Source organism: Glycine soja, chromosome 16 (assembly GCF_004193775.1).
Source record: "Glycine soja cultivar W05 chromosome 16, ASM419377v2, whole genome shotgun sequence".
NCBI lineage: Eukaryota > Viridiplantae > Streptophyta > Magnoliopsida > Fabales > Fabaceae > Glycine > Glycine soja.
This window is the reverse complement of record NC_041017.1, coordinates 36,760,298-36,904,476: the sequence shown is the minus strand read 5'-3', so window position 1 is coordinate 36,904,476 and position 144,179 is coordinate 36,760,298. Positions and strand designations below refer to the sequence as shown.

The 144,179-nt window shown below is 32.1% G+C and overlaps 12 protein-coding genes and 4 pseudogenes across 16 annotated transcripts in view; 7 read left to right on the top strand and 9 right to left on the bottom strand.

Annotated features, from left to right (window-relative positions):
- The window catches only part of LOC114390879 (probable ribosomal protein S11, mitochondrial), a 14,862-nt gene extending 4,041 nt beyond the window's left edge, over positions 1-10,821 (bottom strand). Inside the window, exons 1-2 of one of the 4 annotated variants that reach the window (XM_028351794.1) lie at positions 10,612-10,821; positions 8,839-9,657 (exon numbers count right to left, since the gene is read on the bottom strand). In XM_028351794.1, coding sequence (XP_028207595.1) covers positions 8,839-9,657; positions 10,612-10,735 — 943 coding nt within the window. In that variant the 5' untranslated portion in view covers positions 10,736-10,821. Of the gene's footprint in view, positions 1-8,485; positions 9,658-10,611 lie in introns of those variants that run through there. The other 3 variants (XM_028351795.1, XM_028351796.1, XM_028351793.1) reach the window with 3 other exon arrangements.
- A 7,045-nt stretch (positions 10,822-17,866) lies between these two features.
- LOC114390040 (F-box/kelch-repeat protein At3g23880-like) lies at positions 17,867-18,985 on the top strand. Its single transcript, XM_028350725.1, has one exon. The coding sequence runs from the start codon at positions 17,867-17,869 to the stop codon at positions 18,983-18,985; it is 1,119 nt and encodes a 372-aa protein (XP_028206526.1).
- Positions 18,986-22,381: 3,396 nt separating this feature from the next.
- On the top strand, positions 22,382-24,265 carry LOC114389695 (embryo-specific protein ATS3B-like). Its single transcript, XM_028350435.1, has 3 exons — positions 22,382-22,634; positions 22,761-22,874; positions 23,729-24,265. The coding sequence occupies exons 1-3, from the start codon at positions 22,512-22,514 to the stop codon at positions 24,056-24,058; spliced, it is 567 nt and encodes a 188-aa protein (XP_028206236.1). The 5' UTR covers positions 22,382-22,511; the 3' UTR covers positions 24,059-24,265.
- A 320-nt stretch (positions 24,266-24,585) lies between these two features.
- On the bottom strand, positions 24,586-44,792 carry LOC114389693 (cysteine-rich receptor-like protein kinase 10). Its single transcript, XM_028350432.1, has 9 exons — positions 43,964-44,792; positions 33,375-34,131; positions 28,135-28,194; positions 26,326-26,463; positions 26,098-26,219; positions 25,818-26,028; positions 25,420-25,657; positions 25,166-25,319; positions 24,586-25,029 (listed from the first exon to the last, which is right to left on the bottom strand). The coding sequence occupies exons 1-9, from the start codon at positions 44,750-44,752 to the stop codon at positions 24,745-24,747; spliced, it is 2,754 nt and encodes a 917-aa protein (XP_028206233.1). The 5' UTR covers positions 44,753-44,792; the 3' UTR covers positions 24,586-24,744.
- Positions 37,570-39,710, top strand: LOC114389694 (embryo-specific protein ATS3B-like). The gene is made up of 3 exons (XM_028350433.1): positions 37,570-37,813; positions 37,947-38,060; positions 39,172-39,710. Exons 1-3 carry the CDS (start codon positions 37,691-37,693, stop codon positions 39,502-39,504), a joined length of 570 nt encoding a protein of 189 aa, XP_028206234.1. The 5' UTR covers positions 37,570-37,690; the 3' UTR covers positions 39,505-39,710.
- Positions 39,994-41,908, bottom strand: LOC114389696 (cysteine-rich receptor-like protein kinase 19). The gene is made up of 4 exons (XM_028350436.1): positions 41,776-41,908; positions 41,548-41,669; positions 40,610-40,763; positions 39,994-40,473 (listed from the first exon to the last, which is right to left on the bottom strand). Exons 2-4 carry the CDS (start codon positions 41,589-41,591, stop codon positions 40,141-40,143), a joined length of 531 nt encoding a protein of 176 aa, XP_028206237.1. The 5' UTR covers positions 41,592-41,669; positions 41,776-41,908; the 3' UTR covers positions 39,994-40,140.
- A 5,793-nt stretch (positions 44,793-50,585) lies between the features above and the next one.
- LOC114390039 (13-hydroxylupanine O-tigloyltransferase-like) lies at positions 50,586-57,832 on the bottom strand. The gene is made up of 3 exons (XM_028350724.1): positions 57,386-57,832; positions 53,691-53,940; positions 50,586-50,635 (listed from the first exon to the last, which is right to left on the bottom strand). Exons 1-3 carry the CDS (start codon positions 57,830-57,832, stop codon positions 50,586-50,588), a joined length of 747 nt encoding a protein of 248 aa, XP_028206525.1.
- A 5,744-nt stretch (positions 57,833-63,576) lies between these two features.
- LOC114389588 lies at positions 63,577-68,770 on the bottom strand (annotated as a pseudogene).
- An 8,790-nt stretch (positions 68,771-77,560) lies between these two features.
- Positions 77,561-79,206, bottom strand: LOC114390038 (annotated as a pseudogene).
- A 5,872-nt stretch (positions 79,207-85,078) lies between these two features.
- On the top strand, positions 85,079-87,774 carry LOC114389068 (annotated as a pseudogene).
- A 379-nt stretch (positions 87,775-88,153) lies between these two features.
- On the bottom strand, positions 88,154-93,784 carry LOC114390176 (annotated as a pseudogene).
- Positions 93,785-97,680: 3,896 nt separating this feature from the next.
- On the bottom strand, positions 97,681-100,750 carry LOC114390174 (13-hydroxylupanine O-tigloyltransferase-like). Its single transcript, XM_028350874.1, has 2 exons — positions 100,304-100,750; positions 97,681-98,698 (listed from the first exon to the last, which is right to left on the bottom strand). Exons 1-2 carry the CDS (start codon positions 100,748-100,750, stop codon positions 97,778-97,780), a joined length of 1,368 nt encoding a protein of 455 aa, XP_028206675.1. The 3' UTR covers positions 97,681-97,777.
- Positions 100,751-104,504: 3,754 nt separating this feature from the next.
- Positions 104,505-107,191, top strand: LOC114389629 (subtilisin-like protease SBT1.3). Its single transcript, XM_028350339.1, has one exon. The coding sequence runs from the start codon at positions 104,582-104,584 to the stop codon at positions 106,925-106,927; it is 2,346 nt and encodes a 781-aa protein (XP_028206140.1). The 5' UTR covers positions 104,505-104,581; the 3' UTR covers positions 106,928-107,191.
- A 2,930-nt stretch (positions 107,192-110,121) lies between these two features.
- On the top strand, positions 110,122-115,100 carry LOC114390949 (glycosyltransferase family 64 protein C4-like). The gene is made up of 5 exons (XM_028351894.1): positions 110,122-110,633; positions 111,610-112,006; positions 112,743-112,906; positions 113,014-113,084; positions 114,497-115,100. Exons 1-5 carry the CDS (start codon positions 110,368-110,370, stop codon positions 114,655-114,657), a joined length of 1,059 nt encoding a protein of 352 aa, XP_028207695.1. The 5' UTR covers positions 110,122-110,367; the 3' UTR covers positions 114,658-115,100.
- A 7,296-nt stretch (positions 115,101-122,396) lies between these two features.
- Positions 122,397-126,073, top strand: LOC114390604 (receptor-like serine/threonine-protein kinase At4g25390). Of its 2 annotated transcripts, none has more exons than XM_028351401.1 (2): positions 122,397-124,652; positions 125,660-126,073. In XM_028351401.1, the coding sequence occupies exons 1-2, from the start codon at positions 122,617-122,619 to the stop codon at positions 125,730-125,732; spliced, it is 2,109 nt and encodes a 702-aa protein (XP_028207202.1). In that variant the 5' UTR covers positions 122,397-122,616; the 3' UTR covers positions 125,733-126,073. The 2 variants fall into 2 exon arrangements, with proteins under 2 accessions (XP_028207202.1, XP_028207203.1); XM_028351402.1 differs by lacking the exon at positions 125,660-126,073 and adding an exon at positions 125,132-125,292.
- Positions 126,074-130,339: 4,266 nt separating this feature from the next.
- LOC114390186 (transcription factor bHLH118-like) lies at positions 130,340-132,112 on the bottom strand. The gene is made up of 3 exons (XM_028350881.1): positions 131,657-132,112; positions 131,013-131,351; positions 130,340-130,927 (listed from the first exon to the last, which is right to left on the bottom strand). The coding sequence occupies exons 1-3, from the start codon at positions 131,972-131,974 to the stop codon at positions 130,844-130,846; spliced, it is 741 nt and encodes a 246-aa protein (XP_028206682.1). The 5' UTR covers positions 131,975-132,112; the 3' UTR covers positions 130,340-130,843.
- Positions 132,113-144,179: the final 12,067 nt, after the last annotated feature.

Sequence of the window (144,179 nt, the reverse complement as noted above, 5' to 3'; positions counted from 1 at the left end):
AATAGTTTGATGGCTTTTAAACTCATGCTTGTAAATTGCACAAGCCTAGATCACTATTTAAATACGAGTGGATTTATTTTTATGCCAAGCTGATGATTGAACTTTTATTTTTCTATGTTTTAATTAAAGGAAGCTTATTAATTTGGAGCAATATTAGCTTGAATCTTTCTTTTTTTAAAAAAATTGATTATCAGGTATATGTAGAAAAACTGGTTGTTCCACGTTCAAGGACAACTGAGCAGTGTTCTCTAGATATATTTCACATAAATGGTGATTGTGTATCTTCAACTTGTTTTGTGGAGCTATTTAGATATGGTGCTATGGATGGTTATGGTTGGAAGCCTGAAAAGGTGCAAATCTATGGCGTGATGAACACATCACCTACTATTTTGGATTTCAATCGCACCCAACCCAGTTGAAGGTGGTTCGGGCATAATTTGTGCTACAAAAAATTTCCTTTTAACTACCATGTTAATTTTAAGATTACTATATAATTTAGATTAGTATTAATTTTATGTTAATTTTTAATTTTTACATTTTTACTTATCATTCTAGTATTAAGATCACAATAAATTAGGATTACAACAGAATTTTTAGGATCTATTAAGATTACAGTTATAATAATTTTAAGATTTAATTTATCTTAAACATATCTTCAAATTGATAAAATATCTCGATATTTAAAAGATTAAAGGTTAAAGATAATATTTGAAATTTGAAAGACATAAAAATATATAAATAATTCATATTATAAGAATATCCTGTTTATTTATCATTTGAAATCTTTTATCATCCCTTTACGATTTGGCTCATTTATATTTTTTGTTTGTGCGATCTATAAATCCTATACAGTGGTTCAATTGTTGAAGCGTTTCACGTTCGGCAAAAAAAGAAAACCAAAGATGAAGCATATGAATGCCACTCTTCCTCATACTCTCCCTGAGGATTTGATCACAGAAATTCTGATGATGTTGCCTGTGAGATCGATATTGCGTTTTAAATGCATGTGTAAGTCATGGTTTTCTCTTATTTCTGATCCAGAATTCGCTCGATCCCACTTTGCCCTAGCTGCAACACCCACCACCAGACTTTTTCTGTCAACCAACGGTTATCAAGTTGAATGCACAGATATAGAGGCATCACTTCATGATGATAATTCTGCCAAAGTAGTCTTTAACTTTCCCCTTCCGTCACCGGAAAACGAATATTATAATTGCGCGATAAATATCGTGGGTTCATGTAGAGGATTTATACTCTTGTTAACCAGTGGTGCCTTAGATTTCATCATATGGAATCCTTCAACGGGTCTCCGGAAAGGAATTAGGTATGTGATGGATGATCATGTATATAATTTCTATGCTGATCGATGTGGCTTTGGATATGACTCATCAACTGATGACTACGTGATAGTGAATTTAACAATTGAAGGGTGGCGCACGGAGGTCCATTGTTTCTCCTTGAGAACCAATTCATGGAGTCGCATTTTGGGTACAGCTATATATTTTCCTCTTGATTGTGGAAATGGGGTGTTTTTTAATGGGGCTCTTCATTGGTTTGGTAGACTCTGGGATGGTCGTCGTCAAGCTGTGATTACTTCATTTGATGTGACGGAAAGGGGATTATTTGAAATTCCACTGCCACCTGATTTCGCCGTTGAAAATCAAATATATGATTTGAGGGTCATGGAAGGATGTTTGTGTCTCTGTGTTGCTAAAATGGGTTGTGGAACTACAATTTGGATGATGAAAGAATATAAAGTGCAGTCATCGTGGACCAAGTTAATTGTTCCAATTTATAATCAGTGTCATCCTTTTCTCCCTGTCTTTTACCCAATATGTTCAACCAAAAAAGATGAGTTTTTGGGATCAAATCATAAGACATTAGTGAAACTTAACAAGAAAGGTGATTTGCTTGAGCATCAGGCACGTTGGCACTACATGGACTGTACTATTTTAGTACACTGTGGTGTGTACAGAGAGAGTTTGCTATCACTGCCTGAGTAATTTGTGAAAGCAACTGAAGTCTGAAATTGTGTGCAGAAGGCATAATGAGTGAATTGGGTTCCTTGGCCTATCTTGTAATCTCTCTTTCCTATAGTCAAAGTACAAGTTAGTCAATTCTTGTTGCAGTTGGTACATGCTATTTATAGCATCTATATCTTTTTTATTCTTAATATTGTCAATAATAGGTTGACAGTTAATTTGTTTTGAATTTTAATTTGTTCTCGTATTTGAATCTGTCTACATGTATTGGAGTGATTTGTTTTTCTATTAATGTTGATAATCTTTCCATCACATAATTTCATGATATCCCTAAAGCTTTGGCATATGTTGGTTGTATAAAATGTATACGTACTGAGTTTCATGACACGCAAATATTCTCATATGGAAGAGTTGATCTCTGTTAGGTCATGTGTTGCAAGTTTTGGAGTACTTACTACTTAGGAAGGTCAATGAATCCCTCTTGGATAATTTTTAAATTACCTTTTAATTTTGTTGTTTTGATTACATTAGGATTCTGGCACTGTAGCTTTATAAACGTACACAGCCTAGTCAGCAACTCCTGGCATATGGTTTTAGCATTTGTGAAACTTATATTAGCATCATACACAAGTTAAGTAACAGATATGCAAGTTCACAATGAAAGCAAGTTTGAGACCTTAATCTAATTTGGATCCATGACCTAACACAAGGTAACTAATTGTTAATTTAAATTTGACATGTCCTTTTAAGATTACAATAAAACTTTTTGGGATTGATTAATTTGAAAATTTACTTAATCTAAAAAAAACATCTTTAAATGATAATTAAGTATATCAATATTTAAAGTAGATATGGTGGGTTCATGCAGAGGATTTTATACTCTTGATAACCGATGATGTCTTTGATTTCATCGTATGGAATCCATCTACCGGGCTCTAGAAAGGAATTAACTATGGAATGGATGATGCACATCGATATGATTTTCATGTAGATCAATGTGGCTATGGTTATGACTCATCAACTGATCGATGACTAATGTAACACCACAAGTAAGAAGTGAACGGTGGTGCGAATTCCATTGTTTATCTTTGAGAATCCATTCATGGAGCCACATTCATGAATTGCCCTTGAATAAGGTTCTTCATTGGTTAGTTATATCACGTACGTAGTGAAATTATATATTTCATTTGATGTGACAAAAAAGAGAATATAGAAATTCCACTATCACATGATTTTAAAATTGGATTGTTAAAGTTTAACTTGTCCTTGTATTTGAATTTGTCTTTGTATGCCGTTGGTTTAATTTGTTTGTTTCTTGTATTGATGTTGATAGGCCTTCTCACATGTATCCCTAAAGATACCTGCATGTGCAATGAATGTAGAAATTATAGCTTTGTAAACGTACGTACACAGCTTAACAGTGTTGTCACAACAGGGGTGGTCAAAGTAATGATTTTAGGAGAAGCAGAAATATATATATGTAAATGAAAGTAACGAAACTAGGTTCTAGATGTGTAACCATGGATTAGTAATTGATTTGATATATATTAAAAAATTTAAAATTATATATATATATATATATATATATATATAATATAAAAGTATATAATTAATATTATTTGATTAAAAAAAATTAATTTATATTTTAAAATCTAAAATAATGATTCAAGTATTAAAATTAATAACATAAATTCATAAATAATAATTTAATAATATAATTATATAAGTTTTGATTTTTTTTCCTGATTATATAACCGTGACCGATCAAATCCGACCAAGTTTTTAAGTAAATAATATAAAATCTTAGAGAAGATTTCTGTAATTTTTTTATTTATTATTATCGTCGGAAATAATAACATGGAGTAGTGTAAATGCGTGATCTAGTCTTTGCAAAGACGGTACACATTTTGTGAAGAATAATATATTAATTTTATTTTTAAGTTTTCCCCCAATTTTTCTCTTTATTTTAAATATATATAGAGAAGCGTTAATAACAGTTATTTCTAATGCATATCTTATTGTTAATTGAAATTTCTTGAAATAAAATTATAAGAGAAAATCATTAAAAAGTATTTATGAACTTAATTACAAAATTTTGTAATTTCTGCTATAATTTTTTTTCAATTTCAAATAAAATTCAAACCAGTAAAAAAATGTGATAAAAAAAGGTGTGCTAGAAAATACTCCAATAAATGTTATTAGCATTTCTATTAAACTATATGTCATCATTTGGTTGTTGTGTATTTTATAAAGTAAAACTTACTAAACAGTTTTGGGACAATTTAATTTATTTCATACAATAACTCCAAATAAATGATCTAAGTTCTTATATATATATATATATATATATGTATAATGTGAATTTCTTACCACTTTACATATTTTGTTCTATAATACTGCAAGTTCTTAATTTCTTTTTCTTGAGGCACAATTTTTTAACATATTTCTGATTGCAACAAATTAATTAATAACGTTATGCAAATGCCAACAAATAGGGTGTTACCCATGCGCAGGCACATAATAAAGTTTCTCTTCCAAATTCAGAAAAATTTCGGTTGACGATTCTGAAAAAAGAAAACGATAACGATGAAGCTGCATGTTCTTCTTCTTCTTATTCTTATTCTCTTGTTCAGTATTGCATATTTGCATCGGAACTTACGACCCTTTCAGTCTCAGATGATTTCACGTCTCATTCTCTCGAACGTTGCGATGCTGAAACTGAGTTCAACTCCTATGGCTACATTGCTGGGGTACTAGCTAGTGCTATCTCTTTAATTTTCCACACAACCCTTATTTTTTCTGTTTTCTCTCTGCATGTAAAATATGAAGGTCGATTCAGCACTTAATTTTATTTTATTCTTTGTGTCCAATATTATTAATTAGATAAAGAAGGCATTGAACGACACATCATGTTCTTACCAAGTGATCATAGCTGCAAGTCGCTCATCGCCCAATTTCACAATGGAGAACATTGCTATTCGCTTTGGGGATGTTCATGGAAACCAAGGTTACGTTTAGGGCGTTCTAAGAAGATTAAGTCTTGGACGAAATGTTGATATATATATATATATATATATAATCAACCCTTGACAAAAGAATGAAGACTAAGCCACTCTGCTTTTATATCCTATTTTTGAAAGTTTGAATAAAATGAATATAATTTAAATTTAGAGTTTATTTTTAATTTGATTCATATTTCAAATCTTGATATACCATGTTAAATTGAATATATTTTTCATTTTTAACTAAACTAAAATTTAAGATTACTATATAATTTTGATTAGTATTAATTTTATGTTAATTTTTAATTTTTACATTTTGACCTATCATTCTAGTATTAAGATCACAATAAATTAGGATTACAACAGAATTTTTATGATCTATTAAGATTACAGTTATAATAATTTTAAGATTTAATTTATCTAAAACATATCTTCAAATTGATAAAATATCTCGATATTTAATTAAAAGATTAAAGGTTAAAGATATTATTTGAAATTTGAAAGGCATAAAATATATAAATAATTCATATTATAAGAATATCCTGTTTATTTATCATTTGAAATCTTATATCATCCCTTTAAGATTTGGCTCATTTATATTTTTTGTTTGTGCGATCTATAAATCCTATACAGTGGTTCAATTGTTGAAGCGTTTCACGTTCGGCAAAAAAAGAAAACCAAAGATGAAGCATATGAATGCCACTCTTCCTCATACTCTCCCTGAGGATTTGATCACAGAAATTCTGATGATGTTGCCTGTGAGATCGATATTGCGTTTTAAATGCATGTGTAAGTTATGGTTTTCTCTTATTTCTCATCCAGAATTCGCTCGATCCCACTTTGCCCTAGCTGCAACACCCACCACCAGACTTTATCTGTCTGCCAACGATCATCAAGTTGAATGCACAGATATAGAGGCATCACTTCATGATGAAAATTCTGCCAAAGTAGTCTTTAACTATCCTCTTCCGTCACCTGAAGACAAATATTATAATCGCATGATAGATATCGTGGGTTCATGTAGAGGATTTATACTCTTGATGACAACCAGTGGTGCCTTAAATTTCATCATATGGAATCCTTCAACAGGTCTCCGGAAAGGAATTAGCTATTTGATGGATGATCATATATATAATTTCTATGCTGATCGATGTGGCTTTGGATATGACTCATCAACTGATGACTACGTGATAGTTAATTTAAGAATTGAAGCGTGGCGCACAGAGGTCCATTGTTTCTCCTTGAGAACCAATTCATGGAGTCGCATGTTGGGTACTGCTCTATATTATCCTCTTGATTTAGGACATGGAGTGTTCTTCAATGGGGCTCTTCATTGGTTTGTTAGACGCTGTGATGGTCGTCGTCAAGCTGTGATTATTTCATTTGATGTGACGGAAAGGAGATTATTTGAAATTCTACTGCCACTTAATTTCGCCGTTAAAGATCAAATATGTGATTTGAGGGTCATGGAAGGATGTCTGTGTCTCTGTGGTGCTAATATTGGTCGTGAAACTACAATTTGGATGATGAAAGAATATAAAGTGCAGTCATCGTGGACCAAGTTATTAGTTGTTCCAATTTATAATCAGCATACAGGTCCTCCTTTACTCTTCTTTCCCCCTGTCTTTTACCCAATATGTTTAACCAAAAAAGATGAGTTTTTGGGATCAAATCACAAGACATTAGTGAAACTTAATAAGAAAGGTGATTTGCTTGAGCGTCACGCACGTTGTCACAACATTGGCTGTGGTATTTTATTACGCTGTGGTGTGTACAGAGAGAGTTTGCTATCACTCCCTGAGTAATTTGTGAAAGCAACTCAAATCTGAAATTGTATGCAGAAGGAATATATACTGGGTGAATTGGTTCCTTGGCCTATCTTGTAATCTCTCTTTCCTATAGTCAAAGTACAAGTTAGTCAATTCTTGTTGGAGTTGGTACATGCTATTTATAGCATCTATATCTTTTTTATTCTTAATATTGTCAATAATAGATTGACAGTTAATTTGTTTTGAAGTTTAATTTGTTCTCGTATTTGAATCTGTCTACATGTATTGGAGTGATTTGTTTTTCTATTAGATAATCTTTCCATCACATATAATTTCATTGTTTGTCTATATCTTTTTCATCACATTAAATTTCCTTTTAATTTTGTTGTTTAGATTACATTACGATTCTGGCACTGTAGCTTCATAAATTAAACGTACACAGTCTAGTCAGCAACTCCTGGCATATGGTATTAGCATTTATGAAACTTATATTAGCATCATACATAAGTAACATATACAATGAAAGCAAGTTTAATTTGAGACCTTAAACTAATTAGGATTCATGACCTAACATAAGGTAATTAATTGTTCATTTAAATTTGAGATGTCCTTTTAAGATTACCATAAAACTTTTGGGATTGATTAATTTTAAAATTTACTTAATCTAAAAAATATATATTTAAATGATAACTATATCAATATTTAAAGTAGATATCGTGGGTTCATGCATAGGATTTATACTCTTGAGCTCAAGAATATGGATATTCAATTTTGTTGTTCACGATATGTTTATTTCGAGCTAAATTTTCTTTCTTTATTTGCTTTTTTTTCACATAGGTGGAGTACAGTTTTTTTTTCTTCCAATTATTATTTATTGCATTGGTTTGTTTTTATTAATTTATTTAGGATCGTCATTAGTTTTATTTGTTACTTGCTTGGTTATAGAAGTTTATTTTTTAAAAAAATGACAAAAATAGGTAAACTGAACAGATACGTAATTATAACGCTTCTTGTTGCTCAAAAGTTCATAAATTGCATCTATATTTTGTATAGAATGGCTACCAGGGTAGAAAAGGCTTGGTAGCTAACAAGGTAGTGATAGTACTAGAGCCTAGAGCCTTGATCATTTCTAATGACTAGTGATTAATTAACTTTTGTGATATTTGGTAATTAAAACACTAATTAATAAATAGTTTGATGGCTTTTAAACTCATGCTTGCAAATTGCACATGCCTAGATCACTATTTAAATAAGAGTGGATTTATTTTTATGCCAAGCTGATGATTGAACTTTTATTTTTCTATGTTTACTAATTAATTAAAGGAAGCTTATTAATTTGGAGCAATATTAACTTGAATCTTTCTCTTTTTTTTAAAAAAAAATTGATTATCAGGTATATGTAGAAAAACTGTTCCACGTTCAAGGACAACTGAGCAGTGTTCTCTAGATATATTTCACATAAATGGTGATTGTGTATCTTCGACTTGTTTTGTGGAGCTATTTAGAAGTGGTGCAATGGATCGTTATGATTGGAAGCCTGAAAAGGTGCAAATTATGGCGTGATGAATACATCACCTACTATTTTGGATTTCAATCGCACGCAACCCATGTTTTTTTAAAAGATAAATTTAATGTGATGAAAAAGATATAGACAAACAATGATGTATAAATTATTATAAGAATTGTTATATATATATATATATATTACATCTCCTTTTTATACACCAGAATGTAAGTATTGGCTGATTTTATTTACGCAAAAAAAAATATTGAGTTTGGGAGCCGTGGTCAACAGTAACACAAGAACAAGTATGATCCCCATTCAGTTGAGAATAGTGATTCAGTACATACTGTTACAGAAAATTCTGGTTATTGAATCTTCAAAATTGTACAAACTGTAAACAAGAGGCAGAAAACACAGTCTACAAGTAACAACTAGAATCATAATGAAATGTGCTAAACAAAAATATCATCATGTGCCCAAAACAGCACCTAAATTGTGTCTTCATCCCAGTTAAATAATGCTTTCTTCAACCACCTCAATTGCAAACACCTATATTCGTCGTTTCTTTGGGAGTCTGCAACCATTATGGGGTTTTCTTGTAGTATCTTCAATGTATACAATTGGATTTCTATCCCCTCGAGAACCAGCAGTAAAGCCCTCCTTCCAGCTCATTATTGCATTCCTTTTTCTCCTAAAATGAGTAAATCCATTCACTTTCATGACAACAGATTTCAATCCCAAACCCCTAGCCTTTCGGCCAACAACTTCCGCAGTTGCCTCGGCTGCATACCTAGAAAGCTTTTGCCCTGATTTCAGGTCTTTCAATGGACCAGCAGAACCACTGAGTTTTATATTTCCTTGAGAATCTGTTACAGTAACAAAGGTATTATTACGCAACATCTTTATATGAACAAAATCAGCATCCTGCTCATATTGATACTGATGAAAGGGAGAACCCTTCATAAAATTATCTTCATCTATAATTCCTCTTACAAAGTCCATAGGCCTAGAGTTCCAGCCAGTCTCAGCATCATTCTTGCTTCCGATGTTTATGTTCTCTTTATCTTGCATAAAATCTGGAAGAGCATCTGCATTTGCATCCACATTCTGGCCCAGATTATTCTGGCTTCTGGAGTTTATGTTCTCTCTATTCCCCATAAAATTTGGAGGAGCATTCAAATTCTGTCGCATATTGTTCCAGCTTCTGGAGTTTATGTTCCCTCTATTCTGCACAAAATTTGGAGGAGCTTTTGCATCTGCATTCATATTCAGCCTCATATTATTCCACTTTTCGGAGTTTCTGTTCTCTGCATCCTGCATAGAATCATCTGCATTCACATTCTCGTTCACAATAAGATTCCTCCAATCAAAATTCGAGCTTGAAAATCCTCTAACATGTCCTGCAGTTTCAGAAAATTGAACAAGACCCCTTATAAACATCGTTGAGATAAGCTGGAAAAAAAAAACCTCTACTTGCAAAATTAGATGATAGAGACACAGAGTTATTCAATGCATCCATTACTACTGCCACAACTACTTTTCTGATTTCAACCATTTAGGATTCAGATATTGATCATAACATATATTGATGATAACGTATACAAGTGCTGATCTCAAACAATTTAGCTCAGAACCGAAAACACACAATTCAGGAACACCCAAATAAATAAATCAACCGATCACCACCGCCCCAATCTCTCTACAAAAATGAAAGGAAATCAGTAATAAAATTAACTAAAAAAAATTAAGGCCCATCAAATGCAGTCCACAAATTATTATTTGTCATGGAAAAGACAGACTTTCAGAAACAATGCGGCCACAATTGCGGTCACGGAGTCCCCAAAAAGTCACCGGCTGTTTTCGAAAACCTTGGTTCTGCATATAACAGGAAACAATGGGCAAATCACTCATGCACAAATTGAACATCATATCACATACTATTTTAAAAAGGATCACACACTAAACACACAATTTCAGACCTAATGAACAACTTCTCAGCATAGTCAACAGCTTCAGCAAAGTGAACTCCATAACAAATTAACAACTTCAGGGACCAACTCACACAAACGAAACAACACAAGTCAGCAACCAAAATCGAACATTCACTTTGTCATAATTTCCTCTCTCTCTCTCTCTCTCTCTCTTTTTTCTCTCTTTGAAAACAGTAAACACTGCCTCTAATCCCTATCCATCCACACATCGAAACGACGCCGTCAAAAAATTATAAGCATACACGATTTTCTATTTCCACAGTCTCGAGTAAATCCACACATCGAAACGACGCCATCTAAACTTCAAATTTTTTTTCCATTTCGAAAACGGCGGAAATGAAAGCAGAGGGATTCGAAGAGTACCGTCGTTTTGAGGTAAACGGCGAGATCGTAGGGCGGCGTCGAATGGAAGAGTGGGTTTCGGCACGAGAAGTGATGTGAGGGAAGATCCACAGCCATGGCGAATGGAAGACAAAAAACGATACATCGTTTTTTTTAGGGTTTGAGTTCAAAGAACTCAGATTCTGACACTGTTTCGCTTCTTAGCTTGAAGCACTCACTACTCAACCAAGTGTGCCTTTTTTTTTTCAGTTTCAATTACACCAGGCTTGTGTTTACATGGGCTTATCTTTCGTATTTGGTTGGGCTCTAGCCCAACACAATCAACCAAAAACAAAAACGGGAATTTCAATGTGTGCTTAGAAATATTATACATATATTTTCTTCTTTTTTCTTTTAAAGAAAGTATTAATTAAATATTTTTTTTTTGAACCAAAGAAGGTTGAAGTCAAGTAAAAGCATCCTCTTCATTTCTTTCATCTCATAAACCTTTGGAAAATAAATAAAATAAAGATGGTACACATTTTGTGAAGAATAATATTTATTTTCTCAAAAGCTTATTAATAAAAAAATGAAGAGAATGTTTGTCTTTAGTAAAAATGGCTCTTAACATAATAAACCTTTTGATGCTTATTTATAGAAAACCTTTGCACACTAAATATACATATCTTTTATAATTAGTATCCAAAGATTTATAATAGTGATTCTTAGATGATAAGGTGTGATAAATACCTCTAGAAGTGAATCTTGTGGTTTGCTTGACGATAATTATTAGATATTCTGTGATAAATCATATCTTATACTTTGCAGATATACGAGACTCTTTTCAAAGGAATTAATTTAGAATTTAGATTCCTAGTGTTGTTGCATGGTGAAATAATATAATAATTCTATTTTTAAGTTTTCCCCCAATTTTTCTCTTTATTTTAAATATATATAGAGAAGCGTTAGTAACAGTTTTTTCTAATGCATATCTTATTGTTAATTGAAATTTCTTGAAATAAAACTATAAGAGAAAATCATTAAAAAGTATTTATGAACTTACAAAATTTTGTAATTTCTGCTATAATTTTTTTTCAATGTCTAATAAAATTCAAACCAGTAAAAAAATGTGATAAAAAAAGGTGTGTGCTAGAAAATACTCCTATATATGTTATTAGCATTTCTATTAAACTATATGTCATCATTTGGTTGTTGTATATTTTATAAAGTAAAACTTACTAAACATTTTTGGGACAATTTAATTTATTTCATACAATAACTCCAAATAACTGATCTAAGTTCTTATATATATATATATATATATATATATATATATATATATATATAATGTGAATTTCTTACCCTTTTACATATTTTGCTCTATAATACTGCAAGTTCTAATTAATTTCTTTTTTCTTGAGGCACAATTTTTTTACATATTTCTGAATGCAACAAATTAATTAATAACGTTATGCAAAGGCCAACAAATAGGGTGTTACCCATGTGCAGGCACATAATAAAGTTTCTCTTCCAAATTCAGAAAAATTTCGGTTGAAAATTCTGAAAAAGAAAACGATAACGATGAAGCTGCATGTTCTTCTTCTTCTTATTGTCTTGTTCTGTATTGCATATTTGCATCGGAACTTACGACCCTTTTAGTCTCAGATGATTTCACGTCTCATTCTCTCGAACGTTGCGATGCTGAAACTGAGTTCAACTCCTATGGCTAAATTGTTGAGGTACTAGCTAGTGCTATCTCTTTAATTTTCGACACAACCCTTATTTTTTCTGTTTTCTTTCTGCATGTAAAATATGAAGGTCGATTCAAAACTTAATTTTATTTTATTCTTTGTGTCCAATATTATTAATTAGATGAAGAAGGCATTGAACGACACATCATGTTCTTACCAAGTGATCATAGCTGCAAGTTGTTCATCGCCCAATTTCACAATGGAGGACATCGCTATTCGCTTTGGGGATGTTCATGGCAGCCAGGTTACGTTTAGGGGGTTCCAATTAAGAAGATTAAGTCTTGGACGAAATGTTGAGATAAATATATATTGTTTACAGAAGAATTATAATTAAACAAACCCTTGATTGAAATTGAGCTCAAGAATCATGGATATTCAATATTTTTGTTGTTCACAATATGTTTATTTGCTTTTTTTACTTTGGTGGAGCAATTTTTTCTTAATAAATTATTATTATTTATTGCGCTGGTACATTGGTTTTGTTACTTGTTTGGTTATAGAAGCTTAATTTTAAAGATTGAAATTGAGCTCAAGAATATGGATATTCAATTTTGTTGTTCACGGTATGTTTATTTTGAGCTAAATTTTCTTTCTTTATTTGCTTTTTTCACATAGGTGGAGCAAAGTTTTTTTTTTCCAATTATTATTTATTGCATTGGTTTGTTTTTATTAATTTATTTTAGGATCGACATTAGTTTTATTTGTTACTTGCTTGGTTATAGAAGCTTTTTTTTTAAAAAAAAATGACAAAAATAAGTAAACTGAACAGATACGTAATTATAACGCTTCTTATTGCTCAAAAGTTCATAAATGGCTACCAGGGTAGAAAAGGCTTGGTAGCTAACAAGGTAGTGAAAAGTACTAGAGCCTAGAGCCTTGATCATGTCTAATGACAAGTGATTAATTAACCTCTATTGTGATATTATGCTAATTAAAACACTAATTAATAAATAGTTTTGATGGCTTTTAAACTCATGCTTGTAAATTGCACATGCCTAGATCACTATTTAAATAAATGGTGATTGTGTATCTTCGACTTGTTTTGTGGAGCTATTTAGATATGGTGCAATGAATGGTTGGAAGCCTGAAAAGGTGCAAATCTATGGCGTGATGAACACATCACCTACTATTTTGGATTTCAATAGCACCCAACCCAGTTGAAGGTGGTTCAGCTATAATTTGTGCTACAAAAAATTTCCTTTTAACTACCTTGTTGGTCGTAATAATAAAAAAAAGTAATAGGCTCAGAAATGGTTTCATTTGTAGTTGAGACTGGTTAACAAATCAGGTAATAACTAGCTAGTAAAGAAGTTTGAATTAATGTAAGACTTTGTGCTAATTACTCTGTTTTTATATACCACTAATCTAACCTAGTGGGTTAGAAATTACTCATTCAGCCGTAGAAATGTTGTGCACTTAATCAGGTATAAAGATGTACATAACTCCTTTTACATATAGCTAGCCGTGAAACTTACTAGGATTTGTACTCTTATCTCTTATTTTTTTTTCTTCTTTCTCTCTTATTCCACTAGTTATATGCTTCATTTCAAGGCTTCCGCCTCTTATTTATATATTTGTAAACTAGGATGTTTAGGTAATTTAGGGAAGAAGCTATGTAAAAAAAAATTGACTGCACATTATTTGTATGAGCATGGCTCACGTACTGAAAAAAAAAAACTGTTTAGTAATTTTATAAAAAAGGGGTTTTGGTGGGTAAAATCACCGGAAATAATTTTTATAGTAAAATAAAATGTTAGATTTTTGTGTGTTAGATAGCAAATTTTGGTGCTCTAGGATGTAGAATTAGTGATTTGCTTATTTGAACATAATTTCAGTTTTGTCTAAAAAAGATGAAATAGCTATTTCTACAAGAAAAATATTTTTTTATGAGGTATGTATAGTTAAAAATTTATATTTATAATTTCTTATTTATTTTTACTAAATTGACCATAGACCAATTTCTTTTTTATTAGGAATATTTAATACATCCATAATTTTGACAGCATTGAGGAAGAAGTTGTTATCAATGCAAATTGCATACACGTGAACGAAAATGGATGAAAATAACCACAACAAAATATGTTATTATAGCTGCAAACAATGTTGGACAAATTTCCCCATATGAGACACTTTTAAAAACTATTTCTTAAAATAGGGTAGTTTTGAAAGAATTTTTTCAAGGGGGTTGTTTTCTACGTGGTCTGCATGAACTACAAAGCAAACCGCCATTGACAATGACGAGTTCGTTGCGCAACGCCCACGTGGCAGGAAAATCGTCATTGGTGTTGGTGAGTTGATGTTAGGTAGAACTCGTCACCCCTGCTGGCGAGTCAGCCAGTGGTTTCAAAAATCGCTGGTTTGACTGGCGGTTTTGCTTTGCAGGAGGTGCAGGTTTGCTTTACAGTGCAGGTTTGCTTTTTTCAGGCCGTAGGCACGTTTTGCAGCAGTGATAGGCTTGCTTTTTCAGAGAAAGGGAAGTTGCAACTGCCATTGGCGAGTTAAGGGCAAGTTGCAACTCCCATTAGCGAGTTAGGGCACAAGGATTAGCCGCTGCTAATGGCGATTTAAGGGCTTTATATACACGAAATTCATCTCAACGTTGCCTGTGTGCTCAGATTCCAGTTTTTAAAATTATGAGTGTTTAGAAATTCCGCATAAGGTTTCATATTTGCTTCTTCAGTCTTAAATATTTGAATCAGGTTTGTAGTTTCAAAATTAATAATTTGTGTTATAATTTTTTTTTAAGTATGTTGCTATGGAAACAAAAATAAATTAAAAAAAATAAACTAAATAATATCGACATTCTAACTAAACCTAACATACTATATATATAACATAAACAATATCATACAAATCTAAAAAATCTAAACCAAATAATAATAACATATCAATTAAAAAAACTTAAACAAATTCATATTAACAAATTAACTACAACTAATGTATGTATAACACAAATAATTAGATACCAACTAAAATTATAACATATATATATAACAAAAATAATTTTATTATTTTAGGATACTACTTAAAATTTAAAATTATCACCTAAACTAAACAAACATACTATATATATACTAACCAAAATCTACACATATATAAAACAAATAATACCATACTAATTTATAAAATCTAAACAAAATAGTATTATCAAAAACTAACCGAAAGCACAATTAATACTAACTTAACATATGTATATTAACCTAACTAATATTCTTAAAATAATATTTATAAATTAACTAAAACTAACCTAACATATATATATAACACAACTAATAACTTACAACTTACAAAAATCTAACCTAAATAACATTAATATCTCAACTAAAATTAATTTAACATATATGTATATAACACAAAAGTATATAGCAAACAAGATAAAAATAAATTAACTTACCTCAAATACGTACTAAGAAAAGCAACCAAAAAGTGTAGGCCAAAGAAAATCAAAAACTTCACCTACAACATATAAAAAATTTATCAATTAATATTAATATATCAATTATACTTAACATATATATCACACAAAAAAAATTAAAAATTTCAGTTAACAACATGCTTACCAATAACACAAACCGTAGGAAGAGAACAAAATGAGTGCACCGGAAGCAAGCAGCAATAACATGAGAAGAAAGGAATGCAGTGAAGAGTGAAGGGAAGGGATTCTAAAACGAATGCATGCGTAAGGGAGCACCTCCTGGATTGCTTTATAGGCCAAAAAATTTTTGAACAAGCAAAACGCCAGTCATGGTGGCGATTTCGAAGCCAGTCAAAGCCTGCTCCTGCACCACCGTAGGCCTGCATCTCTCCTGCACCTCCTGTAAAGCCAAACCGCCAGTCAAACCAGCGGTTTCCGAAACCACTGGCTGACTCTCTAGCAGAGGTGGCGAGTTCCACCTGACACCAACTCACCATCACGAATGGTGGTTTTCCTGCCACGTGGGCGTTGCGCAGCGAACTTGCCATTGTCAATGGCAGTTTGCTTTGAAATCCATGCAGACTACGTAAAAAACAGCCTCCTTAGGGAAATTTGTTCAAAACTATCCCATTTGAAGAAATAGTTTTTAAAAGTGTCCCATCTAGGGAAATTTACTCCAATGTCGCATAATCGTAGTGTTTATTGTAATAATAATAGTAGTATTTTTTCTTTCCATCAAATGTATCATAATTATAATTAGGATGATGATTTTAAATACCTATGAATCACAATTTTTTTTTTTACATATAAATATCTTATCAACACTTTTTTTTTTCTTGTTATCATATTACATCACAAATTAAATCAATCATTCATTTTCTTTCTATCTCCTTTGAGATGATAACACTTAAAAAGTGTCTAAGAATAATTTTCTTTACAATTATCCATATCAATATATGCCAACTCAACTTCTATTTTCTTTCTATCTCTCATTCATCAATTGACAGTGTCTCATGAAAAAAATTATAATTTTTATCAACTTCTTCATATCTAAGTTTGATTCTTGGCCTAAAAAAAATTCATGACCAAACACTGGCTAACTAATTCTTGATTATAGTTTTTTATTTATTTTAATTTTAATTTTCACATATCATATTAAGATCACATTAAAACTTTTAGGATTCATTAAGTTTATTACTACCATAAGTTTAAGATTTAGTTTATCTAAAAAGTGTGTCCAAATTGATAAAGTTTATCAATTTAAAGTTTGAATTAAATAAAATTTTAAAAATGATATTTGAAAGAAATGAAAATTACAGATAAAAATATTGATAGTTCATAATTCGTACAATAAATACATCGTTTATTTATAACTATATATCTTTTATTATCCTTTGAAGGTTTTCTCTATAAAAAAATATTATTTTATGATTTTTTATATTTAAAAGTAATGTGTTGCCTATGTGTTTACCCAAGATTTTGCAGATTGACATCTTTAAAAGTGGCCAATATATATATATATATATTAACCCTTGACAAAAGAATGAAGACTAAGCCACTCTGTTTTCATATCCTATTTTTGAAAGTTTGAATAAAATGAATATAATTTAAATTTAGAGTTTATTTTTAATTTGATTCATATTTCAAATCTTGATATACCATGTTAAATTGAATATATTTTTCATTTTTAACTAAACTAAATTTTAAGATTACTATATAATTTAGATTAGTATTAATTTTATGTTAATTTTTAATTTTTACATTTTGACCTATCATACTAGTATTAAGATCACAATAAATTAGGATTACAACAGAATTTTTAGGATCTATTAAGATTACAGTTATAATAATTTAAAGATTTAATTTATCTAAAACACATCTTCAAATTGATAAAATATCTCGATATTTAATCAAAAGATTAAAGGTTAAAGATAATATTTGAAATTTGAAAGACATAAAATATATAAATAATTTATATTATAAGAATATCTTGTTTATTTATAATTTGAAATCTTTTATTATCCCTTTAAGATTTGGTTCATTTATATTTTTTGATTGTGCGATCTATAAATCCTATACTGTGGTTCGATTGTTGAAACGTTTCACGTTCGGCAAAAAAAGAAAATCAAAGATGAAGCATATGAATGCCACTCTTCCTCATACTCTCCCTGAGGATTTGATCACAGAAATTCTGATGATGTTGCCTGTGAGATCGATATTGCGTTTTAAATGCATGTGTAAGTCATGGTTTTCTCTTATTTCTCATCCAGAATTCGCTCGATCCCACTTTGCCCTAGCTGCAACAACCACCACCAGACTTTTTCTGTCAGCCAACTATCATCAAGTTGAATGCACAGATATAGAGGCATCACTTCATGATGATAATTCTGCCAAAGTAGTCTTTAACTTTCCTCTTCCGTCACCCCAAGACAAATATTATAATTGCGTGATAGATATCGTGGGTTCATGTAGAGGATTTATACTCTTGTTAACCAGTGGTGCCTTTGATTTCATCATATGGAATCCTTCAACGGGTCTCCGGAAAGGAGTTAGCTATGTGATGGATGATCATGTATATAATTTCTATGTTGATCGATGTGGCTTTGGATATGACTCATCAACTGATGACTACGTGATAGTGAATTTAAGAATTGAAGGGTGGTGCACAGAGGTCCATTGTTTCTCCTTGAGAACCAATTCATGGAGTCGCATTTTGTGTACTGCTCTATATTATCCTCATTATTGTGGACATGGAGTGTTCTTTAATGGAGCTCTTCATTGGTTTGTTAGACCCTGTGATGGTCGTCCTCAAGCTGTGATTATTTCATTTGATGTGACGGAAAGGGGATTATTTGAAATTCCACTGCCACTTAATTTCGCCGTTGAAGATGAAATATATGTCAAAGATGAAATATATAATTTGAGGGTCATGGAAGGATGTCTGTGTCTCTGTGTTGTTAAAATGGGTTGTGGAACTACAATTTGGATGATGAAAGAATATCAAGTGCAGTCATCGTGGATCAAGTTAATTGTTCTAATTTATAATCAGTGTCATCCTTTTCTCCCTGTCTTTTACCCAATATGTTTAACCAAAAACGATGAGTTTTTGGGATCAAATCATAAGACATTAGTGAAACTTAATAAGAAAGGTGATTTGCTTGAGTATCACGCACGTTGCCACAACATGGGCAGTACTATTTTAGTACGCTGTGGTGTGTACAGAGAGAGTTTGCTATCACTCCCTGAGTAATTTGTGAAAGCAACTGAAGTCTGAAATTGTGTGCAGAAGGCATAATGCGTGAATTGGGTTCCTTGCCCTATCTTGTAATCTCCCTTTCCTATTGTAAAAAGTATAAGTTGGTCAATCCTTGTTGGAGTTGGTACATGGTATTTATAGCATCTATATCTTTTTTATTCTTAATATTGTCAATAATAGGTTGACAGTTAATTTGTTTTGAATTTTAATTTGTTCTCGTATTTGAATCTGTCTACATGTATTGGAGTGATTTGTTTTTCTATTAATGTTGATAATCTTTCCATCACATATAATTTCATGATATCCCTAAAGCTTTGGCATATGTTGGTTGTATAAAAAATGTATAAAACTGAGTTTCATGACATGCAAATATTCTCATATGGAAGAGTTGATCTCTGTTCACAGCCTAGTCAGCAACTTCTGGCATATGCTTTTAGCATTTATGAAACTTATATTAGCATCATACACAAGTAACAGATATGCAAGTTCACAATGAAAGCAAGTTTGAGACCTTAAACTAATTAGGATCCATGACCTAACACAAGGTAACTAATAGTTCATTTAAATTTGACATGTCCTTTTAAGATTACAATAAAACTTTTGGGATTGATTAATTTTAAAATTTACTTAATCTAAAAAAAACATATTTAAATGATAATTAAGTATATCAATATTTAAAGTAGATATCGTGGGTTCATGCAGAGGATTTTATACTCTTGATAACGGATGATGTCTTTGATTTCATCGTATGGAATCCATCTACCGGACTTCGATCAAAAAGGAATTAACTATATGGAATGAATGATGCTCATCAATATAATTTTCATGCATGTAGATCAATGTGGCTTTGGTTATGACTCATCAACCGATCGATGACTAATGCAACACGACAAGTAAGAAGTGAAGGGTGGTGCGAATTCCATTGTTTATCTATCAGAACCCATTCATGGAGGCACATTCATGGATTGCCCTTGAATGGAGCTCTTCATTGGTTAGTTATATCACGGACCTGGTGAAATTATGTATTTCATTTGATGTGACAAAAAAGAGAATATAGAGATTCCACTATCACATGATTTTAAAATTGGATTGTTAAAGTTTAACTTGTCCTTGTATTTGAATTTGTCTTTGTATGCCGTTGGTTTAATTTGTTTGTTTCTTGTATTGATGTTGATAGGCCTTCTCACATATATCCCTAAAATACCTGCATGTGCAATGAATGTAGGAATTATAGCTTTGTAAACGTACGTACACAGCTTAGGCTTAACACTGTTGTCACAACAGGGGTGGTCAAAGTAATGATTTTAGGAGAAGCAGAGAAATATATGTAAATTAATGAAAATAATCAAACTGGGTCCGGGGATTGGATTAGTAGTTGATTTGGTTTCACATAATTAATTCATATTTGAAAATTTAAAATAACAAATTGAAATATTAAAGTTAATAATATAAATTTATAAAAAATAATAATTTAATAACACAATTATACCAGTTTTAAATTTTTTTGGAAACATTTTAGAGTATATATTTTTGTTTTTTTTACACTAACGAGTTTTAAAAATCAACCTAAATCATCAAATTTATGTAAAATTGACTGGATTTAATTTGATCATCTTAAATCAAATGTAAGATCAAATGTAAGATCAGTCCAATAATTAAATCGATTGAATTATACCACCGGATACCATTCTGACCAATCGTATCGATCAAGTTTTTGAACTATGATGTAAATAATATAAACTCTTAGAGAAGTTTTCTGTAATTTTTTTTATTATTATCATCGGAAATAATAACATGGAATTGTAAATGCGTGATCCAGTCTTTGCAAAGACGTGGCCCATTCCCAAAAAGCCCAAGTCTGGTTTACGAAATGACCTTGTGAGTTCTCAGCTACCCACCGTGTCACTTAGTATGAAGCTCCTCGTGCAACCTCTTCCTCAAGAACAGCCTCCAAGGCACGAGAAACACAAGTGTGTAGACTATTTAAGTTTATTTAAATATATTTATATATTTATTATTCAGTCTATAGTATATTATATATTTATTTAAGAATGGCACCCATTCTATTATTTATTATATTATTTAACAGATGTATTTTTTAAATTAAGTTTTTTTTCCCTTTCCTATATGCAAATCAACATATCCTATCTATATACTAATTAAAATTAAAGTGTATGTATGTAAGATTTTCATAACCATATGGTGCATATCAAAAGCATAAGTTGTGTCTGAAACATGTATATTTCCTATCTCACATCTTATGCTGAAGTAGTTTTTGAAATTTGAATTAATAGTAGTCTCAGATCTTCTATTAGATCATCTTTAATGAAAGATGTTTGATGAGTTTTTTAGGATATTTTTTTGTTGTTGGAGTAAGTCTAGTTAACATTTGGGTTTTTTAAGTTTTGACCTGAATATCTTATATAAACAATTCATTTCTAAAGTTTATTAAGAATAAAAAATAATTAAATATGCTTTAAGATTCTCAAACCGGTATATTAAGTTTTGTTCATTAGAAAATACCCTTAATTGCTTACCTACCAAAATAAACTTACTGCTCTATATTGAATGTTGTGCTACTTTTTAATTCAGTTTTTATTTGAGATAGCTGCTTGCATTTTGAGTTGTTGCAACCTTTTAATTTTTTCTCAAATAAACTTATTCTTTTTTTTTTTTGTTATTTTACCATTTTTAAATTCATATAATTTAAAGAATTTCTTAAAGTGATATAATATTTTAATTGTTTAATATAACCATTAATTATTTATTATTGATTTTTAAATAATATTATATTTGATTTATTAATTAATAATATCATTAATATTTCAAAATAATTTTACTCTATATCAATATATGTTACATAGACATATAATGCTTAATTAAAAAAAATGTTATATAGACGCATATATTTTTCACCTTCATTTCTACAAACTAGTATATGCAACAAAAGAATCCTGGATTTGGCTATTACTATTCACTAACAACCAGCTCGTTGTGGCAGTTTAATTAGTTGTTGTAGGTTGAAGAAGACGTTTTTCACAATACCTTTTTTCTTTGCACGTTTTAATTTTATTATTGTTATTATTACGATGAATAAATAATAATAATACTAATAATAATAAAAAATAATCTGACACTTTTTTTTTCCATTTTAATTAAAAGAATCTTGTGGTCCCGTATTGTTTTTTTGATAACGTTGTCCTGTTTCAATTTAAAAATTCAAACTCGTGCAACGCACGGAAAACGTACAGCCAGTAAAAAATAAACATGTAACATGGAACGACGTGTACAAGGTACGCGAGTCGTAATGTCGCATTTACCCTTTCTTCATTCGACGACGTTTTTCCTTTTGCTGTCTATGTGGTGCGGTGAAGAATATAAATACCATAGTGGTGACTAGCAGTGTTTTGCAAAGCAGAACAAAGAGTCATTGAACTTTGACTATATTTTTCAGAGTTCAGATTATTCTTCTCTTTTGAATTTTGATTTTGGGGGTTTAAGTTTCTGAGAGAAAAAAAAAATGATAAAGGTCGTTCTTTTTTTGTTCTGCTTTGCCTCTGCACTGACCCTTTCAGTATCGGAGTCCAAATCTGCTTCTGTGCAACCTCATGCAGCTGAATCTTTCTCTGTTGGATATATTCAGGTACTAAAATTCTGATTTTTAAAAAAATAAATTATACCTTTTTTCTATTTTATTTTGGTGTTGTTTTATATATGCATAATATGAAGGCTAAATAATGTTTTGTTTTATTATTTGTGTGTTTAAAAGATGAAGACTGCAGCGAACTGTTCTTACCTGGTAGTTATATCTACGAGTTGTTCATCGCCCAAGTTCACTACGGATAAGATCGGTATTACGTTTGGGGATGCTTATGGCAACCAGGTTTTGCATTTTTTTTCCTTCAATCAATTTCATTATTTATTGTGGAGTGTATTTAACGGGTTCAAGATTTGATTCTTGGTTATCACATATTATTTTTATTTTAAATTGAAAAAATATATTTTTTTTTCTTGTAAATAAACTGAACAGATACGTCTATATAGTGGACTGTTGTAAAGTGTAAACTAATCAAATACCTTCTGATGTCACTTCTTAACGAAGTACTTGAAGCTTCTCATTTTTAATGAACAGTGATTAATTTATATTGTGATATGGAATAAAATATTCAGAAATATTCATCAAACTTTGTTTTTTGGTGAATCAGAGATATTCATCATTTCTTACTTGTGGTAACTGACTAACTGGATTCGTGAACTATGGTCAATAAATAGACTATCTGCAAGCTATAGTGGTCAAAGTTTCATGATTATCATATCAATAGTTTATTTGTAACTACTTGATATCTTTATGAAAATGCCTTTAAAAAAAACTTTATGAAAAGATAATCACTTTGGAATGTTTCTGTGGTTGAATACATTTTGAATTCGACTTTTTTTTGGGTGAATTTCGAATTTGACTAAAACACTAATAAATAGCTCGATGACTTAAAAACCCATGTTTGTAAATTGCACACATGCAAAGAGCACTTTTCAAAGTGAAATCTGAATTAGGAAGAGTCGATTTATTGATATAGCTTATTTAAAAACAAAAATGGTCGTTTATGCTAGCCAACTTGATGATTGAGCTCTTAAAAACACACTAGTATTTTTCTGCATATACTGGTTAAGGAAGCTTAATTATGGAGCAACTTGAAACTTTATTTTGTTCATGTTTTCAATATTACTATTATTTATCAGGTATATGAACCAAGACTGGATGATCCAATTTCAAGGATATTTGAACAGTGTTCTTCAGATACATTTCAGATAGATGGTGCATGTGCATCTCCAATTTGCTATGTGTACCTATATAGATCTGGGGCAGAGGAAGGTTGGGAGCCTGAGAGTGTGAAAATCTATGGCTATAACTCAGAGCCTATTACTTTCGATTTCAACACCTCCATCCCCAATGGCACGTGGTATGGGTATAATCTGTGCGAGACTCCTTCTTCTTCTTCACACCAACTATTCCCTCAGAAATGGCTCATGAGTTTGGTTCTAGGCTTTGTTCTTAGTTTTTTGCTGTAATAATGTTATGCACTTAACTTAATCACACATAGCAATACACCTTTTGCATATAGCCGTGAAAGGTGAAACTTAGTAGTAGAACTATATGCAGAAAGTAGGGACATGAGATGTGTAAGGTCAAAGTCAGTTACTTTGTGACTTGGATTTTATGCTTTGTGGGAGTTATGTTAAATTTAAGTTAATGAAAGGAGAAATTCTAGTAATATATTCTAATGCATTTCTTAATTTTAGAGAAACTGGTATATGTATTGATAGTATAAAAGTTTTAAAATTTTCTACATTATCATCTAATAATTAACTATTAAAAATAATAAATTTGTTGATTTTTATAATAATTTAATAATTATGTATTGTTAGTTAGAAAATACACATGGTCAATCAATTAAAAATTATTGTTAGTGTGATGTGTAAGAAAAATTATTGTTAGTATGATGTGTAAGAAAACTAAAAGTCATAGGAAATATTTGCATCAAATTTGCATTTTGGTATGTTCAACAGTAATAGTTATAGGTCACAAAGAATAAAGATATTTCAGACCGTGACCAACTGATCCTTGCCATGAAAATTGGAATCATACTGACATTATAGATATCCATTATATTAAAGCTCTTCAAGTTTGATCCAATAATTAAGACTAATACTCATTACTAGATCTAAACAACAACACTTAAAGGGAAAATAATTTACTATCGAGGAAGAAATTGACTTACAGACATTTCATTAATAGACAATGCTTTAGGATCCTTTCTACCATGTAAGAAAAGGGCTGGTTCTTGAGGACTTGGCAATTCAATTAAGTGACTACTAAGATATGAAACAATTGCAACCATTGTGGGTCTGTCATCAGGATTTTGTTGAACACATAATAAACCAATTTGAATGCATTTAATAACTTCAATTTCAGAATAATTTTCATTAATACTTGCGTCTAGTATGCTTAAGGGTGTTTGATCCCTCCATTGTCTCCAAACCTGTAACAATTTGTCAAATTAAAAATTCAAGTTTGTACACGTCTTTGCAATTAAATCAATTTGATTTACCATTGAAATTGAAACATATGAGCAATAATGCACTGGAACCAAATAGTTAGAAGATTATCATACTCACACAACTCAAGAGGCCATCAGCAACACGATGTGGTTCATATAAGCCTAAATTCTTTTTTCCTGAAATAATCTCTAGAACCATCACTCCAAAACTAAAAACATCTGATTTTTCTGAAAATTGTCCAAGCATTGCATATTCTGGAGACATATAACCACTGTAAAATACAACAAAAATAATGTTCATATAGACAAAATAAACTATGTGAAGAAGCAAGAAATGTGAAAGGATAAGGAATAATATTATGCCAAACTTACTATGTTCCAACAATTCTATTTGTACTTCCTTGGTCTTGATTTATTTCAACAATTCTAGCCAAACCAAAATCTGAAATTTTTGGAATCATATTTTCATCTAATAAAACATTACTAGGTTTGAGATCACGGTGTATGATTTTGAGTCGAGATAATTCATGTAAGTAATAAATTCCTCGGGCAATTCCTCCTATAATGTTGTAGCGTTCAAACCAACTTAACATCTTTGCTCGTTGAGGATCTGCTTGTTTAACATTGAAATGTGAGTGTGAGATGTTTTTTTCAATTTAATCATTAAGTTGAATTAAATAATATATATATATATATATATATATATATATATATATATATATATATAAACATTAAATAATTAAGGAGTTTAAGGGTGGCAAGTGTCAAACCAAATAAAAAATAATCAAGACTCTTGTTTGGCACATATTCGTAGATAAGTATTTTTTCAAGTTCTTCAAGACAAAATCCGATGAATGTTACAAGATTTTTGTGTTGAAGTTTGGCTATTAATAAAACTTCATTCTTAAACTCATTTGCGCCTTGCTTAGAACTTTTGGAGAGTCTTTTTACAGCTATTTGTCGTCCATCAGAAAGAATGCCCTGGAAATCAAATGATTATTTATGTGAAAAACAAGAACAGAAAAGCAAGTATATGCCACTTTTTCTCACCTTGTAAACTTCTCCAAACCCGCCTTTGCCGATTCTATTATCATTTGAAAAGTTGTTGGTTGCTGCTTCAATTACAGCCAAACTAAATTGCAATGGCTCTAAAGTGACACTTTCATGACCAACTGAATCAAATATATATAATAGAATTTTAATTAAGTTTTTAAATACCTTGAAACTTAAAAAAGGCATAGGTTTAACATGTTTTTTTTTTCTTTCAATAATACTTACAATTTTCTCTAAGAATAGTCTTAACACTCTTTCTTGCTTTTCTCTTTACCAAATAATAGCCAAGAAAGAAGAGCGTCGCAGAAACAATTGTGGGTACAATAATCAAAATTATTGTTCGCAATCGGACTTTTCTTTTACCTGCAAAACAGTCAACATATTGCTCACATATAATAGTATATAATAGACAACTTCACAATATGAGAAGTACTAGTGGTTTGCTTCCTCCGAATAGTATGCCTCGTTCTAGTCCGTGTTACACTTTAGGAATTTGTAAGTAGATACTTTGGCCAAGCTAATTAAGGGCGGTGCTAAATAATCAGTCATTGAACCATTCAAATTAAATATTAAGGTAGAATGACATACAACATTGATTTGCTTGATCATTCTAAATTTTAATGTTATATTTATTTTGTAAATTAATGAACAAACTCATCATCAATATCCTATCAAAATAATCTACTTTTCCTCTTCCTTTTTTTTTTTTGACCGTTTTCTTATCATATCAATAAAGATTGTGTCCAAATGGTTTGGGATAAATCACTTCAAATCATTTTAAGGGTGGATAAGTAAAAGTGTAAAATATAAAAAAAAAATTAGTGAGCTAGAAAGTTTAGAGTATTAGATTGATGCAAGAAGGACTTTAAATTAACAATGCTAATCTAACTTAAAACACATACAAGATAGAAAAAAATCTACATGAATAAAAGATGTGGTTAGATTGACAAAATTTCTTTATAAAAAGAATTTATGAATACAAATTAACAATGAATCATGAACAACTATACAAGTGAATTGAAACTATATTTTAACAAAAAATCTTAAGAGTTAAGTTTATGAGTATTTTTTTTTTCATTTATATAATATTCTAACTTTTTTATTTCTACTCGACTTTTGAGACTTTATCTCACATTTATATATAATTCATATTTGCTTATGAAAAGCATAAAACAAAAAAGGCATAAGTGGAAGTTGAGTGCATCTTCAAACTCAATGGTAAATGGCAGGAAAAACAAGTCATGTATAGAAAGCCTTCCCTGGATTCCTCTAAGTTTTTGAGGTTCAAATTGATGCTCTTATTTTTCCAACCAATGACCCTTGAACTTTGTATATACACTTCAACTTCCACTTTGATCTTTTATTCTATATCTTTGATACGCAATTGTGCATTATCGTTGCCTTTGCGTTGTTCTTCTTGGAGATGTAATATTGTAGATCGATTCTAGGGATGTTTTTTTGGAATAGAATGAAAGAAGAAGAGGGAAGCAGGTGAACGTTGTAAAAGAAATGTTGTAAAGATGGTTCCTATGACTAGTTTTCCATGTGTGGGCTAACACAAGAGCCACCAGGATACCATTAGTTGACTGGGGTTGACACTTGAACTAACTTCTTTTTGGTTTACACTTAAACTAACTAGATGGATGGTTTTAAATTTTAATAATTTCACAAACTAAGTTCCCTGATCTGACTTTTTATTGGTGGCCCCTTTTCAAGTTGTTTCTTATGTTATCCATTTAAAATGATCTTAACTTACAGTTGTATTAATATTTAATCGTGAATCCAGTTGATAAAAATTATGAAAATAGTATCATTTTAAAGAGACAATACATGAACAAGTTAAAAAAAGACAACATAAAAGTCAAGTCGTAAAGTGTCTCATAATTTTAGGAACAGAGATATGCTATGATTGTACTACAAGCGTAGTGGCAGAAAGCAAATTTCTATCTCCCGGAAATTAACCAAAAAAGACTACTACTAAAACTAAAGAGACTAAGGAAAATAAGATAAACAAATATTACTGGTCAACTTTACCTTGAAGGCCTGGTGTAGAAGGATTAACCGGCATTGGCGATTGAGTTTCTTCACCACTACCCCTGTAAAATTGGAACAATTCAAACCTGAGATTGCAGCTCGGATATAGAACTCTTCCCCCTATGCTTCCCAAGCGGAGCCATGGAATATTTACAATTATATCTTCCAGACAGGTCAGACAATCATCACTAGACAAATCCGGCGTGCATTGAGCAAGAGTATACAGAGTTTGCAAATCAGTCAATTTTAATGATTTGGTGGCATATTTCTCATCGGCATCCGTTGCCTCTTCCGCCAGCTTAACTATGGTATCTGATAATGTATAAGTGAAGAAGTTTTGCCCAGGGATGGAGCCGGTGGAGGAAGTGGTAACGCTCAGCATGTCAGTTTTTGGATTTTCTTCCAATTTGCAGAAGAAATTCCGATTGGAATATCGAAGCATGCAGTGGCTGTACCAAATGATTCCCTCTTGAAGTGAATTGCAGACTGAGGATATTCGGTGGGTTGCGTTCAGGACGCATTTTTGGCAGAGTTGAGAGGGAAGATCGCCTCGGCACATGAAGAGGCCATACACAGTGTTCTCTACGTTGTCCCTGTAAGATTTTCTCCCATTTGTGGCATTGGAAGACAAGTAAAAGAGAAGGGTCTTGAGATACATTTGGAAAGTGCTGTCAACAGTTACATCGGTTGGGCAACTGTGGTTTAGATAAGTTGGATCTTCTGAAAATTGTGAATCTGCATCGGGATAATTTGTGGAGCGGTAGAAAGGGTACAATTCATACCTAACATTACAGCTGGGATATAGAACTCTCCCTCCCTGCGTTCCTTCACAGCACCTTGGAAGGTCTCCTATCACTTGACTGAGACAGCTTCTGCAATCAAGGGGTGACAAATCTGGAGTGCACTGAGCAAGACAATAAAGGTTCTGAAATTCAGATATGTTTGTTTGCCTTGTGGCAAACTTCTTGTCATCCGTAGCGGCTTCATCTGCAGTTTTGTTTATTGTAGAAAACATTAGACGCATGAAACTTTTCTGGTTTGAGATATCTGCAGCGTTCCGCATGTCAAAACTAGGCATAGTGTCCACGGTGGAGAAGAAGGAGCGGTTGGAATAACGAACCGTGCACTCATTGTACCAAATCACAGCTTCAATGGACAGTGAGCACTGTGAGCGTAGTAGTTGGGTTGCATTTTGGACGCAATGTTGACAAAGCTGAGGAGGAACGTCACCCCTGCACATGAAGAGTCCAAAGACAGAGTCTGAAGGGTTTTCTGCAGGGACTGTATAGTTGTAGAATCCGTTGCCGCCGGGTGCGTTTGAAGATAAGGAAGAGAGGAGGGTCCTGACGTTTATTTGTAAGGTACTGTTATTAGGGATAGTTTTGTCATTGGAGCACCATGAGTATAGATAGAAAGGGGTGGAGCTTTGATCTTGTGTCTCAGTAGTTGCAAAATTGAGGAAGCTAAGAAGGATGAAGAGGAAGAGAATCTTGTGGGAAGCCATGGATGCTATTGGTTTATGGTTTCTAAACAACTCCATCTTCGTTTCCTTTATAATGGTATAGTATAAAGACGTCTTGTTCGGTTTGAAACGTAAGTCAATGATTATGCAAGTCAAGAGAAAACAAGTGATAAGGAAAATAATGAACGGATGAGAAAGTTTGGCATCCAATAGTGTCTTTGAATCAATGGGTTACTATTCAGTATCAATTAATTCCTTTGCATCAATTCAGTGTTTGCTAATGAAATGGATCGGAGCAGGGATGCTTCGTTGAAAAATTTGAGGAAGCATAAATATTTTAAAAAAAATTTGAGTATTAATTTGATAATAAATTATAAAATTTAGAGATTAATTTATCATTAAATTATTCATAAGATTAATCTGTCACATTTTCTACACATTCAAAAAATAAATTTAATTTTTTTATTTTTTAGGAATTAACGACACCAAAATAAGTATTTAGTCTACCTCAAACATTAAAAGACACTAGGAAAATAAGATATTACTTGAAGAGTGACATGTAACCAGTGTAAATAAAAAAAAATAACAAATAGTTAATTTGACAAAAAATAATACTATGTGAAGAAGTAAGAAATTAAATGATAAGGAATAATATTGTTTCAATTTATTATGTTCTAATAATTCTATTTGTACTTTCTTGGTTTTAATTTATTTCAATAATTCTAGTCAAATCAAAATCTTAAATTTTTGGAATTATATTTTTATCAAATAAAATATTATTAGATTTGAAATCAAGATTTATGACTTTAAATCATGATAATTCATGTAAATAATGAATTCTTTTAACATTTTTTCTTATAATGTTATAATATATTATAACATTTAAACTAGTTTAACAATTTTGCTCATCGAAAATCTGCATGTTTAAATGAGAAATGTAAGTGAAAATGTTTCGAAATCCATTAGTTTTATTCAGTTAAATATATATGTGCCAGCTGCCATGCATGAATCAAAACCAAATAACATGTTTAAGGGTGATACATGTCAAATCAAATAAAAGGTAGTTAAGACTCTTGTTTGACACATATTGATAAATAAGTATTTTTTTTTCATCTTTTACACAAAAACCAAATAAAACTTCATTCTTGAAACTCATTGGCACCTTGCTTTGAGCTTTTTGATAGTCTTTTTACTGCTATTTGTTGTCCATCCAGAAGAATGCCCTGACAGTTAAATCATTATTTATGTGAAAAATAATGGCACAAAATAAGTATATACTACATTTTCTCACCTTGTATACTTCTCCAAATCCACCTTTCCCGACCCTATTTTCATTTGAAAAGTAGTTCGTTGCTGCTTCAATTACAACCAAATTGAATTGCAAGGGCTCTAAAGTGACACTTTCATGACCAACTGAATTTAATATATATGATTGAATTCGGAAAAAAAGTAGTTGTTAAAGATCTTCAAACTAAAAAGGCAATGGTTTAACATGCTATTCGTTAACAATACATACAGTTTTCTCTAAGAATAGTCCTAGGCACTTTCCCTTGCTTTTCTTTTCAGAAAACAGTAGCCAATGAAGAAGAGTGACACCGAAACAATTGTGGGTTCAATAATAAAGATCATTCGCGGTTTGTCTTTTCTTTTTTCTGCAAAACAATCAACGAATGTTTCTCACATGGATAATAGTAGAGTAATCATGACAAGTCACAATGTGTTCGTAATAACATGAGAAATGGCTTATTTCTACCAATTGGTATTGTACACGTTCTAGTCCATGTTATTTAGGCATTAGCGAGTGAACGTTTTGACCAGGAAAATGGTTGCGCTCAATAATCAAACAAAATTAGGTTTCTTCAGTCGACGACGTTTTTCCTTTTGCCGTCTATACGGTGCGGTGAAGAATATAAATACCATAGTGGTGACTAGCAGTGTTTTGCAAAGCAGAACAAAGAGTCGTTGAACTTTGACTACATTTTTCAGAGTTCAAATTACTCTTCTCTTTTTAGTTTTAATTTTGGGGGACGGGGGTTTAAGTTTCTGAGAGAAAAAAAAATGATAAAGCTTGTTCTTTTTTTGTTCTGCTTTCCCTCTGCACTGACCCTTTCAGTATCGGAGTCCAAATCTGCTTCTGTGCATCCTCATGCAGCTGAATCTTTCTGTGTTGAATATATTCAGGTACTAAAATTCTGATTTTTTTAAAAATAAATTAAACCCTTTTTTTCTATTTTATTTTGGTGTTGTTTTATATATGCATAATATGAAGGCTAAATATATAATGTTTTGTTTTGTTATTTGTGTGTTTAAAAGATGAAGACTGCAGCGAACTGTTCTTACCTGGTAGTTATATCTACAAGTTGTTCATCGCCCAAGATCACTGCGGATAAGATCGGTATTACGTTTGGGGATTCTTATGGCAACCAGGTTTTGCATTTTTTCCTTCAATCAATCTCATTATTTATTGTGGAGTGTATTTAACGGGTTCAAGATTTGATTTTGAAGGAAATATTGATGAATCTCTTGTTTCTCAAAAGAGTTATAAACTGTTACAATATATGATAATATATTGTGATTTAGTATAGTTGTTATATTTTGATTATGTAGCGGGAAATATCAAGTTTCATGGTTATCATATCAATAGTTTATTTGTAACTACTTAATATCTTTATGAAAATGTCTTTAAAAAAATATATTTATGAAAAGATAGTCACTTTGGAATGTTTCTGTGATTGAATACATTTTTTAATTTGACTTTTTTTGGGGGGATTTGACTAAAACACTAATAAATAGCTTGATGACTTAAAAACCCAAGTTTGTAAATTGCACATGCAAAGAGCACTTTTCAAAGTGAAATGTGAATTAGGAAGAGCCGATTTATTGATTTAGCTTATTTAAAAACTAAAGTGGTCGTTTATGCTAGCCAACTTGATGATTGAGCTCTTAAAAACACACTAGTATTTTTCTACATATACTGGTTAAGGAAGCATAATTATGGAGCAACTTGTTAAAATAAATGGCTAGAAAAACAAGTCATGTATAGAAAGCCTTCCCTGGATTCCTCTAAGTTTTTGAGGTTCAAATAGATGCTCTTAAATCACATAGCAAGATTGCAAATACAACTCTTATTTTTCCAACCAATGACCCTTGAACTTTGTATATACACTTCAACTTCCACTTTGATCTTTTATTCTATCTTTGATACGCAATTGTCCATTATCGTTGCCTTTGTGTTGTTCTTCTTGGAGATGTAATATTGTAGATCGATTCTAGGGATGTTTTTTTGGAATAGAATGAAAGAAGAGGGAAGCAGGTGAACGTTGTAAGAGAAATGTTGTAAAGATGGTTGCTATGACTAGTTTTCCATGTGTGGGCTAACACAAGAGCCACCAGGATACCATTAGTTGACTGGGGTTGACACTTGTACTAACTTCTTTTTTTGTTACACTTAAACTAATTAGATGGATGATTTTAAATTTTAATAATTTCACAAACTAAGTTCACGAATCCTGAACCCATTTCATGAAAATGGTATCATTTTGAAGAAATAACACATGCCAGCTTAAAAAAAGACAACAAATAAACCAAGTCGTAAGTTCACGATGTCTGATAATTTTAAGAACTAAAACAGTGATATGCTATGATTGTACTATAAGTGTAGTGGCAGAAAGCAAATTTCTATCTCCGGGAAATTAACCAAAAAAGACTACGACTAAAACTAAAGAAAAATACGATAAACAAATATTACTGGTCAACTTTCCTGGTGTAGAAGGATTACCCGGCATTGGCGATTGAGTTTCTTCACCACTACCCCTGTAAAATTGGAACAATTCAAACCTGAGATTGCAGCTCGGATATAGAACTCTTCCCCCTTCGCTTCCCAAGCGGAACCATGGAATTTTTCTATTTATATCTACCAGACATATCCGACAATCATCACTAGACAAATCCTGCGTGCATTGAGCAAGAGTATACAGAGTTTGAAAATCAGTCAATTTTAATGATTTTGTGGCATATCTCTCAGTGGTATCCCCTGCCTCTTCCGCCAGCTTAAATATGGTATCTGATAATGTATAAGTGAAGAAGTCTTGCCCAGGGATGGGGCTGGTGGAGGAAGTGGTAACGCTCAGCATGTCAGTTTTTGGACTTTCTTCCAATTCAGAGAAGAAATTCCGATTGGAATATCGAAGCATGCAGTGGCTGTACCAAATGATTCCCTCTTGAAGTGAATTGCAAACTGAGGATATTCGGTGGGTTGCGTTGATGACGCATTGTTGGCAGAGTTGAGAGGGAAGATCGCCTCGGCACATGAAGAGGCCATACACAGTTTGCTCTATGTTGTCCTCGTAGTATTTGTTCCCATTTGTGGCATTGGAAGACAAGTAAAAGAGAAGGGTCTTGAGATACATTTGGAAAGTGCTGTCAGCAGTTACATTGGTTGGGCAACTGTGGTTTAGATAAGTTGGATCTTCTGAAAATTGTGAATCTGCATCGGGATAATTTGTTGCAGGAACCCACGCTGGTGGTTTAGTTCTTTTTGTGGAGCGGTAGAAAGGGTACAAATCATACCTAACATTACAACCGGGATATAGAACTCTCGCTCCCTGCTGTCCTTCACAGAACAATGGAAGGTCTCCTATCACTTTACTGAGACAGCTTCTGCAATCAAGGGGTGACAAATCTGGAGTGCACTGAGCAAGACAATAAAGGTTCTGAAATTCAGATATGGTTGTTTGCCTTGTGGCAAACTTCTTGTCATCCTTAGCAGCTTCATCTGCAGTTTTGTTTATTGTAGAAAACATTAAACGCATGAAACTTTCCTGGTTTGAGATATTTGCAGTGTTCAACAGGGCAAATCTAGGTGTAGTGTCCACGGTGGAGAAGAAGGATCGGTTGAAATAACGAACCGTGCACTCATCGTACCAAATCACAGGTTGAATGGACAGTGAGCACTGTGAGCGTAGTTACTGGGTTGCATTTTGGACGCATTGTTGACAAAGCCGAGGAGGAACGTCACCCCTGCACATGAAGAGTCCAAAGACAGAGTCTGTGGGGTTTTGTGAAGGGACTGTGGTGTTGTAGAATCCGTTGTCGCCGGGGGCGTTTGATGACAAGGAAGAGAGGAGGCTCCTGACGTTAAATTGGAAGGCACTGTTAGCGATAGAGTTGTCAACGTTGCAGGCATGGGATAAATAGAAAGGGGTGGAGCTTTGATCCTGTGGCTCAGTAGTTGCAAAATTGAGGAAGCCAAGAAGGATGAAGAGGAAGAGAATCTTGTGGGAAGCCATGGATGCTATTGGTTTATGGTTTGTAAACAACTCCATCTTCGTTTCCTTTATGATGGTATAGTATAAAGACGTCTTGTTCGGTTTGAAAAGTAAGTCAATGATTATGCAAGTCAAGAGAAAACAAGTGATAAGGAAAATAATGAACGGATGAGAAAGTTTGGCATCCAATAGTCTCTTTTGTTGGAACACACACTGTTCCTCACTTAATTGCAAGAGATGCAATTCATTCCCTCACACATTCACTCGTGTATCACTCACTGTTTTCTAAGCACAGAATTGCACACCTACTAGGAATAGCACTAGAGACTGAAAATGATAGAATGAAAAACAACACTTTATTAAGATGTATGATTGCCCTTTTATACAAGCAGAACAAAGTAACAACCCTTCACTCTTAGGCTAGCACTTTGAATTTTAAAATTCTGTTACTCTCTCTTATATACAAAGTCAAAACAGAATTAAACTCTCACACCCTCCCTTAATTCTGATCTCCTAAGTCCATCAAGCCAATTCTGTCCCTTAACATTTTAAACCTCTCCCCTTTGAGGGGTTTGGTTAAAATATCAGCAAGTTGATCAAATGTGCAGCAGTACTCCACTTTCAATTTCTCTTTGTTCACTTGATCCCTAAGATAGTGAAACCTTGTTTCTATGTGTTTGCTTCTACCATGAGAGGTTGGATTCTTTGACAGGGGCTTATAGCTGACTTATCACTCTCCTTGATTTTTAATTCCTATAGTAATGTGTCCAACCAAACAGCTTGACAAGCACTCGTTGCAGCTGCAACATACTCAGCTTCACATGTTGATAGAGCCACTATGGATTGCTTCTTAGAACACCACGATATTGGTGCTGCACCATACATGAATATGTAACCTGTAGTACTCTTTCTGTCATCTCTGTCTCCTCCCCAATCTGCATCAGTATATCCCATCAATTCCTCTGAGTTGCTATTGTCTTTATTTGGAAATAAAATTCCGGCATTGATGGTCCCTTTTATGAATCTTAGAATCCTCTTGGCAGCTAGGAGATGAGGAATTCTGGGTCCTTTCGTATATCTACTTACCAGTCCAACAACAAATTCTAAATCAGGTCTTGAATGACACAAGTACTTGAGAGAACCAACAATCTATTTGAACTCAGTTGCATCGACTTTGTCTTCCTTGCCCTCCTTTTCAAGTAAAAAACCTGCCTCTGTTGGTGTTGCTGCTGAATTACATTCAACCATGTTGAATCTCTTCAATATTTCTGTTGCATACTTGCTTTGGTGCATCAAAATACCTCTCTCAGTCTTCTTGAATTCAAGTCCAAGGAAATAGGATAGAACCCCCATATCAGTCATTTCAAACTCACTCATCAATTCCTTTTTCAGTTCTGCTATCTCACTTTCATTATCACCAGTGATCAACAAATCATCCACATAGAGGCATATAATAATGATATTACCTACTGATTTGGATCTTACATAGACTCCAAACTCACAGCTACACTTATCAAAGCCAATTTTCATCATAAAATTGTCAATTTTCTTGTTCCAAGCTCTTGGGGCTTGCTTAAGTCCATAAAGAGCTTTTCTCAACCTGAGAACCTTTGACTCTTGGCCAGCTATAGAGAATCCAGGTGGTGTGAGTCACATAGACCTCCTCATCAAGAGGACCATTTAAGAAAGCACACTTCACATCTAGTTGGTGCATTGTCCAATTCTTTAGGCTAGCAATTGCCAGTACTATTCTAATAGTCTCAATTCTAGCAACTGGTGCAAACACCTCTCTGTAGTCAATCCCAGCTTTCTGTAAAAATCCTCTAGCCACAAGTCTAGCTTTATACTTGACCACCTTGCCTTCTGGATTTGTCTTAATCTTATAGATCCACTTCACATCAATGGGCTTCTTCGATTTTGGTTGAGATACCAGCTCCCACACTTGATTTTTCTCAATAGATTTAAGCTCTTCTGTCATAGCTTCAACCCACCTCTGATCAGTCATAGCATCTTCAAAGTTTATTGGTTCTGCTTCAGAAAACAGAGCAAAATGTACAAGATTCCCATCTGCACTTACATCAGCATCAGACAACATCTCAAAACCTTGAAATCTAGCTGGTTTGGGTGCATTTCTCTGGGGTCTCACTTCTCTTTGAGTGGTATTACTATTCCCTTCACTTGTTTCTTCCTCTTCTGACCTTATCATTATTGAAGGTCCCTTCATTTCAGTATTCTGCTCCCAGTTCCAGCTTCTAGATTCATCAAATACCACATCCCTACTGATTATTATCTGCTTACTCTTCGGATCAAACAACTTATAGCCTCCAGTTGAGTGATATCCGAGTAAGATCATTTGTTCACCTTTATCATCTAGCTTCCTTCTTAACTGATCTGGGATATGCCTAAAACAAAGTGATCCAAAGATTCTGAAATGGCTCACATTTGGTTTAGCACCACTCCAAGCTTCTTCAGGTGTTATTCCTTCCAGTCTCTTTGAAGGGCTCCTATTCAAGATGAAGACAGCTGTAGACACTGCCTCTCCCCACAAGTACTTGGGCAGACTCTTGCCTTTCAACATGCTCCTTACCATATTCATTATGGTTCTATTTTTTCTTTCTGCAGCTCCATTATGTTGAGGTGTGTAGGGAGGAGTCACTTCATGAATTATGCCTTCTTGATCACAAAATTTGAACTTTGACTATATTTTTCAGTGTTTTGCAAAGCAGAACAAAGAGTCATTGAACTTTGACTATATTTTTCAGAGTTCAGATTATTCTTCTCTTTTGAATTTTGATTTTGGGGGTTTAAGTTTCTGAGAGAAAAAAAAATGATAAAGGTCGTTCTTTTTTTGTTCTGCTTTGCCTCTGCACTGACCCTTTCAGTATCGGAGTCCAAATCTGCTTCTGTGCAACCTCATGCAGCTGAATCTTTCTCTGTTGGATATATTCAGGTACTAAAATTCTGATTTTTTTAGAAAAAAATAAATTATACCCTTTTTTTTCTATTTTATTTTGTTGTTGTTTTATATATGCATAATATGAAGGCTAAATAATGTTTTGTTTTATTATTTGTGTGTTTAAAAGATGAAGACTGCAGCGAACTGTTCTTACCTGGTAGTTATATCTACGAGTTGTTCATCGCCTAAGTTCACTACGGATAAGATTGGTATTACGTTTGGCGATGCTTATGGCAACCAGGTTTTGCATTTTTTCCTTCAATCAATTTCACTATTTATTGTGGAGTGTATTTAACGGGTTCAAGATTTGATTTTGAAGAAAATATTGATGAGTCTTTTGTTTCTAGAAAGAGTTATAAACAAACCACTAATTAAAATTGAGCTCCACTGGAGAATCTTAGTCATGAATATTCAGTTGTGTTTTGTAGGAGCTTCACAATGTTACTTTGCTGCTATTTTCTTTTTTCTTTTTTTTTTTGTGTGGAGGCAAGTTTGTTTTATTGTTGTTATTATTATTATTACTTGCTTGGTTATCACATATTATTTTTGTTTTAAATTGAATATATATATATATATATATATATATATATATATATATATTTTCTTGTAAATAAACTGAACAAATACGTCCATATAGTCGACTGTTGTAAAGTGTAAACTAATCAAATACCTTCTGATGTCACTTTTTACGGCTCAAAAGTACATGTGTTTAGAATGGCGGGAAAAAAAAAACCTTGTTAAGTGTTATATTAACAAAGTACTTGAAGCTTCTCATTTTTAATGAAAAGTGATTAATTTATATTGTGATATGGAATAAAATATTCAGAAATATTCATCAAACTTTTTTTTTTGGTGAATCAGAGATATTCATCATTTGTTCCTTGTGGTAACTGGCTAACTGGATTCGTGAACTATGGTCAATAAATAGACTAAACTGCAAGCTGTAGTGGTCAAAGTTTCATGATTATCATATCAATAGTTTATTTGTAACTACTTAATATCTTTATGAAAAGATAATCACTTTGGAATGTTTCTGTGGTTGAATACATTTTGAATTTGACTTCTTTTTTTGGGGATTTGACTAAAACACTAATAAATAGCTGGATGACTTAAAAACCCATGTTTGTAAATTGCAAGAGCACTTTTCAAAGTGAAATCTGAATTAGGAAGAGTCGATTTATTGATATAGCTTATTTAAAAACAAAAGTGCTCGTTTATGCTAGCCAACTTAATGATTGAGCTCTTAAAAACACACTAGTATTTTTCTACATATACTGGTTAAGGAAGCTTAATTATGGAGCAACTTGAAACTTTATTTTGTTCATGTTTTCAATATTACTATTATTTATCAGGTATATGAACCAAGACTGGATGATCCAATTTCAAGGACCTTTGAGCAGTGTTCTTCAGATACATTTCAGATAGATGGTGCATGTGCATCTCCAATTTGCTATGTGTACCTATATAGATCTGGGGCAGAGGAAGGTTGGGAGCCTGAGAGTGTGAAAATCTATGGCTACAACTCAGAGCCTATTACTTTCAATTTCAACACCTCCATCCCCAATGGCACGTGGTATGGGTATAATCTGTGCGAGACTCCTCCTTCTTCTTCTTCACACCAACTATTCCCTCAGAAATGGCTCATGAGTTTGGTTCTAGGCTTTGTTCTTAGTTTTTTGCTGTAATAATGTTATGCACTTAACTTAATCACACATAGCAATACACCTTTTGCATATAGCCGTGAAAGGTGAAACTTAGTAGTAGAACTCTATGCAGAAAGTAGGGACATGAGATGCGTAAGGTCAAAGTCAGTTTCTTTGTGACTTGGATTTTATGCTTTGTGGGAGTTATGTTAAAATTTAAGTTAATGAAAGGAGAAATTTTAGTAATATATTCTAATGCATTTCTTAATTTTAGAGAAAATGGTATATGTATTCGTAGTATAAAAGTTTTCTACACTATCATCTAATAATTAACTATTAAGAATAATAAATTTGATTACTTACATAATAAAATTTAATAATTATGTATTGTTAATTAATCAATTAAAAATTATTGTTAGTATAATGTGTAAGAAAACTAAAAGTCATAGGAAATATTTTCATCAAATTTGCATTTTGGTATGTTTAACGGTAATAGTTATAGGTCACAAAGAATAAAGATATTTCAGACCGTGACCAACTGATCCTTGGCATAAAAATTGGAATCATACTGACATTATAGATATCCATTATATTAAAGCTCTTCAAGTTTGATACAACAATTAAGACTAATACTCATTACTAGATCTAAACAACAACACTTAAAGGGAAAATAATTTACTATCGAGGAAGAAATTGACTTATAGACATTTCATTAATAGACAATGAAGTGGAAGCATTGATATTGTGACTTGAACTTGATTCTTGTGCAAATGCTTTAGGATCCTTTCTACTATGTAAGAAAAGGGCAGGTTCTTGAGGACTTGGCAATTCAATTAAATGACTACTAAGATATGAAACAATTGCAACCATTGTGGGTCTGTCATCAGGATTTTGTTGAACACATAATAAACCAATTTGAATGCATTTAATAACTTCAATTTCAGAATAATTTTCATTAATACTTGCGTCTAGTATGCTTAACGGTTTTTGATCCCTCCATTGTCTCCAAACCTGTAACAATTTGTCAAATTAAAAATTCAAGTTTGTACACGTCTTTGCAATTAAATCAATTTGATTTACCATTGAAAATGAAACATATGAGCAATAATGCACAGAAACCAAATAGTTAGAAGATTATCATACTCACACAACTCAGGAGGCCCTCAGCAACACGATGTGGTTCATATAAGCCTGAATTCTTTTTTCCTGAAATAATCTCTAGAACCATCACTCCAAAACTAAAAACATCTGATTTTTCTGAAAATTGTCCAAGCATTGCATATTCTGGAGACATATAACCACTGAAAAATACAATAAAAATAATAATGTTCATTTAGACAAAATAAACTATGTGAAGAAGCAAGAAATGTGAAAGGATAAGGAATAATATTATGCCAAACTTACTATGTTCCAACAATTCTATTTGTACTTTCTTGATCTTGATTTATTTCAACAATTCTAGCCAAACCAAAATCTGAAATTTTTGGAATCATATTTTCATCTAATAAAACATTACTAGGTTTGAGATCACGGTGTATGATTTTGAGTCGAGATAATTCATGTAAGTAATGAATTCCTCGAACAATTCCTCCTATAATGTTGTAGCGTTCCAACCAATTTAACATCTTTGCTCGTTGAGGATCTGCTTGTTTAACATTGAGAAATGTGAGTGTGAAATATTTTTTTAATTTAATCATTAAGTTGAATTAAATAATATATATATATATATATATATATATATATATATATATATATATATATAAACATTAAATAATTAAGGAGTTTAAGGGTGGCAAGTATCAAACCAAATAAAAAATAATCAAGACTCTTGTTTGGCACATATTCGTAGATAAGTATTTTTTCAAGTTCTTCAAGACAAAATCCGATAAATGTCACAAGATTTCTGTGTTGAAGTTTGGCTATTAATAAAACTTCATTCTTAAACTCATTTGCGCCTTGCTTAGAACTTTTTGAGAGTCTTTTTACAGCTATTTGTCGTCCATCAAAAAGAATGCCCTGGAAATCAAATGATTATTTATGTGAAAAACAAGAACAAAAAAGCAAGTATATGCCACATTTTCTCACCTTGTAAACTTCTCCAAACCCGCCTTTGCCGATCCTATTATCATTTGAAAAGTTGTTGGTTGCTGCTTCAATTACAGCCAAACTAAATTGCAATGGCTCTAAAGTGACACTTTCATGACCAACTGAATCAAATATATATAATAGAATTTTAATTAAGTTTCTAAATACCTTGAAACTTAAAAAAGGCATAGGTTTAACATGTTTTTTTTTTCTTTCAATAATACTTACAATTTTCTCTAAGAATAGTCTTAACACTCTTTCTTGCTTTTCTCTTTACCAAATAATAGCGAAGAAAGAAGAGCGTCACAGAAACAATTGTGGGTACAATAATGAAAATTATTGTTCGCAATCAGACTTTTCTTTTACCTGCAAAACAGTCAACATATTGCTCACATATAGTAGTATATAATAGACAACTTCATAATATGAGAAGTACTAGTGGTTTGCTTCCTCCAAATAGTATGCCTCGTTCTAGTCCAGGTTACACTTTAGGAATTTGTAAGTAGATACTTTGGCCAAGCTAATTAAGGGCGGTGCTAAATAATCAGTCATTGAACCATTCAAATTAAATTTTAAGGTAGAATGACATGCAACATTGATTTGCTTGACAAAATTTCTTTATAAAAAGAATTTATGAATACAAATTAACAATAGATCATGAACAATCATACAAATAAACTTGATAATATACTTTAATGAAAAACTTTAAGACCTAGGTTTTTGAGTATTTTTTTCACTTATATAATGTTTTAACTTTTTCATTTCTACTTGACGTGAGACTGCATCTCACATTTATATATAATTCATATTTTCAATTTCAATGGTAAATGGCTAGAAAAACAAGTCATGTATAAAAGCCTTCCCTGGATTCCTCTAAGTTTTTGAGTTTCAAATAGATGCTCTTAAATCACATAGCAAGATTGCAAACACAACTCTTATTTTTCCAACCAATGACCCTTGAACTTTGTATATACACTTCAACTTCCACTTTGATCTTTTATTCTATCTTTGATACGCAATTGTCCATTATCGTTGCCTTTGTGTTGTTCTTCTTGGAGATCTAATATTGTAGATCGATTCTAGAGATGCTTTTTTGGAATAGAATGAAAGAAGAAGAGGGAAGCAGGTGAACGTTGTAAAATAAATGTGGTAAAGATGGTTGCTATGACTAGTTTTCCATGTGTGCGCTAACACAAGAGCCACCAGGATACCATTATTAGACTGGGGTTGACACTTGAACTAACTTCTTTTTTGGTTACACTTAAACTAACTAGATGATGATTTTAAATTTTAATAATTTCACAAACTAAGTTCACGCATCTGACTTATTTGTTGTCTCTTTTCAAGCTGTTTGTGTGCTTTCTATTCAAAACGACGTCGCATAACAGTTGTGTTAATATTTAATCGTGAACCCATTTCATGAAAATCATGAAAACGGTATCGTTTCGAAGGAGTAGCAGGACAACTTGAAAAGATACGATAGAAAAACGAAGTCGTAATGGTGTCTGATCATTTTAGGAACTAAAACAGTGATATGCTATGATTGTACTACAAGTGTAGTGGCAGAAAGCAAATTTCTATCTCCCGGAAATTAACCAAAAAAGACTACGACTAAAACTAAAGAGACTAAGGAAAATAAGATAAACAAATATTACTTGTCAACTTTACCTTGAAGGCCTGGTGTAGAAGGATTAGCCGGCATTGGCGATTGAGTTTCTTCATCACTACCCCTGTAAAATTGGAACAATTCAAACCTGAGATTGCAGCTCGGATATAAAACTCTTCCCCCTACGCTTCCCAAGCGGAACCATGGAATTTTTCCATTTATATCCTCCAGACATTTCTTACAACCATCACTAGACAAATCCTGCGTGCATTGAGCAAGAGTATACAGAGTTTGCAAATCAGTCAATTTTAATGATTTGGTGACATATCTCTCAGTGGTATCCCCTGCCTCTTGGGCCAGCTTAACTATGGTATCTGATAATGTATAAGTGAAGAAGTTTTGCCCAGGGATGGGGCCGGTGGAGGAAGTGGTAACGCTCAGCATGTCAGTTTTTGGACTTTCTTCCAATTCCGAGAAGAAATTCCGATTGGAATATCGAAGCATGCAGTGGCTGTACCAAATGATTCCCTCTTGAAGTGAATTGCAAACTGAGGATATTCGGTGGGTTGCGTTGAGGACGCATTGTTGGCAGAGTTGAGAGGGAAGATCGCCTCGGCACATGAAGAGGCCATACACAGTTTGCTCTACGTTGTCCTCGTAGTATTTCTTCCCATTTGTGGCATTGGAAGACAAGTAAAAGAGAAGGGTCTTGAGATACATTTGGAAAGTGCTGCCAACAGTTACATTGGTTGGGCAACTGTGGTTTAGATAAGTTGGATCTTCTGAAAATTGTGAATCTGCATCGGGATAATTTGTGGAGCGGTAGAAAGGGTACAATTCATACCTAACATTACAACTGGGATATAGAACTCTCCCTCCCTGCTTTCCTTCACAGCACCATGAAAGGTCTCCTATCACTTTACTGAGACAGCTTCTGCAATCAAGGGGTGACAAATCTGGAGTGCACTGAGCTAGACAATAAAGGTTCTGAAATTCAGATATGTTTGTTTGCCTTGTGGCAAACTTCTTGTCATTGGTAGCAGCTTCATCTGCAGTTTTGTTTATTGTAGAAAACATTAAACGCATGAAACTTTCCTGGTTAGAGATATTGGCAGTGTTCAACAGGCCAACTCTAGGCCTAGTGTCCACGGTGGAGAAAAAGGAGCGGTTGGAATAACGAACCGTGCACTCATCGTACCAAATCACAGCTTGAATGGACAGTGAGCACATTGAGCGTAGTCTCTGGGTTGCATTTTGGACGCATTGTTGACAAAGCTGAGGAGGAACGTCACCCCTGCACATGAAGAGTCCAAAGACAGAGTCTGAGGGGTTTTCTGGAGGGACTGTGGTGTTGTAGAATCCGTTGTCGCCGGGGGCGTTTGAAGATAAGGAAGAGAGGAGGGTCCTGACGTTTATTTGGAAGGCACTGTTAGCGGTGGTGTTGCCACCGGAGCAGTTATGGTATATATAGACAGGGGTGGAGCTTTGATCTTGTGCCTCAGTAGTTGCAAAATTGAGGAAGCTAAGAAGGATGAAGAGGAAGAGAATCTTGTAGGAAGCCATGGATGCTATTGGTTTATGGTTTGTAAACAACTCCATCTTCCTTCTCCTTTATGATGGTATAGCATAATAAAGACTTCGGTTTGGAAAGTAAGTCAATGGTTATGCAAGTCAAGAGAAAACAAGTGATAAGGAAAATAATGAACGGATGAGAAAGTTTGGCATCCCATGGTGTGGTCCCACGTGGCGGAATAGCAGAGGAAAAAAAAAAAAAAGACAAATCGAGTCTCACATCAAATAAGAAATAAATTATATAAGTACGGAGTAATCCTCACCTTATAAGTTAATTTTGTAGAATTGAATTAAACTCATCAAAAAATTAATTGGTAGGAAAAAATAATCCTCGCCTTACAAGACATAAACAAATTCTTTATTTTATTAAAAAAATATTTTAAAAAGAGTTTGAGGATTAATTTGATAATAAATTATAAAATTTATAAATTAATTTATTATTAAATTATCCACAAAATTAATCTATCGTATTTTTTACACATATAAAATATAAATTTGAATTTTTTATTTTGTAAGGATTAATGGCACCAAAATAAGTATTTAGCCTACTCAAACAATGAAAGACACTAGGAAAATAAGATATTACATGATGAGTGACATGTAACCACTATAAATAAAAAAATAACAAATAGTTAATTTAAGAGAAAAAAATACTATGTGAAGAAGTAAGAGATTAAATAATAAGGAATATACTGTTTCACACTTATTATATTCCAATAATTTTATTTGACTTTATTGGTTTTGATTTATTTCAATAATTCTAATTAAATTAAAATCTCAATTTTTTGAAATCATATTTTCATCTAATAAAATAGTATTAGATTTGAGATTAGAATGTATGACTTTAAATCATGATAATTCATGTAGATAATACATTTTTTTCATCAATTTCTCCTATAATGTTATAATGTTGTAACGTTTAAATTAGTTTAACAATTTTACTCATTGAAAATCTGCATGTTTAAATGAGAAATGTAAGTGAAAATGTTTTGAAATCCATTAGTTTTGTTCAATTAAATTTATGTGCTGTGTAATGCATGAATCAAAATCAAATAACGTGTTTAAGGGTGCAAATGTCAAATCAAATAAAAGGAAGTCAAAGTTTTTGTTTGACACATTCATAAATATGTATTTTTTTCATCTTTTACACAAAAACCAATGAATGCCGCAAGATTTCTGTTAAACTTTGCTATCCATAAAACTTCATTCTTGAAACTCATTTGCACCTTGCTTTGAGCTTTTTGATAGTCTCTTTACTGTTATTTGTTGTCCATCGAGAAGAATGCCCTGAAAATTAAATAATTATTTATGTGAAAAATAAGGGCACAAAATAAGTATATACTACATTTTCTCACCTTGTATACTTCTCCAAATCCACCTTTCCCGATCCTATTTTCATTTGAAAAGTAGTTCGTTGCTGCTTCAATTACAACCAAATTGAATTGCAAGGGTTCTAAAGTGACACTTTCATGACCAACTGAATTTAATATATATGATTGAATTAGGAAATTAAAAAAAATTAGTTGTTAAAGATCTTCAAACTAAAATGGCAATGGTTTAACATGGTATTCGTTAACAATACATACAGTTTTCTCTAAGAATAGTCTTAGCACTTTTCCTTGCTTTTCAATTCAGCAAATAGTAGCCAATGAAGAAGAGTGACACCGAAACAATTGTGGGTACAACAATAAAGATCATTCGCAGTTGGTCTTTTCTTTTTTCTGCAAAACAATCAACGAATGTTTCTCACATGGATAATAGTAGAGTAATCATGACAAGTCACAATGTGTTCGTGAGAAATGGCTCATTTCTTCCAATTGGTATTGTACACGTTCTAGTCCATGTTATTTAGGCATTAGCGAGTACTGGACGTTTTGACCAGGAAAATGGTTGCGCTCAATAATCAAACAAAATTAGGATTCTAAACCATTGTGAATTTTAAGGTAGAATAAAACATAACATTGATTTGCTTGATAATTCTAAGTTTGTGGGCGAAGATATTTTTATGGACGGAAAAGTAAAAGTGTAAATTTACGAGGAATTTAAATAAAAAAAATTAAAATCTTAAAGAAATCAAAAGTTATAAAATATAAATTTAACTGAAAATGAATAGATTATCTTACCTGAATTAAAATTAAAAATCACTAATTTATAATGATTAAAATTAGAAAATTAAGAATAAATAAACATTTTTGTCTCTGAACTTGTAATTTGTTAACAAATATATCTTTAAAAGATATATAATATTTAATTATAAAAATATAAAAAGTATAACAAATATATTTAACTATTAATTTTCATCTGTCACGGTTAATAAAATAGTTTACGTGATACAGATGGACAAATTTATCAGTGAGATGATTGACAACGTGATCATCTCTAATTACCAACATAAAGATATATTTGTCATATAATATTTTTTTGATTTTTTATTGTTTCACTTTATTGACAAATACGTTCTTAAAAGATAAAAATATAAAATTTAGTCTATAAAAATATAAAAAATGTGACAAATATATATGTCACTATTATAAAATTAATTTTTTACAACGTTGATTTTAGATAAGTCGATCAATCATCGTCTTAGAAAGATGAGTGCAAATACGTACAATTTTCTGTATGAATAGTCTTAACACTATTGCTTGCTTTTCTCTTCACCAAATAGTAGCCAAGAAAGATGAGTGCCATCGAAACAATTATAAGTACAATAAGCAAGATCATTATTCGCATCTGGCCTTTCCTTTTTTCTGCAAAACTATCAAACAAATGTTGTTCACATGGAAATGAAATCACACGGTTTGTTTAATGCCAAACAAATAACTCATACGAGTTGGGCATCAAAACCTCCATGCACGACACACTCTTTGTCACCCTTCAATAACTAATGAAGTTACAATACTTGAACTTTAATTCAATAATCTCTACAAACCCTACCAATATTAAGGAAAAAAGTTTTACAATATTTCTTTGGTATCGTCATGTCCCCTGAATAAACCCCTTTTCAGTTGACCTTTAAAAACCTTGTGGATTTTAGCACACACAATGAAATATCAAAACTTATCCTTAAATTTTGTTATGGGTATGCATAAGCAAACTCAAGGGTCACTGACTAAGAAAACAAGTTGTGTTTAAAAAAGCCCTCCCTATATTATACTCCTTTATGTTTTGGAGGTTCCCATAATTGATTTTATTTTGCAGTAACGTAGGCTTGTGTAGTAGACCTATTTGACGGAACATCGGAGAGATAAAAAGGGTAGAGTTGATACCTAATGTTACAACTGGGAGTTAGATGATAAAACCCCTTCAACTTATTCAATTTCCATGAATCTGGGAAGGTTCTGCAGTCAAGGGGTGACAATCATAGGAAGTGTATCCATGGTCGAGAAGAACGAGCAAGTGAAATAACGAACATAAGATATATATATATATATATATATATATATATATAGAGTTAGGGTTGTAGCCGTACTGTGCCTGAGTAGTTGTTGCCAGCACCAGGAAGCTAAAGAGGATTAAGAGGTAGTGAATCTTATAGCAGGAAGCCACGGATGTGTTTAATTAAGGACTTAATTATGGTTTCTGAACAATTCTTAATTTGTAGAATGACTTATAGTGTAACTTGGTGTTTGGTTAGCGAAATTAAGTCAATGACCAGTCGTATCAGGTCAACCAAAAAATAAATTATAAGGATTCATTGATGGTCAAAAAGTCTGTTCAAAATAAGTGGCTTAAGTGTATGTTGATGTTTTGCACTAATAAAATGGATTCTGATTGAGCAGTACGTGATGCTTCCTATAGTTTGGGTTGGAAAGGATTTCAAGTATATTATAAGATTAAAAACAAAAAAAGTAGAGTGAAAACACTTATTGTTGGACAGATTTGAATAAACTTTTCCCGATAGCACTTAAAACACGACCAATATATTATGCTTTTTGAATGCATTTTGAATTCGTATACTAATTTAGAGCACTTAAAAAGCTAATTGCAACTTATTATTTCATCTATGACTTCGAAGCCAAAGATATCTCCCCCATGCTTTTGTTAGTATTATTTAAGATTAATTATATTTTTAATTTCTAAACTTTTTTAGAATCATGCTAATTTTTGGTTCCTAATAAAAACAATACTAGAAAAAAGACAATCTACATCGGTTATATGGGACCATCTACATTGATTTATAACCGTCGTCGTAAGAGATATTATCAAAAGTAGTTGTCTATTTTACGACGGTTGTCAAAGACCCTCTTAGAATGCCATGACTAAAACTAGCATGTTGAGGCTGAGACTCTACTTTAAATGCAGAACCTGGAGAGACATTTGATAAAGCTCTAAAGCTAGAGGGTGGTTAAAACCCTCCTATCGAGGTCACGGCGGAGCTTGCAACACACTATTGAGGTCACGACGAAGGGAACGAGGTGACAATGGAGCTTATGGCACGGGAGAGGGAACGAGGTGAAAATGCAAACACACATTCAGCAACAAGCTTAAGGTGTAGAACTCACGTTCAACAAGGTATGCACCTTTGAAAGTGAAAATAAATAAAATAAAAATGGTATGACTTCAAAGACAAGTGATATCCTCGTAGTAATCTATATATGAACAAAGACGATTTTTATAAAATCACCTTCGTAACATACACATCAAAGATGATTTTATAAAAATCGTTGTTAAAGGCGTAATATAGTTGACATTAATTACAAAAATGCAATCACATCATTTACTACATAGACTTTTTAATAATCGATATAGATATTGCGATGTGGAAGGCTACTTTTGTAATAGTGAAGTTTGATCAATTAAAATTGTTCTTTAACTTCGTCTGTAATTTTAGTCCATGTTAATTTTTGTCTTTTAAATGAGAATGTAAAATTAATTTTATTATTATTTTAGTACATTTGTAATGATTCATTTTCTGGCTCGGTGAAGTTTTTTATTAAGTATTAAATAATTTTTAGCAGTTGATAATTGTCTGCAGAGTTCACTCCAACCTTTCTTTTTCTTTGTGTGCATCTCAGTTCTTCATCACCATCATTGACTACCTTCTCTTCTCGGCTCCGTCCATTAACATGTTCCATTTTTCAATTCAAAGCTATTTTCTTGTTCTAGTCAAGCCAGTTTACAAAAGCCCTATTTTAATTTCACTATTCATCATCACTCAAACAACCACCACAAGCACCCTTTGTTAAGTATATAGTGCCATGCACAAACAGGGAGAGACACAATAATCCCACAAAAGCATAAAACCCCAATCCCCTACACAAACATTAGAACACAATCGTAACATAAAACTTGAACACACACCACTACAAGGAACAAATTTAACATCGATATTCTAGCTAGAAGGCTTTTTACATTTTACATGGAAATTGTTGGTTGAGCGTGATTATCATTCTTCCATCCATGAAAAACAGAATTATTAGTCTCCACCTATGGGTTAAGGGATACTTTTGGTATAAAAAAAGAAAGAAATACTAGGTATACTACTCGTGGCGAGGTTGTGAGGCACACGGGTGCACCTATCCTTATATTCGTGCAATGTCAGCTATGCAACTCAATCGTCCAAGCTAAGCTCTAGAAAGTTTTCCATGGATTGAATTTGTTGATTGATTGTGACTATTGTGCTTCCATCCATGTCCAAAGTAATTATGTCTCCCATTATCAGTAATTATGGGATATTCTCCGGGGAAGAAAAAAAAAATTAACAATACCGTTAGCCAAAATGTGCTAGATGCTGGTTTAAAAAACGTTGGCCACACTGTGAAAAAGTAGACCCCAGATTCTTTTCCTCCAATAGCACAGTATCACTTCCTTTTTGGCATTTTTTAACCATACACCTTGACCAAAAACATTTATACACTGGCTAACGCAATTTGGACAACACGGTGGGTCCTTCGACTTCGAGCAGTGTAACTGCACAATAACTTCAAAATTTCTAATTTCATACACACAAACATTATGATATCTTTTGCATTACAAATTAAGTAAATTAATATTGAAACACAGTGCCAGCTTTGAACGAGATACACGCTCCACAGTCTGCACCTCTTGGCATCAATTATCCATCAAAGACGATAAAATAAACCTACACTCATGCTCGGCCAATGAGAGTTATCTTATGACACATATGCTAATGGTTTACTAAAACATGCTATTAATCAAATAAAAAGTAACGAAGATGTATGCACACGGTGACAAAGTATGATCCATCTACTTCGTAAGCCCATCACATATTAAGCCAAGACGTACATATTAATGGTCGTATATAAAAGTTAGTAAATGAGCAATTTAAAAATCATCTTGTGGCCATTAAGATTGTCACTATAAATAGGAAAAAGTTTAATTTTCCTGGCCATGAAATGGGTTTTATCAGCGTTCAATATAAATGTCGGTAATAGTTTTACCGACTTTGGATACATTAGCGAATAGCGATTACAACTTATCGGTCATTTGTATGGCTGGTAAAGGTTATATTAATGGCCGGTAAAAATGAATTTTGGTGTAATGTACTGAGAAGAAAAGACGCGTAGAGTGGGGAGAGGTGCAATTCTAATTCAAAGAGGAAGATAGTGAATAACATTGAAGAGCAGCTAGAGCAAGGGGGAGCTTCACGTTAGTGAAGATGGCACCTCAAATGGTATACAGATATGTGTGAAAAAGGGAAGATGTGGGAAGGTGAAGATGATGGTTGTTGATGTTTTGGCTTATGGGCTTCAATTGGGTCTTAGGTGAAGACCAAGGTGGCAGTGATTTTGTTTTTGTTTTTTTTTGTTTTTGTGGTTTGTGGTTTTCATGTTTATTCATTAATGTGTTATTATTTTGTCTTCATTATACTCATATTTATTCTTTCATGTATCTGCATCTAGAGATTCAGGAGTTCAAAATAGAGTATAAGTTACTATTACTGTGCATTATATTCTGTAATGAGAAGAATGACAACAAAGCACAACATATATTTTTAGAATGGAGGGTTGAGAAAAGTTTACCAGTTAGTAGATTGAAGCTTCCTAGAGAGTAATATTGAATTAAGGTGAGGCTTGATGCTGAGCATATGTAACTCCCTCCTCTTTAGTTCTGTTTTTCTCTCTCAATCTTCTTTCTATTCTTTGCTTGTTTTCTGATTCTTTTGAAGATTTCTCTATTTTCCTCCAAACTAAAAAGATCTAATCTCTCGGAAAATTATTGAGCATGTTTATATATCGAGATTGAGTCAAACTCTGGATAATGCGAAATATATAGTGTGGTTGGCAAGGGTGGAGCAGAAAATTGCAAAAATTGGAAACAGTGCTGGGTGTTTCATGCATTTTGGTTTTCAATGTAGAGAAGTTGATCGAGAGTTGAGACAAAGGTCATGTTTGTACCAGAGATGCTATCTTATAGCAATGCCTTTTCTTTTCTCTTAATTTCTCTTTCTTGTACCCCACAATTGCAGTGCCATAACAAACATGGCATATAGACAAGCCTAAAAGTAGTGGAACTTGATTTTCGACTCCACCAACACGTTAACGTATATCCCAATTAAACTATAATATCCTTGTGCCCAAAATTAACGTGATGATAATTGTCCCCGCGCGTTCAATTGTAAAACATCTTTGCAAATCTATAAGGGTCTAGTCATTAGAAAAATTTGAACACCCCATCCCCATTCCAGCAGGTCGTAACACACATACTTATCAAACCAAAACCTAGCCTGTTACCAATTTCGGGCCACCTACATCTTCTGCCACCCACCACATGAACTAAAGACTGATTTTATTTCCCATATGATATCAGAGCATGTCTTGGGATTTAACATCCAACTAAAGAGGATAATAAACACCACTATTACTAATTTCCACTGTCAGAAAAAAGTATTTATTGATTCAATTATTTAGTCAATGTCTCTCCTACTTGCTGAGAAAATCGGAGAATTCTGATCCTACCAGATTAGTCAGACCACATTGAAAAGTAGCTTGTTTTCTTTTGCAAACCACATTGTGTGAACCGTAAGAAATTTAATTGTGCATCATTGTGTATTACCAACACAAAATTACTTGCCAAATTCTATATAAAGACAAATGTTTGGTACTTTACACACACTTCATTATTTTTCTTTGTGCTAAATTTAGAAAAGAGGGTATTCTATCTAAATCTAACTTCTAGAGAAAAAAATGTACTATCCTAGGAACACCTTTCTCCCACATCTTTTTTGAAGAATTCAGTTGAAGCTCCCTTATGCTGGGACATAATTACCTAGTGTTTTTTTTTATCGGCAAAAAAGATAAGAAATATATTGATTAATGGTAGAGGTACCAAGAACCCATATACAAAATGAAAGCGTAAAAACCTTCCTACGCCTATACACAGATTTCCTTGGTTATTTCCTATTTATGTTTAATAACAAAATAAAAGATAACCAAATATCCAATTATGTAAAGTTTGTGCTATTTGAATAAAAATTCTTGTTGAAAATGATCTTCCTACTGGGTTATTTTTTTTAAAATAAAAAACACTAAAAACATTGAATGTGTCAAAAAAAAAAACATAAGCAAACTTTTCAAAGATTAAAATAAGTATTTCGTATATATTGCATCTAAACAGAGAATAATTTTTACGTACCAATGATCTTTTTTGTTACTAAAAAGACTTAAGGTTGTTTTTTTCGTTTGCTTAAAAGTTAGGAATTTGCATTGAGTTCCTAAAATAATTTTCACTCATTTTTTGTCCTTTTATACATTTAAGCAGTTGCCAGATGCTGTATGCTTCCCCTACGCGCGCACACTACCCTCTAAAACGGTCAAGCCACCACCGCATCATTGCAAACTCACCTACGTAAATCCGTCCGTGCCTTAGAAATTAACATGATTCTATTTTATAACTATGCAATAAAATTGCATTTGTGTTGTTATTTTTTTTAATATTTTTCAATGAACAATGAAAATATTGTATAACTATATAACATTAAAAGATGAAAAATAGAAGAAGGAACGTTGATGGGATATGAAGATGCTTCTTGAATCAGGTGGTAGTTGTTGGTATTCTTGATGGATGCATGTGATTCTTGGTGGTTCTCTAGCACATAGAATCTCCCTGTGCCAGCCAGGGAGAATAGAAGGCTTTGGTGCACCGTGTGCCATCTCTGATAACGCCTTCAGAAATTGGCAAATTCCACTTCCATCACATATAGTATGATTCATTCGGAGTGCAAAGATGAAACCACCACACTTGAGACGTGTTACCTATTGTTAACTTATTGGTAAGTATACCAGTTTAGTCATAAATAGTAAAGTATTCGGGAGTCAGAGTGTAAAATCTACATAGACTTTGTTTATATTTAGATTAAAGCAAATCCAATTTATAAGCAAGAGATAAGAAATTTTAAATAAAAGATGAAGATAATAGGAGATAAAAGATTTAAATTAAAAGATGATAAAGATAAAGATAAGATAAGATAAGAAAAGTAATAGATAACAGAAGTAAAAGATTAGGATAAAGATATGAAGAAAAGATAAAATATGATAATGTTGGGACCCAGCTTGTCTTGTCTGTCTAAGATGTATGAATTTATGATTTTTTTTATCAAATTAATCAGATTTGTTCTACCCACATCTATCAATTTACTTGCCCCTCACGATAACAAGCCTATTTTACCTATCTATCTCTCAAATGCATTTGCAAAGACTCAATAAATAAAATGTATGAAGTTCTACTTCTAGATGTTTGCTTTCATGCATGGACATAATGCAATCACTCTATGTCTAGCAATGATTTTATTATGATATATTTTATTCTTGTTCTATTAGAAGTTACCCTTTTCCGAGGATCTAACCCCTAGAACTGATGTATGCATATTCTCTTTAAATCTTATTAGACGTTACCCTCTTTCGAGCATCTAATCCCTAAAAGAATATAAAGAGATGAATAATACAAGATAAAAGCAAAAAAGATAATAAAATAGAAAACACATTGTATTACATTGATAAATAGTGAGTACATCATAGCTTTTAGGCCTCCTAGACCCTAATCAGGGGTTTAACCACTCATGGAAATAGCTAATAAAAGGGTTTTCCCTAAGGGATAGACCGAGTGTGTGTGGGTTCTGTGTTTTCTTCTTGGCTTGACTCTCTATTTATAGCGGTCGAAGTGGACTTGGGCTTGATGCAAAAAATCTTTCTTGTTTATCTTTTTTATATCTATTAGATCTTTTAATCTTTTCATATCTGTATAGATAAAAAAATAACTGATAAAGAAATATCTTTAAGCTAGAGATAAGAAAGTTATCAATTCCTATCATTTAAGCCAAAAATAATTACTAAATAATTATCTTTAAGCCATAGATAAGAAAATTATCAATTCATATCATTTAAGTCAAAAATAATTGCTAAATAAATATTTTTAAAGATATTTTTAATATATTTTTATTACCAAAATAGCTCATATTTAGCCGTTATCAAAATCTTCCAAATTAAAACTTTGTTTGCTCCAAGCAAATCAAAATAAGAGCAACACTTCCAATGGCTGCACTTCCTTTGATTCTTTCAACTGGTCCTTTCTGCATTTGTCATAATCTCACAATGAAAACATAAATAACATCAGAATGAAATTGGTTAGTATCGGAAATCAATCAAGTTGGCTTGCCTTACTTTCCTCACAAGGTTAGTGTTTCTCTCTGTGCACGAGTGTATGAGGTGAGTGTTTGAAATTTATACGACCTGTAATTAAGAATTTCAAATTTTACACTTCATCTCAATTAAAGTTATTCTTACTTATATTTGGTGGACCAATAAAGACTTTTCCTGACTTGTAATGAGGCCTTGCTAAACAAGAAATCATTATTTTTCTGAGATTTCAGAAAATTAGGGTTATAAGAGGGTATGCATCCTTAGAAAAACTTTCACTTAGATAATTTCTAAATAATTATCAATTCTTATCATTTAAGTAAAAAAATAACTGTTAAATAATTATCTTTAAGTCATAGATAAAAAAATTATCAATTCATATCATTTAAGCAAAAGATAACTGCTAAATAAATATTTTTAAATATATTTTCAATATATTTTTATTATCAAAATAACTCATATTTAATTGTTATCACACACTATATATATATATATATATATAAAGCATTTGTATCGGAATCTAAAAAAGTGAGTGTTTAACACACTTTGATTGCTTTATTTACTATTTCTTTTATAAGGTAGTATTTGATGATTTTTTTGACAATGATAGTTGAGAGTGCTCTATGAAAGTCCTTAGAAAATTCGCTTTACTTGTTTTCTTTACAGACTTTCGAAAAAGATAAAAGGAAATAAAAAAAAAGGTTAATTATAATTTTAAACGTTTTACAAATTTTACTTATACTCTCTAAACAATTTATTAAGAAATTTTGATGTTTAAATTTTTTCTCTATTAACAATTTTAACTTATATTGTCAAATATCAAGTTAACTAATTATATAATAGTGAAGTTGATAAGTTAATTATTTTTCACATCATCGTTAAGAAGTATAACATATAGACACATGTATTTTATTTTATAAATTATATTTGTAATTTCTCATATGTTTAGTCACTTGATGATCATAAACTATTTGATAAGAGATTAAAAATATATTTTATAAGAAAAAAAAAATTATCCTATGAGACTTTTTGGCAAATTGACAAGTCGTATCATGAGAAAAAAAATAGATAAAGAAATTAGGTGTTTTAAAAAAATAGTGTTCAATTTTTCGGGGGAAGGGTTGTGTTAAAGATTCGACACATTAATATAATAATATTATGATAACAAAAAGAGAATTTAAAATAGTTTATTACTTTTTGCTATTAGTCGTTGTTTATATTCTTTCTTTAATTAGGATTAAGTAAAAAAAATATTATTTATTAGTTGACAAAAATTATTGAACATTAATATTTCTTTAATTTAATATAATTCTTGTTTAAGAAAAATTAATCTATTAATGCATATATTTTAAACTATTAACAATAATTATTATACTAACATTTAATTTATTAATAATATCTACATATGACAGTGTTCTATATAAATGAAAATGTAATTAATGGTATACTATATAATATAATTAATATAAATGTTTTATATTGTAAATTAATTATAATATTTTATTGTGATGATAACATTATTTATTCTTGTAAAATAATATTTTGAAAACCACATTTAAAATATTTTTTAATTGGACAACAATTTAAAAGTATTACACTATCAAATTAAAAAACTTAATATAAATTCATATTATTTGCATTAATAAATTATATTTTGTTAGTGAAAGACAATGTTAACTTAATGTTAATACTTATTAATTTTTTAAAAATTATAGTGATTAGTTATTAGGCAACTTTTTTTGTAAAATTTTTAGTATATAAACTAGTATTGTGACCATAGTTTCGTGAGAAATATATACATTTGCACCTAAAATATGAATTTGAGGAATTTGATCCATGATTCATTTGCAAATTTAGCAAATGAGTTTGGCATAATTTTATGATTTTCCTGTTCATTACTTCTTCTTGTTTCAAATTAAAATTAATTTAAACCCTTTTGAGGGTTTTTTTCTCTAAAAAATAGTAATAATTTTTTTTAAAAAAAATCTCTCAAGCATGTATATATTCTATTAATGATATGAAATGAAAACATATTTCAATGTATAAAATGCATGTCTAAGATAACCTGTATAAGCAGCAGTGGGGTGTCAATCATTCCATCTGAACCAGGAACATTGTAGAGGAGCTCATCAAAGCAAGGGAATGGAGGCATAAAATTATTACCAAACTGCTCAATTGTCACATCTGCATCAGCCTCAATGAACATGGCACCTTCTCCATTACAATCCACCATTAGTTTGCCATCAGGACCCTCCCTAAGCCTTCCCGCGAAGGGATAGTAAAACACAAGTGTTTTGGATAGTGCTTCTCTAATGACTTCAACAGGGTCTTTCCCTTCCATTGAAGGCTGGTAAGGAAAGAATAGCACCAGTGGAAGTTGGTAACGAAGGCCATTTTGGTCATCTATGTCAGATAATAGCTTAACTTCACGGGGAGTGGGGTTGGCTGGGGCTACTAGCTCTGGTGGGTGCCTCCTCACTATAAACCCTAGAGACGAAGTTTGGAGAACCATTTTGTATGGGAAGGAGTAATAAAAAAAGGAGAAAGAGTAGGTAGTGTATGAGCAATAGTTGAGTTTGGAGCTTGTATTTATAGTGGGAACAATGGACACGGACGTTGAAAGTGCAAGAAGTGCTTTTGCTAGGATTTATTTTTACATACAAAACAGAACCATGTATTTGACTTGTGATTTGATTATAGATGCCTTTTTTTTTTTCTGGTGTCTCGATGAGAGAGTTTCAGTTAATTTGTTTTTCCTTTTACGTTGAAAACCTAATTAATTAACTAGCTCGATCGTGAGCATTATTATATATAATACTTAAATATTTGTGATTCCATGTTATCCTTACATCAACCGGTAAAGATTAGTAAATAACCGGCCTGCCTATTATTTTATGTTATAGCAAGTTGATTATTGACAATATTTATGTATATTAATTGTAAATAGGTTGGCCTTAAGGGTAATTTACACAAGGTGTACTGCATAGGCATAAGTAGTTTTTTTTTTTTTTTGAAAGGTGCATAGGGATAAGTAGTTAAGAAGGTAGGGTATATACCTAAATAGGTAAAAGGATGTAATTAACATGGGTTTTAAGAAGCTTATAGAAAAATAGGAAATGGGAAAACAATACTTCATTTTGGTTTGATAAATGGGAAGGTGAGACAAGTTTGAAGATTGCTTTATGATAATTGCTAAATAATTATGAATTAATAGTAGAAAATTAGTCAAATTGTGGCTTAAAAATTATTATTTAGCAGTTATTTGTGATTAAAAGTTAGAAAATTAATTAAGTTGAATTTTTGGCCGCAGATATGAAAACTGAAGGTACAACAAGCAAAAAGACAACAGAAATTGAAGAAAAAGAAGGAAATATGAAACAAGTCTAGCCTAACACGCGCTTAGCGCGCGACACGTGCTAAGCATGCAAAGCAACACAGGCGCTAAGTGAGGCATTAAACTCGAAGATGCAGATTCATTATGCGCCCTAAGCGCGAGGCACGCGCTAAGCGCGCGATCCAACAAAAGCACACGCTAAGCCTGCAACAGGCACTAAGCGCACGATCTGAATGCGCTAAGCGCCCGGTGTCGCGCTAAACGTGCCTTTGAAGGTCAAAAGCCCATTTCTGCTCCTATAAATAGAGATCCAAGCTAAGGGAGAACGTACACCTTGCCTCAGAGCACTTCTCTCAGCATTCTAAGCCTGAGCTCTCCCTTTTCTCTTTACATTCTTTGTTTTTATTACCCATTCTTTCTTTCACCCCCAATTGTAAAGCCCTCAATGGCCATGAGCGGCTAATCCCCTAGCTAGGGCCTGACAGGACTAAAACGCCAACGATGTATGGTGTACTTTAAGAGTTATCAATGCAAAGAGGATTCATTCCAGGTTTTTATGTTCTAATTCTTTCCTTTTTATCTTGCATTTATGTCTTGAATTTCTTTTGGGTTTTATTCGCTCGGGAAAGGTTATTTCTTAATAAGGGTTTAAGAATTAATGCATGCACCAGTTTTAGGGGTTATACGCTTGGGAAAGGGTAACACCTAATAGAACACATTAAGAAAAGGATCGTCGGGTTATCATTGCTAGGCATAGAATGATGACTGATAACTGCTAAATAATTGTATTTTGATAGTAGAAAATTAGTCAAATATTGGCTTGAAATTAATTATTTAGCAGTTATTTGTGATTAAAAGTTAAAAAATTAATTAAATTGAATTTTTGGGTGCAGATATAAAAATTGGAGGTGTAATAAACAAAAAAGGCAGAAAAATTGAAGAAAAGAAGAAAATTTGAAGAATGCCCAACCCAATGCGCACGCTCAGCGCGCGTCACGGGCTAAGCGGGCCAGGAAGTACACGCGCTAAGTGCGCCTACGAAGGCCCAAAGCCCACTTCAGCAGCTATAAATAGAGAGTCAGTCCAAGGGACAGGACACAACCACCACCCCCTCTCCTAGGAGTTTCATTTACTCCCTTTCTTTCACCCCCTTCTCATTGTAAAGCCCTCATGATCATGAGTGGCTAATCCCCTAGCTAGGGCCTGGCAGGCCTAAAAAGTCAATGATGTATGGAACATTTCAAGAGTTATCAATAAAAAAGGGAATTCCCTCCAGGTTCTTTACTTATTTACCATTCTTTCTTTTTACATCCTGTATCTCTGAACTTGCTCTCTGTTAGGGTTTAGTCCACTCGGAAAAGGGTAAAGCCTAATTAGGGGTAAGGAATGAATACTTGAATCTGTTTTAAGGGTTAGGACACTCGGGAGAGGGTAACGCTTAAGAGAACACTAAAAGGAGGAAATTATCGGGTTATCTTTTAGAGGGTTTTTCTTCCAGTATCTTTTATCTGTTTTTCTTTCTTGCTTATTCTGCATCTCGGACTTTGTTTTCTGTTAGTCTTTAGGTGACTCGGGAGAGGGTAAAGCCTAATTAGGGATAAGGAATGAATGCGTGAATCGGTTTTAAGGGTTAGGTCACTCGGGAGAGGGTAACGCTTAATAGAACAATTAAAGAAAGAAATCATTGGGTTAGCATGACTTAATGCCTCAATGCTCTTGCTTTAACAAACATCTAGAATGTAATCTTAAAACATCTTAGTTATTGAGTATTCGCAAAGGGCATTTGGAAGATAGGTAATTAAGGTAGGCTTGTCATCATGAGGCATCAGGGGCAAGTAGATGAATAGATGTGGGACAGAATTAGTTCATTGGTATTGATAACAGACAAATCCAGAATCCATATATCTAGGTTAATTAGACTTGTCAGGTTTTAGCAATTTTAATATATAGATTTTATTTCCTATTTTGATGGTTGGTTTTTCTTAGAAGTAGTTATTCCTTATTTTACTGTTGGGTTTAGGAGTAAGTATTTAGATTTAGTAGATTTAGATTTTATTTATTTGAATTTCGTAGAAGTAGTTATCTTTATTGCAATTTAAATATTTTATCTTCTATTTTGATCTTTCAATCTTTTATCTTATCTTATCTATTATCTTTTTCTTTTATCTTCTAATTTTATCTTTAAATATCTTATATTTTCTTTTATCTTCTAATTTTATTTTTAAATATCTTATTTTTTCTTTACCTTATCTTCTATCTTTCTTTATCTTTTATTTAAAATTCTTATCTCTTGCTTTTAATTTGGGGTTTGCAGTAATTTAAGTACAAACAAAGTCCCTGTGGATTCGACACTCGGACTTCCGAGAACTTTACTACTTGTGACGATTTGGTACACTTGCCAACGAGTTAACAAGTTTTTGGCGCCGTTGGCCCAATGCCCATGCATTTAGCAACATCTAGACTTTAACCTTAATGCATTTTAATTATTGAATCTTCACAAAGGCATTTGGAAGATAGGTAGTTAAAATAGGCTTGTCATCGTGAGGCATCACGGGCAAGTAAAACTAATAGATGTGGGTAGAACTAATAAAATTGCATTGGTAATGAACATCATAATTACATGCATTTTAGGCCAATTGAGTTTGTCCGGTCTTGACATTTCCATTAATTATCTTTCTAAACTATTTGATCTAGTAGTAGCAATCTATTCTTGTGCCTATTCCTGATTTTACTATTTACTTCTTACTTACAAATTGAAGAGTATTCGATAAAGTGTAATAAAATCTCTGTAGAAACGATACTCGGACTTCCGAGAATTACTACTTAGAGCAATTTGGTATACTTGCCAAACACCTCAACACTTTAGGAGGCTATTTCAAACTTCAGCAAATAAGGATGCTAGGGTGAGTGATACTATTACGGAGTCTTGGATGAATGGAGTTTGGGAATGGAAGTTATGTTGGCAGAAATTTGAGTTATATAACCTTAAAAAGAACTAAGCAAAATTAAAATTGCACATTGAGCGTAAAATATGAAGTCTCAAGCTGAATTTGCAACTTAGTCAAGAATCTTAGCCATGAATCTAAGAGTTATAAACAAATCACTCATTAAAATTGAGCTCCACTGGAGAATCTTAGTCATGAATATTCAGTTGTATTTTGTAGGAGCTTCACAATGTTCCTTTGCTGCTATTTTCCTTTTTCTTTTTTTGTGTGTGGAGGCAAGTTTGGTTTATTGTTGTTATTATTATTATTATTACTTGCTTGGTTATCACATATTATTTTTATTTTAAATTGAAAATACATATATTTTTTTTCTTCTAAATAAACTGAACAAATTCTTTATATAGTCAACTGTTGTAAAGTGTAAACTAATCAAATACCTTCTGATGTCACTTCTTACGGCTCAAAAGTACATGTGTTTAGAATGGCGGGAAAAAAAACCTTGTTAAGTGTTATATTAACAAAGTACTTGAAGCTTCTCATTTTTAATGAATAGTGATTAACTTATATTGTGATATGGAATAAAATATTCAAAATATTCATCAAACTTTTTTTTGGTGAATCAGAGATATTCATCATTTGTTCCCTGTGGTAACTGACTAACTGGATTCGTGAACTATGGTCAATAAATAGACTAAACTGCAAGCTATAGTGGTCAAAGTTTCATGATTATCATATCAATAGTTTATTTGTAACTATTTAATATCTTTATGAAAATGCCTTTAAAAAAATATCTTTATGAAATGATACTCACTTTGGAATGTTTCTGTGATTGAATACATTTTGAATATGACTTTTGTTTTGGGGGGATTTGACTAAAACACTAATAAATAGCTTGATGACTTAAAAACCCATGTTTGTAAATTGCACATGCAAAGAGCACTTTTCAAAGTGAAATCTGAATTAGGAAGAGTCGATTTATTGATTTAGCTTATTTAAAAAAAAAGTGGTCGTTTATGCTAGCCAAGTTGATGATTGAGCTCTTGAAAACACACTAGTATTTTTCTACATATACTGGTTAGGGAAGCTTAATTATGGAGTAACTTGAAACTTTATTTTGTTTATGTTTTCAATATTACTATTATTTATCAGGTATATGAACCAAGACTGGATGATCCAATTTCAAGAACATTTGAGCAGTGTTCTTCAGATACATTTCAGATAGATGGTGCATGGCATCTCCAATTTGCTATGTGTACCTATATAGATCTGGGGCAGAGGAAGGTTGGGAGCCTGAGAGTGTGAAAATCTATGGCTACAACTCAGAGCCTATTACTTTCGATTTCAACACCTCCATCCCCAATGGCACGTGGTATGGTTATAATCTGTGCGAGACTCCTTCTTCTTCTTCACACCAACTATTCCCTCAGAAATGGCTCATGAGTTTGGTTCTAGGCTTTGTTCTTAGTTTTTTGCTGTAATAATGTTATGCACTTAACTTAATCACACATAGCAATACACCTTTTGCATATAGCCGTGAAAGGTGAAACTTAGTAGTAGAACTATATGCAGAAAGTAGGGACATGAGATGTGTAAGGTCAAAGTCAGTTACTTTGTGACTTGGATTTTATGCTTTGTGGGAGTTATGTTAAATTTAAGTTAATGAAAGGAGAAATTCTAGTAATATATTCTAATGCATTTCTTAATTTTAGAGAAAGTGGTATATGTATTTATAGTATAAAAGTTTTCTACATTATCATCTAATAATTAATTATTAACAATAAGTTTGATGACTTTTATAATAAAACTTAATAACTATGTATTGTTAATTAATCAATTAAAAATTATTATTAGTATGATGTGTAAGAAAACTAAAAGTCATAGGAAATATTTTCATCAAATTTGCATTTTGGTATGTTTAACGGTAATAGTTATAGGTCACAAAGAATAAAGATATTTCAGACCGTGACCAACTGATCCTTGGCATGAAAATTGGAATCATACTGACATTATAGATATCCATTATATTAAAGCTTTTCAAGTTTGATACAATAATTAAGACTAACACTCATTACTAGATCTAAACAACAACACTTAAAGGGAAAATAATTTACTATCGAGGAAGAAATTGACTTATAGACATTTCATTAATAGAGAATAAAGTGGAAGCATTGATATTGTGACTTGAACTTGATTCTTGTGCAAATGCTTTAGGATCCTTTCTACCATGTAAGAAAAGGGCAGGTTCTTGAGGACGTGGCAATTCAATTAAATGACTACTAAGATAAGAAAGAATTGCAACCATTGTGGGTCTGTCATCAGGATTTTGTTGAACACATAATAAACCAATTTGAATGCATTTAATAACTTCAATTTCAGAATAATTTTCATTAATACTTGCGTCTAGTATGCTTAAGGGTGTTTGATCCCTCCATTGTCTCCAAACCTGTAACAATTTGTCAAATTAAAAATTCAAGTTTGTACACGTCTTTGCAATTAAATCAATTTGATTTACCATTGAAAATGAAACATATGAGCAATAATGCACTGGAACCAAATAGTTAGAAGATTATCATACTCACACAACTCAAGAGGCCATCAGCAACACGATGTGGTTCATATAAGCCTAAATTCTTTTTTCCTGAAATAATCTCTAGAACCATCACACCAAAACTAAAAACATCTGATTTTTCTGAAAATTGTCCAAGCATTGCATATTCTGGAGACATATAACCACTGTAAAATACAATAAAAATAATGTTCATTTAGACAAAATAAACTATGTGAAGAAGCAAGAAATGTGAAAGGATAAGGAATAATATTATGCCAAGCTTACTATGTTCCAACAATTCTCTTTGTATTTCCTTGGTCTTGATTTATTTCAACACTTCTAGCCAAACCAAAATCAGAAATTTTTGGAATCATATTTTCATCTAATAAAATATTACTAGGTTTAAGATCACGGTGTATGATTTTGAGTCGAGATAATTCATGTAAGTAATAAATTCCTCGAGCAATTCCTCCTATAATGTTGTAGCGTTCAAACCAACTTAACATCTTTGCTCGGTGAGAATCTGCTTGTTTAACATTGAGAAATGTGAGTGTGAGATGTTTTTTTAATTTAATCATTAAGTTGAATTAAATAATATACATGTATATATGTGTGTATAAACATTAAATAATTTAGGAGTTTAAGGGTGGCAAGTGTCAAACCAAATAAAAAATAATCAAGACTCTTGTTTGGCACGTACATATTCGTAGATAAGTATTTTTTCAAGTTCTTCAAGACAAAATCCGATGAATGTCACAAGATTTCTGTGTTGAAGTTTGGCTATTAATAAAACCTCATTCTTAAACTCATTTGCGCCTTGCTTAGAACTTTTTGAGAGTCTTTTTACAGCTATTTGTCGTCCATCAAAAAGAATGCCCTGGAAATCAAATCATTATTTATGTGAAAAACAAGAACAAAAAAGCAAGTATATGCCACATTTTCTCACCTTGTAAACTTCTCCAAACCCGCCTTTGCCGATCCTATTATCATTTGAAAAGTTGTTGGTTGCTGCTTCAATTGCAGCCAAACTAAATTGCAATGGCTCTAAAGTGACACTTTCATGACCAACTGAATCAAATATATATAATTGAATTTTAATTAAGTTTCTAAATACCTTGAAACTTAAAAAAGGCATAGGTTTAACATTTTTTTTTCTTTCAATAATACTTACAATTTTCTCTAAGAATAGTCTTAACACTCTTTCTTGCTTTTCTCTTTACCAAATAATAGCGAAGAAAGAAGAGCGTCACAGAAACAATTGTGGGTACAATAATGAAAATTATTGTTCGCAATCAGACTTTTCTTTTACCTGCAAAACAGTCAACATATTGCTCACATATAGTAGTATATAATAGACAACTTCATAATATGAGAAGTACTAGTGGTTTGCTTCCTCCAAATAGTATGCCTCGTTCTAGTCCAGGTTACACTTTAGGAATTTGTAAGTAGATACTTTGGCCAAGCTAATTAAGGGCGGTGCTAAATAATCAGTCATTGAACCATTCAAATTAAATTTTAAGGTAGAATGACATACAATATTGATTTGCTTGATCATTCTAAATTTTAATGTTATATTTATTTTGTAAATTAATGATCAAACTCATCATCAACACCCAATCAAAATAATCTACTTTTCCTCTTCCCTTTTTTACCTTTTTACCTTTTTCTTATCATATCAATAAAGATTGTGTCCAAATGGTTTGTGATAAATCACTTCAAATCATTTTAAGGGTGGATAAGTAAAAGTGTAAAATATAAAAAAATAGTGAGTTAGAAAGTTTAGAGTATTAGATTGATGCAAGAAGGACTTTAAATTAACAATGTTAATCTCACAACTTAAAACACATACAAGATAGAAAAAAATCAGCATGAATAAAAGATGTGGTTAGATTGACAAAATTTCTTTATAAAAAGAATTTATGAATACAAATTAACAATGAATTATGAACAATCATACAAGAAAACTTAAAACTATATTTTAATTAAAAATTTTAAGATTTAGGTTTATGAATATTTTTTTTATTTATATAGTATTTTAACTTTTTCATTCCTAATGGACGTGAGACTTTATCTCACATTTATTTGTAATTCATATTTTCAATCGGTAAATGGTTAGAAAAACAAGTCATGTATAGAAGCCTTTCCTGGATTCCTCTAAGTTTTTGAGTTTCAAATAGATGCTCTTAAATCACATAGCAAGATTGCAAACACAACTCTTATTTTTCCAACCAGTGTACCCTTGAACTTTGTATATACACTTCAACTTCCACTTTGATCTTTTATTCTATCTTTGATTCGCAATTGTCCATTATCGTTGCCTTTGTGTTGTTCTTCTTGGAGATCTAATATTGTAGATCGATTCTAGGGATGTTTTTTTTGGAATAGAATGAAAGAAGAGGGAAGCAGGTGAACGCTGTAAAAGAAATGTTGTAAAGATGGTTGCTATGACTAGTTTAATTTCCATGTGTGGGCTAACACAAGAGCCACCAGGATACCATTAGTTGACTGGGGTTGACACTTGAACTAACTTCTTTTTTTATTACACTTAAACTAACTAGATGGATGACTTTAAATTTTAATAATTTCACAAACTAAGTTCACGGATTTAGCTTATATGTTATTCCTTTTCAAGTTATTCCTATATTGTATATTTAAACGATGTTGCATAACAATTATGTTATTATTTAATTGTAAACCCATTTCATGAAAATCATGAAAATCATGAAAATGATATCGTTTGAAAGAGGTAACACATGATAGCTTGAAAAGATACAATAGAAAAACTAAGTGGTAAGTTCACCGTGTCTGATAATTTTAGGAACTAAAACCGTGATATGCTATGATTGTAATACAAGTGTAGTGGCAGAAAGCAAATTTCTATCTCCCGGAAATTAACCAAAAAAGACTACTACTAAAACTAAAGAGACTAAGGAAAATAAGATAAACAAATATTACTTGTCAACTTTACCTTGAAGGCCTGGTGTAGAAGGATTACCCGCCATTGGCGATTGAGTTTCTTCACCACTACCCCTGTAAAATTGGAACAATTCAAACCTGAGATTGCAGCTCGGATATAGAACTCTTCCCCCTACGCTTCCCAAGCGGGACCATGGAATATTTCTATTTATATCTTCCAGACATTCCTTACAACCATCACTAGACAAATCCTGCGTGCATTGAGCAAGAGTATACAGAGTTTGCAAATCAGTCAATTTTAATGATTTGGTGACATATCTCTCAGTGGTATCCCCTGCCTCTTGGGCCAGCTTAACTATGGTATCTGATAATGTATAAGTGAAGAAGTTTTGCCCAGGGATGGGGCCGGTGGAGGAAGTGGTAACGCTCAGCATGTCAGTTTTTGGACTTTCTTCCAATTCCGAGAAGAAATTCCGATTGGAATATCGAAGCATGCAGTGGCTGTACCAAATGATTCCCTCTTGAAGTGAATTGCAAACTGAGGATATTCGGTGGGTTGCGTTGAGGACGCATTGTTGGCAGAGTTGAGAGGGAAGATCGCCTCGGCACATGAAGAGGCCATACACAGTTTGCTCTACGTTGTCCTCGTAGTATTTCTTCCCATTTGTGGCATTGGAAGACAAGTAAAAGAGAAGGGTCTTGAGATACATTTGGAAAGTGCTGCCAACAGTTACATTGGTTGGGCAACTGTGGTTTAGATAAGTTGGATCTTCTGAAAATTGTGAATCTGCATCGGGATAATTTGTGGAGCGGTAGAAAGGGTACAACTCATACCTAACATTACAACTCGGACATAGAACTCTCCCTCCCGGCTTTCCTTCACAGCACCATGGAAGGTCTCCTATCACTTGACTGAGACAGCTTCTGCAATCAAGGGGTGACAAATCTGGAGTGCACTGAGCAAGACAATAAAGGCTCTGAAATTCAGATATGCTTGTTTGGCTTGTGGCAAACTTCTTGTCATCCTTAGCAGCTTCATCTGCAGTTTTGTTTATTGTAGAAAACAGTAAACTCATGAAACTTTCCTGGTTTGAGACATTTGCAGTGTTCAACAGGGCATATGCAAGCGTAGTGTCCACGGTGGAGAAGAAGGAGCGGTTGGAATAACGAACCGTGCACTCTTCGTACCAAATCACAGCTTCAATGGACAGTGAGCACAGTGAGCTTAGTTGCTGGGTTGCACTTTGGACGCAATGTTGACAAAGCTGAGGAGGAACGTCACCCCTGCACATGAAGAGTCCGAAGACAGAGTCAGAGGGGTTTAGTGCAGGGACTGTGGTGTTGTAGAATCCGTTGTCGCCGGGGTAATTTGAAGATAAGGAAGAGAGGAGGTTCCCGACGTTTATTTGGAAGGCACTGTTAGCGGTAGTGTTGCGACCGTAGCAGTAATGGTATAGATAGACAGGGGTGGAGCTTTGATCCTGTGCGTCAGTAGTTGCAAAATTGAGGAAGCTAACAAAGAGGAAGAGGAAGAGAATCTTGTAGGAAGCCATGGATGCTATTGGTTTATGGTTTGTAAACAACTCCATCATCGTTTCCTTTATGATGGTATAGTATAAAGACTTATTCAGTTTGCAAAGTCAATGATTATGCAAGTCAAGAGAAAACAAGAGATAGAAAATAATTAATGAACGGATGACAAAGTTTGGCATCGAATATTCTCTTTGAATTAATGGGTTACTATTCAATATCAATTAATTCCTTTGCATCAATTGAGTGTTTGCTAATGAAATGGATCGGAGCAGGAATGTTTCGTTGAAATTACGCACCCAAGTTAATAGGTTTCCGACAAATAAATTAACATCATAGAGACCTCGTTGTTGAAACATAAACAAATTTTTTATTTACTAAAAGAAAATATTTTTAAAAAAATTCAAGGATTAATTTAATAATGAATTATCTATCGTATTTTTTACACCTCTGAAACATAAATTTGAATTTTTTTATTTTTTAGGGATTAATGACACCAAAATGAGTATCTAGCCTACCTCAAACATTAAAAAAACACTAGGAAAATAAGATATTACCTTATGACTGACATGTAACCACCGTAAATTAAAAAAAATAACAAATAGTTAATTTAACAGAAAAAAAAATTATGTGAAGAAGTAAGAAATTAAATAATATTATTTGTCCTCTATTGGTTTGATTTATTTCAATAATTCTAATCAAATCAAAATCTCAAATTTTGGAATCATATTTTCATCTAATAAAATGTTATTAGATTTGAGATTACCATGTAGGACTTTAAATCATGATAATTCATGTAGATGATAATTTTTTAATCAATTTCTCCTATAATGTTATAATGTTATAACGTTTAAACTAGTTTAACAATTTTGATCATTGAAAATCTGCATGTTTAAATGAGAAATGTAAGTGAAAATGTTTTGAAATCCATTAGTTTTGTTCAATTAAATTTATGTGCTGTGTAATGCATGAATCAAAATCAAATAACTTGTTTAAGGGTGATAAATGTCAAATCAAATAAAATATAGTCAAAGTTTTTGTTTGACACATATTCATAAATATGTATTTTTTTTTTCATCTTTTTATACAAAAACCAATGAATGTCACAAGATTTCTATGTTAAACTTTGCTATCCATAAAACTTCATTCTTGAAACTCATTTGCACCTTTCTTTGAGCCTTTTGATAGTGTCTTTACTGTTATTTGTAGTCCATCAAGAAGAATGTCCTTCAAACCAACTTAACATCTTTGTCACTAGAATCAGCGTTTTCTAAGTCGATTGATTAGAAACTTTTAAGATGGTTTTTAATCGTCTTAGAAAGACATGTCATAAAATAACATGACTTATACTACGACAGTTGTTGAACCGTCTTAGAAATGTGACTATTCTAAGACAGTTATAAAATAACTGATTTAGAATGGTAGTTCTACGAAGGTGGTTTTTGCACACAACCCGTCTTAGTATATTCTACTTCCTAAGACGGTCTTTTCTTTAACCGATTTAGAATGTTAGAGATACTAAAACGGTTAAGGAGACAATCGTCTTAGTTTGTCTGCTTCATAGTTGTGAATCTAATACGGTTATTAGAATGATTGTCTTAGAATGGTTGACAAACTAAGACGGTCTTTCGTTAACCGACTTAGATTTGATTTTTTTTATTGGTGCTATTTTATTATATTTTTTTTGTTTTTTTGTGGGTTTGTTTTTTCGTACTGTCTAGTAGCTTTAAGCAACAAATTAGTATACATTGATGGAAACCAAAAATCTAAATAATTATTTTCAACAATTATAAAATCATTTAATTACTTATTACAACAATTTATATAATAAATGAGACAAATGTCAAGTATGAAAAAATTAATATATATATATATATATATATATATATATATATATATATATATATATATATATTTTCATAAGCCACAAGTAGGAATGTCATAGCAAACTAAAATTGTCTTTTTGGGAGGGGAAGAAACTTAGTTTACAAGATAGTTGTTCTATATACACAATAAAAGGAAATGAAGTTAAAACACCTTCATACACATGAAGCCCATTGGCACATTGAGTTCTCCAGCCCTTTGGAAAATTTCCTTCCCAACTTTATTTGTCATATGCAAGAATAAAATAGTAAGACACAAACCTTGTAACGAATTTTGCTGAAATCTAGTGTTATTCCAATTTAGTAGTGTTTCTTGCTAAACATATTTATAGCCTTTGTTAGGGATATCCTGTTTTAATCATTCATAGATTGGTTAATAATATAATTATGATTTACTTCAAAAGTTTAGCTGAAAACATAACGATCTTCCCTTGCTTGATATCCTTCCATCTACCCTTAACCACAAGAAATTAAAATAACAACTTCCAATCTCTCAGCCAAACAATTAAGCCAGTCCTATAAACTTTCTTCCTAGTATATAACACTGGTGGTTGGATACATTGTAGCACATGTTGCTATATCGCAATCTAACATGAACAAGTTAAATGCTAGAAAGGAATATGTATTGACACTAATTCAATCGATATGGTGCTAAACTAAATTTAGAAGGTCCTTGCAATAAATGGGATATGGGACAATCATTCAAAAAAATTGAAATTCATTTTGATATAAAATAATAAGGAATGAGGCAGAAAGCATTAGATGGTGTCTCAACTTCATTTTTATATTTCATAATGAATGTATTTAATTTTAGGCATTTTTATAATTTAGACATTAGATGGTGTCTCAGTAGGTTTTATCTTCTCTAATCTTAGACTAGCATCTTTGAAATCAAGAACTACCAAAACTAGTGCAGCTGAAATAGCAGTCTATGACATATGGAGGTCCATAAATATTAGGCAATGTTTGATTCGGTTAACTAACCAAAAAACCCCAAAGAGATATGATAAACAGATAAGATAAACATTCAGTTAACTAAGAAAAAAACCCAAAGAGATATGATAAACAGATAAGATAAACAAAAACGGAAAAAACATACGATAAATTATTTGGACGCAACAGCAAATGATATTTCCTTCTTCGGAATCTTGACTTACTTTCTTTAGCATTATGTAGCAATTATTAATTATTAATTTAGCTATAAATTTACAAGTCTTCTAGTGATACCCAGGCAGGCCCCATTCTCTAATTTAACAAAAGTGGACCTACCCACCTTCCCCATTTTCTAATTAAATAACCACAAATAATCTTATAAAATCGGCATAACTAATTTGTGGACCCTTTGTCCTTATGTAATCTCGTTACTCATAAGAAAATTAATTTAGAAGTTCGAAAGAAAACACAATCATGTTATTGTTTAGTGACCCAAATTATGCAAGATTAAACCACATGCATGCTGCTTGTTATGAATTCAGGACCTTGAACATTGACAACTTTTGATGGACGAAAGAGGGGCTGCGATGATATAAAAAGCTATGCTAAGAGGGAGATTTTTTTGGTTTAGAATAAAATGTTTGTACGTTTTTTTTTATCTTGATTTGATTGAGATTTAATAATTAGAAATTTGTATTAGCTGATGTTTAGCTACAGATAAATTTATATTTGATTGAATTTTAATTGTTTCACCCTTAGGCTATGCTAAGAGGGAGATTTTTTTGATATCAAAAGCTATGCTAAGAGGGAGATTTTTTTGGTTTAGAATAAAATGTTTGTACGTTTTTTTTTATCTTGATTTGATTGAGATTTAATAATTAGAAATTTGTATTAGCTGATGTTTAGCTACAGATAAATTTATATTTGATTGAATTTTAATTGTTTCACCCTAAGGCTATGCTAAGAGGGAGATTTTTTTGATATAAAAAGCTATGCTAAGAGGGAGATTTTTTTGGTTTAGAATAAAATGTTTGTACGTTTTTTTTATCTTGATTTGATTGAGATTTAATAATTAGAAATTTGTATTAGCTGATGTTTAGCTACAGATAAATTTATATTTGATTGAATTTTAATTGTTTCACCCTTTGGCTATAATGTACTCTTTTAATACTAGATAAATGATAAAAATGCATTATTCAATTCAACACACTTTCTTTATTAATGATCGAAATTCACATCTAAATAAAAGTGCAATTAATCCTACTTTCTATTTATCCTTCAAATATTAAATGAAGAGAATATTAGAAAAATAAATATATTTAATAACTTGAAAATATAATAAACATTTAATACTTTCTTCATTTAGCAAGAACATTAATAAAAAATGTTATTATAAGAGAATTTAGATTTTTTTTTTACTGAGCCTTTAATATATTTGTATATAAACATTAAGTAATTAAGGAGTTTAAGGGTGGCAAGTGTCAAACCAAATAAAAAATAATCAAAACTTTTGTTTGACACATATTCGTAGATAAGTATTTTTTTAAGTTCTTCAAGACAAAATTTGATGAATGTCACAAGATTTCTATGTTGAAGTTTGGCTATTAATAAAACTTTATTCTTAAACTCATTTGCGCCTTGCTTAGAACTTTTTGAGTTTTTTTACAGCTATTTGTCGTCCATCAGAAAGATTGCCCTGGAAATCAAATCATTATTTATTTCAAAAACAAGAACAAAAAAGCAAGTATATGCCACATTTTATCACCTTGTAAACTTCTCCAAACCCGCCTTTGCCAATCCTATTATCATTTGAAAAGTTGTTGGTTGCTGCTTCAATTACAGCCAAACTAAATTGCAATGGCTCTAAAGTGACACTTTCATCACCAACTGAATCAAATATATATAATAGAGTTTTAATTAAGTTTCTAAATACCTTAAAATTTAATTAAAAAAGGCATAGGTTTAACATGTTTTTTTTTTCTTTCAATAATACTTACAATTGTCTCTAAGAATACTTTTAAGACTCTTTCTTGCTTTTCTCTTTACCAAATAATAGCCAAGAAAAAAGAGCGTCACAGAAACAATTGTGGGTACAATAATGAAAATTATTGTTCGCAATCGGACTTTTCTTTTACCTGCAAAACAGTCAACATATTGCTCACATATAGTAGTATATAATAGACAACTTCATAATATGAGAAGTACTAGTGGTTTGCTTCCTCCAAATAGTATGCCTCGTTCTAGTCCATCTTACACTAGGAATTTGTAAGTAGTTACTTTGGCCAAGCTAATTAAGGGCAGTGCTAAATAATCAATTATTGAACCATTCAAACTAAATTTGAACGTAGAATGACATATAACATTGATTTGCTTGATCATTCTAAATTTTAATGTTATATTTATTTTGTAAATTAACGATCAAACTCATCATCAACATCCAATCAAAATAATCTACTTTTCCTCTTCCTTTTTTTTTTTTTTACCTTCTTCTTATCATATCAATAAAGATTGTGTCCTAATGGTTTGTGCTAAATCACTTCAAATCATTTTAAGGGTGGATAAGTAAAAGTGTAAAATATAAAAAAATAGTGAGCTAAAAAGTTTAGAGTATTAGATTGATGCAAGAAGGACTTTAAATTAACAATGCTAATCTCAACTTAAAACACATAAAAGATAGAAAAAAATTACATGAATAAAAGATGTGGTTAGATTGACAAAATTTCTTCACAAAAAGAATTTATGAATATAAATTAATAATAGATCATAAAGAATCATACAACTGAACTTGATATTATATTTTAACTTAAAACTTTAAGACTTATGTTTATGAGTATTTTTTTCAGTTATATAATATTCTAACTTTTTCATTTTTACTCGACGTAATACTTTATCTCACATTTATACTCCAACCTACTCTATTAGTCTTGATATAGTTATATATAGTTCATATTTGCTGACAAAATTATAAAACAAAAAAAGGCATAAGTGGAAATTGAGTGCATCTTCTGTAACATCTCATTTTCGTAAGCTAATTTAAAAAAATAATTTTTATTTATAAATAAATAGAGTTTGAGAAAAATGATGAGATTCTATAAATAAATAAATAAGGAGATATAATTATTAATTAAAATAATTATTTGAGAGAAAATAAAAAGGGTATTTTATTTATTTGTTTGATAGAGAATAAAATAGAGTTTATCTTTATAAAATAATAAATAAATAGAGTAAACATAACTATAAATAGTGTTAGGTCAGTTTTCACACGGACGCTGTTTCTTTTTTCCCTCATTCTCGTTTTTTCCCTTCTCCTCTCAAAACCCTTTCTTTTTTTCTGCAGCCCATCAAACCTGTATCAGAAAAACGACGATCTAGGACTTATTCACCGTTGGATCGTCGTGAAATTTGAGCACCACGTTTGCAACACAATTCCGAGCATTTTCACCGTTGGGAATTTTGATATCATGTCATAAGTGAGAGAAACACCCTTCGCATTGTAGCCTTTTTCTTTCCCGCAGAAACCCAGAGCTGTCTTGGTAAAACTACGATCCCGGTTTCGTTAACCGTTGGATCATTGTGAAATTTGGATATGTTGTTCGAAATTAAATTTCTCACGCTTTAACCGTTGGGATTTGTGAGATGATGTTCGTGGACAGAGAAAAAGGAATCGCATGAAGATAGTCCAAATGGAGGCTTCAATCCCTTTTACGTTTCTCTGACGTTTGGGAACCCTATCGGAGCAGCAGTCGGAGGAGAAACTGGAGGAATCTTAGGAAACCGCTCGAGATGTTGTTATCGCTGTCGGAAGACACGTGAGTCCGCTTAGAGATAAGGGATGAGTTATTCATAATTGGGATTAGTGAGAACATGTGTAGGGATCCTTAGAGGATTAAATTTGGGTTTTATTTTGGAATGTTTTTTTAAATTACAATTTTTCCTTTATGATTATAAATAAAATATTGATGTCCTAATGAAGATTGCTTGATAAATTGTGCTCTTGATATTTGTATGTTTCGACCTATGATTTTGATATAATTGTGTAATATTATTTGAGGGGTTTTAGTCCTCATGTTGTGATGGTCTTTTATATAAATTGTTATATTGAGAATAAGAAATGATGATTCAAATTGTGAGTATGTGATGAATTGTAGAATAACATGTTGCTTTGAGATTATAATATTGTTATTGAGATTGAGTATAAGTGTAAAGTTGAACATGTGTTAATTTGTGAGATACGTGTAAACATGTGATAGTGAATTGTCACACTATGAGAAGTGAAATTGTGAATGAGTTCTAGTTGTGGATAAGTGTGTAATTAACACTTGATGTGAAATTACTTGTGTTGTAAGCTATGAATTGTAGAATAACCCGACCAGTGTTATCTTGAGAAAAGCGTTGATACGCAGTGTTAAAGAGAAAATGTAGGTTTCCTATTTAGGAACCAGTGTTAAATCGTAGCGCAATTGTGTTGAACGTGTTTAAGACACGAGTGTAAGGTTGTGGGTATTGTATAATTCATGAGCAGTGTCTGCATGCAAAAATTATTTTAGGGGTTGGACCTGAATCAGGAGGGAGAGGCCCTGACAGACTCTTCGGAGTGTAGGCCTTGGGGGTCACCGAGTTTGAGTGCTCCTTTAAGCCTATACTAATCTCATATGGTTGGAGCATTCTCGCAAAACATCGTGACCCTGACTGGTCTCCCTATGATCTTACTTAGTGAGAGTCACCTGACAAACTTATTGTGTGGTGTGTCTTGTTATGTACTCCTAAGCGCCCCAGGGTGGTTTTTCACTGACATGGTACCACATTGCATATAGGATTGAGTCTTAGCATAACTGTTGCATATGCTTGCTAATTGATGTGTTATTATATCTTGATCAGAGTGTGAGATTCTTGTGTAATGTGATTGATGATTGAAAAGTGAATTTTGAATGACGAAGTGATGAAGTTACGTGAGCTATGTTTAAACAAGTGGTATCTCATTTATATAACATGTATATTTAATTGTCTTGTTTCTCTATTAGCTAGGAATGTGATAACTCACTCCCTGTGTGTGGTTGTGTTTGGATCCTGTGATGATCTTGAACTTGTGTCCGGGAGAGCAGAAAATAGGTGGATGACTATGAAGAATCTCATGCTAGAGGACACGGGAACACAACGCTCTGATAGGATGTGACATTAGGATATAGGTTCTATATTAATTGTATGAAGCTTAGACGACCTTGTTGAGTCGAGAATACTTTATTATTTATTTGGACAAGTTTGAATATGATGTAAAAGAAAAATGAATGTGAACCTTTTTCCCCTTTGAAAGACTTGTAAAAAAAAATGTTTTAAAAATACTTTTAATTAATATTGAATTTTTTATTCCTTATTAGTATATATGTGAGGGGTAGAGGGTGTCACATCTTCAAACTCAATGGTAAATGACTAGAAAAACAAGTCATGTATAGAAAGCCTTCCCTGGATTCCTCTAAGTTTTTGAGGTTCAAATAGATGCTCTTAAATCACATAGCAAGATTGCAAATACAACTCTTATTTTTCCAACCAATGACCCTTGAACTTTGTATATACACTTCAACTTCCACTTTGATCTTTTATTCTATCTTTGATACGCAATTGTCCATTATCGTTGCCTTTGTGTTGTTCTTCTTGGAGATGTAATATTGTAGATCGATTCTAGGGATGTTTTTTTGGAATAGAATGAAAGAAGAAGAGGAAAGCAGGTGAACGTTGTAAAAGAAATGTAAAGATGGTTGCTATGACTAGTTTTCCATGTGTGGGCTAACACAAGAGCCACCAGGATATCATTAGTTGACTGGGGTTGACACTTGTACTAACTTCTTTTAGGGTTACACTTAAACTAACTAGATGGATGATTTTAAATTTTAATAATTTCACAAACTAAGTTCATGGATCTGACTTATCTGCCGTCTCTTTATAAGTTGTCTCTAAGCTGATTATTCAAAACAATATTATATAACTGTTGCGTTAATATTTAATTCTGAACCCATTTTATGAAAATCATGAAAACCATATTGTTTTGAAGAAATAATACATGACAGTTTGAAAAAAGACAGCAGAATTAAGTCGTAAGTTCACAATGTCTGATAATTCTAGGAACTAAAACAGTGATATGCTATGATTGTAATACAAGTGTAGTGGCAGAAAGCAAATTTCTATCTCCCGGAAATTAACCAAAAAAGACTACTGCTAAAACTAAAGAGACCAAGAAAAATAAGATAAACAAATATTACTGGTCAACTTTCCTGGTGTAGAAGGATTACCCGGCATTGGCGATTCACTACCCCTGTAAAATTGGAAGAATTCAAACCTGAGATTGCAGCTCGGATATAGAACTCTTCCCCCTACGCTTCCCTAGCGGAACCATGGAATATTTCTATTTATATCTTCCAGACATTTCTGACAATCATCACTAGACAAATCCTGCGTGCATTGAGCAAGAGTATACAGAGTTTGAAAATCAGTCAATTTTAATGATTTGGTTGCATATCTCTCAGTGTTATTCCCTGCCTCTTCCGCCAGCTTAACTATGGTATTTGATATTGTATAATTGAAGAAGTCTTGCTCAGGGATGGGGCCGGTGGAGGGAATGGTAACGCTCAGAATGTCAGTTTTTGGACTTTCTTCCAACTCCGAGAAGAAATTCCAATTGGAATATCGAAGCATGCAGTGGCTGTACCAAATGATTCCCTCTTGAACTGAATTGCAAACTGAGGATATTCGCTGGGTTGCGTTGAGGACGCATTGTTGGCAGAGTTGAGAGGGAAGATCGCCTCGGCACATGAAGAGGCCATACACAGTTTGCTCTACGTTGTCCTCGTAGTATTTCTTCCCATTTGTGGCATTGGAAGACAAGTAAAAGAGAAGGGTCTTGAGATACATTTGGAAAGTGGTGTCAACAGTTACATTGGTTGGGCAACTGTGGTTTAGATAAGTTGGATCTTCTGAAATTTGTGAATCTGCATCAGGATAATTTGTTGCAGGAACCCACGCTGGTGGTTTAGTTCTTTTTGTGGAGCGGTAGAAAGGGTACAAATCATACCTAACATTACAACTGGGATATAGAACTCTCGCTCCCTGCTGTCCTTCACAGAACAATGGAAGGTTTCCTATCACTTTACTGAGACAGCTTCTGCAATCAAGGGGTGACAAATCTGGAGTGCACTGAGCTAGACAATAAAGGTTCTGAAATTCAGATATGGTTGTTTGCCTTGTGGCAAACTTCTTGTCATCCTTAGCAGCTTCATCTGCAGTTTTGTTTATTGTAGAAAACATTAAACGCATGAAACTTTCCTGGTTTGAGATATTTGCAGTGTTCAACAGGGCAAATCTAGGTGTAGTGTCCACGGTGGAGAAGAAGGATCGGTTGAAATAACGAACCGTGCACTCATCGTACCAAATCACAGGTTCAATGGACAGTGAGCACTGTGAGCGTAGTTACTGGGTTGCATTTTGGACGCATTGTTGACAAAGCCGAGGAGGAACGTCACCCCTGCACATGAAGAGTCCAAAGACAGAGTCTGTGGTGTTGTAGAATCCATTGTCGCCGGGGGCGTTTGATGACAAGGAAGAGAGGAGGCTCCTGACGTTAAATTGGAAGGCACTGTTAGCGATAGAGTTGTCAACGTTGCAGGCATGGGATAAATAGAAAGGGGTGGAGCTTTGATCCTGTGGCTCAGTAGTTGCAAAATTGAGGAAGCCAAGAAGGATGAAGAGGAAGAGAATCTTGTGGGAAGCCATGGATGCTATTGGTTTATGGTTTGTAAACAACTCCATCTTCGTTTCCTTTATGATGGTATAGTATAAAGACGTCTTGCTCGGTTTGAAAAGTAAGTCAATGATTATGCAAGTCAAGAGAAAACAAGTGATAAGGAAAATAATGAACGGATGAGAAAGTTTGGCATCCAATAGTGTCTTTGAATCAATGGGTTACTATTCAGTATCAATTAATTCCTTTGCATCAATTGAGTGTTTGCTAATGAAATGGATCGGAGCAGGAATGCTTCGTTGAAATTACGCACCCAAGTTAATAGGTTTCCTACAAATAAATTAACATCATAGAGACCTTGTTGAAACATAAACAAGTTTTTTATTTTACTAAAAAAGAGTATTTTTAAAAAGTTTGAAGATTAATTTGATAATAAATTATAATATTTAGAGACTAATTTATCATTAAATTATTCACAAGATTAATCTGTCATATTTTTTACACATCCAAAAAATAAATTTGATTTTTTTTTATTTTTTAGGGATTAATGACACCAAAATGAGTACTTAGCCTACCTCAAACATTAAAAGACACTGGAAAAATAAGATATTACCTGAAGAGTGACATGTAACCACTGTAAATAAAAAAATAACAAATAGTTAATTTAACAAAAAATAATACTATGTGAAGAAGTAAGAAATTAAACGATAAGGAATAATATTGTTTCAAATTTACTATGTTCCAATAATTCTATTCGTACTCTCTTGCTTTTAATTTATTTAATAATTCTAGTCAAATCAAAATCTCAAATTTTTGAAATCATATTTTTATCAAATAAAATATTATTAGATTTGAGATGAAGATGTATGACTTTAAATTATGATAATTTATGTAAATAATGAATTCTTTTAACAATTTTTCCTATAATGTTATAATATATTATAATATTTAAACTAGTTTAACAATTTTGCTCATTGAAATCTGCATGTTTAAATGAGAAATGTAAGTGAAAATGTTTCGAAATCCATTAGTTTTATTCAATTAAATATATATGTGCCAGCTGCAATGCATGAATCAAAACCAAATAACATGTTTAAGGGTGATAAATGTCAAAACAAATAAAAGGTAGTTAAGACTTGTTTGACACATATTGATAAATAAGTATCTTTTTTAATCTTTTACACAAAAACCATATAAAACTTCATTCTTGAAACTCATTTGCACCTTGCTTTGAGCTTTTTGATAGTCTTTTTACTACTATTTGTTGTCCATCCAGAAGAATGCCCTGACAGTTAAATCATTATTTATGTGAAAAATAAGGGCACAAAATTAGTATATACTACATTTTCTCACCTTGTATACTTCTGCAAATCCACCTTTCCCTATCCTATTTTCATTTGAAAAGTAGTTCGTTGCTGCTTCAATTACAACCAAATTGAATTGCAAGGGCTCTAAAGTGACACTTTCATGACCAACTGAATTTAATATATATGATTGAATTCGGAAAAAAAATTAGTCGTTAAAGATCTTCAAACTAAAAGGGCAATGGTTTAACATGCTATTCGTTAACAATACATACAGTTTTCTCTAAGAATGGTCCTAGGCACTTTCCCTTGCTTTACTTTTCAGAAAATAGTAGCCAATGAAGAAGAGTGACACCGAAACAATTGTGGGTTCAATAATAAAGATCATTCGCAGTTGGTCTTTTCTTTTTTCTGCAAAACAATCAATGAATGTTTCTCACATGGATAATAGTAGAGTAATCATGACAAGTCACAATGTATTTGATAGCAATACTGCAGCAGACCAACACTCAGCCCACATAACAGAAAACACAAACAGGCCTAAGAGAGGGAGTAAGAAGCCCGCTTACCTGCAGGACTTCGTGTAAAAGCATGTGGCACCAAAGCTCTTTAGTTCCTTAGTCCCGTATGCTTGTAGAACTTTCGAGAATCCGTAATAGCATTCTGTTAGTTGGTTGAAGATGTAATTCAGTTAGAATTCTGTTAGCTTCAAAAGTATAAATGTAATAAGAGATGAAATAAATGAACATCAGAAAGCTTATCTCTCTCATTCGTTCTCTTTTATCTCCTTCTATAGCGTAGAACCGTATCAACTGGTCCGACCTGCCCCGTCGCTCTCCGCCATGCCTAAGCACCACACACGTCAGGTCACCATCGGCAAGCTGGAAGAGGCCGTCAAAACCTTCTCTCAAGACAATTCCACTCTCAACACCAAAATCAACACCATCCATGCTTCCCTAGCCGCCAAAATCGAAGCTCTCTTCGATCGCTTCGCCGCCATAGCTGTCAGCCCACCACCGCCACCTCCTCCGTCACCATTACATAATTCCCCTTCCCCTCACCCCCACCACATGAAATTGGAAGTTCCGCGCTTCGACGGCCATGAACCCCTTGAGTGGATATTCAAAATATCCCAATTTTTCGACTATCAAGACGTTCCTGAAAATGAGAGGCTCACCGTAGCCTCCTTCTATATGGAGGGACCCGCCTTATCCTGGTATCAATGGATGTGTCGCAATGGCCTCTTCCCTTCCTGACCCGCGTTGCTGCAAGCTCTAGAATCGCGATTCACCCCTTCTTTCTACGATGATCCTCAGGGCGCTCTGTTCAAGCTCCAGCAAACTGTTAGGACTTTGGCAAGTGCACCAAATCGTGACAAGTAGTAAAGCTCGGAAGTCCGAGTATCGTGTCCACAGGGATTTTATTGCACTTTTCAATACCTCTCAATTTGTAAGTGGGAGTAAAGTAGTAAAGTAGAAATGAAAGTAGGAATAGTAAAGAGTGCTATTACTAAAATAAATGAGTAAAGGGAAAACAATTGATAGAAATGCCAAGACCAGACAAACCTAATTGGCCTACGATGCATGTAAGTATGATATTCATTATCAATGAAATGGTGTTAGTTCTACCCACATCTGTTGACTACTTGCCCCTGATGCCTCACGTTGGCAAGCCTATTTTAACTACCTATCTCCCAAATGCCTTTGTGAAGATTCAATAATTAAAATGCATTAAGATCAAATTCTAGATGTTGCTTAAATGCATGGGCAGTGAGTTATCATTCTATGCCTAGCAATGCTAACCCAATGATTCTTTTCTTTAGATGTTCTATTAGGTGTTACCCTTTCCCAAGCGATTAACCCCTAAAACTGATGCATGCATTGAATCTTAAATATTATTGAGAATTACCCTCTCCCGAGCGATTAAAACCCAAAAAGAGATTTAAGAATGAATGCAAGAATAAAAGAAAAGAAATAGAACAGAAAAACCTAGAATAAATTCTTTTGCATTGATAACTCTTGAAGCTCAGTGTACATCGTTGGCTTTTTAGGCCTGCCAGGCCCTAGCTAGGGGTTTAGCCACTCATGGCCATTGAGGGCTTACAACTGGGGATGAAAGAAAGAAAAGCTAACAAAACAAAGAATATAGAGAGGGAAGAAAACTCAGGCTTGAAGTACTGAGAGTGATGCTCTGAGATGGGATCATAATTCCTTGGGACTGCCTCTCTATTTATAGTGGCTGAAGTGGGCTTATGGGCCTTCGTAGTCGCGCTCAGCGCCACACCTCGCGCTTAGCGCGTTCAGATCGCGCGCTGGGCGCGCCATGCACGCTGGGCCTGTGCTTCTGTTGGATCGGGCGCTGGGCGCCTGTGCATCTGTTGGATCGGGCGCTGGGCGCCTAGCTGGCTTAGCGCGCGTAACGGTTTCCGCCACGCCCAGCGCCTCCAGTTAGTTGCTCGCTTAGCGCCTGATGCACGCTGAGCGCCCCTATTGGATTGGGCCTGCTTCAGAATTTCTTCTTTTTTCTTCCTTTCTGTGCCACTTTTGTTAAATGCAGCCTTCTTTTTCGCATCTGCAACCAGAAATTCAATTTAAATTAATTTTCTCACTTTTAATTACAAATAACTGCTAAATAATTAATTTTAGGCCAAAATTTGACTATTTAACTCTTATAAATTCACAATTATTTAGCAGTTATCACAAACAGGCACCGTAAGCGAATACCTCACGGAGTTTGAACGTTTGGCAAATCGCACCCTAGGTTTGCCCCCTTCTTGTTTGTTGAGTTGTTTCGTTTTAGGTTTGATTCCTGAACTTCACCGTGAGGTACAGGCACTGCGGCCATTATCCCTTCCCCACGCCACGGAGCTCGAGCGACTCCAAGAGGATAAGTTGTTGGACCGTTGCCACGGCCAACATCCATCCTCAGCCCCTTTTTCGCCCAAACCCGCAGCTCCTTTGCCCAACACTTCATCCAAAGTTCCAGTTAAACGCCTCACGTCCGAGGAACTCGTTGTCCATCGCGAACAGGGACTCTGCTACCATTGTGAGGAAAAGTGGTCCCACGGCCACCGCTGCAAGCCACGATTACACCTCTTCATCGCAGATGATGAACTCGAACCCCTAGCGGACTCCACCCTGGCTGAAACGCCAGCTTCCCCCATGGCGGAACCCTCAATCATCCCACAAATCAGTTTGAATGCAATGGAGGGCACTCCAGCCCTTAGACGTTTTGCCTCATTGGTTATCTGCGTCGTCATCAGGTGGTTATATTGGTAGACGGTGGCTCCACCCATAATTTCATCCAATCACGCCTGACACGCTTCCTTGCCCTTTCTGCTACCCCAACCACGACTCTTAGGGTTATGGTGGGTAATGGAAATACCCTCGAATGCGATACTCAGTCCCTTCAGGTCCCAATTTCGATCCAGGACCACACCTTCACACTCGACTTATTTCATTTACCCTTATGTGGCGTGGACTTGATCTTGGGTGTCCAGTGGCTTAAGCTGCTAGGCCCAATTACGACTGATTACTAAAAACTAACGATGACCTTCTCTTATTTGGGCCGCAACATCACACTTCGTGCAGATGCACCCCCTTCCCCCTCCCCTGTAGCAGCCCACCAATTGAAACGGCTTGCCCAGACACAGAGCATCTCAACTCTCTTCTACATCACCTCCTTACCCGCCATCCCTGCCTCATCTTCAGCATGCACCACCAACATACCCAGACCCGACCCCATACCTCCTCTAATTGCCTCCATCCTGGACTGTTATCCTGCCATCTTTGCAGAACCATCCACTCTACCCCCCCCCCCCCACGTAATATTCAACACCATATCCATCTTTTTCCCCACACCGCACCTATCAATGTTTGCCCATACCGCTACCCCCACTTTCAAAAGTCAGAAATCGAGAAGCAAATTTCTTCCATACTTCTCAAAGCTTGATTTACGCCAGGAGTTTCATCAGATAAGGATGGCTGAGGAAGACACACATAAAATGGCTTTTCGAACACACCAAGGCCACTACGAATTTCTGGTGATGCCTTTTGGATTGTGTAATGCAACCTCAACATTCCAGGCAGCCATGAATGATGCCCTTCAACCGTTTTTACGAAAATTTGTCGCGGCGTTTTTCGACGATATTCTGGTGTACAGTCCAGACCTGCAATCCCAGGCCACTCACCTGGAGTCTGTTTTATCCACTCTCTCCAAGCACGCGTTCTTACTGAAACAATCAAAGTGCTCCTTCGTCGATAATGGGCATAGGGAATCTGTCCTTCATGGTCACCACAATTAAAGCCTGATAATCGACACATCATTTCCATGTGCCGTCCTTCTTCTTAACCAGCAGGATGGGCGATGAGAAGGGACTGTGGCTGGGTTGGCAGGTGGGGCATTAGCGAGTGGACATTTTGACCAGGAAAATGGTTGCGCTCAATAATCAAACAAAATTAGGTTTCTTCATTCGACGACGTTTTTCCTTTTGCCGTCTATGCGGTGCGGTGAAGAATATAAATACCATAGTGGTGACTAGCAGTGTTTTGCAAAGCAGAACAAAGAGTCATTGAACTTTGACTACATTTTTTAGAGTTCAGATTACTCTTCTCTTTTGAGTTTTGATTTTGGGGGTTTAAGTTTTTGAGAGAGAAAAAAATGATAAAGCTTGTTCTTTTTTTGTTCTGCTTTACCTCTGCACTGACCCTTTCGGTATCGGAATCCAAATCTGCTTCTGTGCAACCTCTTGCAGCTGAATCTTTCTATCTATGATGAATATATTCTGGTACTAAAATTCTGATTTTTTTTTAAAAAAATAAATTATACCTTTTTTTTCTATTTTAGTTTGGTGTTGTTTTATATATGCATAATATGAAGGCTAAATAATGTTTTGTTTTATTATTTGTGTGTTTAAAAGATGAAGACCGCAGCGAACTGTTCTTACCTGGTAGTTATATCTACGAGTTGTTCATCGCCCAAGTTCACTACGGATAAGATTGGTATTACGTTTGGGATGCTTATGGCAACCAGGTTTTGCATTTTTTCCTTCAATCAATTTCATTATTTATTGTGGAGTGTATTTAACGGGTTCAAGATTTGGTTTTTTTATTATTATTATTATTATTATTATTATTATTATTATTATTATTTATTATTATTATTATTATTATTATTATTATTATTATTATTATTATTATTATTATTATTATTATTATTATTATTATTATTATTATTATTATTATTATATTATTATTATTATTATTATTATTATTATTATTATTATTATTATTATTATTATTATTATTATTATTATTATTATTATTATTATTATTATTATTATTATTATTATTATTATTATTATTATTATTATTATTATTATTATTATTATTATTATTATTATTATTATTATTATTATTATTATTATTATTATTATTATTATTATTATTATTATTATTATTATTATTATTATATTATTATTATTATTATTATTATTATTATTATTATTATTATTATTATTATTATTATTATTATTATTATTATTATTATTATTATTATTATTATTATTATTATTATTATTATTATTATTATTATTATTATTATTATTATTATTATTATTATTATTATTATTATTATTATTATTATATTATTATTATTATTATTATTATTATTATTATTATTATTATTATTATTATTATTATTATTATTATTATTATTATTATTATTATTATTATTATTATTATTATTATTATTATTATTATTATTATTATTATTATTATTATTATTATTATTATTATTATTATTATTATTATTATTATTATTATTATTATTATTATTATTATTATTATTATTATTATTATTATTATTATATTATTATTATTATTATTATTATTATATTATTATTATTATTATTATTATTATTATTATTATTATTATTATTATTATTATTATTATATTATTATTATTATTATTATTATTATTATTATTATTATTATTATTATTATTATTATTATTATTATTATTATTATTATTATTATTATTATTATTATTATTATTATTATTATTTATTATTATTATTATTATTATTATTATTATTATTATTATTATTATTATTATTATTATTATTATTATTATTATATTATTATTATTATTATTATTATTATTATTATTATTATTATTATTATTATTATTATTATTACTTGCTTAGTTATCACATATTTTTTTATTTTAAATTGAAAATACATATATATTTTTTTCTTCTAAATAAACTGAACAAATACTCTATATAGTCAACTGTTGTAAAGTGTAAACTAATCAAATACCTTCTGATGTCACTTGTTACGGCTCAAAAGTACATGTGTTTAGAATGGCGGGGAAAAAAACCTTGTTAAGTGTTATATTAACAAAGTAAGTTATCAAACTTTTTTATTTTATGGTGAATCAGAGATATTCATAACTTGTTCCTTGTGGTATCTGACTAACTGGCCGGATTCGTGAACTATGGTCAATAAAAAGACTAAACTGCAAGCTATAGTGGTCAAAGTTTCATGATTATCATATCAATAATTTATTTGTAACTACTTAATATCTTTATGAAAATGCCTTTAAAAAAATATCTTTATGAAAAGATGATCACTTTGGAATGTTTCTGTGGTTGAATACATTTTGAATTTGACTTTTTTTTGGGGATTTGACTAAAACACTAATAAATAGCTTGATGACTTTAAAACCCATGTTTGTAAATTGCACATGCAAAGAGCACTTTTCAAAGTGAAATCTGAATTAGGAAGACTCGATTTATTGATTTAGCTTATTTAAAAACAAAAATGGTCGTTTATGCTAGCCAACTTGATGATTGAGCTCTTAAAGACACACTAGTATTTTTCTACATATACTGGTTAAGGAAGCTTAATTATGGAGCAACTTGAAACTTTTTTTGTTCATGTTTTCAATATTACTATTATTTATCAGGTATATGAACCAAGACTGGATGATCCAATTTCAAGGACATTTGAGCAGTGTTCTTCAGATACATTTGAGATAGATGGTGCATTTGCATCTCCAATTTGCTATGTGTACCTATATAGATCTGGGGCAGAGGAAGGTTGGGAGCCCGAGAGTGTGAAAATCTATGGCTACAACTCAGAGCCTGTTACTTTCGATTTCAACACCTCCATCCCCAATGGCACGTGGTATGGGTATAATCTGTGCGAGACTCCTTCTTCTTCTTCACACCAACTATTCCCTCAGAAATGGCTCATGAGTTTGGTTCTAGGCTTTGTTCTTAGTTTTTTGCTGTAATAATATTATGCACTCAACTTAATCACACATGGCAATACACCTTTTGCATATAGCCGTTACTTGGGTTTTATGCTTTGTGGGACTTATGTTAAATTTAAGTTGATGAAAGGAGAAATTCTAGTAATATATTCTAATGCATTTCTTAATTTTAGAGAAAATGGTATACGTATTTATAGTATAAAAGTTTTCTACATTGTCATCTAATAATTAATTATTAACAATAATAAGTTTGATAACTTTTATAATAAAATTTAATAACTGTGTATTGTTAATTAATCAATTAAAAATTATTGTTAGTACGATGTGTAAGAAAACTAAAAATCATAGGAAATATTTTCATCAAATTTGCATTTTGGTATGTTCAACAGTAATAGTTATAGGTCACAAAGAATAAAGATATTTCAGACCGTGACCAACTGATCCTTGCCATGAAAATTGGAATCATACTGACATTATATATATCCATTATATTAAAGCTCTTCAAGTTTGATACAATAATTAAGACTAATACTCATTACTAGATCTAAACAACAACACTTAAAGGGAAAATAATTTACTATCGAGGAAGAAATTGACTTATAGACATTTCATTAATAGACAATGCTTTAGGATCCTTTCTACCATGTAAGAAAAGGGCAGGTTCTTGAGGACTTGGCAATTCAATTAAATGACTTCTAAGATATGAAACAATTTCAGCCATTGTGGGTCTGTCATCAGGATTTTCTTGAACACATAATAAACCAATTTGAATGCATTTAATAGCTTCAATTTCAGAATAATTTTCATTAATACTTGCGTCTAGTATGCTTAACGGTTTTTGATCCCTCCATTGTCTCCAAACCTGTAACAATTTGTCAAATTAAAAATTCAAGTTTGTACACGTCTTTGCTATTAAATCAATTTGATTTACCATTGAAAATGAAACATATGAGCAATAATGCACAGAAACCAAATAGTTAGAAGATTATCATACTCACACAACTCAGGAGGCCCTTAGCAACACGATGTGGTTCATATAAGCCTGAATTCTTTTTTCCTGAAATAATCTCTAGAACCATCACTCCAAAACTAAAAACATCTGATTTTTCTGAAAATTGTCCAAGCATTGCATATTCTGGAGACATATAACCACTGTAAAACACAATAAAAATAATGTTCATTTAGACAAAATAAACTATGTGAAGAAGCAAGAAATGTTAAAGGATAAGGAATAATATTATGTAAAACTTACTATGTTCCAACAATTCTATTTGTACTTCCTTGGTCTTGATTTATTTCAACAATTTTAGCCAAACCAAAATCTGAAATTTTTGGAATCATATTTTCATCTAATAAAACATTACTAGGTTTGAGATCACGATGTATAATTTTGAGTCGAGATAATTCATGTAAGTAATGAATTCCTTGAGCAATTCCTCCTATAATGTTGTAGCGTTCAAACCAACTTAATATCTTTGCTCGTTGAGGATATGCTTGTTTAACATTGAGAAATGTGAGTGTGAGATGTTTTTTTTTTAATTTAATCATTAAGTTGAATTAAATAATATATATATATATATATATATATATATATATATACATTAAGTAATTAAAGAGTTTAAGGGTGGCAAGTGTCAAACCAAATAAAAAATAGTCAAGACTCTTGTTTGTCACATATTTATAGATAAGTATTTTTTCATGTTCTTTAAGACAAAATCCGATGAATGTCACAAGATTTCTGTGTTGAAGTTTGGCTATTAATAAAACTTCATTCTTAAACTCTTTTGCGCCTTGCTTAGAACTTTTTGAGAGTCTTTTTACATCTATTTGTCGTCCATCAGAAAGATTGCCCTGGAAATCAAACCATTATTTATGTGAAAAACAAGAACAAAAAAGCAAGTATATGCCACATTTTCTCACCTTGTAAACTTCTCCAAACCCGCCTTTGCCGATCCTATTATCATTTGAAAAGTTGCTGGTTGCTGCTTCAATTACAGCCAAATTATATTGCAATGGCTCTAAAGTGACACCTTCAGGACCAACTGAATCAAATATATATAAGAATTTTAATTAAGTTTATAAATACCTTGAAACTTAAAAAAGGCATAGGTTTAACGTGTTTTTTTTTTCAATAATACTTACAATTTTCTTCAAGCTTGGACTTATTACTCTTTCTTGCTTTTCTCTTTACCAAATAATAGCCAAGAAAGAAGAGCGTCACAGAAACAATTGTGGGTACAATAATGAAAATTTTTGTTCGCAATCGGACTTTTCTTTTTTCTGCAAAACAGTCAACATATTGCTCACATATAGTAGTATACAATAGGCAACTTCATAATATGTTTTATTTATAGATAATTTATTCATTATAAATTATTTATTTTAATTAACCTTAAATTATTATGCAGGTTAAATATGTTTTTACATCGGTGCCTATGTCACCACCGATGTAGAAGTTCTCATATTCAACATCGTTGCTTTCTGTAAAACGGTGTAGAAAGCGTAACATACTACATCAGTGCATACGTCACCACTGATGTAGAAGTTCCCATATTCAACATCATTGCTTTCTGTAAAACGATGTAAAAAGCGCAACTTACTACATCAGTGCCTACGTCATCACTGATATAGAAGTTCCCATATTCAACATCATTGCTTTCTATAAAACGATGTAAAAAGCGCAACTTACTACATCGTTGCTTAATTTAAAAACGATGTAGAAAATAAAAGATCAACATCGTTGCTTAATTTAAAAACGATGTAGAAAATCCGCCCTCAAAAAGCAGAACCAATGTTTCTACATCAGTCATTAGTATAGCACCGATTTAGAAAAAAAACAGCTTACTACAACGTTCGCTTATGGACTGATGTTGAAATTTTTAAGTTTCAACATCATTATAATCAAAAACGGTCATGCACCGTTGTAGAACATTGATTGTGACCGATGTAGATCATGCATCTTCTAGTAGTGCATGTTAAACTTTAGGAATTTGTAAGTAGATACTTTTGGCCAAGCTAATTAAGGGCGGTGCTAAATAATCAGTCATTGAACCATTCAAATTATATTTTAAGGTAGAATGACATACAACATTGATTTGCTTGATCATTCTAAATTTTAATGTTATATTTATTTTGTAAATTAATGATCAAACTCATCATCAACATCCAATCAAAATAATCTACTTTTCCTCTTCCTTTTTTTTTTTTTACCTTCTTCTTATCATATCAATAAAGATTGTGTCCAAATGGTTTATGCTAAATCACTTCAAATCATTTTAGAGTATTAGATTGATGCAAGAAGGACTTTAAATTAACAATGCTAATCTCAACTTAAAACACATAAAAGATAGAAAAAAATCTACATGAATAAAAGATGTGGTTAGATTGACAAAATTTCTTCATAAAAAGAATTTGTGAATATAAATTAACAATGGATCATGAAGAAGCATACAAATGAACTTGACATTATACTTTAACTCAAAATCTTAATACTTAAATTTATGAATATTTTTTTTTATTTATATAGTGTTCTAACTTTTTCATTTCTACTCTGACGTGACACTTTATCTTACATTTATACTCTAACATACACTCTATTAGTCTTGATATAGTTATATATGATTCATATTTGCTGATATAAAGTATAAAACAAAAAAAGGCATAAGTGGAAGTTGAGTGCATCTTCAAACTCAATGGTAAATGGCTAGAAAAACAAGTCATGTATAGAAAGCCTTCCCTGGATTCCTCTAAGTTTTTGAGGTTCAAATATAGATGCTCTTAAATCACATAGCAAGATTGCAAACACAACTTTTCTTTTTCCAACAAATGACCCTTGAACTTTGTATATACACTTCAACTTCCACTTTGATCTTTTATTCTATCTTTGATACGCAATTGTCCATTATCGTTGCCTTTGTGTTGTTCGATCTTCTTGGAGATGTAATATTGTAGATCGATTCTAGGGATGTTTTTTTGGAATAGAATGAAAGAAGAGGGAAGCAGGTGATCGTTGTAAAGATGGTTGTTATGACTAGTTTTCCGTGTGTGGGCTAACACAAGAGCCACCAGGATACCATTAGTTGACTGGGGTTGACACTTGAACTAACTTCGTTTTTTGCTACACTTAAACTAACTAGATCAATGATTTTAAATTTTAATAATAAGTTTATAGATTTGGTTTATTTGTTGTTTCTTTTCGAGCTGTCCATGTGCGCTATTTATTCAAAATGACATCCCATAAAAATTATATTAATATTTAATGGTGAATCTATTTCAGAAAAAATGATGTCGTCTCAAAAAGATAGCACATGTCAGCTTGAAAAGTAGCAATAGGAAACCAAGTCGTAACTAAAACAGTGATATGCTATGATTGTACTACAAGTGTAGTGGCAGAAAGCAAATTTCTATCTCCCGGAAATTAACCAAAAAGTACTACTACTAAAACTAAAGAGACTAAGGAAAATAAGATAAACAAGTATTACTTGTCAACTTTACCTTGAAGGCCTGGTGTAGAAGGATTACCCGACATTGGCGATGGAGTTTCTTCACCACTACCCGGTATTGGCGACGGAGTTTCTTCACCTCTACCCCCGTAAAATGGGAACAATTCAAACCTGAGATTGCAGCTCGGATATAGAACTCTTCCCCCTACGCTTCCCAAGCGGAACCATGGAATTTTTTCATTTATATCTTTCAGACAGTTCTGACAACCCTTACTAGACAAATCCTGCGTGCATTGAACAAGAGTATACAGAGTTTGCGAATCAGTCAATTTTAATGATTTGGTAACGTATTTGTCAGTGGCATCCCCTGCGTCTTTCGCCAGCTTAACTATGGTATCTGATAATGTAAAAGTGAAGTAGTCTTGCCCGGGGATGATGCTGGTGGAGGAACTGGTAAGATTCAGCATGTCAAAATTTGGACTTTCTTCCACTTCTGAGAAGAAATTCCGATTGGAATATCGAAGCATGCAGTGGCTGTACCAAATGATTCCCTCTTGAAGTGAATTGCAAACTGAGGATATTCGGTGGGTTGCGTTCAGGACGCATTGTTGGCAGAGTTGAGAGGGAAGATCGCCTCGGCACATGAAGAGGCCATACACAGTTTCTACGTTGTCCTTGTAATATTTCTTCCCATTTGTGGCATTGGAAGCTAAGTAAGAGAGAAGGTTACTGAGATAAATTTGGAAAGTGCTGTAAGCAGTTACATTGGTTGGGCAACTGTGGTTTAGATAAGTTGGATCTTCTGAAATTTGTGAATCTGCATCGGGAAAATTTGTTGCAGGAACCCACGCTGGTGGTATAGTTGTATTTGTGGAGCGGTAGAAAGGGTACAATTCATACCTAACATTACAACTGGGGTATAGAACACTCGCTCCCTGCTTTCCTTCACAGCACCATTAAAGGTCTCCTATAACTTTACTGAGACAGCTTCTGCAATCAAGGAGTGACAAATCTGGAGTGCACTGAGCAAGACAATAAAGGCTCTGAAATTCAGATATGGTTGTTTGCCTTGTGGCAAACTTCTTGTCATCCGCAGCAGCTTCATCTGCAGTTATGTTCATTACAGAAAACATTGAACGCATGAAACTTTCCTGGTTTGAGATATTTGTAGCGTTCGTGAAGGCAAGTGCAGGCCTAGTGTCCACGGTGGAGAAGAAGGAGCGGTTGGAATAACGAACCGTGCACTCATCGTACCAAATCACAGGTTCAATGGACAGTGAGCACTGTGAGCGTAGTATATGGGTTGCATATTGGACGCATTGTCGACAAAGCTGAGGAGGAACGTCACCCCTGCACATGAAGAGTCCAAAGACAGAGTCTGAGGGGTTTTGTGCAGGGACTGTGGTGTTGTAGAATCCGTTGTCGCCGGGGGCGTTTGATGATAAGGAAGAGAGGAGGGTCCTGACGTTTATTTGGAAGGCGCTGCTAGGGATAGAGTTGCCAACGTAGCAGGCATGGGATAACTCGACAGGGGTGGAGCTTTGATCCTGTGCCTCAGTAGTTGCTAAGTTGAGGAAGCTAAGAAGGATGAAGAGGAAGAGAAGCTTGAAGGAAGCCATGGATGCTATTGGTTTATGGTTTGTAATTTATAGACAACTCGATCTCCGTTTCCTTTATGATGGTATAGTATAAAGACGTCTTGTTCGGTTTGAAAAGTAGGTCAATGATTATGCAAGTCAAGAGAAAACAAGTGATAACTGATAAGGAGAATAATGAACCGATGAGAAAGTTTGGCATCCAATAGTCTCTTTGAATTAATGGGTTACTATACAGTATCAATTAATTCCTTTGCATCAATTGAGTGTTTGCTAATGAAATGGATCGGTGCAGGGATGCTTCGTTGAAATTGGCTGCCCAAATTAATAGGTTTCCCACAAAAACATCATAGAGACCTTGTTGTTGAAACATATAAACAAATTTTAATTTTACTAAAAAAATATTTTAAAAAAAGTTTGAGGATTAATTTGATGATAAATGTAATTTATCATTAAATTATTCCTAAGATTAATTTATCGTATTTTTTACACATCTATAAAAAATTGATTTTTTATTTTATTTTTTAAGAATTAATGACACCAAAATGAGTATTTAGCCTACCCCAAACATTAAAAGACACTAGGAAAATAAGATATTACCTGATGATCAGTGACATGTAACCACTGTAAATAAAAAAATAATAAATAGTTAATTTAACAGAAAAAAAATATTATGTGAAGAAGCAAGAAATTAAATGATAAGGAATATGTTGTTTTATGTTCTGATAATTTTATTTGTACTCTATTGGTTTTGATTTATTTCAATAAGTCTAGTCAAATCAAAATCTCATATTTTTGGAATTATATTTTTATTCAATAAAATATTATTAGGTTTGAGATCATAATTTATGATTTTAAATCATGATAATTTATGCAAATAATGAATTTTTCTAACAATTTTCCTATAATATTATAATGTTGCAACGTTTAAACTAGTTTAACACAATTTTGCTCATTGAAAATCTGCATGTTTAAATGAGAAATGCAAGTGAAAATGTTTTGAAATTCATTAGTTTTGTTCAATTAAATTTATGTTATGTGTAATGCATGAATCAAAATCAAATAACGTGTTTAAGGGTGACAAATGTGACATCAAATAAAAGGAAGTCAAAGTTCTTATTTGACACATATTCGTAAATATATTTTTTTTTTGGAAGGCACTGCTAGCGATACAGTTGCCAACGTAGCAGGCACGGGCTAAATGGACAAGGGTGGAGCTTTCATCCTGTGCCTCAGTAGTTGCTAAATTGAGGAAGCTAAGAAGGATGAAGAGGAAGAGAATCTTGTAGGAAGCCATGGATGCTATTGGTTTATGGTTTGTAAACAACTCCATCTTCGTTTCCTTTATGATGGTATAGTATAAAGACGTCTTGCTCGGTTTGAAAAGTAAGTCAATGATTATGCAAGTCAAGAGAAAACAAGTGATAAGGAAAATAATGAACGCATGAGAAAGTTTGGCATTCAATAGTCTCTTTGAATTAATGGGCTACTATTCAGTATCAATTAATTCCTTTGCATTAATTGAGTGTTTGCTAATGAAATGGATCGGAGCAGGGATTCTTCGTTGAAATTACGCACCCAAGTTAATAGGTTTCCCACAAATAAATTAACATCATAGAGAGTAGGGGTGACTAAGTGGATTGGTCCGCCCTGCGTAAGGTCCGTCTGTATAAGCTCGTATTGGCAACGGACTGGGTCAGTCCGTCCCACTTCTTACATGGACCAAATAAATTGGTCCGCCTCCACTCCGCAGACCCACGGGTCAAAAGGGCCGGTCCGTAGACCTAATTTTAAAAGAATTTCAATTTTAATAAAAATATAATACAATAAAATTAAGTTCAATAAAAATGTAAATAAAATCTCAATAATTAGTCAATTACATCAATAAAATAAATAATGTCTTAACAAAAGAAAATCCAAGCAATAAATCTAAAATATGAAATTTAAACATCTCTAACAATTAGACATGGCAAGAAAACCCGTACCCGTGGGTACCCGTCCGAATCCGTCCCGACTTTGACGGGTAATACCCGAGTTGACCGGGTATGGGTACGGGTTCGGGTTTTCCCCGATAACCAAAAGTCGGGTACGGGTATGGGTATGGGATTACTAGACCCGTCCCGACCCCGAACCCGAACCCGCCCCGCCACTTAAAATCTTTAGAATTTTTGCATAATTTAATCAAAAGACATATAATTTTTATTACTAGTTAATTTTATTTTAAAACTTTTACATAATTTAATATTATTTTCTTAACTATTTATGTAGACACACGTGTTATAATAAATTTATTGATATATAAGTAGTTAAAAATAAATGTTTAACAATCAATTTATTTTTTTCTAAAATCAAATTTTTAATATTTTTTTACAAAAAAAAATATTTTTCTAAATGGTGTGTGGAACGGGGTTGGGGATACCCGATACCCGACGGGTATGGGGATGGGACAATAAACTCAAACCCGTCGGGTATCGGGTACGGGTATGGGGATATGTCGAGGAGTCGGGGTAAGGGATTGGGAAGACAATACCCGTACCCGACCCGCCTCATTGTCATGTCTACCAACAATTCCATATTTAAAGTAGCTTTAAGCCTTCTCCATATTTGATGTGAGTTATTTTTTATAATAAAAATATATTGAAATATCTTTAAAAATATTTATTTAACAATTATTTTTAGCATAAATGATAAGAATTGATATTTTTATTATTTATGATTTGTAGATATGAAAATGATAAATTAAAAGAGAAAAAGATCGAGAAAATATAAAAAGGAAGATTTTTAGCATGTTATCACTTATCTTTTTTATCTTAATCTTTTATTTCTATTATCTTTTATGTATCTTATCTTATCTTTTTTTATCTTTATCATCTTTTAATTTAAATCTTTCATTTTTATCTTTAAATCTTTATCTTATCTAATATATTTCTTTATCTGTTATTTTAAAAGAAAAATTTAAAGTAAAAAAGAAAAAATCAAACCTAGTTAATTGGATCAAGGTCAAATAAATTAAACCTAATGCGGGCTGCTGGCAATCTGCGAACCCCGCGGGCCAAACCTGCATAGTCCGCGGGTTAGGTGGGGGACCCAAAAATATGACCTAATTATGGATCGTTTAAAAAAATTGGTCCGTAACCCGCGCAGACCACGGGTCCCGCAGGCCAGTACATGGACCTGGACCCGTTTACCCACCCCTAATAGAGACCTTGTTGTTGAAACATAAACAATTTTTTTATTTTACTAAAAAAAATATTTTAACAAAAGTTTGAAGATTAATTTCATAATAAATTATATAATTTAAAGACTAATTTATCATTAAATTATTTATAAGAATAAGAATAATTTGTGGCATTTTTTACACATCCAAAAAATAAATTTGAATTTTTTATTTTTTTTTAGGAATTAATGACACCAAAATGAGTATTTAGCCTACCTCAAACATTAAAAGACAATGGGAAAATAAGATATTACCTCAAGAGTGACATGTAACCATTGTAAATAAGAAAAACAAATAGTTAATTTAACCAAAAATAATACTATGTGAAGAAGTAAGAAATTAAATGATAAGGAATAATATTATTTCAAATTTACTATGTTACAACAATTCTATTTGTACTCTATTGATTTTGATTTATTTCAATAATTCTAATCAAATCAAAATCTTAAATTTTTGGAATTATATTTTAATCTAATAAAATATTATTAGGTTTGAGACGATAATGTATGACTTTAAATCATATGATAATTCATTTAAATAATGAATTCTTCTAACAATTTTTCCTATAATATTATAATGTTGTAAGGTTTAAACTAGTTTAACAATTTTGCTAATGAAAGAGAATCAGACAACAGATAGACCCACTTTTATCAAGTTGCTATTTTTATTATTTACTACAGCATGCAAAATCAAAAACCGGTGAACCTAGGCACGCAGCACAAACATATTTTATACACTATCACAAATTAAAAGCGACAAGTTGACACTGACACCTTAGTTATCAATTATACATATATCCTTAATTAGAGACTGGACATTAACATTGGAATGTTATTCTTGATCATGAGAGTGTCATGCAACTCTTTCTCAAACCTCTCCATGGCATCTTCAGGAAGGCAAATTGGAATGACTCTGCCTCTCTCTCCTTTGGAGTTGGTGTAGGGCACATAGAAGCTCACCCCAGGAATATCACCAAGACCACCCTTAGCTACCCCAGAATACAAAGCCTTACCCCATCCAAGGTTAACATCTATTAACCCAGATTTTGTGAGATCAGATACCATAAAAGACCCTAACTTAGTAAAGCAAGGTCTTCCTTTGATAGCCATTAGGTCAGCCACAGAGTGCACATACTCCTCATCTGCTTCATCCTTTGCCTTCTTCACTAGCTCCACTGCATACCCTAAGGAGCGACCCAGAAGCTTCCCTACTGTGGTAACCGCCGCCGGAAACACGAAAGCGTTGCCGTAAAAACCATCAGGCAATGGAGGGTTGAACCTACAGTTTCCAAAGCGTGCATTAACAATGCACAACAAGCGAACCTCTTGATTAGGGTTTTGCCATTTTAGTGATGCGGTCCGGCAGCGCCAGAGGCATGCTGTGATGACTTCAAAGGAGGTGGATTTGGTGGCAAGGTGGTGGGGAAGAAGAGCACGGAGTGAAGCTATCTCTTTGGGGCCAAAGAAGAAGGAACGTTGATGGGGTATGAAGATGCTTCTTGAATCAGGTGGTAGTTGTTGGTATTCTTGATGGATGCATGTGATTCTTGGTGGTTCTCTTGCACATAGAATCTCCCTGTGCCAGCCAGGGAGAATAGAAGGCTTTGGTGCACCATGTGCTATCTCTGATAACGCCTTCAGAAATTGGCAAATTCCACTTCCATCACACATAGTATGATTCATTCGGAGTGCAAAGATGAAACCACCACACTTGAGACGTGTTACCTATATATATTTATATAAGCCAGTAGTTTAGCTATTAGCATTTGTATCGGAATCTAAAAAAGTGAGTGTTTAACACACTTTGGTTTGCTTTATTTACTATTTCTTTTTTAAGGTAGTATTTGATTTGTTTGACAATGATAGTTGAGAGTGCTCTATGAAAGTCCTTAGAAAATTTGCTTTATTTGTTTTCTTAACAGACTTTCGTAAAAGATAAAAAGAAATAAAAAAATGTTAATTATAATTTTAAACGTTTTACAAATTTTACTTATACTCTCTAAACAATTTTTTAAAGCAATTTTGATGCTTAATTTTTTTCTCTATTAATGATTTTAACTTATATTGTCAAATATCAAGTTAACTAATTATATAATAGTCAAGTTGATAAGTTAATTACTTGTCACATCAAGAAGTATAACATATTTTATTTTGTAAATTATATTTGTAATTTCTCATATATTTAGTCACTTGATGACCATAAACCATTTGATAAGAGATTAAAAATATATTTTATAAGGAAAAAAAATAAATTATATATACTATGAGAATTTTTTATAAATTAACAAGTCATATCATGAGAAAAAAATAGATAAAGAAATTAGGTGTTTGAAAAAATAGTGTTCAATTTTTCGGGGGAAGGGTTGTGTTAAAAGATTCGACATATTATTATAATAATATTACGATAACAAAAAATGATGTAACAAAATAAAGAGAATTTAAAATAGTTTATTACTTTTTGCTATTAGTCGTTGCGTATATTCTTTCTTTAATTAGGATTAAGTAAAAAAAAAATATTATTTATTGGTTGACAAAAATTATTGAACATTAAGACTTCTTTAATTTAATATAATTTTTGTTTAACAAAAATTAAATATATTAATGCATATATTTTAAACTATTAACAATAATTATTATAATAACATTTAATTTATTAATAATATCTACATATGACAGTGTTCTATATTAATGAAAATGTAATTAATGGTATACTATATAATATAATTAATATAAATGTTTTATATTGTCAATTAATTATAATATTTTATTGTGATGATAACATTATTTATTTTTGTTAAATAATATTTTGAAAATCACATTTAAAATAAATTTTAATTGGACAACCATATAAAAGTATTACACTATCAAATTAAAAAAACTTAATATAAATTCATAATATTTGTATTAATAAATTATTTTTTGTTAGTGAAAGACAATGTTAACTTAATGTTAATCCTTATTAATTTTTTAAAAATTATAGTGATTAGTTATTAGGCAACTTTTTTTGTAAAATTTTTAGTGTATAAAATAGTATTGTGACCATAGTTTCGTGAGAAATATGTTGACATTTGCACCTAAAATATGAATTTGAGGAATTTGTCCATGACTCATTTGCAAATTTAGCAAATGAGTTTGGCAGAATTTTATGATTTTCCTGATCATTACTTCTTCTTGTTTCAAATTAAAATTAATTTAAACCCTTTTGAGGTTTTTTTTTGTCTAAAAAATAGTAATAATTTTTTTAAAAAATTCTCTCAAGCATGTATGTTTTCTATTAATGATATGAAATGAAAATATATTTCAATGTATAAAATGCATGTCTAAGATAACCTGTATAAGCAGCAGTGGGGTGTCAATCATTCCATCTGAACCAGGAACATTGTAGAGGAGCTCATCAAAGCAAGGGAATGGAGGCATAAAATTATTACCAAACTGCTCAATTGTCACATCTGCATCAGCCTCAATGAACATGACACCTTCTCCATTACAATCCACCATTAGTTTGCCATCAGGACCCTCCCTAAGCCTTCCCGCGAAGGGATAGTAAAACACAAGTGTTTTGGATAGTGCTTCTCTAATGACTTCAACAGGGTCTTTCCCTTCCATTGAAGGCTGGTAAGGAAAGAATAGCACCAGTGGAAGTTGGTAACGAAGGCCATTTTGGTCATCTATGTCAGATAATAGCTTAACTTCATGGGGAGTGGGGTTGGCTGGGGCTACTAGCTCTGGTGGGTGCCTCCTCACTATAAACCCTAGAGATGAAGTTTGGAGAACCATTTTGTATGGGAAGGAATAAAAAAAGGAGAAAGAGTAGGTAGTGTATGAGCAATAGTTGAGTTTGGAGTTTGTATTTATAGTGGGAACAATGGACACGGACGCTGAAAGTGCAAGAAGTGCTTTTGCTGGGATTTATTTTTACATACAAAACAGAACCATGTATTTGACTTGTGATTTGATTATATATGCCTTTTTTTTTCTAGTGTCTCGATGAGAGAGTTTCAGTTTGTTTTTCCTTTTACGTTGAAAAGCTAATTAATTAACTAGCTCGATCGTGAGCACTATTATATATAATACTTAAATATTTGTGATTCCATATTATCCTTGCACCAACCGGTAAAGATTAGTAAATAATCGGCCTGCCTATTATTTTATGTTATAGCAAGTTGATTATTGACAAGATTTATGTATATTAATTGTAAATAGGTTGCCCTTAAGTGTAATTTACACAAGGTGTACTGCATAGGCATAAGTAGTTTTTTTTTTTTTTAAAGGTGCATAGGGATAAGTAGTTAAGAAGGTAAGGTATATACCTAGATAGGTAAAAGGATGTAATTAACATTGGTTTTAATTATGAAGTTTATAGAAAAATAGGAAATGGGAAAACAATACTTCATTAATTTTGGTTTGATAAATGGGTAGGTGAGACAAGTCTGAAGATTGCTTTAGGAGGCTATTTCAAACTTCAGCAAATAAGGATGCTAGGGTGACTGATACTATTATGGAGTATTGGATGAATGGAGTTTGGGAATGGAAGTTAAGTTGGCAGAAATTTGAGTTATATAACCTTAAAAAGAACTAAGCAAAATTAAAATTGCACATTGAGCGTAAAATATGAAGTCTCAAGCTGAATTTGCAACTTAACATTTACACTTACATTTTTAAATCATGCTCACTCTGGTTCGATTCGACTCATATAACGTTGTAAAAAAAAATACGTATCCATAACAAAACATAATTACGCAAAATAATATACTGTTGTATGAGTATAAAGTACGCTACTAACATTATTAAGGAGAAGAGCCTAACTAGTGAAAGTAAAAGAATTCAATTTAATTAGTTGCTTCACCTACTACTTGGGTCCCATAAATCCTGTCAGTTAGTGATTTACACTTACACGCAAGAGACCATACATACTGGCAGCAAATTTTCTTTTGAGTACCGATAAACTTTCATAGGGTAAGTTTATAGCTAGAATGCTAGATACCCCATTATTTTACATCAAGATACAGGGTTGTGGGCTTTTTAAATTATGTGGTGGCAATTTTTTTTCAGAAATTATAAAATGGGTATTTTTTGAAAAATTATTGGATCAGGGATAAGTTGGGATTGACATGCACGATTTTATTATCAATGTCGATCGAATATCATTTTATGACTTCTGAAGGTATTTTCTTTATTTTTTTTAAAAAAGTTATTAATATTTTTATGACTTTCTCATAATATCAGTCATTTTTTTAAGAAATGGTTTAAATATTTATGACTTTAGTTTTTTTAGGTCAACTGTAAAGTTGTTAAACTCTTGTGACTTTAATTTTTTTCATTAATTGTAAAAGAAAGTCGTTACTTGATCCAGGACTACTTTGCTTTTTTTTTTTTTTAATTTTGTTATTATTTTTCATCTATTTTTATAGTAGATTTGTTTCGTTTTTTTAAATATTTTTAAAATATATTTTATTTTAAAATTTTCTTTATAATTATATTTTTAAAAGTGGAGAATTATATTTTTTATTTCTTATATTATCAATTATTATTTGTTCTTTAATTTATGTAAATAAAATACTTAAATTTTTTAATAGAACCATAAGGATAATAAATTCAAACAAAATAATGCCTTGCAGGTGAAATATTTTTAAAAATAAATTAATAGTGGAATGATACTCCACACCAAGCTCTTCTAGATATGTCTCATATGATCTTCTATCTTGTTGCACTTGATTTATTAGTGGTTATTATCATTTTTTTTCTATAACCTCTTCTTCCTCTTGTTCTAGGATGAACATATGTACAATTAGAAAATATTTACAAAGTTTACCAACATGAATTATATTCCCTTGGAAGTGAAGAAAATTGGCCTTAATATTCAAGTCCAAATTTTATACATGATCCTTTGAAGCAATGAGATATATTAGGAAGATCATTCACTAGTCTTGTATGCAATGAGATGAACTAACCAATTCTAAATAAACTTAAAAAATACTCATTATATAGAATAATCGAATGTCATAATTGTCGTAATTATCTATTTAAGTAACTTAATATATAAAATTCTGTAAAATTTTCAATTTCATGTTTTGATTAATTTGTATTGTTGAACTTATATTTATATTTATGTATTGTGTTGTCATTTTCATTTTAACATGTTAATTTATTATTTAATAATTTTTGTGTTTAATATTAAAATAATTTATTGAATAAAAATTATGAAAACAATAAAAAAATAAAAAACTAAAGTCATGGAATAACTTATGATTTTCTATGTAACATATTAAAAAAATACAATAAAAGTTATGGAATATGTTACGACTTCTTTATTAACATATTAAAAAATAAATTTAATACTAAAGTCATAAATCTAGACATGACTCTTTTAAAAATGGTCTGACACAAAAAGAAAGTTATAAAAACATTTACCCCTTCTTTTAGAGAAAATAAAAAAATAATAACTTCACAAGTTATAAATTAGTGATCGACTTTGACAAGAGAGTCATGCATGTCAATCACGACTTATTCTTGATCGGATAATTTTTCAAAAAAAAATACCTCCGATTAATAATTTCTGAAAAAATTATCCCACATGGTAAAAAAAAAGCCCAGGTTGTGTGTTACATAGGCATGCATATTAATTTTTCAAAAGAAAAAGTTAATAATAATAAAATATAAAAAATTATAGAGACGATTATTGTTGTTAGTTGGAATTTTATTGTATCTGTAAATTTGGTTTAATAGCTTTTAGAACAAACATGATTTATATGGTATTGGATAATATAATTTTACTTGATTATAAGATTGATTAAAGAAAAAAGAATGAAAAAATATTATAAGCTTAAATTTTTTCACTAAAAAAAATAACAACTAATTAAACAATAAGATCAAACATATATTTCATTAATTTAGAATATTTTTAATAAAAGAATGAGACACTAATTGATTAACTCTCCAATCTAAACTAATATGATGTTTCCTACATGAGATTCAACCCTACAAGAAATAAGAAGAAAAAGCGACAACTAAAAGTCGCCACTGCAAGCAAAGGGAAATGCTTAGTGGTACGAATTCGTGTAACACGAATTACTATATACAACTAATGATTCATGATTTCTGCTCATTATCAATCTCTTTTAAATTTTTGACAAAATCAATGATCTCTTTTATCCTTTACAAGTATATAATCATTCCTTACAAGTATTGTGTAACTAACAAGCTAGCACAAAATATATTTAAGGCCCCCAATCTCACACGAAGCTGCTTGTCCATAAGCAATGACTAAAAGAATTATGCAGAGCACAAAGTGCAAATATCAACCAAGAAAAACAGTGTTGCAAAGATGTCAGAGGACCTTAACCAAGCAGTAACTTCTACCACCAGCCACTAGGTGGAGAAATTATCATAACTCCCCATTCAAATTAGTCAGTCACAAAGCAACCACCCACCTTTATGCTGGGGCACATAAAAGGTCACTCTCTCCATTCTAGCATTTAATATTACTACCTCAAGAAGACTGACAAATTAATGAAGCACAAACCCCTTTTAAAATCTCTTCACACTCCCTCACTTTTAACCCAACACCCTTCTTCAAACACTCTAGTTTTCTCTTTCTTGGCATGAAACATGGCCAAGACCCTAAAGGGAAACATGGCTTGCTCTCTAACGAGCTATATTCTATTTTTTGCAATGTTGTTCTCAGCAAATGCTCAATTTTCTAAGAAGACTTACCTCATTCAAATGGATAAGTCAACAATGCCAAAAGCCTTCCCCAACCACCTTGAATGGTATTCATCAAAGGTGAAATCAGCACTGTCCACATCTCCAGAAGCTGATATGGACAATGAAGAGAGAATAATCTACACTTATCAGAATGCTTTTCATGGAGTTGCAGCCAAGTTAACTGAAGGAGAAGCTAAGAAGCTAGAGGCTGAAGAAGGTGTTGTGGCCATATTCCCTGATACAAAGTATGAGCTACACACCACAAGAAGTCCAATATTCCTTGGTCTTGAACCAGCAAAAAGCACTAACATGTGGTCAGAGAAGCTAGCTGGCCATGATGTTATAGTGGGAGTGGTAGACACTGGGATTTGGCCAGAGAGTGAAAGCTTCAAAGATGTAGGCATGAGACCAGTACCTGCTCATTGGAAAGGTGCATGTGAGATTGGAACAGGCTTCACAAAAAGTCACTGCAATAAAAAGGTTGTGGGGGCAAGAGTGTTCTACCATGGATATGAAGCAGCAATTGGTAGAATTAATGAGCAAAAAGAGTATAAGTCACCAAGAGATCAAGATGGGCATGGCACTCACACAGCAGCTACAGTTGGAGGCTCTCCTGTGCATGGAGCTAACCTTCTAGGTTATGCTAATGGCACAGCCCGAGGAATGGCTCCAGGTGCAAGGATTGCAGCCTACAAAGTGTGTTGGGTTGGTGGTTGCTTCAGCTCAGATATTGTGTCAGCTATTGATAAAGCTGTGGCTGATGGAGTGAATGTTCTTTCCATCTCTTTGGGTGGTGGAGTCTCCTCTTATTACAGAGATAGTTTATCAGTGGCAGCATTTGGAGCAATGGAGAGGGGTGTTTTTGTTTCATGTTCTGCTGGAAATGCAGGACCTGACCCTGCCAGCCTCACCAATGTGTCACCATGGATCACCACAGTTGGAGCCAGCACAATGGATAGGGATTTTCCAGCGGATGTTAGGCTTGGGAATGGCAAAAAAGTGACTGGAGTTTCACTCTATAAAGGGAAAAATGTGCTATCAATTGAGAAACAATACCCTTTGGTGTACATGGGGAGCAATTCTAGCAGGGTTGATCCAAGATCTATGTGCTTGGAAGGGACCTTGGATCCTAAAGTGGTGTCAGGAAAGATAGTAATTTGTGATAGAGGCCTTAGTCCTAGAGTGCAGAAGGGTAATGTGGTGAGAAGTGCAGGAGGGGTGGGAATGATTCTCACAAACACGGAAGCCAATGGAGAAGAACTGGTTGCAGATTCTCACCTCCTTCCAGCAGTTGCAATAGGAGAGAAAGAAGGAAAAGAGCTCAAAAGTTATGTCCTATCAAGTAAAAGTTCTACTGCAACTCTAGCTTTTAAAGGTACAAGGTTGGGAATCAAACCATCTCCTATAGTGGCAGCATTTTCATCAAGAGGGCCTAATTTTCTCACCCTTGACATTCTGAAGCCTGATTTAGTGGCTCCTGGGGTGAACATTCTTGCTGCTTGGAGTGAGGCCATTGGTCCATCGGGCTTGAAAATAGACAACAGAAAAGTGAAGTTCAATATAGTCTCTGGCACCTCAATGTCATGCCCTCATGTGAGTGGCATAGCAGCTTTGGTCAAGTCTAGGCACCCTGAGTGGAGTCCTGCTGCTATAAAATCTGCTTTGATGACAACAGCTTATGTTCTTGACAACACCAAGAAAACTCTCAGAGATGCCTCAACTGCTAAACCATCAAGTCCTTATGATCATGGTGCTGGACACATTGACCCTATTAGAGCTCTTGACCCTGGTTTGGTCTATGACATTGTGCCACAGGACTACTTTGAATTTCTATGCACTCAGAATCTGACTCCAACACAACTAAAAGTTTTTGCCAAATATTCAAACAGATCTTGTAGACACTCTCTAGCAAGTCCAGGGGACTTGAACTACCCAGCCATATCATCAGTGTTTACCCAGAAAACACCCACTTCATTCCCCAGTCCTGTGATTGTTCACAGAACTGTCACCAATGTTGGCCCTCCTGATTCCAAATACCATGTTGTGGTCTCACCATTCAAAGGTGCTTCTATCAAAGTTGAGCCAGAAACCTTGAATTTTACCGGAAAACACCAGAAGCTGTCTTACAAGATTACCTTCAAGCCAAAGGTTCGGCAAACCTCTCCCGAATTCGGAAGTATGGAATGGAAGGATGGTTTGCACACTGTGAGAAGCCCCATTGTGATAACATGGCTGCCACCACCAATGTGAATTTCAACGGGACTATTTACAAGTTCAGTAGTATTTCTTTGTTGCAATAAGAAAATCTTCCGTACTAGGAACTAGAAGTCCACCCTTTTGTATTACAAGAGAAGTTATTATCTTAGTGTTCAATCCTATGTGCCTTTTCCTACATCTTAGAACTCAACCAAGATCATTCACCTATAATTCATAGATTCAAAGTTGCAGAATGCTTAAAATTGCCTACAAATGGAACTTATAGCTGATTCTCAATTATTATGGTTACATTAGCTACTTGTTCCACCACTGTTAAAGATTATATACCCATGCTTTCCGAATATTCCTATTTAGTATCTGTATTTTTTTGGCCTGAGGAATTGAACAATGAGAAGACAATATATAAAATGCTCATCCAATCTTTTGTTTGTGCTTAAAATATCTAATTGGCACTTCGGCAGATCATATACAGCATCGAGTCTAATAAAACTTGGATGCCACGAGTGAGGATTTCACTGTCACAAATGAGTATATAACACTATTCAGGAGTTAATTTTCCTTGTGTAGGTAAACATCACTCGTCATTTATGATATTTGAGTCTTGACAGACCCTTTTGACCATTTGGAACTGTCACTTTAATTGATAACAGAAGGATGGACAGAAGCATTTACTAATTTTAATTTTGTTTTCCCTACATGTATCTTCCTGTGAAGACAATCCTTTGAGACACTATCAGACATTATATATGTTGGCACTTCTCCTAGTAGGAATTCAAAACTTGATTTGTCATGTTTGGTTAATCATTCAAAAAGTATTTTTGAGTGCTAAACGTATTTTTATAAACCAAGTTTCATGACATGTTTGGTTAACCTCAAAAGTATGTTTGAACATTAAAATTTTGTTTGGAAACTCAATTTTCTAGAAGTAAGACAGACTTGAGTTTCTTTGATAAACTTAAGTTTAACTCAAATTTAAGATTACAAACTTTAACCCAAACATGCACTTGATGAAGCATTTACTAATTGAGCGCTCCACTGTTCTTTTCCAGCTATTTCATTGATTCTTCACCATTCTCTCTGCTCTGCATGCGAATTTATTTTGAGTTGAACACAACAGGCTCGTTGCATGTGCATCTCAACTGCTAAATAGCTGGCCTCATAATAATATGTGGTCCAAAGTAATTGTACAGAGTCAGACACGCGATTCAGTAGTACATATTAGTTCTGTTCGTGATATAATGCATTAAACAATCCACCTGCATGCACAGGTCCTATAAAGCCATTTTTCAATGTTCTCTGATCAAAAGAAGCAGCATGGTTTGTGGAAGGTAATATCTGACAAGACAACTATGGGTGTGAATCATTGGTACTCACTGGAACTCATAATCCAACAAGAAAGGGTAAAAGAGGTTGATTGGTTGAATTACATAAATGTCATTTCATATCGAATAAGACATTGGAATTCATTTTGTATGAAAATCCACCACGTTTGAAGTTCAAATTATTCTTAGACAACAAGGGGTGTTATGAATATAACCAAGGGATCTAGAGATAATAACTTATGCTGGAGTGTTATCCACTACCTTATGCTGGAGTAATTTTATTGTCTTAGTTGGGTTTAGATTAGCTCATTTAACCAAGGGATCTAGAGCTTGGTTGATTGAGTGTGACTCTTGTAAATCTCATATAATATTGATTTATAAGGATAAAAGAAAATTAGTTAATTTATATTTAAAAGACATATTGTAGAAATCTGAAAAAAACATATTAATTTGGCCAACCATGCTTCTTCTATGGTAGAGAATTTCTTGATTCTTGAGCATCCTCCTGCTCATGTGAGCCAGGTGCTCCTTAGGTTGTGTTCAGTTGTGGGTGGAAGGAGTGATGTTTTAGGGGTTTTGATCCCTCATTTTATTTCTTTGTAGTTTCCTTAGTCTTAGTCCTGTTGAATAAAAAACAAAAACATAATAGGGTGTACAAAGCTCTAGTTCCATTCGATTAAGGCTGAGCTTCTTGTGTGAGAAAAAGAAAATCACCAATAAAACTTTATGATGCACAAATTGGCTTACATTTTTTTTCCTACTTTTGTTTTTTAAGCGACCCGTGAGCTAGCTTGTTAGCCCGCAAGTTACACGATATGTTTGCGGGCTAAATAAAATGAAGATAGATTATTTCGTAGACGTAGAGGTGTTTGGTTTTTTGTTTTTATTTTCATTGAAAATAGAAAATAATGATGAAAATATGATTGGTTAGATTTTTTAAAATATTTTGAGTGAAAATGAAAACAAAAAAACAACCAAAAAATAAAAACAATTAAATCAAAAGGATAATTAAAACTTTAAACTAAGAGTGCATTTGATAAGACATTTTCAGCTAATTTTTATTTATTTTTTATTAATTGAAAATTATGTTTGACTATTTAATAAACGAGTTTTTTTAATTGTTTCTAGTAATTTTTATACCCTACTTGAAGTATAATTTTTTAAAACGTTAACTTATAATTTCTAAGTTTTTATATTTATTCTCTATTGTCCTTAAACATTTATTAGATTTCTATTTTAGTATTTTTTATTTAAGGTAAAATTTATTATATTCATTTCTTTTTTGTCTTTAAACGTTACATAAATATTTTTATTTATGTAATTCTATATTTTTTAGTTACTTCTTCAAATAATTTTATCAAACACTTATGATTTAATCAAATAATTTTTTAGCTTTCATTTAATTTTTTAGTTTATGATTCAATCAAATAACTCCTTAGCTTTTAATTAGTTTTTTTTAGCTTACAACTCCCAACTAATTTTTCAGTTAATTTTATCAAATATAATCTAAATAATAAATATGTAGTTTGAGAATAGTATTAAATATTTCTTGAAATATGTGTAATAATCTTAAACATTAATAGTTTTGGTAAGAATGAAGAAATATACATGAAAGATCAAAACGAGAAAACCAAGATTAAATATAAATAATTTCAATCCAACTTTTTTTAATTGATAAATATTAATTGTTAGATGGTTAGTGAAGAGATTTGAACCCATAAATAATTAAAAAGTTTTAATTATGTCCATATACAACATATACAACAAATGATACTTGTATTAATCAAATAATCAAATACAAATGATTTAATTAATTTTAAATTTAATATTTAACTAAAATAATTCTTGATGATATTTTATTTATTATTATAAAATTCTCAATTAGTCGGATTTGATTGCTAAGATGAAGCTAAGGCTAAGAAAAACAAAACGATAAGTGTGTTAAAATTGTTCCATGAGTCGTTTTGAGGTTCTGTGTCCATCAAGCGACACGTCGTTTTGAAGCAGGAACCGAACCGTGCACCCCTTTGTAGTTTGAAGCGATCAACACGCGCAACCACGGCGATGATGATGCAAATCAACATCACCTCCACCACCTCAATCGTCACGGCGTTCTCTTCGGATCATTCCCCGAATGTTCTACCTTGAGCCATGTCCAACCTCGTTCAGATTCGCGTCGCCGCCGACGCTAGCGATGGCTTCGACTCTCCGGCGAAGCAGAAAGCAGCCAACCGCAGCTCCTACAGCAATCGCCCCTTTCTCTCCCTCCGCCGCGCCAAACAGTTCCTCGGCGCCGCCAAGTTCAAGCTCTTCTTAGTTCTTTTTGCTCTCTCCATCGTCGTTTTTGTCTCCTCCAGACTCAGTTCGTGGATGGGATGGAACCCTCACCACTCCTCTTCGGTTTCCTCCACTTCAAGGTATATAAAGAAAATTAGATCTGTTTTTCTCTGCAATTTTACCTTTTTTTTTTATCTGCTTTTGTTCACTCGATGTCTTTTTTTTTGGGGGGGCTTCATTTTTTTTAATGAAATTAACCATTTTTTTCACCACGAATCATGTCTAGCTTGAGCAGAATTGCCTTCCTCTGAGGATGCACTTGATCTGTAAAAAAAATTCCTTTCCTCTTTTGAAAAGTGATGTTTGCTTGAACTACTTTTAGCATGAATATTGAAAATTCTCTGCATTGTGAAATTGGAAAGTTTCTATACTACGAATTCTCCATAGAAGATTTACACGGTTGCCAATCAGGACTCTGCGTTGCATTGTTTGGAGAAATTCTCAAAACGAAAGATAGATTTGATGTGCTAGGTTGTTTGATTCAGCATGATGTGTGCAAGCAACAAAGAACTTTTAGATTACTATCTATAGAAATTAGAAAGTCATAATGTTAGATTGCCTATTTTCTAATTGTTTTAGGCAAACAATTATATCGGCCTGTTTGACTTCGTTCTCACCTTTTGGTCGTAAAAACTATTTTCTAAAATAATTTCGTACTACTCAGCAATGAATTTCTCTTCTAAAATCTATTATGTTTTAAAAATTATTTTCAAAACAAGTGTTTAAAAAACCTAAAAACATAAACATTTAGGAGATATTTGTCGACATCTTCTTCTATTTCATGGTTCTAACTATAGGGTGTGAGTCATCTGGCGGAGTTGTGCTGCATGTCCTGAGGCATGACCTTGGTGCAAATGTCTGTTGTCTTTGTTTTCTTGAAAGCTAAAAGCAGATTTTGAAAGTAGAAATCAAACATACCCTTATATTTCCTTCTAGTGGTTTTTTCTTGTATGCAATGACGTTCAATGTGGTTCTTGTTCATTGTTGAGTTTTATTTTGCTGTTTTTATAATTTGAGCTTGATCTGCTGATACTACTGATTTAATCTATGATTCAGGGGTGGCTATACTGTGCTTATAAACACTTGGAGGCATAAATCTCTTCTGAAACAAACTGTTGCTCATTATGCATCCTGTCAAAGTGCTGATGCAATACATGTGGTGTGGAGTGAAAGTGAACAACCATCCGAGAGGCTGAAAACATATCTGAATAAGATTGTGGTTTTGAAGTCTCAGAAAGCTCATAAACCAAACTTTAGATTTGACATCAATGCAGATGGTGAGCCAAACAGCAGGTTTAAGCCAATAAAGGACCTCAAGACAGATGCAATTTTCTCAGTTGATGATGATGTGGTTGTTCCATGCTCTACTCTAGATTTTGCTTTCTCTGTCTGGCAAAGTGCACCATTTACGATGGTGGGATTTGTTCCTCGAATTCACTGGCTGGATAAGGAGGTTAGTTATTAGTAAACTACTACCTTTCCCATTCTATTACTTAAATTTGAACTGCTTGAATTTTACTCCCTATAGTGCTTGCAATGATGCTTTGAGGTTTGCATTTTGCAATAATGCTTGCAAGTAGGATGCTGAAACCTGAAGTATTTTATAGGATTAGCTATATGGTCATACGGTCAAGTCTGACTAAATTCAGAGCTTGACATTGAGTTTTGATTGGTTATATGATGATGAACACTTCATTAATTGTTTACACAAGAATGGTGCAATTGCAACTCCCACATATGGGGTTGTGGGTGGGGGTTGAGGGAGAAAAAATCAAACTAATATAGACAAGGATCTTCTACAGTAATACTATCTCTAAAGTAAGCAAGTAAGGGTGCATCCATCCTCATTTTAATTTTAAGTGTATTGTGTTTTAATCCTCTAAAGTTTACTAGTAGATACACCATTACACCCTTCAGACAAACTCATTTCAGAGATGCTTTTTCAGAACTAATATATTTTTCAGAATGATGGGAAATGACTTGTTGGTAGGAAAAACTCAAGAAATGTTACTACTCTATTTTATATTAAAAAAAGAAAGAAAAAAATAATAGAAACATGTAGATGTCCACTGTATTCATGCAACTTGCTTGATGGTAACTCAATGGAACTCTGATTTACCCTTATTGAATATAACTTTTCATGTTAGTTTGCATGTTGTATCTGATTGATTTCTCTTCATATACTACAGCAAAACAATGCTGCATATTACAGGTATGGAGGATGGTGGTCTGTTTGGTGGATGGGCACTTATAGCATGGTTCTCTCAAAGGCTGCATTCTTTCACAGGAAATACTTGGATTTATATACTCACGAGATGTCTCCATCAATTCAGGACTATGTTTCCAGGGAGAGGTAATATATATGGTTAATCCTCTCAAGAATTTTAAATTTGTTCTTATCACTTATTCTTTCCCATGTCCTTGATATTGTTTGAATTTCAACTTTGTTGCCTTCAACAGAACTTGTGAAGACATTGCAATGTCCCTTTTTGTTGCTAATGCCACAAGTGGTCCTCCAATATGGGTGAAAGGTACTTTTTGTTCTTTCACTTTTAAGGATAGGATTCAGTTTGCTGTGTATGGTCTACAGTAATAACTAAAATTTAGAAGAAAATATTTGTTGAAGTTTCAGTGCATGTATTTTTCCAAGTAAATTAATTTCTCGCATATGCTATCAATCTACAGATTTTGCTTGTTATTTGGAAATTGTGCAAACATTGCTACTTTGAAACAGGCATAGACATGTGATTTAAACATTATTAAACATAGACATATCAATTAATAATGTAGCAAAGCACAAAATAGAAGGATTCAATCTGTGCATTTCAATTAGATATGAAGTTATTCTAATAAAATTTCTTGATGTTGAATACTAAGTTGTATTTTAAATTCTGTAGTACTTTTTTGAAGATTCTGGGTTCTTGTATTTACTAGTTAGTAATTTAGTATTAGTGTCTAGCACAAACATTGCTCCTCTATTGTAGTATCATAGCTTCATATTTCATAGCTCACAGCAATAAGAAATTTAAAAACTATTCGAATAAAATTATTACTTTGCTCCTATATTGTAGTATCAGCTGTTTGGCATAATTAAGTAATTAGCTGGAAAGCTATTTTTTAACTAATAGTTACTAATATAACTTATTGAATTGGTTATAAAAAACACTTATTGAATTAAAGGTGTTTGATAAAATTAACTGTGAATTAGTTCATAAATGTAAAATGACATAATATGTTTATATGATTTTTTTCATATTAATTCTGTTTTTTCTTTTATAGACAAGAATATATTTTTAGGTAGGTAATTATTGCTTTAGTTTTTTTTATTGCGGGTGAGGATTTTTATTGAGATGAGGGGATTAAGGAGGATTTTTATTAAAATATTAAGAATAAAAATGAAAAATTAACGACAAGTTAAATGCTTGGATACTACTTCAGGTAGTGCATGAAAAAATAGTGAAATACTATAGCCTAGTAAGATAAACTCATTTGTCAAACATATTTATATATATTTTTTGTTACACAAACTTAAAAATTAATTAAGCTATAAGATTTAAAATGGCTAGCTAGACACAGCCTTATTGTTCTAAAAACACGGAAGTTATGTAATACTCACTTTTGAATGTAATTAAAAACATTTATTAAGGTTTATTTAATGCTACTTAATTAATATCCTCATGACATTGGATAATACGGCCCTAACTTTTTTTCCTGTGGACTCTTAGAATTGGTTGATTTTATTCCTAGTATAGATTGTAGAACACAATAATTGGATACAAAATTAATGCGGTCATTTTTTTCTTTTTTGGGTGGAGACTTGCTTGTGAGGTCTAGAAAAGCTAGATAATGATAACTTGATCTCTATGTCTTGGCTAGTACTTTATGTATATCACTCAGCTTGAAGTTAGTGTGGAATATCAAAACTTATACATGAAATTTGCAGGCAAAATCTATGAGATTGGCGCATCAGCTATTAGCAGTCTGAGAGGGCATAGCCACAGGAGAAGCAAATGTCTCAATGACTTGATATCACTTTACGGAACTCTTCCACTTGTATCAACTAATGTGAAAGCAGTTAGCGCTAGAAATGAATGGTTATGGTAGTTTTGCTATTTCATTAATCAGTTAGCGTTAATGATTAAAAATCATTGGTCAAGGAATTTATCGGCATATTGTGTGTATACAATAGTTCACACTTCTTAAGTGTCTCACTAAGTTTTGATTCATTGATGTCTGATGCAAAAATGTAATTTGCATCTTAGTTTTTTGCTTATGCTAATTCTGCAAAATGCCTAGTGCTGATGCTCCACTGATTATTCTGCAAAACCAAGATGCTCCACTTCCCTCTTTAATTGTTCTGTAAGTATTAAGAATGACTATACAAATATATTACGCAAAAGACCTAGGTTTGTTCTTGTTATGAACGTGGTCCTGCCCAGTTATCAACATAATAATGCTTTTGTGGACATGCATGTCTATTCTAGCTATTCTCCATGTATTGCAAAATCAATTACCATATTAGAAATGGCTCGGGTTGTGTTGCTGCAGATAACAGTTTTTATTTATTATCAGGCTATGTTTGTTGTTAGAATGTTAGTTTGTTAGCTGAGATGATCCAACCTGTGATCTTTTCCATTCTTTTCTTCTTTAATTATTCAATTCACCTTATATCTCTCCTTCAAATAATAATGAATTAGTGAATCTTAGATAAGGTATAAATGGGAGAGAAGAAAGCAACATAGTTTTTTCTATTGAATATGGTTTTTTACTGTTTCTTTTGCGATTTAAACCCCTCCAGTTTAACTGAGATTACAGGTGAATTTAGAGAATGGGAGAATATACAATGGTTAATGCTGTGTTAGTTTAAAAACTTATGGAGCCTACCTATTATTTTCCATTTATCTTGTTAAACGTAGGTAACCCAAATCCGTTTCTTTCAATATTTAAGGCAAGTAGCCAATGCTCTTAAAAACCAGGTCGAACATTAAACCTATGAAGGTATTTGTCTCACGGTTCATTGGTATACCTATAACCTATGGTTGAATCATGATCAACTTGATGGTAATTATATGTCTTTTAATATTATATAATATAATATATGAAAGACAAAATCATATAACAGTGTTAAACTTCGTAAATGATACATATAATTATTTACCATAAGCAATTTTTATTGTTCTAATATTTAAATTTAAAGTTTTTACTAAGTAGATCTAAAAAAATCAGAAAATTTAAAAACTAATTTGTATTTCGCTGTTCTATTTTAATGTATGATATAATGTACGATTATTACTATATTTGAATGCATATATGTGAATGTTTACATATCATAATTTTTTTTCATATTATAAAATCATACGATTTTACATTTTAAGCATTCTTTGAGTGCATGCGATCTTTAGTTGTGTAAAATTTTATACATATGATGACGAATTTTCTTAAACCAGGTTTTTTGGGTTAAAATCATGCAATTTTATTTTATTCAAGACAGGTTCAGATTTGAACAAAAAAAAAAGGACAGGTTCAGACTTTAGATAATACTTATTCAAGAGAGTATGGCTAGATAGGCAAGACCCTTTGTGGATTTTAACTGATGCAAACCTCAAACGGTTAGATTTGGTTTCAGATCACTACCTTCCAATATGTGTTTTTTTTTTAGGGTACCTCTCCATATGATTAAACATATAAATAAATGTACTTACCAAAGTGTGATCAAAAGAGCATTTATGTTGGCTTCTTCCATCACCAACATATAAATGGTCTTCGAAATAAAATTTTACCTATGATACATTAAATAAGGTTTTGTACGGAAAATATTTTCAATATGGACTGTGCAAGAAGTTTACAATAAATCATTAATAGTTCGGTTAGAGAATTACAAACTTGTTTAAAGAAACCGTGAACAATAAGTAATTTATTAATCAAATCAAATCAAATCAACTTGTTGTGGAATCCGAATTAAAAATACTGTCTACGAAAAGGTCAAATCCGTTGTGCTACCTTATAACGTAGTTCCTTAAAATTCTGTTTTCTGCTGACTTCGCTCACCAATATTCCTTTCGCGACATGTGAATACAACTTTTGACAATTATTCTCTTTGACTTTCATTGATCAACTATGAATATTTACACTTGCTGGTACAAGAAGTTTGACTGAAAAAATCAACTGAAGGAAAAGAAAAGGAGAAGAAGAAGTAAGCAATGTGTAGTTAAGTTGAAGCTTCAAAAAAGAAAGACTAAATTTAGTTAGATTGATACAACGATCTTGTCCTGTTGTTTTGGAATTCTTTTAGTAATACTTTTAGGATAAAGATTGCAACTAAAATTACTCCACCTCATTAAAAGCTACCAATGAAAATGTGACAAGTCTGGTTAAGTTTTACCTTTAAAAAAATTAATTACAAACATTAATTCTTTTAAAAGACATGATGGATTAATTAAGATGTGACATCTTATCAATCTAGTAAATTAAGAACGTTTGAACTGTGATAGATTGACGTTTTTGACTTTACACTTATAAACATTAATATTTATAATTCCTATATTTATTTTAAAAACGTTTGTTTAATAGATTTTTAATTAAGTTCAATATCACCAATTACTATATATATATAGTTGATTTTTAGAATAATTACTTCCTTAAGAAAATCATGATATTTTTTATTGGTGAATAACGTAAAATTATTGGTAGTGACAATTAGTCAGAAAATTAACCCTAAGACAAAGTTTTGTATTTAACTCATCACTCGTCTTCTTAAGGTAAAATTAATGTGAGTACACTTGGTCACTTGTAAGCATTTTTTAGTATATGAGTATATTTTTCCTGCATTGGATTGGAACATCATTCCCTTCTCCTAAAGTTTACATACTAAACAAAATTCAAAATTTGGGGTTACAAGTTAGAAAATTGGGTTAGGAAAACTTGACTAAATGCCGCCATAGATTGCGGGAAACTATTGCACTCTTGGCCTGATTGGTGTGTCTAATCCAACAACTTAAAACACACGTACCATGCATTTACTAAGCTGGGAGCGGAATTTGTTGGGTGTTTCAGTTCAAACAATGAATATTGTTGGGTCATGCCTTAATCCCACATGGTTGTATCCTTTATGGACAAGGGTACCCTACAAGTACAACTACCATCTTGTTCCTGTGTGCCTATGTCTTCTTAGATCAATCGCTTTCTTCCCTGATTCTAGTCTATTTGTGTGTATCTAATAATTTTTTTTTATAAAATTAAAGTACTCGACCAAAAAGTAGTCAAATAGTAGTTTTGTATAGAAGGGCAAGAGCAAGACTGTAAGAAATGAATGAATTAATAAGATTTTGAGGGTTAAGCTATGTTTGGTAGAGAGAGATAAAAAGAAAAGAAAGTGAGAAGAATGCAAATGAAAGAAAGAGGGTAGAAAACAAGATTGTTTAATTGAAATGAAAAAAAATATAAAAAATGAAAAATTCAATTAAAAATAATAGGTAAATAATAAAATAAAAAGTAATAGTCCATTAAATGTCCATTTTATTCCATTTAAACTCATTTCACTTTTATTTATTGATGTTTCACTCCTCTAAACCAAACATTACCTTAAAGAAGTTATTTGAATTCAGAAAATCAAAGTTCAGTACATTAGTTTGGATTGAAAAAAATCCCTAGGTGACATTTTTCCAAAGAAATAAGAACGTGAATACATTTAATTTCCAAAGAAAAAAGAAGCAAATCTATGTCAAATTAACCAAAAAATTAAATTATTTAGAAACAGTATTTCTTACTTCAAAGATTTCACAAGTTCATTGTGAACACCCAATTAACCAAACAGGCAGTGAATTCATCAATTAAACCATTAATAAGTATATGTGAATTTTATTTTTACTACATGCCAAAACAATTGTTGCATTGTAAGTATTAAAAATCACTTTAATCTTCTTTTAAAATTAAAAAATAAGCCTTATATGCAATTTTTTTAGCAAAAACATTTATTAAAATTTCCAATTATTTTTAAAAAAAAATTAAATCGTCAAACCTAAAGAAAGAAAAACATGTTTGTCATTCAAAGTGACAAGAAGATTGATTCATCTTGACTTTAGATCTCGAGTTTAAAATCTATGTAGGAAGAAAAAGAAAGTAAAAAAAGAAGAAAAAAACAGTACAGTTAAAATAATGTGAGATCTACATTTTTATCTTATTTTAATTTTAAATTTTTTTATCTTAATTTACTTTTTTTTCCACATTACCGAACAGATCCTTAATTAGTGAATTTATTTGAATTAACAAGAATTTCAATTAACTTTTAAACATAGAAAATTCATGAATAAAAAATACTACTATCAAAAGAAAGCTTTGTTGTAAAAGCTGCAAACTGTCTCATAAATGAGCAAATTAAAGATAGTTATGGGCATGGACCCGTCTCACTTCATGATTTTTGATTTTACGACGATGAGATAATAAAGAACTATCATTGGCATGGGACTTTCAACAATAAATTAAGGCACTCACACGTGACATGTAGAAGGAAATTAAATGATGCTATAAATTGATGTCTAAAGATGAATGCCTTTCTTTTTTTGGTACATCTGAAGATAGATATATTTTATATGCGAATATAAAATTTTATTTTAAAATAATGAATTTTCTATTTATATATTTAAAGGAATGTAGATGCTGCTCTATTCTATTTATATATTGACTAAAACAATCTCTTTTTCTGTGAATAGAAATTTCTAATTCCTCTCTTCTTTCTGATAGAAAAAGCAGACAAAGTTTATTAAACAATTTTTTTCTAAATCAAGTGTTGTATTACACACACGATAATTTATTTATTTTTCTTTCCCATGTTACTCATTGTATTTATTCCTTTTTTTTACAAGATGGAAGAAGAGGAAAAGAAGAAACATTGGTAAAACAAATTTATACTTTTTTCTTCTCTACTTATCTTTTTCCTAATTATAAAAATAGTTATAAAAAAGAATTATAAGAAAATGCCCAGCTATCTTCATTGACTCTATAAATGACCTGTCTGTAAATGACCTTTCCCGTTACATGATAAATCAATGGCCCAATAGGCCATGCATAATTAATTTTACTTTACGATATATATAATTAATAACATATCTACTAAGCTAGGTAATACAGAGAAGGACTCAAGCCTATAATTTCAATCTTTAGTTTAAGTAACAAAGTATTATTATATTTAGAATCTTGCTTACTAATAATGTCTTTAGATGGATTATTTTTTTAATGCATCAAAATCAAAGATAAGTAGAATCTATAACAATTTATATCTTTCACTTAATTAATTGTGATAGATTTCTTTAGTCTCTAGATGTATTATTAGTTAATAATTATATTCTTCTATTAAAAACCAGATAAACAGTATATTATTAATTAACATCTTTTATTTTTTTATCCACTACTTAATATTTGCTTTAATTATGTTTAAATTTCTTTTAGAATAAAGCTTTTTACTAAAGACAACAATGAAAAGGAGTGAATCTTTTTCCTATTTGATCCAAAACAGGCAAAATTAAGACAGATTATTAATGCGTATTTGTCACTATCACCATACGACAAACTTGCAATAAGTAGATTACAAAGTCAAAATCTACCAAAACAAAAACATCAAAGGCATTTTGGTGATCTTCTACTATTAGCACCATCAAGTGTGGGTCATGACCTCATGGGTAATTATGACTGAAACAAAGCACGAGGGTTGGTTCGAAGTAGGAAATTGGAAAGTTTGAAGAAGCATAAAAGGTTAAAAGGAAAATCACCTACTCCCCACTTGTTGTGCTGAGCTCTCAAACTCTACTTTTCACATCTTCTCTTCATGTTTAATAATTGATGATATTTTATGTAAACCCTTTATAGTAGTTAGCATGCCATTACAAAAGTAGTAGGTTTTCACATTTGCCCTACCTTAGGCAAACAAATGATTAATTACTGTTACAAATTAATCAATTAATTAACTAAGTACTAGTTGCTGTTTAGTTAATTAACCATCAAAACTAATTCCACATAACATACAATTTAATGTAAAATATATGACTGGCAGTGGTTTTAACATAACCCTAAACTCAAATTCATTTATATTAAAATTAATTGTATTAAAATATAAAATAAACAGAAAGTAAGTCTTTTTTTAATAAAACAGTTAGTAAATCCTTGAGATATAGAATCCTTAAGAAAAATATAAAACGCTACATAGATTCAATAATATTACAAGGAGAAGCCGGCAAGTGTTTTTAAGACAATAAAAAGTAAAAATAAAGCATTATAAATGTATTATTACTACCATTATTTTATAAAATATTTTATTTGTTAATTTCTTATTCGGTATACTTAAGGCAGTTATTGGCTAGATTATATTCCAAAGTTCTACTGTATAAAAGTTTTAATAATTAGTCTTTTCCTTTTACTTGCATTTAAAGAAAAGAGGCAAATAAACTATGAGAATATAAAAAGAATGTATTATGATATTTAGGCACTGATTTTTTTGTCAACACACATGGAAAGAAAAATCATAACAACTGGAAAAGTGCTTTTTACAGATATATTTTGAGACAAAGTCAATTGAGTAACATCAATGCCCAGCCTGTGGTGCAATTGTAGCTGTGCACATAACCACAAGCAAACTAGAAAAAACAAGAAACAGAGTAGTAATAGAAAAATAAATTCCCAGCCTGTATATATAGCTGTGCACATTAACACAAGCAAACTAGAAAACAAGAAACAGTGTAATAGAAAAATACATAAATAAATAATGAAAGGAGTACTTCTAGCCCCCACAATCCTCAAGGATTAGATACATTTGTATAAAAAGGATCTTACAGGGTACATCAGAAGTTTGAGTATTAAGACACACGCTTATAGGAAACGTCTAAATCAAACAGAAGGTTAGATGTACACATCCAACTTGATACAAAATTCAAAATTATACATATAATCTTTTATATATCAAATTCAATGAATAGGAGATGAATTTAACAGAATTAATCTTTCACATGACCAATTAAGATTTGAATTGAGATGTTCATATTTAATATCTAATCATATATTAAATCAGATTATTTCGAACAACATAAAAAACAAAAAAAAAATTATTAATTTAACTCTATATTTTAAATGTGAATAATTTCATTCATTTAATGACATGATAATTTTAACATTATTTAATATTTAATTTATACTTTTAAAAATATTTAAATTAGGGTTTGTTTTGAAAATCTTTTTATACATTTTACCAATAACCTTGCTATAGTTAATGTTTTCAATTTAGCAAAGGTTATTTTGTCGCATGTAATAAACATTTGCACGTTTGCCTTCTTAGTCAACACTCTTAACACATTGATTAGTAGTCACCAAACTTAATTTTGTGGACATTCTATTGTATTTCATTCAACTTAACATTAAATATCTAAAAGCATAATCTCAATAAATTTATAAAAATAATTAAAACAAAAAGTACTTAATAATAGAACATTAATTATATTAATTAAAAACATATATATCTTTCTTCAATATTAACTTCTAAAATAGTTAAAATATTTAATAAAGAATGCTAACCATCCTTTGACTAGCTTCATTGTAAATTTTGTCAACCATATTCAATAATGACATTTTTTTTATTCTTTAATATCATCAGTTTAGAAATTTGTATACCATAAACTAATATATATAGAATCATCTTTAGTGTAAGTTTAAAGACAATTGTTACAAAATCCAACAAATTTATTATATATATGTATATATATAAAAGTTCTTTAGAATATAAATATTGTATTTATTCAAACAATAAGAAAATGAATAGTAGTAGTACCATAAACGTACTTGTCTGATGCTGGGTGCTAATCCCGATCCAAACAAACAGCAAGAAACATTCATCTCTTACAAACTCACATGACTTGACACATTGGCAGACTCCAAAGTCTTCCATAGATACAATACAAAACATAAGAGAGAGAAAATTCCCTCCACTCCCTTCTTTCTTTCTTCTCTTCTTCCCAAAACTCTCAAACTCAAACATCACAACAAAACCATGACCAACCCATTACCCACTTAACCTCAAACAACATGCCATCCCGACAATTATCCACCCCATCAGACACACCCCATCCGCTGCCACCGCCACGTCATCACCACCACCACCATCACCACTTTCTGACTCCTCTCCTCGCCGCCACCGTCTCAACATGCTCCCTTTTCCTCCTCCTTCTCCTCTTCTGCCACCGCACCCTCACCCGCAAACGCGCTACCACCTACCCTCCTTCTCCGGCCACCACCTCCCCGCCGCACCGCCTCTCCTTCTCCGTCCTCCGCCGTGCCACCAACTCCTTCTCCACGCGCCTCGGCCACGGAGGCTTCGGCCCCGTCTTCGCCGGCACCCTCGCCGGCGCCCCCGTCGCCGTCAAGCTCATGGACTCCGCCACCAACCACCACCAGGGTGAGCGCGAGTTCCACAACGAACTCTTCTTCGCCTCGAAGCTCCTCTCCCGCCACGTCATCACCGCCACGCACTTCTGCTCCGACCCGAAACGACGCCGCTTCCTCCTGGTCTACGAGCTCATGCACAACGGCAACCTCCAAGACGCGCTTTTGCACCGCAAGTGCCCCGAACTCTCTAACTGGAACACGCGCTTCTCGATTATCCTCAACATAGCGAAAGGTGTTCACTTTCTTCACTCCTGCGACCCCCCTGTTATTCACGGCGACATTAAACCGAGCAACGTTTTGCTTGATCGCGATTTCTCGCCGAGAATTGGGGACTTTGGGCTTGCGAGGTTGAGCTCGGAGACTCCGAGGTTTGAAATTGAGGTTCTGGAATGTGGGAGTGTTGATAATGAAGAGAAGATGAAGAAGAAGGAGGAGGAGGAGGAGGTTGTTGTTGTTGTTGCTGATGATTGTGGATCGGTGGAGAGTGCTCATAGTGTTTTTATGGAGGATGGTGGTTTGGGTGTGGAGCAATCGCCTTCGCCGGAGATGGCGGCGATGACTTCGCCGGAGACGGGTTTGGCGGTGTCCGCCGCTGAGGCCTCGCCGGGGTTTGAGAAGGGTAGTGTGCAGAGTGAGAAGGAGGGTGTGAAGAAGATTAATGGGAGAGGGTTGAAGAGTAATTCTGTGAGGGATTGGTGGTGGAAGCATGAGAATGAGGTTGGGGTTGGGGAGAGTAAAAAAGTTAAGGATTATGTGATGGAGTGGATTGGGAGGGATGTGAATAAGGAAAGGGTGAAAAATGGAATTGAATATGGAGATGTGGTGGTAGGGAAGGAAGAGAAAAATAAGAAGGAGAAGAAGAGAAGGAAGAAGGAATTGGAATGGTGGGAATCAATGGAAGAGGAAAAGCTTGATGGGGTTATGAAGAGGAAGAGAAGGACGGTGAGGGAATGGTGGAAGGAGGAGCGTTTTGAGGAGAATGCGAAGACGACGACAAAGAAGAAGAAGAAAAAGAGGAAGGGTGGGAGTGTGAAGAGTGATGATGAGAAGTGTGGTGATGATTGGTGGATGAGTGATGATGCAATGGATAAGAGGAAGGGCAAGAGTAGGAGTAGGAACAACCGTGGGAACATGGATTGGTGGATGGATGGGTTGAGTGGTGAGTTATGGAGAGGGAGGAGGAATAATAGCTTTGATTCTGCTAGTGGAGAGATTCCAAAGAGTGGTGGTGTGAGTAGTACTCCTAGTATGAGGGGAACTGTGTGCTATGTTGCTCCTGAGTGTGGCTATGGTGGGGAAGTGTCTGAGAAGTCTGATGTGTATAGCTTTGGGGTGTTGTTGCTTGTGATCATTTCCCGGCGGCGCCCACTTCAGGTCAGCGGTTCGCCCTTGTCTGAGTTTCAGAGGGCGAATCTGTTGTCGTGGGCACGCCATTGCGCACGAAATGGGAAGCTTGTTGAGCTGATTGATGAGTCTACTGAGTTGTTGGATAAGGAGCAAGCTCTTCTCTGCATCAAGGTGGCGTTGCTTTGCTTGCTGAAGTCACCTGCTCGTCGTCCTTCAATTAAGGAGGTTGTGGGAATGCTCAGTGGGGAATTGGAGCCACCCCAATTGCCTGTCGAGTACTCACCTTCAACCCCTTCAAGGTTCCCTTTCAAGTCTAGGAGAAAAGGCAGGTGAGTTTCTAGTTCTAATATCTGGTAACACAATTTCATTAGATGTTAAACTAGTATACTGGCAGTGGAAGTTTACCTATGACAGAAACAATGTATAGGGATTTAGGAGGGGAAAGCTATGCTCTTACCATTTGAGTTCACTTTCTTTTGTTATCATTTTTTAAATTGTTTTTAACCACTTGTGTCTTGATACCATTGTGGATCAGTAATGTTTGATCTGTGCACATTAGATTCACCTACTTCAGGTATTTTTTTGATGGACTTATAGGCATACATTAATTGATGTTCATCTTTTGGAAATTATGGCCCTTGTTCTTGTGGTGAGGACTGAGGCCATCTTTGTAGTTTGCAATCTCTTGTGGAAGTGAAATAGCAGCATACCTTTTGTATACTACAGAAGTTATTCTTTTGTTGTGGTCCATTACTGTTTACACTGCTTTTGTAGAATTTGACTAGGCCTTACAGTTTGTATCCATCAGTTTTCTTCCTAGGTGGAAGAGCCATGTTGGTGATACCAGCTGTAACAGAACATTGGAATTTTAAATGGTTAAATTCTTTGAAGCAGAATCTATCTATAAGCTTTTCTCATGTGATTATGTGTTAATAGCTGCAATAGAGAAACGAGGCACACTTCCTTGTATGCAGTTGCATGTGACATCAAAGATTGTATATTTTGGTAACTACTATTAAGGAAATAAATACTATACTACAATGGTGTTTTTTAAAAACCTCAAATTGCATGCTAAATTATCAACTGCTGCAATGAACTAAAAGGTGAAAGGAAATTGACCCCATGACTCAATTTGCTTCAACCTGAAATAAATTGTCTCTTTTAAACTGTGGTGGGGATTGCGTGACTTCAGGACTAAAATAAGGTCATCTTCATACCTCACTTGTGTTGTGGGTGAGTTCGCCCATGTAGAACTTAAATAACTTGTGTAAATACTATTTTTATCATCTGCTTTAAGATTTATTGCAATAGTTCAATCATCATTGATCATTGTTAGGACTCAAATTTGTTTACAAGCTGCTGATCTGAGACACTGTAAAAGCTCTGATGTCTTCCCCTGCCACCTCTGAAATTTGTCTTTGCTCTCAAAATCCGAGGATTTCCGAGAATATGTATTGAAAATGGGTATTATTTTGCTTTGCACGCCTTGTCTAGCTCAATTAATAGCAAATGAGATGGAAGAGTTTCCTAAATGCAAGACTAGTGCTAAACTGCTAATGGATTTTGAACCAAACAGCAATGAACATCCTTCTTATTCAATCATGTTTAGATTATAATTTGCATCTTCCAAATCGTGCTTTGGAGTATGCAGAATTGCGTTTCATCGATATAACATCTGTGGGCTAAAGGAGTCAATGTTGGTGTCAGATCATGATTTGAGATGAAATAGAAAAAAGTTTGTTTTTTTTTCTGTCTATGGTTCGTATATTACATGGGTATTTACATCGTTTGTTTGATTGTACACACTGACTTACCATATAGTATTAGAGGGGAATTTGGCTTAGTAATTTTATCAGAAAATGAAATGAAAACACCAGATATCTTTTGTTTGGGCCTAAAAATACCACAAATCTCTTTAAACTGGGTCATTCAGCCTTATTGGGCCGCATTTAAATGAATACACGTGGAAGGAGGTTAAAGCCTCCTTTACTCCATATTATTATAATATATTTATATTTAAGCTTATATATTTGTATACATGTCCAATAATGTACAACACCACCACTTTAAATCACTAGGGGCCATGAAGCAATTGAATGCCAAATGGCGTAATTGTATTCTTTTATGGATTGTTATCTTAATAATTATGTTCATTTTTCTTTTTATAATCTATAAGATCCTTCACACCCACTACATTTTGTTGAGAAATTGAATTGGTACAAGAATTTTGTATATGAAATTATATAATAAAAAATCATAGAGGGAAGAAAGAAAGCGACTTATAAGATAATTAATGTAATTGATTGTATTTTTTTATTCAGCTTTTTCCACACCACTTTTCCTTCTCAAAACTTCAATCTTCTATTTTCTTTTCCTTCTAAAAACTCCGCCCCACTTTTCCTTCTAAAGACTCCAAGCCAGTTTCTTTTTTCCACCTTTCTTCATCTCACTTTCCCATCTAAAAACTTCAATCCTCTATTTTTTGCAGCCACTCTCTTCTGCTCCATTTTCTCATACCAAAATTTTAACTCTCATTTTTCCCGGATACCTTCTTCTGCCCTAATTCCTTATGGCCAAATAAAATGCAGTTGTGTACTGAAAATATATTTTGTAACTTTAGATTTATTTCCGTTGTTCTTTTCTGCAACTTTATTAAGAACATTTCCTAACGGATAAATATGGAGAGAGACTAGCAGATTCTATGTATAAGTATCAAATTCTGAGATCTATTATTCACCAACAAAAAAATTCTGAGATCTATCGCCGTTTTGCTTCTCAAATGTAGGCTTACTTGATATTTTTTTTTATTTAAATTGTCAAACATCATTTATCTCTTCATGCTTTAAATAATTGGGTTCAGTCGAGAAATCTAAACGACAGAAGCAAAAACATAAAGCATATTTATGTAGGACTAGGGTTATATATTGAACTTAATTCCACCACAAAGTGTATTTAGCAGAGATCTGGGGCCCTGAACCAATATTGTGTACGTGAAATACCAGACCAAAAAAGTACATCATGATAAACCTTAAGAAATTTTGTATTCATTAAGTCCAATATTCTCGATATCAAGGGAGGGCTTCAAAACTTTGCCTTTAAATTAAAACTTAGTTGGATTTCTGACCATTTAATCATATGTATTCTCATTTAAGACAATATCTCAAATGGTTTCAATCCAAATATGGGTAAGTAAATTATCGATCACCAAAACAATATTGGTATATTCATCAAGCTATATAAATAATTTGAGAACAAATATTTATGTTTACAATAGCTAGTTGCACTCTTTTCTCAATTTAGATGCATTCTGTAACTACTTATACCACCACAGAAATAGGTGTTTATACTCCCAAATCAACATATAAGAGAAGCAATCTTACTTTGAAGGGACTGAGATGATAATCATTTGACCTAGCAATAAAGCCACCCACACATTATTTTCATAATCACGTTATAGGCAGACAGAATACAATGTTTGCGACTTCTGCTTGAGGTCTAGCTAATTGCTAGAGCGTTAGTTATTGCTCAAGACATTCAACTGGCCACTCATGCATGTTGGTAATATATTAAACTCGTTACATTCAATTGATTAACCATAGCTTATGTATTCACCTAGCTAGGGAAACTTATGTCCTCGCTATCCCTCCTCTCTTTATATAAGCCAAAAAAAATAAAAGGAGAACAGACACATTAGAGAGAGGAAGCCAAATGACAGCGAGATACAAAAAATTAGAGAGGCTTCAGAGAAGAAAGCAAGGGAGGGTCCTCCTGACCTATAGTTTTCTTTACTTTTTATATATAACATTTTTTTAAAAGTACATTTATTTATTTATCTATTTTATTCTATTATGATTAACGATTTTATTCTTCAAGTTTTTTTTGTTTAAAATTAATCCCTTAATGTTTTTAATTGCTATAATAAATTCTTTCATTTTGTTATATTCTTAAACTTTGAAGAAATTTTGAAATTATTAAATGATTTACTGTCCATCATTTGTTTCAACCAACAAAACTCCTATAGAGCTAGCTACGCAGGGTTCACATTTTTAAAGATGAATTTCACGCCGTGTGAGTTAATTTTATGAACTAATTTAAACGAATTTTGTATTCTAATTTAATATTAATACTATTAATAATTACTTAAGTATTACCATTAGATTTATTTTGTTAAGAAAAAAGAGAAAATATAGGTTCAAATATATTTTTATTTATTGTAAATGTATATACATATATATAATTAATTTTAGTTTTAATTAATCCTTCAATTTGGTTTTAAAAAAATAATCTTTCAAAAATTATATTGTTTGTTTTGATCTTCATAAATGTTATTTTTATTTTTTAAAATGATCCATATCATCATTTAATTATTAATTAATGATGTGGCACATATCTGCTTATATCATATTAATTATTATTTTGCAGTAACGTGTAACATGATATATTGAAATGTGTATATATACTAGTATACAATCATCAACAAGAGTGATGATGAAGACTGCTTAAAAAAATATATGAGGTATAAAACCAATAAAATTTCTTTATTGAAAGATTAAAACTTAAATTTTACTATGTTTTACAGAAATTTAAAGCATATTTTGGCAAAAAATATATAAGAGGATCACTATGTTAACATATTTGCAAGCATTCTATCAGTCTATCACAACTGAATATATATTAGCATATGTAAGAATTTATTTACCTAATGTGTACTAATTCCTAACGTACGGGAAACTGTCACAACAGCACAAATCATTGTTTGGGGTGCAAACTCACGATAAAGACAAAATGAAGAATGGCACAGGAAGCATACAAGTTTATTTTTTTGACATGCAGTAAGAAAGCATACAAATTATAACATCTTTAAGTATTTTTCTTCCTTCTTTATGAAATGTTATACCTATATCATCACTATCACATAGTACTAATGAGGAACATGATGTTAAAATTACTTCTTTTAATATGACTTTTGCTTACTAAAAATTAAACTGCACGTTAGTATAAAAGTTGTGGAGTTATATTTCGATTTTTTATATTATCAAAACTATATATCAGTATGATGTACATCATATTATCAATGCAAAGCCACAATGTCCTAACTAATCGTTTTCTGATAAATAAAAACTATTCTAAGGCATACACGTATTACAATTTTTCTTAAGTCGACAATTAATTGCAAACATAATTGACTTCACTTGAGATGAAAGCAAGCCATATATATGAATTTTTTTTTTTTTTTATCTCACTCCGCATGCATCCAAGGTACGTTTCAATCGAATTAATGAATTTCTAAAGCTAAAGATTCAAAGTATCAGCCTAATAGAAAAAAGTTATACATATATATGATTTTGAAATGTGGACATCACCTGAAGTTTGCGATCACCAATATTACAGTTGCAGTGATTTCCACAGCTACAATTGCTGTCCATTTCTGGAGCTGTTTATGTGTAAAGGGAGGGAAGCATAAGCTTCAGACAAATTAATTTCATAATTAACCTTTTTGTTTATCAGTCCTTCGTTTTCCCCCCGTTAGGCACAATATATCTTTGTTAGTAATATTTCAGATGTTAGACTGATTTTAGTAAGGTGAGATAGAAATCAAACTGAAATCTCCTTTAAAAAAAAGACATGTTTAACTTGTAGTTCTATAATGCACTTGTTTTACCTAATACCAATTAACACCTAATGTTTGACAAAATTTCCTATAACATCTAAATTTTAAATCAAAACTCAAGCATGCGACAACAGTCTACAAGCTATACTCAATATCACACAGCTCGTCTTGCAATATAAGCCGTTTCAAAGTTCGTGGCATAATTCCAGTAAGGGTGAAGGGTGAAAATTGAATGCTAAATTTAATTATATATCTTAGAAATCTCAAATACACACGTATATATGATGGATAAGAGATTCTCGTGGTAAAATAACCCCATAAACTCTACGTTTAATTACATACACAACGAAGGTAAAACTTACAAGTAAACAATTAACGCACATCTGTGAACTTTGAAAAAAAAGAAAGACAGAAACTGAATCCATTTTATTGCAGAAAAGCTACAAAAGGAATTGGAATAAAGTTCATTTTTGAGTTGCAAGTAAACGATTTTTTCTTCTTCCCTCATTATTCACAAGCAAAGCATCAGAGTCCAAATCAAAAAGAGAAAAGGGGACAGTTGCCAATGTAAAATTTGCAAGTAAACTCATCCAAACAAAGTCTATCAAGTTAGAAATATCTAAAGGAGAAATTCTATGGTAGCCTGAGAAAATTAAGGTTTTAGTACTGACATTTTTTTACCAATATTTAAACGAGCTTCCATTTAATGAATCTCTGTCTTTCTCCCTCTCTCTTTTTCACTTCTCAAACTCAAACTCATTCAACTATTAATCCAAAAAATAACAATACTAAAACTCAGATTTTTCTAAGTACCATGCATAGTGTAGCTCTCCGTTTAAAATGCATGTTATGGGTAAATTTCCTGTTATTGGCCAGATTGTGAGGCTATAGCTAGCTCCAACCACAAGGTTAATCAGAACATCTAAATGTTGGAAATGCATTGGAAACTTTCTTTCGCAGCTCAGATAGATCTACGCTGTTGGAATTGTTAACCTGTTAATCAAGTTCAATATAGAAATTACATTAGAGTAAATTTTTAGAATAAGTTAAAAACAAACCCTGAATATTTCTTAATTACCTCACACTGCACACTGTGGAGCAATCTGCCATTGACTTCTGTTGAAAAGCAACTAACAACTTCAAATCCTTCTTCAGTCAAAAACTGTAGTAACTTTGAAATTTTAGGCTTTTCCTCTCTGAAGCCACTGGTGATTTCGATTCCCATAATACCATTATTCTCATGGATAGTAAAGTTGCAAGATGTATGCAAGCCCGCATGGTTATTTTCCATATTATTGCAATGATTGGAGAGTTTCTTCATTTCATCTCTCTTGGCACCAAGTTCTTTGATATTGTTCTGCATGTGCTTTATGTAATTCGCTGCCTCGTTCATGTGGTCAGATATTGAACGCTTTCCCTGAAAAAACCATCACAATAACCCTAAACAACCCAGAAAACTTTAACCATATCAGATAACCAAAAAAAAAAAGGAAAAACAAAAAACAGCTGTTATTGTGTGAATCACAGAAATATAGGAGATTCAATATATTTAGATTCTTAAGGAAAAAAATTGTTAATACTAGTAATTAGATGAAGGAGTAACATGATTTCCAAAAGGGTATCCACTAAAATAGAAATAATTGAGTGATTTTAATCAAAGAGTTCTACAAGACAATGTATAGAAAAAGAAGAAAATAACAAACGAACATAGGTTTTTCACACCTTGATGAACTCAAGAGGGAGAAGGGATCTAAGAGAGGCATAGAAGGTAGCCATTTCTTGTCTCCTTTTCCTTTCAATCTCCATATGAATCATCTTCTTCTTATGTTCGTTTGAGTCATGATTCTTTTTATTTGCCCCATAGAAAAGTTTCTTTGTTGGTTGGCTGCTGCTACTAGTGATGAATTTTTGGTTAGAATCATTGACATTCAGAGAAGCATAATCATCCAGAATTAGATCTTCGGAGATTTTGTGTTGCTGGTGGTGGGGACTATTAGAAAACTGGATAACCAGCTCATTGCCTCGTTGCAAAGGAAGCATGGTACTCTTAAAACTAAATGAGTGCTCTAAACTATCCTCAATTTTGGATATGGGGGCTGAAGGAGCAGATTCATTTCATTTGGGCAACTATAAGCTATTTCTAGCAAGCTTCCCCACGGGGATCTCACATGCCAAAAGATTCCTCTAGATATTCTCCGACATATGTTAGTGACACTTTCTTTTGACAATTTTTTGTTAGCACACACTCTTTATTAAATTTATTTTCCAAGTATAACTCACATAATAATCTAGTAATAAAAACATGTTAAAGAAAGAAAAAAATGCATTAATACAGGTCCTTGAAAATGATTGGTATTGTTTAAAAACACATTCTCACAACATAATTTATGATAAGGAAAGTGATACACAGGAAAAAATAAACGTATTATAAAATGGTGATATGACAAATAAAGATAGACAAAAAAATTTTATAAAAAATGTTATAGAAATTTTAAGTAAGAGCTATATAATTATTGAAAAATTAAAATCTAATTAGGGCAATAATTAAAGATATTAAAGTTTTAAAATTATTTTTTTCTCAAAAAATATAATTACAGGATATATTAAATAGTTTTTAATTAAACCAATCCATCGTCAAAATCCTTTTTGGTATGCAAAGTGTACGTAAGAAGTGACCTCATTCGCAGTTTTGTATCATAATTATTTGAGGACACTGTTCATAAATGTGACTCCTACCCCTCCCATTAACGTCCACATCTCATATAAGACTATAGACTATAAGTTTACAATGATTAATCCAAATTAGTTTAGCAGAAGAGGTTAGTTTTACACTAAGTAATATGAATGAATAATTAAATTTTTTGTAAGCAGAGAAGTCTAGTTTGGAATATGATTGTCTTATTCATTTCATTTGGTTTTCGTATTTAAGTGATGCCGTTTTCTTTGGTTGAGACAGTGTTTCGTTTAGCCTTGTATTTTAGTTAGTAAACAATTATTGTGTGAAATGCCGTTGCATAATTTTAATGAAAATGAGTTTCGAATTAATTGGGAAATGAGACATGAGTAAAATTATTTTAAACATTTGTTTTACAAAATGAGATAATATGTAAATCTTATTAATTGTCTTAAGTTTTATTGTTACTTTATTTATATATGTATTATTAGGTTATAGACTAAAAAAAATAATTTTGAATCCCCACACAATGTTTTTCCTACTAATGTTCATACTTTTTTTTTATAAATAAAGTACTGAATATATTTCTATATTTCTTAAAAATTAAATGAATATTTAATTTTTATGTAATATTTTCTTTATAAGGTATGAGTCTTACTCTTACTACAGGTTTTGTTAACAAATTAATATTAGTTTTTAAAATTAAAAATCACAATGTAAATCTATTTAAAATCATGGTAAGGGTACTATTTTTTTTTATTAAGACAACTTTACTGTTGGCTTTTTATTCACTGTCCTTAAAACCTTAGTAAGAATTTTTCATAAAGTATTAGTAAAAAAATATAAGAAGATATAATATTAAATTATTAAGAATGTGAAGTAAAATTTTGTGCTTGAGTAACACTAAATTATTGAACCATCGCGATCAGCCAAATGGCTTATAATTTATTTGATATGTACTTCGATCTAATTTATGTTAGATAGATGATGTGGTTTTGAGTTTTTCGGGAAAATAAATTTGGCTTTATGCGCCGTGTGACTTTAGGTAGAAAATTAAAAGGAACATCAAACGTATAGAAGAAGGGACCTTGTGACAGCATTTAATTGGGTGTTTCTTCATGTCCTACAAAGCAAAGCATTATTTATTTAAAATTTAAATAGAAAAGTATCCTTTGAGATGTTATTGAGTTATTCTCTAATCCACTGTGCTTTTCTCCCCATCTCTCTCTTCACATTCATGCTTACCATATAATCACTCTAGTTTAATCCTACTTAGCTCAGACTTCGATGACAAATACTTACAGGTGAAGAAACAAGAGTTTGTGGAGGAAAAATGCTAACATGCATTAATTATATAATATATAATTGAATAATAGTTAAAAAAGTCGTGTGAACATTTTTTAACAGTAAACCTTATAAGCCAAATTGATGAGATAAAAATTTATATTGAGAAAATCATATGATTTTTTTCTCATAGTTTAATTACAGAAGAAAAAATTGACTATATATATATATATATAATAATGTTGTCTGTAATATTTTCTATAATATTTTTTCTCAACCTTTCATCATATTAATTGTCTTATTACACATGTTTCTTTCTCTTTCTTTTTTTTATCTTATCTATTTCCTCTTTTATTCAAAATATTGTACAATAATATTATTCTACTAACATTTTTCTTTCATATTTGTATCTCCCACCTAAATATAACTTCATTTTTATTTCTCGATCTCAAACTTTTGACTAGTAAGGATACCACACAAAACACAATCAAGAAGTACGGGCTGACCCCAACCCTAATATCGTTACTCGAAGAAATGCTGGTAATTTTATATAAACACCATCTAGAAGTATTCCTATCATCATTACTGAAAGGGACCATTGGTAGTTATGTAAAAGAAAAAAACAAAAACTAAAAAATAAATCACTCGGAGAATGTGTGAGAGAATGCATGAACACCATATTCTTTCTCGATCGTCAATTTTATTTCTTTTAAGTGAAGACCATGTTCCTTAATATATATTTGGTCATGCGGGTTTTGACACCAAATAAAAACAAGTGAACAACTAATATAAGAACACTATATTAGTGGTGGCAACGGCTTTATAAATTAAAGTATGGACCAGTATCAACGGGATGATTTCTCTGACATCAGGAATATTTTGTCCCTCAACCTCCTTATGTGACCAAGTTGGGAAATTTAAAGCTATATATGTTTTTTAAGTCGACATACATCATATGTGTGTGTATATATATATGCATCCTAATTGTTTATTTAGTAAGATAATGATGGTTACTAATAGGGAAGCAGCTTAACTGCTTCTGATCATCCGTTTATAGACAATTATGGAAATATTACTAAAATAATTAGTAGTAATTATATATAAGAGAGCTTGGGATAATGTTCATTGCTAACATATTTTGTTCAAACATTGTGGCTCATCACAATAAAATATGGAAATGTAAATTACCCTCTCTTGGTATTTGAGTTTGCTGAGAGTGTATGGTCAAACATACATTAATTATAAATTAATTCATATTTATTTATTTATTAAATAAATTAAGTCAGGATTGTTTAGAAAAAAATTAATTAAAAACATTTTCTATCATCATCAGCTTTGCTCAATCAACTAAACTGTGAAATGACCAATTTATCATGATTTAAAAATGTGGTAAAGGATTAGATAGCACGTGGTGTCTTTCAGAAAATATATAATCCTTTTATTCGTCTTTCTGTCTATTATATATCGAAACAATAATAAACGTCTAAATCTACAGTTTTCTAAATTGACTTCAAACAAATTAGTTGTGACATATATTGTGCCTGGAGTTGGAATCCTAGAGGCATAAAATGTACGACGAATAGTAAAAGTAAATTTAAAAAGTAGTAAATTATGGGACAATACGCCAATAATGGTCACCGTGGACCTCGAATAATTATTTGGCGGGATAAAATTTAATGAACAGCTTATGCAACACAAAAAAAATATAAATATCATAAGATTTATAATATAACAAAACCAAATATTAATTTAATGTTTAAAATAATAAAGTATTTATATATTATTATTTTATTTGACATTTGCACTTGTAAAATCTAGATGAACTATTTTATCAAATTACAAGTCCATAATTTATTGAATTAAATGATTTTTTTATATTTTTTAAAAGATTGAAAATATGACATAAAATTATTAAAAATAAAAAATATTACTTATTATAATTGATATTTTCATTTTGGAACATTACTTTTAACTCTGTCCATACGTCATCCAACTTTTGTTATGTTATAAAAAAAGAAAAAAGTAAATTTAAGGATAAGTGTTCTAGTAAATTCTTATCTTAATTTTATTTATTTTCAATGTAGAAGCAAGAGGATTAAAGTGACATTTGATGCTGGGACCAAAATAAGAAAATCTTGAAGAATCAATAATGTACTTATATAAACACACTTTATTTGGTGCTTAAACATGACATATCCCATGCTTGTCTAGAGACCAATTGCATCAACAATTAACACTGATATTTAAGCATGAAATATGTCATGATTAAGTATTAGTTGTCTCTATCATGTGATATTGTTAAGGAGACACATGTCAGGGCCTATTTAGGACAAAGAACAAAGGTTTTGATTGGTTTTTTTTTTTTTTGCCAATGATCATCTCAATTTGGAGGTAGTACTTGTTAGGAAGAAGTTTTCCTATCAACTATCGTCATCTTTAGTATCATTTTCTTTTCTTTTTCTTATAGCTAAGTAGTTAGTTCACCCTTGGTGGGATTGATGTAGCTGAATCTATCTTTATGTATACATTGTAGTTATTAATCCATGTTTATTTATTTATTTTTATTATTAAGTGTTCTCTTCTGTGCTTAATACTTGCATAGACTTAATCATTCCTTGCTTGATTTTGTGGTTTGAATAGTAATTGGAAAATATTATATTTGAATCTTGAAATGGAGAAGAACACTTGATGAATTTTGTGTCTTGGGATAAAACAAAATTTGTTAGTCATCTTTTAACTTATGTTCTTAAAACAAGTTATTTGACTAAACTAATTCAATAGATTGATAGTTTAGTTAAGGGACTTAGGCTCTTTCAGAATTGGGGTTGAGTATTTTATGAGTTGATAGTAAATGGACCTTGAACTAGATGAGTGACCTTAGTATCTATGAATGAGTGGTTTGGTGAAGTCAATCCCAACACTTTTATTCATTGTTTTTTTTATTGTATTTCAAGTAGTCGTAAAAAAAACCCAAAAAGAGTTTCTTGTTATGTTATTCTTTAATTTTTTTTGTTTATTTATGTTCTTACTATTTACATTCTCACAATCAATTAAATCGTTGTTTTGATAACCATAGTTAGTAAATATTGTTATTTTGTCGACTATTACATGAGTCTTGGTGAATACGATATTTGAACTTTCATTTAATACTACTTGTATGACTTGGTACAATTGTCAAAGAATTAAAAACATGGTCACATTAGATTTAGGGGTGGGTTATTTTTATCTTGTTTCATAAAGGATTAGGGTTTCAAGGCAAAGGGAAATTTTGTAGATTCCATGAGAGATGAACTCATTTGCAAACAAAAAGGCGATCGGGGAGATGGCGCAATGACAACACAACATGGGTATGGTGATTGTCAAATTTTTAGGGTGGTATGTGAACAGAAAATGGGGTTGGAGAGGGGACGGGATGTATCGTACTTCAATGAGCACCACTTTGAGAGTGGGAACCACAAAGCAATATTTTTTATAGGCTTCTATAACCTCTGTGGGACACTCCTTCTCAAATTGGTTTGCTCACGAGAACCCTTGCAAAACAAGACCAACATCTTGTACAACTTCTCCTATGATTTCATGCTCATACAACTGTATAGGGATCCTTTTAATGAGGCTCAAATTGAAAAGTTACTCAAAGATGACAAAGACTAGGGTGTGATAGTCTAACTACTTTTGCACCATGCAAAAGAATTTTCAGTTGTTGGATACAAGCTTATAAAATGAAAGGCATGGATTGAATATGATAAACTGACCTCAATTGTAAGGGATCCTTTCTATAAAATTCTCAATCACAGTAATCATAGGCGACAATAGTAGCATCTTCCCTTAGATCTGGCGACGGGACATCTCCCCGAAGATCCGATGATGATTGTAACATATCCATGAAGATCCAACGACAAAGATGACTTCTGTGGCTTAAACAACTTTAACAACACATTGTTTGAGTTAGAGTTTAAGAGCGAAGTTTGTGTCGTCGTAGTTGCGAAGGCGATAAAGGAAGACATGGTCAAGGTTGTGACTGTGGCCATAAAATACCTTTCCGATACTGTTGCTAGAAGCGACGAGTGACAACATCGTGCACATGGGAAACCCAGATCTAGTTTTTTTTTGTGGGATTTGAGTTTTTTGTCGAAGATATCACAACGCCGCCCACCATTTTTTTTCTGTGACGCCCCTTTTCGTCCTTCAAAGGCAAATGCTAATGGTGGTTCAGGCGTGAAAAAGAAGCTCCGTAAAAAACATTAGTGTAATAGTCTATGCATGCTTGCAAAGATCTCGCTATACTTGGATCGACGAGATGAGCACAGTTTAGGATTTGGTCACGCTTGACCATGAGTGGTGCCGACGATGCCGACAAAACAACAAAGAAGATGAAAGTTAGGAAGGAAGGCAATGTATTTTAATTTTTTTATTAATTTATTTTTGTGTAAATATATCCACGGTAGTCTACGGTAATCTCCAATTATCTTACCCCTTAATTTTAAAGGATATATATCCTACGTTCAATATTTATTTTCCAATCACTTACACACGGTGGAAAAGATGATTTACTTTCCCACCCTAGTCTTCGTCCTCAAAGATATTGATTCCTTAGCTGAAACTATTTCCATCATGGTGACATGAAGTCTCACCTTTTCTTTGTGTTTTTGGGATTTTGAAGGGGTCGGTTTTGACCAATGCTAAAATGCTCCTTTATTTGTAACGTCTAACTAGAAGGTTAAATTAATGTTCTCTTTCGACATTTAGCATCGATGACTGATGCTAAAATGCTCTTTTCTTATAATACACCTATAGGACTTGACAAAAGGTAGCTCCCCATAATAAAGTTATACGAACACACACTAAACTAGTGCATAATCTCCCATAAGAGGCCTTGGACCCCATGTCACAAATTTTAATGAACACAGGCATACACATTTAGTGCATGTTTGTTTTTTGGTTGGGAGAGACCCAAATGAATGTTCAACCTAAAGCTTTAAATTCTTATTTTTTACAAAATATGTATTGAAATGTGTGCTCATTCAACCTATTGTTAATACACACATACCCTTATTACTTTTAACCTTTGTATGGTAATTTTACTTACATATTAAAAATACCTTTATAGTACTCCATTATTGCTCGTGTATGTTGACTTCTAAGAGTTTGGACAAAATCTATCATTACTTTGGTCAAGCCACCCGTTAATAAGGATATATAGGCCAATAATAGAGAGTGCAATTTCAGTGTCTTACCTACTTTAGACAAATCAGTCCTCTATACACGGGCAGTGTTGGAAATCCATGTCCAACATTAGTACAGTCAAGCATAAGAGCGAATCCTTATCCAAGGCCCTCAAAGATCACAAACTCTAACAATTCCTAAGATTTATAATAAATAAAGAAGCCCCGATGACAACACCGATAAAAATTGCTTTTCCAGCAAAGCAATGAACTACCGTTCAAAAAACAAAAATTAAAAAGGTCAAGCAATGAACTTTTTTGAAGGTTCCTTTCACAACCAAATTAACCAATAAAATCCCAAGAGATGGAAGTGATTAATTAGACATTTTTTGAAGGAGACAATTCAGGTCAAGTGCAGTTAATGCTTTTTGCATGATGTTTGAGGATTTGAAGTGTATATAGTTGGCAGACCACGACAAAACAAAAGGGTTGCTACTTGCTAATTACCAGGTATTTAGGAGTACTAGCTAACACCCCACTCAAATATTCATGTTCTTAATTCGCGTATCTTAATTTCTTTTTATTAATGGTAATATCCCAAAAGTTTTCTCTCAACGATGTCATAAGAACAGATTACAATTGACAAATGGAACTAAAGTCGAAGACGAGATTAAATACTGAAAGAAATTTAGATTATATATATATATATATATATATATATATTATTTTTTTTTATTTTTACTTTTATGATGCTTTAATTCAATTAATTTAATGTTTATATGTCCAGTTTAGTATTAGTTTCCTATTAAAATATGTTAAGATAGAGGATTTTGGAGGAAACTAATAATGGGAATGACTAATGGTTTTAAGTGGTATTTGATTTATTTTTATATTATATATTATTTTTAATTATAATTGTTATGATTTTATAAATACAAAAACATATTATTTTACATGTACCTTTCTATATTGGCCAAAAGAGATTTCATTGATGATATAACGTGGTGTTTCAACTACTTTTACATACAAGAGTGATATATATATATATATATAGGGAACTAATAATGGAAATGACTAATGGTTTTAAGTGATATTTGATTTATTTTTTATATTATATATTAATTTTAATTTTAATTGTTATGATTTTATAAATACAAAAAACATTATTTTATATGTAACTTTCTATATTGGCCAAAAGAGATTTCTTTGATGATATAACGTGGTGTTTCAGCTCCTTTACATACAAGAGTGATATATATATATATATATATATATATATATATATATATATATATATATATATATATATATATATATATATATATATTCATTTTTTATTTTAGAACAAACTTGAGTTCTTAATATTGAGAATTTCAACTCCTTTACATACAAGAGAGTATTTTGTAGAAATTATATATATATATATTCTTATTTTGATTTGATTTCTGCTATATTGAGCATTCAATTTAATTTTATATTTTTAAATTATTCTTTTCAAATATTAATACTTAAATTTAAGTATAATTTTAAATATTGATATGCTATATATCAAACTAAAGATATCATTCTTGTTTATATAAATAAATTTTAAGATTATTGTAATCTCAACAAATCCTCACATGAAGATTATGTTATCCGTTATTAAAATTAAGGACTAAATTACATATATAATCTAAATTTGACGGAGTAAATTTATTTTTTTCTGTGAAAAATTATATTTCCTTCATGTATGGATTGGTCAAAATATTCAAGAAAATTTGTTGCCAGTTGCTAGATTTACTTGTTTGCCTTGGTCTTCGAAAATTCATGTTTAGCTTGCATAAAGTGCTCTGACTTAACACAAACAAGATCATAACCAGCATTTGAAGGGCAGTGTTATGGTCAACAGGGCCGTTCTAGCTGGAAACCCATAAATTAATGAATGGAACCCAGAAATTATTTTGTTTTTTCCTAACCTTTGGCGGCATGTTTTTAATATATTTTTAACCTAAGAAGATCTCGTGTAATCTCCCATCTATTAAATAAAAGGATATTGGATTGTAAAATAATAAAAGTGAACCCGATTAAAAATTTCGTTAACAACTTGGCAGTAATAATGAAATGCAAACGTTTTATTGATGCGTTTTGCTTAATGAGACAGACTTCTTCAAGCTCAATTTTATTATGTTTATATTATACTCGGGAGCCTGGGGAATGGGAATCCCTAGAGCGCTTTCCCAGAAAAAGTGATGTAGAAAATATAGAAAACGATTGTGGGGATTAGCGAAAATTAATATACAATTCAATGGGCAAATAACGTGAACACAACCAAATAAAATAAGGGAAAGTTGTATCATCCAATTTGGGAATGAATTGAGCTGAAAAGAAGACACAAGTAATTAAGAAGGAAAATGAAAAGTGAAAAGAACTTTATACAATAAGTGAGGTGATGATGATAATAAAAGAAATGTATGAAAGAAAAAATGAAAATGAGATAAAATAAAAAGTAAAAGGTTGATTTTTTTAATCTAATAATTCATTAACATAAAATCTTGACTAAAAAAAGATTAATTAACCTTTTAATCTATGATTATTTTATATAATTTTTTTATTTTTAATCTTTCAAAATATTTTTAACTAATTTTATTTTTTCATATAATTTTCATTTTGTTTTTAATTTGTGGTTAAGTTAATTTTTGGCGATGCCATGACATGTCATGTCACGTGAATTGATTTAACATGATTAGTTAGTTAATTACATGATTTTTTTAAAAAAAAATTTGACAGTATCAAAACTGCCAAATAAATTATAAAAATGGGTTTTATTTTGTTTTCTGTTCTTTTTCCTTAAAATTGTTTGTCAGGTCTTAATCCCTAATTTTTTGTTTTGTTTATATTTTTAATCGCTCTTGTTAATTTAGACGATTATACTAAATAGTTAATTAATTATTGTTTTCACATAATTTGTATTTTTATTTTACCATCATACAAGATTATTTTTCCTCAAAATTTAATGACTTCCTGCAATAGTAGGTACAATATGCGGACTCAAGAGAGCAACAAGTGTAGAGAAACAGGTACAATGCATCATGATGAGATTCAATAGTCTACCAACTTTTGCAGGTTAACTCTATTTTTTATAGGTTTCATGACGTCAATACTCAATACCACACCCCACACCCTAAATATATGAAAAGTAACTCCAATCGGTCATACTTTTGAGTCTTGGTCGATTTGAGTCAGATTTTAAAATGCTAACTTCAATAGTACATAATGCCATTGTTTAAAATTATGTGTCATGTGCACAACATAATGCATTATCATAGCTTTAACTGAAGTGCTTGAATTCAAAATTTGACATAATGCATATAAACCTAGGTTAGCCTTATATATATATACACACATATATATATATATATATATATATATATATATATTAACTATTAAGTTTAACTGTCTAAATTAATTTAATAAGAGAGACTAAAAGTAAAAAAATAATTTAAGAATTAAGACAATCAAAATTTTTTAGGGACTAAAAAAGAAAATTGAGACAAAATGATAAATTATTTTCATAATTTACTTTTTGGATGGTTTTGAAATTGTGATGAAAATTTTTAAATGTCATATGATAACAGATTAATAGTCTACATGACGTATGTCATGTTATCATTTAATATACCAAATTAATGGTAGGGATTAAAAAGGGACCAAAAATCACAGGAGAAAAGAATGGTGATTTTTTTTGGAAAGACTAAAATTGGAAGCCTTTATAAAATGAGGGAGTAAAAGGTTAATAAATCCAAAAGTAAATATATATTGTTTATAAGAATCTCACAGTCACATAAGTAGTGGTGGGTTGGTTATGGGGTGTCCATCTAAACCCAAAATTATAGGTATCCTTTTAGTTATTGGTACACGACCTAAATGCTTGTTTTTCCCAACTTATCTATGCTCAGAGTCTTAACCTTTTCCCGAGACTTTCTATAATAACTGAAAATTAATTTTTATTCATTGTTAAAGTTTCCTTCATCACAACACACAACAGTAGCATATACGCAACAGCTATAGATGCTCTTCACAATATTGTTGCGATGTGTTACATTGTCTTTTTTACTTGAGCATCTCGGAAGTTCATTGTTCCTAAGTGTTCAGCAAACAAGAAACAAGTGGGGAAACTTTTATTTATAGTTTATTCCCATGTTTGTAATGCTTTTGGAAATTGATCCTTGATGTGATATGTAAATAGGACCAAAAGGTTACTTGATGAATCATGAACAACTTCTTGTTGGAGAAATCTACTTGTTCTTTAGTCCAATGTTGTTATTTATTGTATCTATTTTGCCCTTTTCCTCTTTCATGTGTGGAAGAAGAATTTTAAAACCAAGATATTGAGTTTCTGTGGAGCTTGACAATGCTATAAATGATAACTCACTATTGCGTGCTTCACGTATGAAATGGAAACTAGCGTAAGAAATTAAATAGACAATATCTCGCTAATTATTGGAGTAACTTATTAATCACATTTAAATTGTAGAGCGTCATCTTTAACTATGTAGTATTATTATATTTTAAGTTGCAAGTTAATTAACATCTGAAAATGTACGGCATATATTACAATTGTACTATAAATTTCTTTTAACAAAAAAAAATTAATTAAACTCTATTTTATGGTCTGGACAATCGCCAAACTTCCTACCTACTACCAAAAGAAGAAATTTACATAATTATATTTGAACCCAAAAAATACAATTATCATGAGTGGAAAATAATATTAGTGTTCGGGAGTCAGAACTTATACTAATAGATGACTTTTATAATTGGATATAAATGTCACATTTTTTCACATTAATTATACATATAAATAATATATGTGATTTTTTTTATGATTTTTATACATATAATTGATGTCTGAATCTTACTTTAGATAAAAAAAATATCTCATTATGAAAAATAACACTGAAAATTTTACAAAAATTAATCAATTTTAAACATTTTCATATTCATCCAAATAAAAAATATATTTTAACCTTTCAAAAATCCCCAACTAATTGTAGCCAATTAAATGGCAATGGCACTGGTTTGAAAATAATACGCTCGGGATCTACTGTCCTGATCATTATTACTCCAACGTCCTTTCATGCCTTTT

Bases quoted from the DNA above. Each gene is read 5' to 3' on its own strand.
- LOC114390040 (XM_028350725.1), top strand. From the start codon at position 17,867: ATGAAGCATATGAATGCCACTCTTCCTCATACTCTCCCTGAGGATTTG.
- LOC114389695 (XM_028350435.1), top strand. From the start codon at position 22,512: ATGATAAAGGTCGTTCTTTTTTTGTTCTGCTTTGCCTCTGCACTGACC. The intron at 22,635-22,760 runs GTACTAAAATTC...TGTGTTTAAAAG, and splicing joins TCTCTGTTGGATATATTCAG to ATGAAGACTGCAGCGAACTG. The intron at 22,875-23,728 runs GTTTTGCATTTT...ATTATTTATCAG, and splicing joins GGGATGCTTATGGCAACCAG to GTATATGAACCAAGACTGGA.
- LOC114389694 (XM_028350433.1), top strand. From the start codon at position 37,691: ATGATAAAGGTCGTTCTTTTTTTGTTCTGCTTTGCCTCTGCACTGACC. The intron at 37,814-37,946 runs GTACTAAAATTC...TGTGTTTAAAAG, and splicing joins TCTCTGTTGGATATATTCAG to ATGAAGACTGCAGCGAACTG. The intron at 38,061-39,171 runs GTTTTGCATTTT...ATTATTTATCAG, and splicing joins GCGATGCTTATGGCAACCAG to GTATATGAACCAAGACTGGA.
- LOC114389696 (XM_028350436.1), bottom strand. From the start codon at position 41,591: ATGATAATAGGATCGGCAAAGGCGGGTTTGGAGAAGTTTACAAG. The intron at 40,764-41,547 runs GTGAGAAAATGT...TGTATTTTTCAG, and splicing joins GGTTTGGAGAAGTTTACAAG to TGGTTATATGTCTCCAGAAT. The intron at 40,474-40,609 runs GTGAGTATGATA...AAATTGTTACAG, and splicing joins CTGAGGGCCTCCTGAGTTGT to GTTTGGAGACAATGGAGGGA.
- LOC114389693 (XM_028350432.1), bottom strand. From the start codon at position 44,752: ATGGAGTTGTTTACAAACCATAAACCAATAGCATCCATGGCTTCCTAC. The intron at 26,220-26,325 runs GTAAGTATTATT...TATTTGATTCAG, and splicing joins GACTATTCTTAGAGAAAATT to TTGGTCATGAAAGTGTCACT. The intron at 25,320-25,419 runs GTAAGTTTGGCA...TGTATTTTACAG, and splicing joins AATAGAATTGTTGGAACATA to TGGTTATATGTCTCCAGAAT.
- LOC114390039 (XM_028350724.1), bottom strand. From the start codon at position 57,832: ATGGTTCTCCAAACTTCGTCTCTAGGGTTTATAGTGAGGAGGCACCCA. The intron at 53,941-57,385 runs GTTATCTTAGAC...AGTTAACAATAG, and splicing joins CCCCACTGCTGCTTATACAG to GTAACACGTCTCAAGTGTGG. The intron at 50,636-53,690 runs GTTCCTTCTTCT...GTTATTGTGCAG, and splicing joins CATCTTCATATCCCATCAAC to TTACACTGCTCGAAGTCGAA.
- LOC114390174 (XM_028350874.1), bottom strand. From the start codon at position 100,750: ATGGTTCTCCAAACTTCATCTCTAGGGTTTATAGTGAGGAGGCACCCA. The intron at 98,699-100,303 runs GTTATCTTAGAC...AAATATATATAG, and splicing joins CCCCACTGCTGCTTATACAG to GTAACACGTCTCAAGTGTGG.
- LOC114389629 (XM_028350339.1), top strand. From the start codon at position 104,582: ATGGCCAAGACCCTAAAGGGAAACATGGCTTGCTCTCTAACGAGCTAT.
- LOC114390949 (XM_028351894.1), top strand. From the start codon at position 110,368: ATGTCCAACCTCGTTCAGATTCGCGTCGCCGCCGACGCTAGCGATGGC. The intron at 110,634-111,609 runs GTATATAAAGAA...TCTATGATTCAG, and splicing joins TCGGTTTCCTCCACTTCAAG to GGGTGGCTATACTGTGCTTA. The intron at 112,907-113,013 runs GTAATATATATG...TGCCTTCAACAG, and splicing joins GACTATGTTTCCAGGGAGAG to AACTTGTGAAGACATTGCAA.
- LOC114390604 (XM_028351401.1), top strand. From the start codon at position 122,617: ATGCCATCCCGACAATTATCCACCCCATCAGACACACCCCATCCGCTG. The intron at 124,653-125,659 runs GTGAGTTTCTAG...GATCATTGTTAG, and splicing joins AAGTCTAGGAGAAAAGGCAG to GACTCAAATTTGTTTACAAG.
- LOC114390186 (XM_028350881.1), bottom strand. From the start codon at position 131,974: ATGCTTCCTTTGCAACGAGGCAATGAGCTGGTTATCCAGTTTTCTAAT. The intron at 131,352-131,656 runs GTGTGAAAAACC...TGGTTTTTTCAG, and splicing joins TCCCTCTTGAGTTCATCAAG to GGAAAGCGTTCAATATCTGA. The intron at 130,928-131,012 runs GTAATTAAGAAA...CTTGATTAACAG, and splicing joins TCCACAGTGTGCAGTGTGAG to GTTAACAATTCCAACAGCGT.